A 144,179-nucleotide genomic window follows, 5' to 3' on the forward strand; every position below is an offset into this window, starting at 1 on the left:
CCTTGAGCAAACCTGAGATGCAGTAAAGAAGGAGGAGAAAACATTTCACTTCTTTTAAAAATGGGTGCTATGTTGCCAACACACTCTTCAACACTGATACCAGGCCAAACTCAGCCATCCCCAGTACACCCTTGTTTCAGAAGTTTGCGATGGCAACATCATTCCAGAATCAGATACCGGAGGAGTGATAGCCCTGAAATAGTAACATACTTGAAGTTCTTGTGGCATGTGAAGATTTGGGAGGTGTGTGTGTGAGAAGAATGTTGTACACCCCTGAGCCAGGACTCTGTTCAGGCAGTAGGATTTGTTAGCTGGCATCCTTTCCGTGCTAGAAAACAGGCACTCCTCCAGGGACCATGGAGGTGCCCTGACCTATGAAAGCTGTTAGTCTTTCGGGGTCTGGCGGAAGGCCCTTTCTTAAAAGAGAAATTAAAATAATAAAAATCCATACAATGTGGATTCCCCCCTGCCATCACATTCCATTCTCTGACATACTTCTGCTTCAGGACAAAAAAAGGGGAATTACATCATTGTGTGGATAGAAAACAAAGGGCACTGACAGCATTGCTTACAGTCATGTTGCTTAAAATGTTGATGTTCTCCTTTTGTCCCACGAACGGGGTTCATTTATCCAGTGTGCAAGCCAGTAACACACAGAGTCGAGGTATTTTCAAATTAATTTCATTGGTGTGCATGAATGGGTGCCTGTCTCAAGACAGCACACCCTTGTTTCAAAAATCCTCACATTTATACGCTTAACTAATACATATTCATTGTTATTTTCCTTAAAGATTGGTTCTTTCTTCTTCACCCCTCATGTAAATTAGTGCGCAGACTCTGTCTTCTTCCTTGATTGTCTTCTTTTGAGTAGGTGGTATCACTGGAGTAGGTGGTCAATGAGTCAGTGGTTGCAATCTCCCCCTGTAGGAATTACCTTTTGCCTACTTCTTCCCTAATCTTGGCAGTTCCAAGTGGTTCTTCAAGGTTTATTGACCAGACCACAATCCATTACCTTTTCTGACATAAGCATAAACATAAAGCCCCATTGTCTAATAGTTCCTAAACCCTAAATCATGTCTAGTTATTGTTTCCCTGTTTTAAACATTAACTGATGTGGGCTGTACACAGGACTTTAGAAGCTCCCTGGTTATTTCAATCGTATTACACATATTAATTGATAACACTATAGTGAAGTCGGCCCAGTATTTGCTCAGTTATTTACCTAAATCAAATAAAATTTATTCTTCTGTAAAGGGCTTTGATTTAACCTTTAGCAAATTCTGCATCCTGTTACTAAGAGCTGTGACACAAAGAGTCTTTTCAGAAAAGTAAGGAAAGAACAGAGACAGCAGAACACCATATTGAAAAAGGGAAAAAAATCTTGACCAGGCTGATCCAATGTTATGTTCAAATTAGGTGCACATTTTGCAGGGCTGCCTCATTAACTTTATGGTAAAGAATGAATTCTGATCCAGCATAGATCTATGAAGCTGGCAAGCTGTTCTTCCCAGTACTTTTAAATCTGACCAAGATTTCCATAACTAAAACAAATACCTTTTCCTTTCCTCCATCCTTCCTTTTAATAGAATTTGAAACATCCAGGTGAAAGGAGGGAGTCCCAATACATTGTGTACCATTATTTTGCACTGAAGTGAGAACAAAGGTGCATTACATACCAGGAAATAGTAAAGACAAACAGTGGAAAATGAGGTGCTTGTATTTACTTGCTACCTTCTTACAAGAAGAACCATTTTTAAAGGCTTCTATTGCTATACCCCTATCCCAAGTGTTTGTTTACACTGGGAGGTTAACTTCTGTAATTATACACCTAAGCATAAATGTCTGTAATTCCCTTTGTGGCACTCCTAGTCAAGAAACAGAATATTTTGAATGTTAATGTCACTTCTGCTGACTGCAGTACTGGATTCTTGCCCGGGGTGTTACCAAGCTAACTAGTGACTCACTGCCAAGGTAGATGATTCTCTTTCAAAGATGCAGAAATTTTTTTAGAAAAGTATTCTATTGAACAAGTGCTGCAGTCGCAGCAATTTGGGACATCAGTCAATGGGTGTTCCTTTTAATTAGTGCTAAAGTCTTTGTGTGTGTGAGCTTATCTCCAAATCTTGCAAGTGTAACTTACCCAAGAAGGCTTTAAAAATATGTTGCCTTCATATTTGAAGATCGGAATTTAAGACACTTTTTGCCAAACTTGAGCAAAATTAGAAAAAAGGGAAAAATGTTCTACCTTAGTTCAAGAGCTAATCTCGTTTTGATGCCTTCTTGGTGCTTTTTTGTGGATTTATATGCCTGAAGGAAAAACTAGGCACAACAGAAATTTTGTACAGTTTGTCTTACTCTATGGTAGTATAAATGAAGCCACAGTGTAGGGTGTTACCTGTAAAAAATAATATTTTGGCAATATTTTTTTTTGTTGTTCTTTGCTAATGACTAAATACCACGTTTCTAGGCCTGGCCCAACCTTAGATACATTGATTGTACAGAACTGCAATCCTTGCAGAACTGACTGCTTGTGTCTCTGTGTTTCTTTTTCACAGCATAGGTCCACAGTGCTCAGTTCATGGAGTTTGCAGAGGTGGAAAACCATGACGACTTTCACACTAGTGAAGATGGATATATTCACACACAGGACCAGCGAGGGGTTTACATAATACATGATGCGGCTTTAGAGGACCTGAAGGAGATTAAGTACCAGCTGCTGCTTGTGGCCAGCCAGTACACTGAGAAAGATAAAAGTAAGATATCTACAGGTCCAAAACACTGTGATAATTTGGTTTGCTGTTTTCAAGGTAGGCTGATCTTACAGCTTCTTGAATCATTGCTGTACTTCCGCAGGACCAAGTTCTAACTGGATTTTTGGGACCTTTCTTTATCCTCCTAGTTAGCTAAGTGATGAATGTGTTGCAAAGACCTAACTGAGCCTGTGGAATTCCTTGTCACATGTTGTTAATGTCACAGTTTTGCACTTATTCAGGGTCACAGACATCAAAGTCGTCCTGGACTGGAAAATAACACAGAAGGGACATTTACTGATGTAGTTAAGTAATATAATGAGCAAGCACATCTTCAAGGCACAGAGAGAGTCAGAAAAGAAAAATGTTAATTGTTTCTGAATGTCTTTTAATTAATGTATTGGATTGTTTTTCTGCAGAACTAAATTTACCTCCCACCACTTTTAAACCTTTCTCAGTTGTAAATAAGAAGCTGCAAAATATTTGATGTTCCAGACTTCCTTTTTTCCTGCTGCTTTTTTTAATAGTAGGAACTAAGTTGAGACAGACTATATTACAGATTTCTAAAAAGAGCAGCTGTAGTTCTAGAATAGTGAGGAGGAAGAAGCTTGTAACTGTAGAAAGCATGGCGGGAGGGCCATTAGAAAATAGTGAATAAATGGCACAAACACGTATGATATTCAGAGAATTGCACAAAATATTTCTTAAATCACTGGAATTACTTTCTATATTGATAGGGCAATGTTTTGATGTTTTAGCATGCTTCCCTAAAATTTAATGTTCTGACAAAGAATGCAGGGCATAGCTGAGGATTAAGATGACCAAAAAACTTTACAAACCTGTGAATGCCTAAATGCCTGCTTGGACCTTCTTTGAAGTCACCTGAAGGTCCTCACTGGGGACCTTCTGCTGAAGCATCTTTCATATGAGGGGAGGCTGACAGACCTGGGATTGTTCTGCCTGGAGAAGGCTCAGGAGGATCTAATCAGTGTGTGTATACATACCTGGTGGGAGGGAATGAAGGTGAGGGAGCCATACTCTTCTCGGTGGTCCCCACTGACAGGACCATAGGCAATGGGCACAGACTGAAACATGTGAAATTCCATCTGAACACAAGAAAACACATTTTTACTGGGAGGATTCTCAAACACTGGCACAGGTTGCCCAGACAGGTTGTGGAGTCTTCATCTGTGGAGATATTAAAAACTTGACTGGACATAGTCCTGGGCAACCCACCCTAGGTGACCCTGTTTGGGAGCAGGGCTTTGGGCTGGATGACCTCCAGAGGTCCCTTCCAACCTCAACCGTTCTGTGATTCTGTCACGACAGAAGGCAGACTACTGAATGAGGCTGGGTACTCTGGTAGTCTGGTATAGCAGTTCCTGTGTTTACAGGTCACTTCATTTTCACCCTCATACAGCACGCTTGAGCACTGATCATGTACAACCTGTTCTAGCTCCTTATGCTCCTTCTTGTTATGATCTCTTTCTGTGTGCCATGAACCCAAACACTTTTAATGCTGACTTCTCCAGTGATCATGGACTTCAAATTACTCTCTTGTTCAGCTTTTGAAAAATAAGACACTTAAAGTCTGGAGCTGAAGAGTAGCTGCTGAAGCCTCTTTTATTTACCCCATGGCTGATTTTTAACTCTGCAGCTGTAAACATTTCAGATTTACTCTACTTGATTTATCATCTGTTGTCAAAATTAGCTCTAATTTAGACAGTATCACAACCAAGAATCTGAAAGCATTATTTCTTTAAGGATTTCTCATCGGCTGCTAGTGTAGAAACATTTGTAGTAATTTTTTTTCCTTCCTTCACAGTAATTTTTAAATTATGAAGACTGGCTTTTCCAACAGCAAGCCATCTGAAAAGAAAGCCCTCCCCTGGGTCTGCACTCTGCCCTGCTATATCTCTGTAAAATTTATCTTTGAGTAGTCCATGCCATTTTGCTTTGATCTGAGAGTGAAGGTGAGGTGGTGAAGACAATCCCAACATGATTTGGTGCTGTGAAAAATTAAGCTTCTCTTCTCTTTCCTCCCCTAGTTTTCTTGTGCTTTCTCTGACTTTATCTCTTGATGCAGGCCTTTTGAATTCCAGCCATTGCCCTTTATCTCAGGGAATAGTTGTTAAAAGATGATGGAAGAGATATGTTTAAACCAAATGCCTGGTGTGCTTGTTCTTTGCCTTGCAGAATACTCTGGGGCCCTCCAAAGCTTATGGGACTGAAATCTTTTCCTAGCCTGGGGTTCCGTGGCAAGCAAAAACCACAACCCCGTGCTATAAGTAAAAAGAATCACCACAAGCCCTGGGACTCTAGGTGTGTGGAAATCCCTCTGATACTGGCATCTGCTTGTTCTCTACTTAATTTTTTTGTCTTAGGCAATGTAACTTGTGAGCAATTCAGTAGCAGCAATATTCTTCGCTGGGCACATGCCTCTGTGGATCAATTTGCTGTGCTGCTTGACCTCTGGACGTGTGAAACTGCTCTCTTGGAAAAAAAATGCCAGGTACAGATACTTTTCTTGGACTGAAAATGGTAATTTGCTGTCAGTTCACTTCAGGTTGCGTAAGGTTCCTTTTAAACAGCATTTCCCAAGGTGTATACATACGGATGTCAGAGTCAGCAACTGTGGGTGGTGGTACAGGTTTCAGATGCACTGGGTGCCTGGTGCTGGGCTGGGTGCAGAGGGTTGGAGCTGCTGGGTGCTGTGAGTTGGGTCCAGAGGACCCCAGGTAGTGGCTTTTGCAACAAGGGAGCAGAAATGCTCTTGCTGTCAGACAGCAGCCTCTGGTAGCTGCTGTGCCAGGGGCTGGAAGCACTTCTGCAAGGCCTTAGGGAGAGTCACCCACCACTGGATAATTGGGAAGGATAATTGGGAAAGACAAGGCCAACTCCAGAGCAAAACTGCAGCGCACGTTGTGTCCCTCCTTGCATGCCAAGGAATGGAGCAAATGCAGACTAGGAAGAATTGGGTGCAGCCCTGAGGAGTCTGGGCCACCAGGAAGTTGAAGATGCACATTTTTTTCTCTGGTCTTGGCTGTCCCTGCTTTCTGGGGCTGGTGCAGGAAACTTTTAATGGTTGTTGTCAGAATTGTAATCATTGCATCTTTGTGAAGCCCATGGAGGAGAAACTCAGCCTGCAGCTGGCTAGGCACATCATTTGGATTATCCTTTGTCAGCGGGAACCAGAGAGATGTTTTGTATGTTACAGCATAAAAAATAATCCATTTATTAATAAAACCTATAGCTATGATTCTATATGTATTATAAATTAGTTACTCTGAGAAAAAAATGCCATGATTTAGTATGGAGTTAAAAAAACCAACAAACAAACCAACACTAAAAATGCATATTAAGTGATTCGTACCTTTACTGTTCACAAGGGCTGCTGCATATCCTGCAGGCTTTCTGCTTCCTCTCTCTGAATCTAGTCAGGTGTCTGTATTTTGCCATGGGACATGAAAACATACAGTGTTTCTGCCCAAAGACCTCAGTCTTGAAAGATGAAGATTAGACAAGTTCAGAGGAAGGGACCCAGAGGATCTTGGAAGTGTATTTCTGACTACAGGACTCACCAGTCCCAAGGACGATGCTGGGAGTGTCAGGAAGCGGAAAGGAGCAGGTAGTCCACTTCAGAAGCAGGGAGAAATGGCACTAATTGAGGTCGCCTTCACACACTTGAAATGTTTTGTTCACAGTCCTGGAGTAACACAGGGCAGCTCTGAAAATAGGAATGCTAGAGGGTGCTAGGGAACCTCCTGTGTACCACTGAAGAGGCTTTAAATAGAAAACCTTTTAAACTAAAATAGTTGTATGTAGTTTAGGAAATCTCCTAAGGCCACTCTCCCATTTTCATAGAGGAGCTTTGTGTGATGGAGCTATATAAAATACTAATTGCCTAGTTCACTAGTTTTCTGCTCTCACCCCAATAGACTTCACTTTCCATTGCTGTATGATCATGCTACCTCTGTGAATCTACCTTTTATTATTGTCATGGGCCTTCCATATAAGGAAACATGCTTTCTTTTTTGAAGAAAAACTCCCAGTAGAGAAGAATGAAACTTCTACAGCAACAATGCACTAATTCCCTTCCAAAACCATCAAAGAGTATATTCTGGAACTGCTCTCACAACCCAGCTCTCTAGGCAGGATTAAATGTACAGATGTGCTGTTGCTGAAGGTCTTTTGCTTTTAGCTGAAATTAAATGGAAGTGGGTCCTGCTAGCTTTGGTTCCAGCTGGCATTGAGTTCTTTCTGAGTGAGGAAACAATAGCTCTTTGTCCAGCAGCTGAGACAGCTTAGCTTAGCCAATATGAAACTTGTTTAGGCCTGTTGCTTAAGCAGTGTTTTAGCTTCCTCTGGAACAGTTCAGGTCAGGCAGGTCTAAATCAGAGAACTTTACTCTTTCCATTGAAATCTGAATTCTCAGCTACCAAGTTACCTCCTAAGCCCTTCTGCATCTTCCTCTTCCACAGTCTTCTGGTCTCAGTACGGAAAGTAACGTGGATGCTTTTCCACTTCTGTGTCCATGTAAAATAGCCAGATGTAGATCATTTCATATTGAGATGGCCTATTTGTCCAGAAGCAAGGCAATTAATATTTTCAATCCCATAATTGCCATCTGACCAAGAAGTACTACAATGTCATCTGGAGAGTTCACATGCTGTCATGCTTGGCACATTTCTTTTTCTGTCCTAAGCTGTGGGTATTTGTAATTAAAATTTTTACTTAAATGAAACTTTACAGCTATTCTTGGTAGAGGAGCCTGAAGAGGGCATGCGCCTTTGTACATCTTTAATTACATCTTTGATTACTTTGGAGTTTCTCCAAAAAATGTAAAGTAACTGTGACAGTCATGGCCAAATGAGATAAAAGAGAGTCTTGGATGAGTCTGCAGCTTTCAGTTTGGGCGAAATGGAGTTTTTCAAAGATACAAAACCAGTGTGTGTGCTGGAAAAGAAACAGAGAATAGATTAGAGTGGAAAGAAGTAGGTGTTTTTAAAGTAGTAAGTACATCATCTTGTTACTTTTTGAAGGGAAAAATGTGCAGAATAAAAATCTTTATGCTTCAGTGGAAAAAAAACCCCATGTTAACTATGCAGGATTTGAAAGAAATTTCTCATATGGTCAGTTCTGTTCTCAAGCCTTCTGATGAAGCATCAAGTAACATCCTGTGCCAGAAACAAGATGCCATACTGGGTCACTGTTGGTTTGATACAGGAAGCAAACTCCATGTTCAGAAATCTTTCCCCAACAAAGAATGAATATTTGGGTGAATAAAAATTTCTAAATGTGCTTCTGAATATCTCTTCAGCTTCTAGGTGTTTATTCTGAATCTTACCAACATGCTTTGGACCCAGAGGAAAGATTTGCTTTGCCCAACCAATAACTGACATCATGCATAAACATCCGTGGTTTGATCTCAACCTTGAATATTTTGTCAACACCTACAAAGATGAACGCATCTGTTTACTACTTCACCTCCAAGTGCTGAGGGACATAGTAAACCAACAAGTAGGTTGAATTTACAGTATATCCATCTTGGGGAAGTAGGAGATGAAATCCAGAATGGGAAGCTTTGATTATAGCCTGCATGTGTTTCATGTGTTTACAGTGTTAAGATAGGTCAATACTAATTTAACGATGAAGTCTATGGCTGCTTTGTAAATTGAAAGCATGAAGCTCAAGAGCAGAAAGCTATAATTTCATCAATATCAGAAAAAAAATGTTGGAAAGATTGCAGAGCTTCATATGTCATGTTAAAGCCACATCTGCTACCGTTTGAGACAATTAGAAATAACAGTTGAGAGGCATGGAAGCTAAATAAAATTATAATCTATATTTGTTCTGTAATGCAGTGGATAAGGAACTAGCCCTGTTTATAGTAAGAGAAAAGAGAATTAAAAAAGAATATAAACAAAGGTTACACTTTAAAGTGCACTTTGAAAAGCAGTATATTTCAGACAGCTGTGAATTCCTGTGTTAATAATTAAATCACAGCATTTGAAATACTCACATTTTTCCTCTGGTTTAAAAATCTGCCTCAGCTTTACTCTGTATCCTGCCACAAGATATTTCCTTTCTCTGAACTTTGATTTCAGAGGCTGCAAGCTGGGAAGTTTAATTAGCTAACATTTGTAACTTGGCTTTTAGTCCACAAACAGAAGTTTGGGGTTTGGTACAAGAGGCTACTGTTGTGCTGCTGTTGCCACTAATGCTACCATATTGCTAGCAATAAAAATGGAGCCTTGTCAGTATTGGAGCTTAAATTTTGTTCTGAAGGAATATGAAAGATTCAAAATAATTTTATCAGGAATAATTCATCTAGCGTGGGTATATATATAACTGACTTTATATATATTAAAAAAATAGAAAATTTTGCAGCTTATGTTTAAATAAAGAATAGTTGTTTTTGCCTTGATTTCTAGCTATGTGTGAATTTTATTGGCTAATGTCACTTGTGTTTATTGCTGTGTTTTAGATAGATGCCCAGCAGGATTATGTCCACAAGATTTGGTGGGAAGGTCAAAGAGGTGGCATAGGTGAATTTGGACTTCCTTATAATGTAGTTACTAAGCAGCTTATCTCTCTTAATACTAGCCAGTGAGTGATTATACAGTTTTATTTCTCTGGAGAGTACCTCTTTCTGTTCTGGTTTCTGTAATTGATTGTAAAAATTTGGGATCCAGCATCTGAAAATAAGACTATTTGAAAAAATGACAGTCTTAAGGTGAATCAAGCAATAGATGAGTGTCTCACGTTATTTAGTCTCATGCTATTTAGATAGCCAGAAAAACATTCAAAGAAGAAAGTCGTTCCTCCCCCCTTACGTTTACACTGCCCTTTCATGACAATGGATTTGATAATTGCATCTTGCAGTGCACCGGGACACTAATATTCCCATGGGTAGACTATTAAACAGTAGTGATGAAAGTGGGTGCTGTGGTTAGACTACTCACTTCAGACTTGCTGCATCAGTATCCTGACCTGGCTTCACAACTTTCGCTGCCCTTTGGCCGCAGTCTATTGCTCTTTCCAGCACAACCGTCTAGCTGGATGTGTGTGTACTGTTTTCACACGTGGAATCCATATCTTACCTGCAGTACAGACCTGCCACACGTTCCCCATCGTGCAGCTGTGCAGTGCTGTGGGTTATGTGAACGGTTTACATAGCAGCTGATTATACACCCAGAAACCAACAGCCCCTTGCCTCTGGTCCCTTCTGGTTTCCTGCCTCTGTCTCCAGCTCCTTGGCCCTATTCCTCCCCTGACACACATTTTGATTTTGTATTGGTTATCTGAGGGCTTATTTTCAAGTGCAGTTTTAACGGGCGGGCATAATAGACGTGAAAATGCAGTTAAAACAACTGTCAGCTAATGAAAAAGAATTTTAAACATTTTCTGCTTTCATTAGCAAATGAGACTACTTAGATGTGTTCCAACATAATTAGGTTTATTAAGGCTTCAGTTCTATTTTTAGACTTGATGATTGATTTCTGATATGCACGAACACTATTGCAATTTATTCTTGCAAATTAAGCAATTGCAAGTTTTCTTTATATATACAATTTATAAAAGAATATTTGCAAGCTATTTATTCTTTCTTTGTTTTTGTTGTTTTCAAGTCCTACTTTGAAGAACATTTATTTGCTGGAGTTTCACCCTTCTCTTGGTCTGGTGTGCTTGATCCCCAAAGCTCTTGAGTATATCTACCAGGAATTCTACAGCATCTGCAGACCAAAAACAGCCAGTAAAGCAAGTAATCTAGAAAAACAAGTGCTTCAGCTAGTAGTTGATGAGTGGCTAACTATGGAAAAACCAGAAAGTTTCACAGTTCTCATATTCAAATAGATGTAAGTTCCTTTTTTTTTTTTTTTTTGTTAGTAATGACTCTTTAAAGCAGAATGCCCAAGTGTGTGATCTTGCTAGTTCATTTACACTTGCTGGTTAAAGTTCTAGTTATGTGATTCTGAATTCAATTATTTGCTTACGATTGGTGAAGATCCGTTCCATCCACCTTTAAAACAAGAATTTTTTTCTGTAAATTAACACAGGAAGGTAGAACTCTTGATCTCATGCCAGTATAAAGTAGGAACAATCAGCTTAATGAGAAGGAAAATCGACACACTTAAACTGACATGAGATCACGGTAAGTCTCCAGGTTTTGCATTTGTGTGTGTGTACAGTCTGGAAAAAAAAAGACTGGACATTAAAGCAAATTTGTTATAGGTGGACCCAGTTATTACTGTAATGTCCACCATTTCCTGGTGTAGAACTCTGATTTTGGTTCGTTACAATTTTGATAAATGCTAATTATTGTGAATGAAATTATCAATGCTGGACATCTCTATGAGGTTGATTTTTTTTTTTAATTAGTCAGCTTAGTTGTTGCTGGGAGCAAAAAATGGAAAATAATTTATTTTATCTGTTTTCTCTACAAGAACGTAACACAGCTATGCTTTGGAGCATACGTTTCAAGTCTGGGAAGACTCCTTAGGTAGTGATATGCTATGCTTTCATTCCTGCCAAGTTTGGCCAGCATAAACTAAAATAAAACACGCTACTGCCACATGTTCAGTAGGGCGACATTATCTGAAGCTCCTGTGTGCCATGGTATATCTATAACCTGAGGCAAAGCAGGACTTTCCACTGTCCCTGCAATAATCGCTCTGGTCTAAGTGACCCATGTTCGATTTGGGTCTGAGCGCTGAAAGTGAGTCCGAGGGGCTGTCAGCCTGCACTGTCACTCGCCTCGCCTTGGCCGGAGGCAGCAGAGGCAGCTGGCCAAGCAGATCCCCGAGGAGACGCGGCAGCTCTGCTGGCGGAGCAGGAGATGGGCAGGAGCATGGAGAAAATACAGCTGGCTTGGTGAGTGGGATGGTAGCCAGGAAACGGGGATGAAGATTGAGGTAGATGAAACGCTGGGAGGCAGAGACTAGAACTAAGATCCAGTGGGTTCCTTCCTTTCGAAAGGAAAATATATGGGGGAAAAAGTGCACAGTAAATTGGGGCTGGGGCAAGGAGGCACCTCGGGGTGGGGGTGGGTGGGTTGAGAATGGTTTGGTAAAGAGATTGGCTCAAGCTGCCCCAAACCAGTGATAGCAGGACTTTGCTAATCAAGGGAGTGGGGATGAAAATGGGAAGTTTGAGGCTTGGAGACAGAACTGGTTAGATGAAGAGACTGTGAAGACAGTAATGGGTAAGAAAGTATAGTGGCAAACTAAAGGCAGAAGGGCACAGCCTCCTAGGATACTCCCCTCCCTGGCCTAGAGCAAAACCCAGAAATTACTTATCCAGCATCTCTCTGCTGCCAGTAAAATCCACTGGCAGTGTCCCACTACTCTCTTGTCCACAGCAGATCACAAATGATTCTTTGCTTTTAAAATTTTAAATCCTAGAAGTCAGTGGCAGAGATCTGTGCATGGATCATAAAGTTACCACACTGCTGTTGCCAAGGGGGAAGGGAAGGATTTTGTTGTGTTTACTTCTTGCACATTCCTTTTCCTCCAACAGAAGCTGCAGATGAGACAACCACACGCAAGCAGACAATGTTTAGAAGACACTGAGGTTGTAAAAGTCTAGCATTTAAATTTTAGGAGATGTACTTTTGCCAGAGCAGATTTAATTTGGTTTACTTTTGCATAGACATGATGATGCAGTGTTTACATGATTACATATTATTTTTCTTTATGACTTGGTGTGCTAAAATCAACATTTCTGTCCTTCCTGGACTGCTCCTTTTGTGACCCTGGCCCTCATTCTTTCATGTTTTTCCAACCCTTCACTAAGGATGGTTTTATAAGATCCAATTTTTATTCCCCATCTGACTTCCTAAACATCTCACAACTTCATAATAAAAAAATTACCCAGGGGTGAGGTACAGACGCTGCCAGCCTGGGAACAGGTGGTTTTCCTATGTAGAAGTATCAGAGAGGCCATATAAAAAGAAAAGTGAATCCTGGAATTACAAGACTAAGTGATCCCTGGGAAGCTGTGAGATCTTTCTCTCTCACCCCAGGCCAGGAGCAGCTGGATCATACTTAGGTTCTTCCCATGAGATAAGTAGCTGTCCTGTTCTTAAACACATCATGTGACAGACTTTTCCATGCAGTTTGCTGTAGTGCTTTACCAGCTTTACCGTTACCAAGTTCTCCTTAAAGTCTCACACAGATGTGCCTTGTTACAGTCTAAGCTTATTACCTCTTCTCTTGTCCTTGTTGGAAATAGGGAAGATGCTATTCTCCTTTTAGCAGCTCTGTGAAGAAGCACATAAAGATGGGTTGTCCTGTCCCACCCATCCAGAGTCATAGAATTACAAAAGCACATTGTAACATACTGGGTAAGACAGACAAAATCAAGTTGCACAACTTCTGACACTTAACTTTGGAGTGTTGTCTTTTCAAACTTTTTTTTTTTTTTCAGTGTAGCTGTGAAAGTGTAGTGAGTGGCAGGTGTTAAAATCTAGACTTTTATAACTTATAACTGCATGGCTGGGTTCAGATTTCCTCATGATCTGTGATTCATTGGTCATAAGCAGCAAAGTGTGAAGCCATTCAGCTATAGCAGTGGCCACATCTATCCCATCTGACACGAGCAGGGTGGCACAGTTGTATGGGCTATGACAGCTAGAGACAAGGAGCACCTTTTCCTGCACACAGAGCCAGGAGCTGTTCCCGTCACCACTTCCACAGCACAACAGCCAATGGACCATTATCTTCTTTCCAGCTCTCCACATTACCAAGCTGCAGCTTTTGATAATCTTTCTTTCCTGGGTTTTCTGCTCCATTGGAGGCTTCCATTATCCCAGTAGAACAGGGGTCCAACTCTGCTGAGTTATCTGACCATGTGAGTTTGCTGTCCCCATTTTCAGATCATCATACATACAGTGGCACATGTGCTAGGATCTGCACACTCTTTAGAGAAGGAATGGCCTCAGCTAGTAATAAGTGAATCAAGTTACAAAGCCGCTGCTTTAGAGAGGTATATACACCTGAAAGCCTTCTGAATTTTGTTTATAAAAAAAAAAAGGCAAATATCTTGTGTTAGATATAAAAAAATAAATAAAATAAGCTTTTTTAAGTCCTTTGAGTAAACCCAGGTTTATAGATTCAGTGTCTTTACCTTTGGAGCAAGTGGCAAAACACCAGTGTATTTTTAGGGGTCAGGATAGGTCAGGGTAGGCACAATTCTCAGCTTGCATGGGTTGCGACCCCATGCAACTCCAGTCATGATTTACTCCAGAAAAAGAAAAAGGAGAATGGTCCCCTAAAGTATTTAAAGACCTTTGTCATCTGTATGTAAACGATTTCTCTGTTTCCTTCTCCCCCCCGCCTTTCTTTGCAGTTATTTGCTGAGGTACAGATCAAGGACCCTGTGCTGGTGCAAGAGATTGCTTTGTCACTATTAGAAATGGGAGCAGATGAAGAAAAAAAGACAGGCGGAGAAAAACAGCTCTTTACCCTGGATTCCTTCTCCATGCTCCTGGAGCTTGCCACGCTCCACCAGCAGCTGATAGAAGTGGTGACAGAGAGTGCACAGCTAGCCAGGTTAGTGGGTCAGTAGTGTTGTTTTAGCAGCACTGGTAGGGTGACCTCAGAGAGGTGTGGTTTGTAGTGAAAAAGTAACTTCTTTTAAAGAGCGACCTACTATGTTTGGAAAAAAACAGAGAGAGATGAAGAATGCCTGCATCTGTGTTGTGAGAGATATGTTTGCTTGTTACATGGAGATGGAGTCTACCTGGGGTTTGCAGATGTTCATTAGTTTCAAAAGATGAGGCCACACTGCTCCTCAAAGGTTAACAGGAGAGGCCCTTTCCCAGTGAAAATACTGAAATTTTGTCAAAAGGAGGAGCAGGAGGAATTCACTGATTAAATGAACACAAAGATGCCTCCTTCTGCAGAGTTTTACATAGATGATTATTTTAACTGCCTTCTTATGAAGAGTAGTGCAATATAAGAAAAGGCACACAAGAAGTACAAGCTTTGTTCACCACCAGAGGTAGAAAAGCATAAAAATTGTTCTGGCTGTGATAATCTACAAAAGGGAAGTCTGTATCATGCATTTATGGAGCTATCAGCTGGAGGAGATGACAATTTGTACAGGAAGACATAGAAATAAGGACTACAAAGAGTAGTGTTGAACTACTGGATTGGAGGCAGGTTATTGGTGAAACTCCTATTGTTCAGCTCCATATTACTTGGCATTTTTATTAATGATATCAGTAGAAAACATAAGAGGGTGTTATTAAATTCAGGACATTGTAATGCTGGCAGGTAAAACTCATAAGGAAAGTAAATGGAATATCTTACAGGAAGAACTCACGGTTCTAAGGACTGGAGTAGTAGAAAGCATATAAGGATCAATAACACAAATCTTGAGGTTATGCATAATAATATGAAATTCTCCTGTGAACTTTGAGCTTATTAGTTGGAAGCAACAGAGGAGGAGAAAGAACTGGATGTATAGCTGGCCATGGGATGATTGTAAACTGCCAGCGTATCGCAACCATGGCAGGGGGAAAGCCCTTATATCTTACTGTGAATCAGGCAATGAGTTTTGTAATCAGTGGAGAGAGGGAGAATTGATGCCATGTATGTGATTCTGGTGAGGCCTCACCTGGATTATTAAGTATAATTTGGAGATTTGTGTTCAGGCAAGATAAATTCAGATTGAAATGGGAGCAAAGATGATCTAATAGCATGCTGAGGGGAAATAGAGAATGCATTTTACAAAAGCAAATGAAATATCTTGGCTTGTTTATCCTAGCAAAATGAAAGCTGAAAGAAGATAAGATTGTTCTCTATAAATACACCAGGAAGATAAGCACTGGGAATGGAGAAGAGGTATTTAAGCTAAAGGCCAATTTTGGCAGCAGAACAAATGGATTTAATCACTGTGAATAAATTTAAGCTGGAAATTAAAAGGGGATTTCTAAGAATCAGACAAACTTCTAGAAGGGAAAGAGCAAAGGGTAGAAAACTTAACAGTTTTAAAATGGGGCTTGATTCATTTACGAAAAGGATTACTGGGACATGATTGCTTGCGATAGCAAAGTTGATTGTGTAGGATAGATGACATTCCAGTCATGTTTTTTCTTTGTCTTAACTCTTTGTCTAGCTTTCTTCTTGAAAATTTAGAGTCCCTATCAAAAAGTCAGTAGGATTTATTTTCAGCAGCTGAAAACCTAGACATCTTTAAGATACTTAAGCCACAACCATTCAACTTAGTTTGGTGGAAAACCTAATTTTCTGTCACAACTCTTTTTCATTAAAATAAGAACTTCTTTAACAGCTATAATTTGATATCTGGAACTTTCTTGGGCAAACTAACAAACAGGTTAATTTACTTCAACCCAAGCAATTCCATGAAGCAAGGTCTTCTTTCTTGGTAATTTGTGTTTCTTGTTCAGATACTCAGCTTTCTAATTAAATACAGGTTCTAGTTAAACTTCTTCCACTGGTTGAGATAACTCTTTGTGTTCCTTCACTCATACACATACATACATACACACACATACATTTTCTGGTAATTAATAAGGGGTAAGGTTATATTGCAACTTTTCACTTAGCTGAAAAATCAATATCCAATTGCCTTTTCCCATAAAACCTGTAGGAACTTATTATCTTGAAAGCCCTGTTTCTGTGTCAGATTACATTAATATTCACCAACTGATTTAGAAGTTATCCAGAGGAGACAGATGAGCAGACCGGATCATCACATGGCTGCATTTCTTTCGGGAACAGGGCTAAGAGGACAGACTCAGCTGAGGTGACATACTTACAAATCCCTGAAAAGTAGCAGTAAATTGTCATTTTCCAGGATAGGAAGTCAGTGGAAAGTTATGACAAAAAGTAAGACTTCATGATGCATACGTAAGGTCATTAAGCATAACATTCTCTTCATTTAATAGAAGATGGTTAAGTCAATCTAAATACCAGTAGAAACATATATAGTTTATTCAATGTGACATTTTAAGGGGCTATTTTTAAATCTTCTTTTGTTGTGATGAAGTTCACAGTTTATTGTAATATGAACTGTTAGAGACTCAGATTCAGACTGAAACATCAGAAAGGTTAGTAATCTTTTTTCCTGCTCTGCAAAGTGAAGTGTGTGCACCTACATTTGTGGATTCCTCTACCTTATACCATAGCTTCTGTCAGAGTTTTGGGTCAGACCTGCCAGAATTACTCCCATTACTTGCCTGTCACTCCATTCCCAGAGTGGAAGGTCATTCACATCTAAAAGTACACATTTATGTTGTATGTACTGTTCCTTGCAGCCCTTGTTGCTTCTCTTTGTTTCTCAGTGTTCCTCAGTCCTCAGTTCCTCAGTATTCATCTACCATCTGGTGAAAAGGGACAACCTTTGGTAGAATAGTAGAGCTAGACAGTGCAGCAGTCTGAATTTTGCTTCTCTGTTTTTGCTTGACACAGCCACCTTTTTAATCTCTTTTTTTGCTATTTTTTCCCTTTGCACACTATTAATAAGCTGATTTGTGTGCTGATGTCTGTTCTATACAGGCTATTCATATGTCTATACTGGTCAACTAAGAGAGCAACATTTATAATAATTACACAGGTCTTTGTTTTAAGACCTTAGAGTTGATTTTGGCTGTGATCCATATGATTATTGACTGATGCTTATGGTGTCTTTCATATATTATTTTGTCTCCTCCCCTTTTCTTTCCCTTGCTGTGCAGGCAGGGAATGTTACCTGATTTCAAAGGACAAAGAGCTACATCTTCTAGGTCCTGTTTGTGTCTTTATCACATTCTCATGACATAGCTTCTCTGTGACCTGATTTCTTGACTGGAAAAACACCTGCCTTACATGTTAGGAGAAAGCAAGGAAGTATGTTATTCCTTTGCAGTCTGTATCAAAAAGTCAAATTCTTTCTTTTTAACATCTTCTTATACTACATGAGAAGAGCCATCGCAGGCCAGATCAGTGTTTCTGTGGTCTTGCATCTGAAGGGGTGCAGGGATGGATCCATAGGGAGGGAATATAAAAAGCAGGACAGCCCCCAACTTCTGACGCTTGATGCTTTAGAGATTTCCTGAGCTAGTGGTTGTATCTAGACCATGTGTCTACTGTCTGCTGATGGACTGCCCTCATAATTTGTTATACTGGGGAGGTTGTACTGGGGTTTTGTCATACTGGGGGCTTCTAGAATGACTGTTTCTTAAGTTATGAAGTCACTTTTTTAATAGTAATAATGTGTACGAGTTCTGCTCGTCTATTGAAGCTTCCTCTCTGGCAGTCAGTCCTCTTCCCAATTTCTAGTCTAAAATAATATTCTTCACGTCTCTGCCAAATGCAGTCCTTTCTAAATAGGAATATTTAGCATATTTCTCTTGATTTTCCCTTATGACCATTGTAGACTTGCAACTTATTGTCCTTTGTTTGTAGGTGCTGTCTGTGTCAGTCGAATGGGTGATACTAAGCAACCATGAGCTATCTCGATACAACACTTGTTTGCTTCATATCCATCATACCATTTCAGATGCCAAGAAATGTTTTAAGTAGAATGCAGATGTCTCATTGAAATTAACCTGATGGATGTAGGTTTCTAAATGTATATTGCTTACAGCAGGAAGAAAGTTAATTTTTCAAATGCATCCATGTGCTTTTCTTTCTAGGTTCTATAAGGCTTTTGCAATGGAAGCAGGTTTTGGTGAGTTCCTTTTGTACCTGAGGCCTGTGCTCTTCGAATCTGCATCTCACAGGGAGAAAGCAGAGCACCTCCCACCAATGTTCATTATATCTCTCCTGGAAGATGACAGCTGTGTTGACAGGTAGACTGAACTTATTTTGTGTTTCACAGGGTGTAATCCCTTTAGTTTGGATGGGATCAAGCCTTTAGTCTGCTTAGGCTCACATATAAGCCACAAAAACTTCAGAGTGTAAAATACATAAAATTATCTAGGCAGAAAATGTGACATGCTGCATGATTTATTTCCTTTTTGTATAGACTCTGGGACTGAATAATACTAATTTGAAGCTGTTGAGCAGTGAAAGTGAGGAGACATTGAATTTGTGTGGAACATTGGCAATTTTGGAAGTAAAGTGCATTTTCTTTCAAAGTGAGGGATGCCTAATGGGGCTGGCCTGTAAGTGATTGCCCCAAGCCCCATAAGTAGCAATATGGGACCTCAGAAACTGTTGTGAATAAACTCCTAATTCTGAGCATGGAGAAAGCTTATTCTCCTAGAATTATACTGCACTTCATGAAGTGATATCTTTGATCTTTGTTTTTCAACTCAGTCACCCAATCTCTGCATAAGGAAAAGGCTATTTATTATTTTCCCTTTTCTTCTGGGGAAAGTGACTGGAACGAGCAGATTTTACAGTTGCCGTGATTTACTCTTTAAAGAGTTGGTGAATATGTGTGTATACACATACATAAATTACACCAGTTTCTGTGTGTGTTTGTGTGTATTTTAGATCAATGTTTAGGAGGAAGAAAGGAAACAACTTGTGAATTCTCTTATTAGATTCAGGAAGGACATCCCATCAGTCGTTCACTATGGCTAATGTGGGCAGCAGGGCTCCCTTCTGACTTGTACGTATACCACCTGCAGTCCCATGCTGTTGTTTGCATCCTATTCACTTGCATACACCCGAGCCTGCTGTGAAAATTGGGCTGTTCCAAACAAGTTTAGCAATTGCAAGCAACATGGAATGAAGCTTCAGCTGCTAATAGAATTGGGACAGTGATGGACATCAGAGCCCAGAAGACAGTACAGCAGCACATAAAAACCACATTAGGAACCAATACTTGAAACAAGGCATGATTAAACTGAACAAGCAGACTAAGCTCATCTAGGAGGAGCTAATGAGTCATTGTAATGTCAACTACAAAACATGATGGGATGTATTCTTTTTTTTACAAAACTACTTCTAAAAATTAAAGCAACATCCTAAGATCACTAAATTAGGGACTAGAGTGGCCAATTCCATCTTCTCTTCTAAATTTAAAGGGGGAAAGAACTGAAAATATTTCCGAATATATCACTATTCTCCTTTCATCCTCAGTTTGGCTTCTTTTTCTGTCATACTCCATGTTTATAGGTAATTTTGCTTTCATTGCAGATATATTCCATCTAGCTTAACATTGAGCATCCAAGAAATCGACAGTCATCTTGGAAAATTTAGTTTCTGTACAAGAGATGGTGTTATGCAGGTGAATGATTTAATTTGCAGAATAAGCAAAAAATATGTATTATGTTATTATTTATTTGCCAGAGTATGAAAGGGCCTCAGTCATGTGTTTACTAGACACTATAAACTTCTCTATAGTTTGTCTTTCTCTGAGTGATAATATGATTTAGTCTACTGTTTTATAATTAACTTCATAAAATTGCACTGAAAATTAGATTGTTAATGCGGCCTAATCCAGGAATGCTTACTGGGATGAAACTCTTTTAAGTTAGCAGAGCTTTGTCTAAGGAACTTTGTTAAATAAAGGAGGATGCCTGTGTGTGGCTGTATGCACACATAGTAACAACATTTGGTGTAGAGAGTTCTGTAATAAAAGAAAACAACCTTAGTCTTCAATGCTATTTTGCATACTTATTCCTTTCCTTTTTGTATGAGTGTATAAAAACAGTATCACAGACTGCCAGGCCATGGAGATTTCTTCTTTCTAGCTCTCCACAAAATCTGCTTCTTGCCATCAACTCAGTCATGACCTGTACTCTGCAGCAGGGTGGCATACAGTTAAAAATTTGCCAAGGAAAAACAAGTATGTTTTATTTGGTGTCTACTTCTTTCCCAGCCTGTTTGCACTTGGCTGCACTGTCTGGCACTGTCCTGCTCTGGAGTAGAGCTGAGAATACAACTCACTAAATACCAATGAATGAAATGTTTCTTTGATCTCTACAATCAAGTCGTGTTTCAATGATAACAATGTATATGTCCCGCCCCCCCCCCCCCATGTCTCCTGACTCTTACTCTGCCCAGCTCGGCTAGAAAAGTACATTTGCTGCAGAAACTGCTACAGCCTGTGACTCCTCCGCAGGTTGTCAGCTTGGCCCTGTGTAGAGGCTGTTGAGGTCATCGACTCTGCACGGGACACCGGCACCCTGGAGATCTTTACTCCCAGTCATTCCTTTCCCCTTGGGCAGCAGCGGTTCTGCCGCTGCTACAGGCAGCTGCTTTCTGAAGGGCACGGGGCTAGGATGAAAACAGGCTGCTGCACACTCCGGTCAGACTAAGATGCTGTTCTCTGGGGACCCGGTGCAGGGAAAGCCGAGGCACTTTCTGCACTGCCAACGCCTCTTCACAAGGGAACGATGCTCTGGTTTTAGCAGAAAAAGGTGTCGGTCGCAGGCAGCCACGTATCACCATGCACAGCTGTTTGGCAGGTGTCTTGCTTGTTCAAGTAGAGGCGTACGTCTTGCCTGCGGTCTTGATGCCAAAACAATGAGGGGTTCAAGTTACAAAAGCCTTTTGCCATCAGAGCAAGATGACAGCTAGATTTCTACCAGCGCTGTATTTCAGCTATGTTGCTAGCTGAAAATGGCTTGCAGGCCAGGAGATTTAGAGGGGTCTGAATTAAAGAAACCGAGTGTTGAAGTGTTTGTTTTAAGGAGGTGAACTGGGCAGCCAAAGGAACTGAGCTGCTCACCTGACTCACTGACAGAACGGCCCATCCAGCCTACCAAGTATTGCGTGTTGCAGGCAGCAAAGCGCAGCCGTGACGCACGCTGGTGGGAGCAGCACAGAGTGCAGAGCTATGCCTCTGTACAGAGCAAAGATGGAACCTCCAGGGCTCTACGGTCATCTGCTAAGGACATCTAATATACTAACATGCCCCTTTGCCTTCCCTGCTTCACGTCTAATTACTCTGCAGGCTGGAGGGCAGGGTGGTAAGTAACACCATGCAGTGTCTCTTATCTAAGTGACAAGGCCTGCACAGGAAGCCTTGCGTGGAGGCAGGGTTAGGAGAGCAGATTTTTGATAGCACAGAGGTGAGGAAAGGTGCAAACACCACAACAAAGCCCAAGGCTAACCACCGTGTTGCTCATTTGCAGATCAGCCACTTGCACCTGGTCTGCTCGGATGTGCTGTTTCCTCCTGAACAGAGCTGCCACTCTGGCACAAAGCAGCTTTCGGTCTCTTCTGGCCTGCCTTCGGGATGCTTTATTTTTTTTAAATCTCTTGCCAGCATCTGTTGGCCCCCCACAACCCTGACGCCACATGCAGACCCGTACAGCAATCCCGGGGGGGCAAAACCCCCTGTTCTGCAGGTTCCCTCTGCTGCTCCTCCTCCCTAAATTATGGGGGGGTGGCGGGAGGGACAGGAGCAACCCCCAGACTCCTAAAGCAGTCAAATCCAAAGGATGGAAACGCTCCAGCCGCCTCGACGCTTTTTCGGTACGGAGGCAATGAAGGTCGCTGCCAGCGGGAAGAGGGCAGGGAAACGCACGCCCTGTACCCCCCAGTGACCGCCGTCGGCTGGTCTAAACTGGGCTGAGGGGTCCGTCATGGCCCCCCCCCCCGCTACCGCTCAGACAAGGATCGTTAAGGGGACGCTGCCGCCCGGCGACCACCGCTCGGTACTGCCGCTCGGGGGGGGGGAACGCGCATGCGCGGTGCCGCCCCCGCCCGGTGAGGAGACGCCGCGGCCGCTCGGCGCGCAAAGCGCGGGAACGGCAGCGCCGGTGCCGCCCGCCGGGTGCTCGCTGCTGCCGCTGCGTGGCCGAAGCGCGGAACTGCAGCGCGGCCGCCTCTGCCGCTGCAGCACGGCAGCGTTGCCGGGCGCGATTCCCGGTGGTGGGTGAGGGCCAGGACCACCGGTGCGGGACGGGAAGCTTCAAACCGCCCGCTGCAGCAGGCTCCGGGTCTGCTGGAGGCGAGCCGGGACAGGGCAGCCCCAGGGAGCTCCCCGGGAGCTGATAGAAGGGAGGAGGGGAAGGGGGCTGGCACCCCTCATGTCGCCAGAGCTCCCCTTGAGCCTCCCCCGGCCCCGCTCGCCCCGTACAGCTGCCCCCAGCTCCAGCACCACCCCCGGGTCACCCCCCCCAGCCCTGTCCTAAAGGCAGCAAGCTGGCCCGGCGACGCGCTGCCTTACCGCAGGTGCCGTTAGCGGCCGTGCGGGGAAAGAGGGGGGGCCGGCCGGGGCCGGCTGTGGTAATCAGGGCGGCTGCCGGTCCCTTCTCTCGCCCAGAGGCTTCGCCGAGGACGGGGTTGTCCGTTCCTCCCCCGGGGATGCCGTGGGCTGCCCCTGCCCCAGGCTCGTCTCTGCCCGGCCTCGCTCTCCTCACGGCCTGGGGACCAACAGGGACAGGAGCTGCCGTGGATGAAGCCGGAGAGGCCGCAGAAAGGCAAAGAAGAAGAACTTAAAGGCCATCTGTCCGGCAGCTGCAGGTAAGAGAGAGGGCCTCCCTCTCCGGGTGAGGAAGGGTCCCTCTCCGGGTGAGGAAGGGTCCCTCTTCATCTTCGGCAGCAGGTCAGGCTGCCAACGTCCACCACAGGGTCTGCATGTGTCACCGGCAGCGCCGTCCGGCCGTGTCGTGTGTGAGAGAGCAAGGCTACGTGTCTGGGAAGCCTCGTCTCGCAAGAGCTGTAAGACGCCCACGTGTTCTCTTAGGTGGAGGACAGCCAAGCGGCCCGAGTTACTGAAGGGGAAGGGAGGAGAGATGGGGAAAGAAGCGTCTGAACTGTCAAATTCTCCCAGCAGCCCCAAGAGCGAGAGCTGTGGTGAGTCCTGGCGCCCTCGGGGCCCTGTCGCCCTTCTTGTGCATCCTGGTCCCTCCTGGTCCCTCCCCTGGCCCCCTCTCTTTCCCACACTGCTGCAATTTTTTCAGTTTTTTCCTCCCCTGTACCTCTCCTCTTCTCTCTATTCTTGTGTCTTGGTCTCTCTCCCTCTTTTTTGTCATCCTCTGTCTCTGTCCTGCAGCCCATCGCTTTTTTTTTTTCCTTTTCTATCTCTTTGTCCTGATCTGCATCCGTCTCTTATTTCTCCACAATTTCTCTGGCCTGTTCCCTGGCGTTCTTTTCCTCTCTGTGCCTGTACATGCCGCTCTGTGTCCCTGCCTTCCTATCTCCTTCCTTCCTTCCTTTTCTTTCTCTCACTACCCCTTTGTCTTGCTCACTGACTATGACTATGAGCAAGAAAGACAAATTGAGATCCATTACAATGGCCATCAAAGGCTGCATTTCATGTCTGAACCGCTTATTAAATTTTTAATAGGTGTTATACACTTTTTACTTCAGTGTTTGTTTTTGCTCTCATGCAGGTCAAAGGTAAGTCTGCTAAAATATAGCATTGAGTGACCGGAGTGCTGAGAAAGCTTATGAGCTGCAGTGGATTTTGAAGTGGATAGGAGAGGGGATAGAGTATGTGCTATGTTGTGAAAATTCTTGCAGCTCCATTGTTAGCTACAGGACTTGGCTAAATAGATATGTCTCAGTCTGAGTGCAGGAGTGCATTTGTCTCTGTTTATACACCTCTTTTTTTGCTAAACAAGTTAAAATAGCTACACACCAATGAAAAACAGGAAGGAATTACCATGAAGTTTTAGATATTCTTCTGTAATTTACACCTCACCAATTGCTATCTGTCTATGTCAGCATTGGGCTTGCAAAGCTCAGGCTCAAAGCTAAAAGAGTTAACTGCAAGGCAGAGTGTTTGTTTTAATAGGAGTACTTTGCTCTGTTTTTTTAATCTTTTTTTTTTTTAATGCGGTTCCTTCAGCCCCTACAAACCCTAGAATATATGTGTTACAAAATAATCTACATGAAAGTGGTAAGAAAGTCCTTGTGGAGTTCAGGTGGGACAGACCTGAAAGGGACAGTGGAGTATTAACGCATTTCAGGGTTTACTATCAACTACTGAGTTACAGTGGCACTGCTGACATTTTCACGGAGTGGAACGTGAGCAATGTTAAATCCACCCTGATGCTCTTTTCTCTCAGGGATGTGCTTCCCATCCTCACAGTAAGGTTTCAGGTACGAAAAATTACTGAGCTTATCTCATGCTAGATGGTAGATGTTATCAGTGCAGTCTGATGCATTTACCTAGGAGATGGTATTGCGCTTGGGGCAAGAACTTGTGGTTTTGCCTCGTAGAACTGCTGATTCACTGACTTACCCTTGGATACATGGCTTAACCTTTCTACAGATTGTATTGTTCACTAAGTAAGGTGGAAAACAATGCTGCAATATTATACAGGTTTGGTAAAGCCCCAAAGAAACTTTTCTAGAGGTTTCCCAAAGCCACTGCTAAAAGCTGCATGTTAAACACAGATTTGACTGAGCTGGTGGAGGGCGACAGGCCATTAAAACAGAGCCACAGATCAAGAGAATTTCCACTGCTGGAGAAATGCACAGACTCAAATGGCTTCCATAAAAAGAGAATTCCCTATTAAAACTTGTAAAGAGGTCATGTTTTCATTGTGATAAAAGGTTTGGAACACACAGAAGGTGTGCTTGAAAGACAAGTTAAAAAACACGAGAGCATGTAACTGATGGGAGAGAACACCGTATTGGTTGCAACATCAACCAACAGCAGGAATTGCTGCAGCCTGGGGAAGGAGACAAGACTGACTGGTGTCCTATGAGCTCTAATTGATAGGTGCAGCATGAATTGTCACTCTCTGGGCCACTGCTTAAAATTCTCTTCATAGCTATGGTCCAGCCCTGAATGTAGACTTTGAACTGACAGCACAGCTGCAGGTTAAGCAGAGCACGTGCATATGTTCCTAGCTGAGCAGCCAGCGGATCTGGTTCTAGTTTTGTCATTAACTATGACTCTACAGGCTCTCAAATGCAGTCATTTATGCTGCTACTTAACATATGTAACAAGCTCCTGTCCCACAGGTACAAGCCTTCACCTCTGTGGGTCCAGGACCTTTGTCTGATATAGCAGAGACGAATTCATTCGGTATGGATGGCTTAGGTGCCATCTCATGGTTTGCGTGTAATAGCTGGTGAAAGCGACAGTGCAGGAATTTGGTAGTCTCTGACACTTTGTGTGACGTGTTCCACCCTACAGTAGACACCACAGAGGAAATAGTTACAGCTTCTGACATGAAATGATTAACACATTTCTTATCATTAGATTAAATTTCAGGAATTTCAAGCCTTTCCTCAAAACTATGCTAAATTAACTTTTCTAGGCAACCCCAGGGTAGTATGGAACAGCAGGTTTTGATGTGTAATCTGCATACTGCTAGAGATCATAGAATATTTCTAATTGGGCTGTGAAAGGTGACCAGGAGAGTTAGAGATCTGCTAGGAATTATAGGCTATTAAGTGAGCAAATCTGTTTTTACTAGGCTTACATTTGTTAGGTAAGCGTCCACAGTACCATTGAAAAAATCTCAGGAGTTTGCATGTGATGACAAGAAGGCATCTCATTGTTTTATTTATTTGCTGTCACATACGACCAAATATAATTTATGCAGGACCATCATTTATTTTTATCTTGTACTTGCTTTCCTTATGAATGACTGCTACTGTCTAAAATATTTTTTGTAAATTCTGCTGGGCCCTTTTCCTTCCAGATCTTTTCCCTGTCCCAACTCTTATAAATGTTTCTTCCAACAAGTTGTTTCTTACTGACATAGACGATAATCATACCATATAGGAACTTTCAGCAAAGACAAATGTAAAGGACATCTGTTATACTGCTAATGATAACAAAGTATACTATATCATAGAAGATTCTCTTTTTCTTCTGAATATACAGACTACTTCAAAGTTTCAGGTATTCCTTTGGTCATTCCCTTGCTTGCGAGAATCTAGGAAAATACGTGGCCATTATTGTCATTATTTTGGGGCTAACTATGTTTTATAAGAAGTCAAACCTGCATATTTGACACAAAAAAAAGCAGCATGATGAACAAAGCACATTTAATGGCAAAATACAGTGGGGAAAACAGAACTGGAAAGCCACAGTTTTCTTAATGACTGTCAGTTCCTATGAGACTTAATATGAAAGAGATTAGCTGGATAATTTTCCATTCTAGCAGTACAATAAAAAATATATATAATAAAATTTGGATTTCAATTTTTTTGTCATCAATAGCTATTAGAATAGGCCAGAGTATGCCATTGGTAAAGTTGTTCTATTAAACATGTATGGTTTTACTGACATCTGCTTTTTTGATAAGATATTTCAACAGACATTTAGTTTAAAATTCACACTATTAAATACCAGAAATTTATTTTTTGTATCAAATGTAATTTAATTTAATTTGATTTCATTCTAATTTCAAGAATATGGAAGCAACAATTGATATTTGTGAAACAATAGTTTTCATTTGTATAAAAATATTGGAATCTTCGTTCCATGGCATCTCTTTATACTTTGACTTCTACTTACCAAGTAGAAATTATTTCAGAACCAAATCTGATTTCATAATATCCTAACACCAGGTGGGAAATTTCTGCTTTCAAGCAGTTTTAGTAATGTTTTTATTTGTTTCTTAAGTTTTTCACAGATGCATATCTTCACACTGCCACAGCCATCGCAGTTGACTGGATTGTAAGACATCTCTTTGTTGCCCTGAAAACACCATGGAATGAAACTCAAATATTTGTTGTTGATCTTGAGCTCAAGATAATATCTCTAAAAGCCTTGAACATACAGTTGGGTAAAGCTAATCTAACTGTATCATGTCTTGTCATATCCTTTCTTAAGATAAGGCATATATTACTAATAACTTTTAAAAGCATATTTTAAACATGATTTTCATTAAATCATCAACTGTTAAGGACCAAAAAGGATTTTTATAGTATGTGAGTCTGCATTGTATAAATCTCAGAAATTTCTGGATGTAGTTCTACTTTTATACAAGTAACCTCTCTTTTTGCTGCCATTGTCTACAGGAGAGCATCACCTGTGAGCTGCCAGTGGCTCCTCTTGCACACAGATAATTTCTTGCTTTTTGTCCTGAGAGCAGTCACATTTTTCCCCTTAAGAAAACCTCTGTTTAAGATGAACCTCTCTCTGTCTTTCAAATGAAAGTGAAATAAGAGGTGCAGGCACTCTGACACTCTTCTTTTGGGGTCCAGACAAGCTATACTTTGGAAGTTCTCATCCAACCATGCTATTTTTTTTTTTCTCTTAACACTCAGGTCTCTTAGCACCTGCAGCATCAAGAAAAATGGCTCTCATCCTATGTGCATTTCTGAATATTATGAGCATATTCCTAAGGAGTCTATGGCAAAAAATAAGAAAAGCTGGCCTATGATCAGTAGATTTCAATTCTTTGCATGGGAATCCACATCTATATTGTAAAATTTGTATGACATACTGATTGGATACGATTGAATACTATTGGGATGTGGCAAGAATTCACACCGTTGCTTCTTTGTGTGGTAAACTGAGCCATCCTGTAGCAATGTACACCCTTTCAGTGGCGAAACATAAAGGTAGCATATGAAATGGGAGACTGGGTTGCTCCACTGAAATGGAATTTTTCAGTCTCAAGTTGAAATGAAACATGAAACTCAGAACGGGCTTCTCTAGTTGGGGCAAAATGAAACATCGGGATAAAAATAAAGTCCTAGACAAAAAAAAAACAACCCAAACAACCAAAAAACCACACCAGCCCCCAGACCTTGAGCATTTTTAATATGTATTTGTATCAACATTCAGAGCTTTTCACAATTTGTTGAAAAATTTCCAACCAGCTGTAAACGTAATGTATATGTGTCCTGGCACTTATGTTCTCAATTTCATGAATGTAACTGCTAGTTTAAATTGTAATCAGATGCTGCTAGAGCCTCTTGAAGTGTGTACACTATTTCACACCTCTGAAGCTGTGTGAATTCCCTCTGTCTTTCCATCCATTCTATAACAAAATGAAAGAAACTTGGATTAATCTGTACTTTGCAACAAATAGTGAGCTAGAGGGAATGAAAAAAAAGGAAGACAACTTGGAAAAATTAATGCATTGTTCTTGCCACAGAGTGTCACTCTTACTCCACATATGTTTTAGCTAGTGAAATGAGAAATTTGTCTTCTTTACTAGTCTAGCTTCTGCACATTTGATTTAAATAATCTGCAGTCTTGCTACTAGGGCATAAATTATAGTATATGTACCCATCATTCTGATATGTTGGGAACATAGATAGGGTAATGACTTCTTAACTCTTTACCTATCTGGACAGTTCAATAGGAAAAAAGAATTTTTAACTCAGCGTTGCGGCATGCCATATACCATTTCAAAGTCTGTGATCCCAAAGCTTCAAAGGAAGGGTTGATTTTTCCAGAACAATTACTGAGTAACCAGCTGGCATGGGCATCAGACCAGCAACCCAGTTTCTTGCTTACACATCTCAGCCAGACCATGTATTTCTGAGTAAAATTGTAAAAGTTGGCAGTAAATGCTTAGTTTCAGGTTTTCTTTCTTCAGACTTTTCTGTTCAGGAAAAGACTTTCCAATTGGAATAGTGCATGGATATACTTTTTTTGTGCATGTCCAAGTAAGCATCATATTAAACTCACATCTGAGACCCTGATTAGGAAACTAAGAGAGCAGGAATTCAGTGATATGACTATAAATGTAGAGGTATAGGACAGCAGCTGGTTTTTTTTTTGTCTGCTTGCGTGGTAGGATAGCCAAGGAGATACTAAAAAAGTCCCTCAAAATATTTTGAACTTGTCTGCAGCTCACTGACTATACAAGAATATGAGTTTTACATGTGTAGAGTCAGTCCTATAAATGGATCATATTCATATGCTTATAACTTCTTTTCTTTCCTCAGTGACATTTCTTGACTTCTCTAAAAATAAAACAAAAAACCAAACAAACCTCTAGTGAGATCTGTACCTAAAAGGAGATTAATTTTTCTTTCTGTTTCAGTACCAGAGGGAGTTGATTCCATTAAGACAGTGGTTTTGTCTGACACCACCATCAACATACCTTGGAGTGAACCTTTGAAGCCAAATGGACCTCTAGAATCCATCCACTATCAAATCTCTGTCAATTTATTACCTTCTGTCCCAGTGACACCCTTGCAAAAAAGTGAATTTCCAAATGGGATGCTTGCGTAGTCTGTCAGTGGGCTCCAATCCGGAACAAACAATTTATTCAACATATAATTACAAGCAGTTTTACCTATTTGTTCACTAACCTGCAAATCTTTAGACTGCTCTTCTGTAAAGCTATATGTGTGTTTTTGAAAATATGAGTTCAAAACTTCGCAGACTTCTCTCAGTCCTTCAGTCTTAAGGAAAATTAAACATCACAGTTTATTCCTACATGGGTTGTTCAGATTAAATCCTTAGAGCTCAGATCTTTTCTATTTGGGGAGCACATCACAGATCTCAAGAGTAAATAGGAGTTTCTGCTGCAAACCTGCTGTTACTGCCTCAATACTTGATGCAACATGCTAAGAGAGGGTCAAATGATGGGTATCCCCTGTTCTCAAAGGAGGATGCCTGGAACTGTGAGCTGCTTGTGAAGGACTAGGTGAGTGTGAATGGGTCATGGCCAAAAGATAAAGGCTTTTCTCAGGAAAGCAACATACCCAAAACTTTCATAAAAGGGAAACCTCTATATATTATATCAAGAGCAGCCTCAGGCATTTTACCAATTGCTGTTTTTCCTTTAATAAACAACTTTACATTTAGGAAAAAAAAATTTCCAAAAAGTATCTGATATATCCATAGAGATATAGGTGATCACTCAATTAATAGTTGACTGATTCTGTCTTGCAGCAGTCACAATTTAAATAGAAGTATATTATAAAATATGCATGCAAAATTCACAACAAGAACAATATATCAAAGTTGACCCTTTAACAAATGCAGAGGACTAACAGTGACTTAAAAATGCAAGTAGGTGCTTGGCTATTTGGTAGCCTTTGAAGAAAATTTCTGTAGACGAGAATATTGAAGGGTGGTTGCAAACCCGATGATTTTGGATTTCATTGAAATGTGATGCTGTCAGTACAATAGAAGAAGTAGTTTCTTCCACTGTCCAGGCAAGTCACAGACAGAGGTTTTTCAACTACCTTATTGAAACAGGAAATTTGTAGAAGCAGGAAATGTAAGAATAGGCCAGCCCCATGATAGCTAGCAGAAGCAGCAGAATAGGATATCCATCCATCAGCTGCTGCAGTTCATGTGGACTCCTATGTCAGCATCACGCAAAAACTTTGGTGGCTTGCGTAGTTATGCTGGGCTGTGAACGGTGAGAATTGAGGGGCAAACACATCAGCCCCCCGCCACCCCTGCTGTCAGACTCAGGCAGCAAGGCTTTTTGGACAGCCAGGACAGAGGGAGCACCATCCTGAAGTAATGTCAGTATTACCTGCCTGAGCACGTGTGTCATTGCTGTAAGAATGAGCAGAAAAGAGTAACTTCACATGGAGGTGAAATCAAGAAGGTGGAGGAACCAAAGGAGTTCAAAGTAGCAAGGACTAAAAAGGCAGTTGGGAAGGCTCTGTTAGTATGCTGAAGAAGATGACAAAAGGAATAACAGGTTGCAGTATTTAGTGCTTTTTTTGTTTAGTTTTTAGGTACAGGAGTCCTGAGACTAGATATTTAACACAACTGCATGAAGCCAACAGTAGTGCAACAGGTTAAAGACTATTTATGTAGGTTGTATGTATTTAAGTCAGCAGCATCTGATGGCCTTAAACTACATAAGGAAATGGTTAAAAACAGTCTGTGAATGTTCACAATTATCTTCTGTAACTTTTGGAAGAGAGTAAGTCCCATAGAAATAGCAAAAAGAGGTCATACTTAGCTTCAAAAAGGAAATTATTCTATATATATAAAATATATATTTTTTATATATATAATATATATTTTATGTATATATTTTATATATATATATATGTAGTGTAACTTCAGTACCTGAAGTTATTTTAAGGACATATACAGTTTTACTAGGACTATATTAGGACATATATAGGTATGATCAGGACTATATTAGAACAAAATGGTAAACAGTTGGTATACAAGCACCCAGACGATAACAGAGGAATAAAAATGTCCAATGTAGATTTGTAACAACAAAACATACTGCTTCTCCCTTTACAGATGAAGAGTTAAAAAGAAAACAGTAAATTATGTATCTGGACAGCAGGGCTCTCACCAGAGTGGCAGGAGACCCGCAGGAGCCAGCATCTCAACCTATCCCACTCCTACCAGTTTGATGCCAGTGCCAGCAAAAGATGCCCAGTGCCTGGAGAGGGATCACAGGTCAGCAGGAGAGCACCGGAGGAGCAGCACAGAGGAATTCCAGCCACTCCAGCCAGTAAGTCAGCTTCATCAGGAGCCCAGCCTAAATGCCTCTGTGCAAACGTACGTAGCATGGGGAATAAACAAGAGGAGTTAGAGACGTGTGCATGCCAGCAGGGCTATGATCTTATTGGCGTCACGGAGACGTGGTGGGATGGCTCCTGTGACGGGAGTGTTGGAATGGAAGGATACAGGCTCTTTAGGAAGGACAGGCAGGGGAGGTAAGGAGGGGGTGTCACCCTCCGTGTCAGTGACAAGCTGGAGTGCATGGAGCTGTACCTGGGGATGGATGAGCAGACTGAGAGCTTATGGGTCAGGATTAAAGGGAAGGCAGGGAGAGGTGACATTATAGTGGGGATCTGCTTGGTAGAGTACAATGGGATAAAGCCCTGGAGGGAAGACAGGCCCAAGAAGTCTGGTTAATATTCAAGGATCACCTCCTCCAAGCTCAGGATCAATGCATCCCAGCGAAGAGGAAGTCAGGCAAAAATGCCAGGAGGACTGCATGGATGAACAAGGAGCTCCTGGACAAACTCAAACACAAAAAGGAAGCCTACAGAGGGTGGAAGCCAGGACAGGTAGCCTGGGAGGAATACAGAGAAATTGTCCGAGCAGCCAGGGATCAGGTTAGGGAAGCTAAAGCCCTGATAGATTTAAATCTGGCCAGGGATGTCAAGGGCAACAAGAAAAGCTTCCATAGGTATGTCGTTGATGAAAGGAATACAAGGGAAAATGCGGGCCCTCTCCAGAAGGAAATGGGAGACCTGGTTACCTGGGACATGGAGAAGGCTGAGGTACCCAATGACTCTTTTTCCTCAATTTTCACTGGCAAATACTCCAGCCACACCGTCCAAGTTGCAGAAGGCAAAGTCAGGGACTGGGAGAACAAATAACTCCCCACTATAGAAGAAGATCAGGTTCAAAACAATCTAAGGAACCTGAAGGTGCATAAGTCCATGGGACCTGATGAGATGCATCTGCAGGTCCTGAGGAAACTGGTGGATGAAGTGGGTAAGCCACTATCCATCATATTCGAGAAGTCGTGGCAGTCCGGTGAAGTTCCCACTGACTGGAAAGGGGGAAAAATAAACCCCATTTTTAAAAAGGGAAAAAAGGAAGACTTGAGGAATTACAGACAAGCCAGTCTCACTTCTGTGCGTGGCAAGATCATGGAGCGGATTCTCCTGGAAATTCTGCTAAGGCACATGGAAAATAAGGAGGTGATTGGTGAAAGCCAACATGGCTTCACTAAGGGCAAATCATGCCTCACAAATTTGGTGGCCTTCTGCGACAGGGTTACAGTGTTGGTGGATAAGGGAAGAGCAATGGACGTCATCTACCTGGAGTTGTGTAAGTCATTTGACACTGTCCCACATGACATCCTTGTCTCTAAATTAGAGAGACAAGGATTTGACAGATGGCCCACTCGGTGAATAAGGAATTGGCCGGACGGTCACACTGAAAGCGTTGCGGTCAATGGCTTGATGTCCAAGTGGAGAGCAGGGATGAGTGGTGTTCCTCAGGGGTTGGTATTGGGACTTGGCGCTGTTTAACATCTTTGTCAGTGACATGGACAATGGGATTGAGTGCACCCTCAACAAGTTTACTGGCGACACCAAGCTGTGTGGTGTGGTTGACACGCTGGAGGGAAGGAATGCCATCCAGAGAGACCTTAACAGGCTCGAGGGATGGGCCTGTGTGAACCTCATGAAGTTCAATAAGGCCAAGTGCAAGGTCCTGCACATGGGTCAGGGCAATCCCAAGCACAAATACAGGGTGGGCGAAGAGTGGATTAAGAGCAGCCCTGTGGAGAAGGAGTTGGGGGTGTTGGTTGATGAGAAGTTCAACATGACCCAGCAATGTGCATTTGCAGCCTAGAAAGCCAACTGTATCTTGGGCTGCATCAAAAGAAGTGTGACCAGCAAGTCAAGAGAGGTGATTCTCTCCCTCTACTCCACTCTTATGAGACCCCACCTGTAGTACCGCGTTCAGCTCTGCGGCCCCCAGCATAAGAAGGACATGGACCTGTTTGAGCGGATCCAGAGGAGGGCCATGAAGATGATCAGAGGGCTGGAGCACCTCTCCTATAAAGACAGGCTGAGAGACTTGGGATTGTTCAGCCTGGAGAAGAGAAGGCTCCAGGGAGACCTTATAGCAGCTTTCCAGTACCTAAAGGGGGGCTGCAGGAAAGGTAGAGAGGGACTTTTTACAAGGACACGTAGTGATAGGACAAGGGGTGATGGCTTTACACTGAGAGAGGATAGATTTAGATGGGATGTAAGGAAGAAGTTCTTCCCTGTGAGGGTGGTGAGGCACTCGAACAGGTTGCCCAGAGGTTGTGGCTGCCCCATCCCTGGCAGTGTTCAAGGCCAGGTTGGATGGGGCTTTGGGCAACCTGGCCTAGTGGAAGGTGTCCCTGCCCATGGCAGGGGGATTGGAACTAGATGATCTTTAAGGTCCCTTCCAACCCAAACCATTCTATGATTCTATGATTCTATTATTTTCAAAAGCACCCAAGTAAACGTCTGCAGAATGTGCACTGGGTGCATCACAAATACAGTCAGAGAGTGGTTTTCACAGTTCATACATGGTCTGGGAGAACATTCAGCTGTTGGCTGGAGGGGATCTGTTCTGGTCTTAATTTGATTTTGTGCTTTTATTAATGATTTGTATGATATAATGGGGAATACATATATACACACATACCTGTATACCTGTATGTACGTATGTAAGTATGCATACCCCAACATAAGTCATATTTGATTGTGGCTTAGTGGAAGGTGCTGTGCTAGGGCACCTCCTCACCTTGTGTTTTTGTGATTCTAAAACACTGCCTAGTGTGTGATGTGATATCTGCATGCCTGTGTAAGAACATGTGGCATTTAAGAAAGGTCTAGAAAGAGAAGAGTCTTGGTAGAAAGATGAAACGAGAAACTAAGAGTCTCTGAGGAAGGGGACTCTAGGCCATGAACTTCCAGCCCAAAGATGTGTAACGCTGCAGCTGTGAGGCTCAAAATCTTTCTACACCTATAACTGTATTGCCTGAATATTGTCTTCTTTGAAAGCAGCTAGTCTTCCAAACACTTGGAGTTGCTAAAGGCACCTTTCCCACTGGTCTGGTACTGTACAATTCATCCATTTACTTACTAGGTTCTTGCTTTTCATCCTGATGAGAACTGGTTTTCTGAAAGTGTCCCTGTTACTGCAAAATCTTTAGACTCCACTTGCACCTGTCAACATAGTTCCCAGAAATACCAGCTTCCAGCTAGAATGGAGAGCTCCTCTGCACATCAATGAAACCAGCTTCTGGTCTGAGCTGCGTAAGGTAAAAATGCCCCTTAGGTTTTTTCCAGATCAAATTTAACCCACTCTGTCCTGGTGAGCAGGACAGGGTGGCAGGATGTATATGAAGAGTCTCAGTGGATAATTTGGGCATGGTGACATCAGTCTTAATGGCTCAGAAGGGGCAGGATGGAGGCAGTGTTTGCCAGGAACAAGGAGGAGTGCAGCTGTAGCATTTAATACTCCATAGTGCCAAAGAACATCCTGGATGACCCCACCAGAATTCCTCCCGGGTCTCCTATTTCAGTAGAGTCCCCTCCCTCTTTCCTCACTGCCCTCCCCCAACCTGGCGTGTAGCTACAAATCCTACGTCTGCTCTGCACAAGAAAGAGAAGAAAAGGGTTTTCAGCATTAAATATCAGCTACAACCTAGTATCTGAATTTGATTTTGCTGTGGTAGAGGTTAGGAGAAAATGCTGGAGAGAAAAACAGGTCTGGTAGTGCAGGCTGTAGAGGTAAGTGCTGCAGTGACAGCAGCATGGATGGAAGCTTCAGATTTTAATGTCTGGACCACTGGACACAGAAAATGTCATGTGCTAAACTGGATCACGTAGATTCCTTAATATAGATAATCGGATTCATTAGGGCTACACCAAACATTTCCCTGCCCTAAAACAAATGTCATAGCACAATTCCACTAAACCGCCTCCGTTCAATTGCATCATGGCAAGCTGAACTCATGGGCACATCCTGGTGATCCAGAAATACAAGCTGCACAGAGATAAGCAAGGGGAAGGCTCCTTTTGGCTGTGCAAAGGGGTCACTTAATCTGTTGTCCTTTGTGGCTGCCAAGACTTGTAGGTCTCCTGAAAACAAAGAAAAAACCTAGGTTTTGTGTCCTTAGTCCCTAAGAGGATGAAGTCCCGTGACTGAAACAGCATGTGTGTAATCTCTCCCCTACAATATTAAAAGGTGGCAAAGTAGTTAATCTACCAAGGAATAGAACTGTGACACAATTTCAGCAGAGCAAGAAGGTTGACCACAATGATATTTTCTTTTTCTAGTGGCAAACAAAAAGTGACTGGTTTTCTCCTGCAAGCACTATGTGCACAGCAAATCTTGTTCACACATGCAATCTCACAGGAACTCTTCCTTCAACCAACTACTTTGTAAAAGTAACAGTAGTTCATGTTACAGGAGTGAAAAGCACTTCCTCTTCAACAAGCTTTAAAGCTACAGGTAAGCACTTAATGTAGGGAAACAAGATTTTAAGACTATTTTCAGGATGTGAATATTCAAACGGTATTTTGTAAAATTTAGCAGGCGATTTTCTTATACTAAGAGCCAATAGTTGTGTGTGTTTGAAGAATAAATAACACAATACCATATCTGCAAAAGTTAATAGGGGGAAAGAAATGAGGTTCACTTCCAAGTGGAGCAGAGGAGAAGAGTGAGGGAAGCTGCAATGAAATACCTATACACACGTGAACTCATAACTACTGGGGAAAGGCTGCATATGAATGAAAACTCTGAAATTTGTCGATCGCAAAAAGAAGGCCAAAGATTCATTCTCCATGGGGGTTATTGATATAGATACTCCATCCTTTTGTATGTCTAAACATCCATGTGCACATGACTAAATTTTTTTCTGTGCCTGTTAGCCCTTTGTCTTGCTATAAACACATTTTAAGGGTTCTGTTTCTTCCCCTGTTTGGCCTAAGCTGGTGTTCCCAGTAAGCCAGGAGTCCCAAAAACAGCAGAAGACACTAAAAACTCTGTACAGTGGGAAAAGGCTGATGACAATGGAAGAAACCTGACCTACTACATCTTAGAAAGCAGGTAAGCTACGTGTGCAGGCACTCTTCCCATAGGGAGCAGCCCAGGACAAATGTGGGTGTGCAGGGGCTTTTGGTTTGACTCTGATGGGAAGAGTGAAATATCTATGATGCAAAAGGCCCTTCTCATGGGTTCTTTTTCTTGAGTAAACAAAGTAGCCTTCATTTCCAGAAATTCCTAGAAAACTTGGAAGAAAATACATTTCCAGACCAACTCTGAAGTATAGGGATATATTTGGATATAAGTTGGTGAATTAGAAGAAGATTTGGAGATGTTTTCAAATCACAAATTTCAGGCATGTAGTATGTATTTTTGGCTAAAACGTATGTAGAACTATCTTAGTGTTCAGAGGACTCATGAAAAGACCTTATGTAGTTGCCAGAAAAAATCATAAGGTATTCCCACCAACATGGGATGACTAGATAATTTTTAAAGTGCTCTGTCATCAAATGCAGATTGCCTGGACTATATATGTCATTAGGCATCTGTAGAATGCCAATTCACACTTATTCCTACACTGGCTTTGGAAGGGCTGAATGGACAGGTTAGAGTATATTGCTGTGGGCAGTGACTTTGAAACTTCTCATTTTTTGACCATGACTCTGGAGGGGTTTGTTTAAGGCAGTCAGTGCAAGGCTTAATTAATGTATAATTTAAAAATGAGGAGAGTCTATCTTCTGAGATATTACTATGACACTGTTTGAAATCAGGATTGATGAAGGGAAGCAATTTTTTAAACTCAGCTATTATTTCTTTTTCCTCAGTTAACTCTGTGCTTATGAAAGCTAAGGACTGAGAGCGCTGTGGAGCTGGGCATACTTTACCTATATAAGTTTTCACCCAGACATATTTTCCTGGTGCTGTAATCTTCCTCCATACAGTTCTGTGAGCATACAGCAGTGCTGACCTGCATGCTATGAGACCACAATAATTTTGATATGCCAACAGCCAGTTTGTACCTGGCTTGCTGTGGATGGGTAAAGAAAGGACAGTCCCTTGACCTGTGTCAGGGTTGTGCATTACCCGCTGTGTTGTCCAGGTTCCAGCTTCTTACTCATCTCTGGAATCATAATGCATCATTGAGGTGGGTTTTTTGTTGGTTTTTTTTTTTTAAATGAAATAGGCTTTTCTCCTGCAGTTTGAATGTGCACATGCTGATGTTTTTGACTGAATTTCACTTTGAGCCTCATGGTCCTTTTACACCAGGTAGCAAAGTGTTAGGTCAGTTGCATAGCATTCTAGAAAATATTTGCATAGCTCTTTGAAACAACTCCTGTTTTTCATATAGCCCTGGTAGGGATATGTACACACCAAGGACATGAATATATTGTTTTCCCATGTCTTTATGGTTTAGAAGTGTTTGACCTTTTTTCTGCATTGAAATGTGTTGGGAGAATGATTGACATGCTCATGAAGGTCATTTCACATGAAATATTACAGTCTTGTGTGGCATGAAATGATATTTCAGATATGGCCTTTCAAGTTTAAATACATGGTCTTCTTTTGGTTGTTGAATAATCAGCTCTGAATTTATTGTGAGCAATCAATCTCAGTCCAATGGGGAAAGGAAGAAATATACCCAGCAGTCAGCAGATACTATGGGAAACTGGCTAGCTAAAGAATTGTGTCTTCACTGCCAATGACTTGCTTCCTGTTTAGCTTGTGAAACCTGATGCACAAGAGCCACTGAATTACTCTGGGCCCAGGAAAGCAAAAACCTCTAACAGGACACAAAAATAAATGCTTATTTTTTTCTGAAGGCTAAATAAGAAGGTTTTGAAATCATGTCTGTGAGGCGTACACTGAAACAAGTGAAATAGCGCTGGAGGTTTTTATGTCTAAAATGTTCTAGCATTTCATTTCCAATGCCAAGCTAAAGATGTGTGATTCCTAGCATTGCTGAAATAGCATGGTACACTTTTCTGCTCTGTAGCCAAAACCCCAAGACCAGCTTGAGCTTTCATGCAGGCAGAGTGATGTTATGAAGGCCATGGAACTGAAGTGAAGAACGGGGAGGGGAAGCAGTAAACTGCTCTCGCTGCGTTAATGACATACCTGTGCTATTTTGCTGTGCCCGTTGCAGGAAGCAGTCTGACAACACCAGCAAAGTGAAGTCCTTGTGGGAGGTGGTTTACAACAGCTCCTGTGCCAGTATTTGCACATGGAAGGCCAAGAACTTAGAAGGAACTTTCCAGTTCAGAGTGGCAGCTGCAAATGTGCTGGGTCTCGGTGAATACAGTGACACAAGCAAGGATATCATTTTGGGTGAAGGTATGTTCTGTACTTTCTTACTCTGTTAATCAAGTTTTTTATTCAGAATAATCTTACCAATTTATGAAGAGACTTGCTATTTTAATAATGATGTTGCTGCACAGGTAATTTGTCTAAGAGTTAATAGATGGTGGCATTTATATGGTGACCCCAGCTGGTAGTGCTCATCAGGCTCTTTTGCACGGAACAGTGGGCCTGCATTTTGCTTCTGCTTATTTATACCTGTTTGTCTCTATGGCCCTGCAGTCTGCATTATGGTATGGTTCTTGAAATAAAGACAAGCTCCCACACTGAGTTAAGGATGTAAGGATTACTTCTTGCCTTCAGCCAGAATGTTAGATGTACATTCTGTGGGTGTTTTTGAAAATCCCACCCTTTCTGTGTGCACAGTAGGTCCTCACCACAGGAATGGCCCAGAGCTGGGGGAGGAGGATTAGTCTGACTAAATGTAGATATCTACATACAGCCTACAAGAGAGCTTTGTGCAGAGGAAGACATTTACACAGCAGGCAGCTCAAGGGTTCTGTTAAGGTTTGCTCAGCTCCATAGGATTGATACTGTTTGTACACACAGTCATTAACCAATTTTCCCCTTCTATTTAACGGATCCCATGATCTCCCCAGACACCATCATTGCCATTGCTGCTGTGATCAGAGTTGTTGTGCTGGGCTTGACTGTGGTCATACTATTTGGTTTTGTTATGTGGCTGAGTTTTTTGCATATCCTTGGTTCACCAGGCCTCAGTAAAAGGCAGTTCAGATGGCAGGAGATGATCAGCCTTCAGGTTTAGGGAAATGCTGAACAATCCCCAGGGTGGGGAGCTGGCAGGAGTTTGTATATTCTCATCCTTTGAGGCCCTAGAGATGGCTGGTTATATTTTCAGTATTAAGGACAAGATACCAATTCACTCCATCCTCAGGCATTTCTTGCTGTTGATTCCCTGCAGGGAGAGCACAGGAATGCTGATGGAACTCTGATGTTCCTGTGTATCCTAATAAAAACTTGTGCCTTATAATTCTAAAGTTGGGTACTGCTTTTATTCACCAAAGGGTCCCATTTTTTTCCTCTTAAGCTTTGTTCCTGAAGAAAGGATGTAGAGATTACCCTGATACGTAGTTGTCCACCTGTGATGGTCCTGCCTTCTCACTCTGCATCCTCTCCCTGGGATACAGCAGCAGCCCTTCGGGCTTGGGTCTTGCCACATACAGAAGTGGATGCTTGGCTGATTTCTCACCTCAAGAAGCAGCTGTCTGTATTTTCTGGGAAAAAGATGATGGCCAGATGGAAATGTCTTGCTTACATGAGCTGCTGGGGGTCATGTTGAACAGAATAACAAAAAACCTGTAGCATTTCAGCCTGCTCACACACTGGGATGCTTTCAGAGTGAAATATCTGATGGTCTGCTTTTCTGTTCCAGTATGGCATTGAAGATGGAAATCCAGAAAACAGGGCTTGCCTGGACAGATAGTGTTTGTCAAGGAAGACAAAGAATTAGCTCAACTCAGGGGGACTGCTGAGACAGTGGGACTAGCCAATGCCTGTTATGCTGTAAGGTATGTCCTTGCTACATGATAATGGTGGTGGTAACCTAAGTGTTATTACACTTTTGCTTTCTGTTGAGTAGACTTTGAAGAAGGGTGGACAGACCATGAAAAGAGTGAATTCTTGAAGGAAGCACACTTAATGGGTAGGGACAGCTTTGCCACTGGGCACCCTTCGAAGCTAGTATCATGTGAGGGTGGTGGCCTTCAAAGGAATGAAAGCAATGTGTTCCTCTAAACAAGTTACTGTGGCATTTTTGGGGTGTTCTCCTGTTTCTGTTAAAAAATTAAATCACTACTGATGAATTTTATGAAAATAAAGCTATAAAACTGATTAGCAAAATTTAAGATACAGACTGCAAGTTCAGTATGCTCATATCATGGATTTACTGGGGTTTGGATTGATGTATTTCAGTACCTTTGCTCCCCTAAAACTAAGTTAGTTGTTAAAGGCAATTGGGCAACGTTTGGCTAATCCCATTTTACCAAAATAAACATACCAAAACAAGCTGATGCCTTGAAGTTTCAAGTTACTGTGGAAATTGTTTTTTAAAAATGTGCATACTTACCACTAGAGGCTGCCACATACCTATTCTATTGAGGTAGACTTAAAAAAAAAATGCATCTGTCACCAGTGCAAGAATTTCACATAGTAAGGTCTGTGTGTCAGCTAGAAGGCTGGTTTTCCAGAGTGTCCACACAAACAAGTAAAGTTCAGCTAAGTTTTCAGCTGGTAACATAAGACTGAGAGTGTGGTTTAGTTTTCAGATGCACTTCTGCACTTCTCTGACTTTTATTTCATGAGTGCAGAAATAGAACCATCGTTTGAAAAATGAAGGATTTTATATCCTGTACGGAAAACAGTGTTATTAAATTTGAAATTGGTTTTCACAGCATTCTTTTTTGTGTTTACATGTTTTTAAGAAAATATCTTGCATTTTTTGCCTAACTTCTTCCACACACTGTACATTGAATGAGGTAAGAGGCTTGTGAAAACCAAAATGGAACCATGTCACTAAAGTGTAAATTAAGGACAAAGAGTAAATGTTGTGTGTAAACTTCCTACAATCTATCTTCAGTCTACCTAGCAGTTATAAACCCAGCTAAGGTCTCTTTTCTGTGTAGTATGAAGCTTCTCCAATACTGCTTTCTTGTTGCAGCTAATAATCCAAACCCAGAAATCCTAGAAAAATATATAATTGGAAATTATTACATTTAAATGTAAACACTAATGTGGGCCCATATGTACACCAATACAATGAGACATAGAAATGAAGAGAATAGAAAAGTTTAAATATTATCTATTCCCAGTAGTCATTAAACAATGATAAAAAAAATTGGTATGTGTTATATGCTTTAAATCTTTCATTTTTTTAACATGAAAAAAGAATGATTTTGTTCCCTCATGGAGAGCTTAATGATTTTTCTTGATGTTCATCTGTAAGGTCTCATAAATGAAACCAAGTGCAGAAAGGAAAAATAAGTGGACCAGATTGTTTACAAACCTTGATGTTAGGTATTTAAATGCAACTTTTATTTTGCTTGCCTTTTTGGATGTTCATTAAAATTTGGATTGTAGTGTTATGCATACTGTCCCAGTTAAGCAAAGGCTATTTGTTTCTTCTATTATTGGTGTGCAGCAATGGGGAAATTCGGTTGCTTGTATTTCAAAAAGTCATTTGATATTGGTTATTGGTAAGTCATTTGTGTACTAATATATGTAGCAAAATCTTGAGCATATCCCATCATTTGGGAAGTAAGGAATGACAGGTCAGTGGAGAAATGGCTGCATGAGCTGTAAGGGAAGTGCCAGGTGCTCCTTCTCCTCTTTTTGTTCTTGAGAGCGCCAAAGTGTGTCTGATTGAGAGGTATGTGCTAGGGGCAAGGGGGAACTGTCAAATTCAAACCCACACTTTCTGCTGGACTCTTTGCCCACACATAAGATTATGTGAACTGAAAGAGTTTAGAAGGAAAATGTCCCTCTGTTTTATTTGTTTGTTTACACTAGTGCATTTGACAGCATTTTGGACACCACCAGTTCCCCCAATAGAGTCAAGTTTCTCTGACTGCTGGTGCAAGTCCTTTCACACAGCGGTGTGAAGAGAAAACCATTTTCTCACAAAGAAATGTGATTGTAAAAACATGGGCACTGACAGAGGCAATAAATATTCTTCATTCTTTGAAAAGTGCTACATCTGAGAGTACTGATTGCTCTGTGGTAATCCCTATCTTTTTGGACACACAGAGGCAATTAATAGCATATCTGCAAGTATTCCTTGTGCATATTTTGTTTCTCTTGAAAATACACTGTGAGAAACAGTTCGCCTCTGAATTGTGACAATATCATGTTGCCCCTTGTGCTTTTACCTTTCTCTGTGCATTTCTCTGAATCAGCAGTTCTACTGTGAGTATAGTAGTAAAAGTACTCTATTAAAATCATAGAGATACCTTTAATGTACAGGTGGCAATTCATGTTATTCCTAGATGAGATTGCCATTTGGCTACCTTTCTTTGCTTCCTGGAAATAAATGAAGTGTGCTTTTAATACACATGCATGCATTAGAATGCCTATCAAAGTAGAAGTGTAAGCCTGTGTTTTGAAAGGATGTCCCTGAACTCTCCCCATGACTGAGCAGATCCAGGCCCTGTAAGTTACTAAATCACGTTGTTGGTAGAGGCAGGATTGTAAAGGCCAAACTGCTCATTCATTGCTTGCAGCTATATGCACTTTAAAAGCTATCAACCAGCTGGATTTCTCATATGTAAGCTTACAGTTGTTTCCTTCTCTTTAGTAAATTTGATCAGCTCCACATTCTGAAGTTACTTGGCATGTGCCTGTTAAATGAGCCTCAGTACCTTATACTGGCGCTGATGGAAGGAGGGCATCTACTTAGCTATTTATGAGGAGCCAGAAAGCAAAAGGTAGGGTAAAGACCATGAGACTTATATTTTTAACCTGTAACTGCCCACAGCTTCTCAGTTTTTTCCACTTCTCAAAGGCCATGCTGATGTTCAGCTGTTTCCGTACCTCCAAGGTCTGGCCTGGCTTTTCCCTAACACCCTGTAACCTCAGTGTTGCATGCTGACCTTGCATTCAGGGTTGCTGTGAAGATGATTGAATGTCATTAGACCACTGACCAAAATTGTGTTTTCAGTTGTGAGAAATCTGCTGAGTTTCTCTCTATGAATACTGTGAACAGTCCTTTGAAAAGTGATCATAAATAATGGCAGTCATGTATCTGATCTATTAGGCCTCATAGGGTTGTGGGGGTTTTTTTGTCTTTCAGTAGCAGCAGTATCTTTAATGTGCTAGGTATAGTGCAGGCATATAAGAAAATACTCTGTCCCTGTGCCTGTGTCCTCAAATTCTTTAGAAGGAAAGAGGAGGAAAGAATAAAGAATAAACTTTGTTAATTAATTATTTTTTTCCATAGTTAGCATGGAGAAAGAATATGGATGATAGGATTGTAGGTCAAAAAGATTTGACACTGAAATTTTATAGCATTATAGCAATTGTCTAGTTCATTTACATGATCAGATCAAATCCACAGTCAGTATTGAATTCTACTGAAATGTGTATACATGCATTCTACTAGAATAATATATTACACCAATAAATACAGCAGCAAACAAACCTGATCTGATAGTGGGAGGAAATTTTCAGGGTCCCATTTCTTCCACTGTAGAGACGAAACAATTCTGAAAGTCCCAGGATATTCTTAGTCCCAAATCAAAGAACAGGATGTGTTCACCTGCCTTGCAGTGCAGTGATTTGGCAGTTTACCCTGCCGGTAATTAGCATTTGCTCTATTGACATACAGAGATTTTGCACCTGTGCTTTGCAAGTTTTGGAAAAATCCTATGCATTTCAAATGAGGAAACAATACTATCTTTGCATAGGGAGGTTGTCATTCTGTGTTTGTAAATCTGGAAGACATGGCTAACTTCTGTCTTTGTTTCTTGTAGCTCCAGAGTCCCTTACTGACAGTGACTGACGTCTTGGATATAAGTTTGGGTATTTGCTAAGGCTGTGCCTATTTAGAGAAAATGTATTTCATGCACAAGTAGAGAACTTATTTCCTTAGTCTTCCAAGGTTTATCCACAATATCGAGTCTAATTATCTTCCCTGGGAAAAAATGCCTAGAAAGATGTCACAATGTAACAGGGTAGGTGAGAGCACTGGAGTAAAATCTAATGTTAAGCTTTTCTGCTAAAAACCACCTACAGTTCTCTCACAAAATGGTGGGCTGCTCTAAGATCTGAATCCAGGACTCATTGCACCCCAGGCAAGAATCATATTGTGTGAGAAGGGCAAGTGGGGAGATCCAGTCTTCATCTGCCTAATGGGTAGCTATAGAGGACACAGAGCCAGACTTTTCTCAGAAGTGCACAGGGAAGAGATGAGAAGCAAGAGGCACAAGTTACAGCAAGGGAAATTAGATAATATCATTCACAACGTGCAGGATCAATCACTCTAACAGGTTGTCCAGACAGGCTGTGTCATCTCCAGTCTTGAAGATATGCAAAACTTAACTGGATGAGGGCTTAAGCCACTTGATCTGACCTCGAGGTCAGCACTGCTCTGAACACTCTGGTTGAAACAGATGACCTCCAGAGGTCCCTTCTGACCCAAGTTACTCTGCAATGCTAACTCCATCCTCTTGTTTCTGCCTTACAAAGCAGGGAGCTGGCTGCTCGCAACTGCCTTGTGTCTGAGAAGGAATATGAGAGCTCTTCCTGGGTAGTAAAGATTGGTGATTTTGGACTTGCCAGAGATATCTATAAAATTTATTATTACAGGAAAAGAGGAGAAGGCCTACTCCCTATCAGATGGATGGCTCCTAAAAGCCTCATTGATGGTGTCTTTACAAACTGCTTTGATGTCTGGTGAGTTATAGCAGCCACACAACTCTGGGAATAATCATACTAAATCCCACAGCAAGAAAATACTGGTTTACAGGAGGAATGATAAGGTTGCATATTGCCATCTCTAATAATTTTTAGGCTAAGGCAGATTTCCTCCTAAGCAATATTTTAATGAGCTAGTAAAAAGTTTGGCACCATGACAGTACCTGCATGGATATATTTCTTAATGCTTTGAGCTCTACCTTTGGATTCTGGCTGGAAAGAACTAGTATCACTCAATGAAAAAATTTTGTACTAGGCCCACAATGTGGTTTTTCCTTGGTTGGGCAGTGAATTGACTGCCTGCATGCTGTTCCATTTTGTTTTCCATTAGGTTAATTGGCATTTCCTTCCTACAGCCAAATACTTTCCCCTTACCATTTCACCCTCTTCTGATGACTTCTTTATTCTGAAGTCCAAATTTCTCAGCATCATCAGGGGAAGGTCATAATACTTTGCTGTGGAGGTTTACTTAAAGCATGTATTTGGGTGGTTTTGGGTTTATGGTGAAGAAGCAGTGGCCTGCTGTCAGGAGGCATGGAAAAAATCAAACCAGATCCATTAAACCTGAGATTCACACAAGTTTGGATTTCATTAGCCATAGGTACTCACGGTGGGCTATAGCCCACCAATCTTGTCCAAGTCCTCAGCCCCTGCAGCCCATCCATTTGACTGCCACTCTTATATTTATCTAAGCAAGTCATTTAGTGCTCTGTGCCAAACCAAATGAAGTGGTGATTGCTTTGTGAGTGGTGCTTAGGAGAACTTGTATCTCTCCATTTCCAGTGACACCTCTAGAGATTTCTAAACACTTGTTTAAGTGAGGACATGCTCAACCAGACAGTGTTGTCCAGGAAAGCTGTGGGTGCTCAATGTCTTCTAAGCTGCATCTCGGTGAGTCTGGGAAAGTGTGTCAGTTCTTCACATTTATTTTAGCTATTCCAGAGGCTGGCTTTAGGACATATGAATTGTTTCACAAAAAATTTAAACTCTTACTCCTAATTTTTCTGAGTCTTATTCTTAGGTTAGAGACATTTTAACTGTTGATAGGGACATTGTTCATAATGACTATGGTAATTACATTTTTTTGTTGGTGTTTCTTAGGGCCTTTGGAGTCTTAATGTGGGAAACATTAACTTCGGGTCAACAACCATATCCAGGTTTCTCCAATACAGAAATTTTACACCATGTACAATCAGGAGGAAGGCTGGAATCTCCAAACAATTGTCCCGATGACCTGTAAGTTAATTTTGCTTAAATGTTGTTGATAATATTTATAAGAAGCAAGAGGCTTACTGTGAGGTAGCTGTCATTTTGAATGTTACTTATGGCCATGCAGAGTTCAACATCCTCTATGTTTTTTTCAGCTAAAACAGCTAGCACTTGTAGCTCCCAACCTGCTACTAATTCATCCAGTAGTGCAGCCTGTGAGTAAGAATTTAAGTGTTGAAGTTGAATGGTGGATATTGGTCTTTTAAACAGGTTTTCAGAGACAATATAAAGTCAGTCTTGGGCATGAATCTGGTAGTAATGTGATAACAGGCTGAGAGTACCTGATGGTATTGGTTAAAAGTTAAAATGGATTTAAGAAAGAATTTACTGGTCCCTGTACACCATGTGCCTGCGATAGCAGATATAACTGGCTTTCTTAATGGTAGCTGCAGGAATTAGGCTAATATTAGAACATACGTGGAAAACAAACCATGCTCTCTTTGCAGATATAACTCTTACAAAAGCCAATAAGAAAAGCTGAAGCAGTACAGCAAAAGGAAGCCTGCACTTCTGGTTAGTCTTTAGCTGAGCTGGATAAACAAAGCTTTCAATTTCCATTTGTCTCTTGAGCACAAAATTCAGGTTTAATTGCAAAATTCTTGCAATTAAAAGACTAAAATGATTACATGTAGTGGATCAAACCCATACTGGCCAGAGGTATATAAAGGAGGAAGTTGAACCTGAGCCCAGCGATCACTCAGTATTGTCTAATTTCATGTCTCAATTCCTATATCACCCACTCTGCATAAGCAGTCACACAATGCACTTGACAGCTGGTCCTACAGATGAAAGGAGAGGCTACTTAAAAGTGCACGATTCTTACTCATGGGGCTGAGGAAATGGCTTGAGAATAATTCTGTGACTGGCAAGCCCAGATCTCTGTGATAGGTCTCACATCAATTACCACGCTCTGAGTTCCACAGAGGATGATTATTTATCATTATGTAGGTGTAGCTGAAACACCATATTAGTAATAGAAAAAGGTAAGCTTTAGCACTTGGTGGAACTGAAGAATTGAAGAGATTAGGATATTTTCTTTTTTAGAACAGAGTGAAAACTGGAAATCACAGAACAAATGAGAGCCCAAAGCAATTTCAGTTTCAATATTTTCTGCTGAAAAAGGTTTCCTCAAAAAAATTCCTGACAGCTGTCCTGTGAATAAAAAAGCATAGGAGGTAAGGTATATCCATGTACTAGTTTGATATTCAAGCTCACACAAAGGCTCATAAGTTGCCTTTAAAATGAGTGACCAGATCTTCAGAGGAATCAAGAAAACTTTGCTTGAAGTAATTTTTAAGGTCCCAGATCTTAAATTTAGCATAGCACCTGGGCTTAAACGCTGGTCTGCCTGTTGTAACTTGTAGGATCAGGGCCTAATAGCAATAATGTAGTTTTTGAAAGCCAAGGGGCTGAATGAGCTCTTAGAGTCTTGTACCATCTTTTATCTCATTTGGTGAACACTCAGCACCTGCATGCAGCTTCTGTCAGTAGCGTAAATAGCTTTTTGCTACTTTGCTAGGTCATTAATGGCATGCTGGGATTCTTGACATTCCTGCTTCCCTCCTTGTGGTTTTGAACCTGCATCAGGACATCAGCAGTCAGTAATTGTCTCCTCGGCACTTTGGCTTGCTCATTGTCATTTGACAAAACAAAACATCACTGATAGGAAGAGAGTTCAAAGGCCAAACTACTTCAGCTGAGAAGTGTTTAGGAATCTGTGGAAGGCTCACACTGCAAGGGCAAGTAGGGCTGACACAGAAACCTTGGGGTGTAAAAGCACAAAGGAAGTGGGATTGGTTTTTTTGGCAGGGGGGAGAAATTCTCCCCCTCGCCTCCACAAGATGTTGCTCCAGGGAGTAATCACCTGCTTTCCCCCAGAGAAGTGTGGGTAGGTAAAGCTTGGTAAATAATTGGAAAAGGGGGTTGGGAATCTATAAATGAGCCACATTTATTGAAATATGAATTAGATGTATGAATGGCACTACTTTTGCAGTCAGAGATCCACAGGTGGCACAGCCACACCCAGGTGCAAGGCTTGCATGCAAGAGCATGCCAAGGTTTGGACTGAACTGAGATAATTTAAGATAGATCCTCTAAGGCTGTGGATTACAGTCAGGAGAATATGTACAAGCGTGGTGCCACTTGCTGACTTGCAGCTGCGGTTTCACCAAATGCTCACTCCCATGCAAAGTTACACAACTGAGTTTGATGAAGAAACTTTAGTTTGGTAACTAAGAGCTTTTTCTATTTGGTTCTGGGAACACCCCCCTGGAAGGATTTGGAGGGTGGGAGAGAAGAAGGGCTTGCTCAGAATGAATCAGATGAAAGCAGGAGGTCTTCTTCATTCTCACAAATTTTGTCCTTTTCTAAGAAAATCCCTACATCAATTATATTTTCTGTCTCGTGTGAGAGAAAATTGGTAATGTCCTGTAGCTTCTGTGCACTAAAGAGCATTTCAGGAGTTGTTCACTTTCAGCCTCAATTATTAGATACTGAATATTAATTCTTTGGTTTTCCAGGCTCTCGAATTCTTATTTGCCCCATGTATGCAGATCTGTTGTACATATGGTTACCAGTTGCCCCACCCAGATAAAACACAGTTGTGAAGTGTAGGTGTACATCTAGGTGTACAGGCTAGTTCTTAAACCTAACATAAACCTTTAGCTGATGTTGCGTTTGGATCTGATAATTTTCATCTCTTCTTGAAAGGCTATCCTCATGAAGTAGGGGAATCCTCTGAGTCTCCTCCTCATACTGAAGCAACGCACTACTTGCTAGCCGATATTTGGCTCCAAAAAAATATAGGAATGTGCTCAAGCTGTCATTCATGTACATCTTGGCATATTAACCTGGCGCTCACCCTCTTGACTGGTCTCATGCTGATGCATTTCTGGGCTAGTGAAAGTTTATGCCATGTGACTTAAAACTTTGGATGTCACAACATGCCTCGAAATATGCCACAACATGCCACAAATAGCTGTCTGTGCAAAATTTGCAGATATATTCTGAGACAGCATGAAAATTTTTGTCATTAGAAACCTAAAGCCTTTCTGAATTAAATACTTTGTGAACAATATCAGTTCTACCTGATATCAATATTTTAAGCCAACCAGCAAGTAATTTGATTTAGGAAATAAAAATATGGAATATAATTAAAACGAGAAAATTCCAGTTCTGAATGTTTTGGCGGCAGTGAATATCCCCACTCAATAACAAAACTGAATGGCTTTATAAAGCAGATTGTCCAATAAAAATTAGTTATTTAGAAAGACAGAGATTGGTTTTAGGAATACAAAAATATTCAGAATCCACATTTGTTGTGTTCTTGTTTCATAAATGAAAAGAGAGTAGATTTAGATTGTATATAAGGAAGAATTTCTTCACTGTGAGAGTGGTGAGACATTGGAACCTGTTGCCCAGAGAGGCTGTGGATGCCCCATCCCTGGAAGTGTTCAAGGCCAGGTTGGATGGGGATTTGAGCAACCTGGTCTAGTGGAAGATGTCCCTGCCCATGGCAGGGGGGTTGGAACTAGGTGATCTCTGAAGGTCCTTTCCAACCCAAACCATTCTATGATTCTATGTCTTATGTATCATTTTCCATTTCTTTCTCCCTCTGTTGGCCTATGGCTGTCTGTTCCTTCCTTTCCATTAGAAGAGCAGTGTACACAGTCACCTCTTTTACTTCATTGCTACACCTTGCACAAGGCTCTGCTCATGAGAGCCCAAGTGCTAACCTGGTGGAGCACAGCACCTGAACTCAACTTTTTTTCTTGGATATCCTACCAACCAGCATGACCAGAAAGTAGATTGTTTGGCTTCCAGCATCCAATGCTAGCTTTGGAATTCAATGTGACAGACACTTTGCTGGCAGCAGAAAGAAAACCAGAGTTATTTCACCTCATCTTGAGTCTTATTCAGTACTTTTCCTTCTATATTTCCAGTGTCGTCAATAACCAGTACACCTGAAAGTAAGCAGATTAAGTGATTCAGAGCATTAGGAAATCACTACCACTTTTTAGATTCTTAAAATGGATTTTCAAGATTTCATTGGATCCTTTTGAAAAAAAACCAGAATCACTCTGTCCAGCTCCACAACCACACGATACAGGTTGATGAAAAGTGGTTCTAGTTTCTACTCATGTTTCTCACCCAAGGCCAATATTTTAATGAAAAATATCATTGAAAAATCAGAAGTCAAGAGATTTCTCTTACCTGTCACCAAGGGTTTTGTAAAATACTCAATTGTGGTGAAGGACAGCAGTCTCCTTTTTAAGATGGATAAGTGAGGATCTGAGCAAGTCAATTCATTTCACATAACTCAGTAACACATGGTATCGCATAGCAGCAGGTCTGGGAGGCTGTTTGTCAGGGGAGGATTTGAACCTAGGGCTTAGAGGTGAATATTCCACATTCCAGTAGCAGCTTCCTGAACCGGCCTTTCACTGGCTGCTCAAACGCTGCTCTCCGGTTTTGAGAATCTAAGACCTCTCCCCACTCCCAACACTTCGCATGTCCAGGTGCTGGCTGTGTTTTGGTTTTCAGCCTGGCTCCCCCTGGCTTTTGTAGGATTTGGTTTTGTATAGCCTGGACTCACCTTGAGTAAGCAATACAAATCAGCCCTATCCTTTAGACAAACAGGAGGGGCGGTTTTCCACTGAATAGTACACATAGTGTTGTGCAAGGTGGACTAGGATCCCTGCACCCAGAGGAAACTCACACCATTTTTGCCTTTGATGGGAAAACTCACTCCTATTTGTTTTGGTCTGGAGGCAGAAGTCTAAATTAACCCTCTCTGTGCTGGAGGGTTTGCCTTGAACTTCCCCTAAATTTGAGGTAGCATCAGTTGAAGGAGGATTAAATGAGCTGATAGCTTCAGGTTCATTTCTGGTTTTAAACATCCTTTTTCTTCTGTGAGACAATTACCTCCTTGTCTGCTTTCTTAGAAAATATTGATGACTTCTTTGGTGACAACAGATGTTAATGGCAAATGTGTCTTTTTTTTTAATGTTATAGCTTCTCCCAATCTCGTAAATATCCATCTTTGAAAAATTAAAAGCATTCATAATGAGTATTCCTGACAACTGATCTTTAATCTGCTTTTCCTTCCTTCAGCAGCTGATGATAATCTTTGTACCACATACAAAGTTTTTGGAAGTTGAAAATCCGGGCCAAACTTGCTTCTCAGATGATTTAATGGTTGAGATTAATGATTCTATTATCTTTAATGTTTGCATTTTAACAATTTTTTTTCCAGATGTGATTTAATGACAAGATGCTGGGCCCAAGAACCTCACAACAGACTACTTTCTCTTATATTCAGAACAAACTGCAAGAGGTAAGATGCTCTCTGCTGTCCTTCATCCACTACCTTGAAGACAAAGAGACAGCAACTGGAGTCATCAACCAAGGTTTTGAAGGTGAGTTGGGGCCAGCACCTGCTGTCCCCATGGCTTCTTCCCCATGAACAAAGTGGGATTCAGCAGTTCTTTTCATTGCATTTGTCACTGCCTCAAATTCTCTGCCTATAAAATGGGAACAGCAATGATTTACCTCTCATAATGAACTTGTAAAGATTCATTAGGTGCCATTAGGTACAATGCATTAGGTAAAGCACATACAAGATTACCAAGCAAAAAGACCTCTATGAGGTTGCAACTGAGCCTGTCTCACAGAGACATCCAGCTTGCATCTAAATTTTTGATACTTCGTGACCCTGTTCCGCTAAAGTAAATGCTTAAGTTCCTTGTACAGCCAGGAGAGCTTTAGAAGGCTTCCAGATGGAAATCTGTTCCAATTTCAAAGGCATCTACTCCCTCTCCATCAGCTAAACCTGGCAGTTAAGCACTTACTTTAGGAGTACTGATTTAGTAGTTGCCTGAAAGTGAGGCATAAATTAGGTACCTAAGTAAAGCAGCCTTTATCCTAGCCTGAACTATGATAGCTCTAGCCAGGAGTCACATCATACCTATGCTCTGCACACTGTGAATGAATAGAACTAGGTGATGTTAGGAAAGATATACTTAAGACATGGGACACAACAAAGCCGAATTATGTAAGAACATTATTAAGGTTGTGAAGAGAGGAATTAAAAAAAAAAAAAGGTGATGCTAAATTTGAAGTTGTCTGTGTAACTGTGATTCACATCACCTAAACATGGAACTAAACATCCTGACTGGGCGAGAACAAGAAGCTTTTCACATCCTGCAGTAATTCCTGACTGGCTAAATCTTGAGGAAAAGTGATGTCTTAGTAAACAATGTGATCTGAAAGTCTGCAAAAAGAAAGTTTTTATCAGTTGAAATATTTCACTTTTATTTCAGAGAGTGTTGTTTTTTGTTTTTTTTTTTAATTTAACCCATTTGCATTGTGTGATTTTCTAATGAAAAATATTTCCTGTTAAAGAATTACTTTGCATTCTAAAAAAGGAAAACCTAGTTGTTTCTAAAATATCTAAAGGCTTTGTTTTGATTTTGAATTTTTTTTTTCCTTCACAAAATGTTGAACTAGGAACTTGCCCTGCTTCATAAACAGTTGCGATACATCAATATTTTCTGTTTTCCTAAAAACTCCCTGATCCATTAGAGGAATGACACAGTACTCAATTACACAACTACATAGTGATTTTTCTACAGGATTCTACCTATATTCAATTCACTGGCATTGGTATTTTGCTTATCTTTTATCGTTTGGTGTATTTAATATTTTGCTTATCTTTATCATTTGGTGTAGCTTTACAAATGTCAGTTTATCCCCATCATGATTTCTCTCTCTGTCAAATCATGTCTGTGCATGACATGTTTGTATGTCATTACAAGACTAGAGACTTTATCATATGTCATTACAAGACTAGAGACTTTATCATATGTCATTACAAGGCTAAAGACTTTATCAAGACATGATGGGACCAAAGATAACCTATCACTTCATGCTTTTTTAACAACTGATTTTGCACCCTTATGCTATAATGAAAAGCATGTAGTGTAATTTCCTAGTTTCTTTAAGGGCATCTGCGTAGGGAGTTCAGGAAAGAGATAATGTGGCACAAATCTAAGACTGGCATTAGCTCAGGAAAGGAGTACAGCTAGCTAATTAGGCACTATGCCCAAGCTAATAGGCCTTATGTTTTGAATGGACTTTATCTCACCTAAATGCAGCTGTCTAGAAGCTAGGAGTCTCACCTAAGATAGTCTTCTAGGTTTCTCACTCAGGAGCAAAACCAGACATCTCCAGAGAGTGACAACTTCTATGTTTTAGGCATGTATCATAGTATGAAAGGGGTCACCTTTTGCCTTTCTCTCCATTGATGATTGCTGGAATCTAGGTGACTTGCCATATTCGACTTGGATATAGCATCTTGGACTAGATGTTTAATTTTAAGATGGCAACAGAACACAACATCCACTGGATAGAGGGCTGTACAGGACTCTACTGATTTGACTGCTTGCCTCTACTCCTGAGCTAGTGTGGTTTCCTAGCTTAGACACCTTTGTTCTGCGATCCCTAACTCCAAGGGCAAGAGAGACATGAAAATTAAGGGGATTAAGAAATTCTTGTGGCATTACATCAATATCTGTTAAAATCTTTACCAGGGCTGAAACTTTTAAATATGAGCCTGCACTTCTGCTGCTTGGAGTTGGGGAAAGAGGCTGGAATACAGGTTGTCATCCTTTTGGTGGAGCAGGCCTGGCATAGATGTAACATGCAAGGAATTTAGTTTCAGTGCAAGTCTCTGCTTAGCATGTGCCAGCTAAGCATGATCTTCCCCCTGCTGTTAACTAGCTCAGTCTAGGCAAATCGTTACTTTCACTGGAATGACAAATACATATTCTTAATGTAAAAAAGATTATTTTGCCAAAATTTCAGGTTCTGCCACACAGCAGAGGTCACAGAGAAAAAGCCATTGCTTTATTTGTTTGCCAGGGACAAAAGTAGCATTCTTAGAAATGGCCAAGTTATTGAAAAGGAAAATATGGATTGAGACTTCCATGAAAAGTTTCAGTTCGAATGGTTAAAATTTAAAAAAACCAATTTACTACAGAAAATGAGGTTGTATAATGGACTTTTAGGGTAGTCTTAATAGCGGTACTCCATAATGTGTGTTATATTCAGGGAATCTCTTGGGCAGTGGTCACTTTTTGAAATCAGACTCCATTAAGCCTGTTTATAATAACCTAGTTGGTAAAATCTGGCCCACTGTGGTAAGCAGGGCAATTCAGTGCAGGCAGAACTTTGGCAATAGCTCTCAGAGTCAGCCTGTTTTGCTCTCTCCCTGAGCCTTACCCTTTTTTCCACCAGCTACCCTGTTCCTTCTTGTGGCTTCTCCCCATTCTTCCCTTTCCATAGGCTCTGCCTAGCTGTTGTTGCCACAGACCCGCTGCTGGATCAGCATTGGGATGGGAAGACAAAGCAACTGTTTTCATGCTTCCATTCAATGTTTTCATGCTTCAGTTTTTGAAACTCCTCCTTAACTTCTCCACAGGCTCATTTGGTGATTTTCATACAGGGAATGCCCATCAGGAAACAGTATAGCTTGAATTTTATTTATTTATCTATGTATCATCCTTTCATTTAAATGTATTTTAAAAGACTAAACACTTGATAAGCTCTTTACACGTCTCTATAATGCACATGCTTATTTCCCCATATATTCATAGTTTGCCTGTAGGTTATCTCCCTCTTTCCTCAAGTAGTCTTCATAAGCCCATTAAAATGTTATTCTGCTTACTTGACTGAAGGCCTAGAGTCCTGGTGATGTCTTAATGTTGCTGGATTATCATGATCAGGGACACATGCATGTCAGTTTTCTGTAGCTCTCCAGCCTTAAATTAATTCAATAGTTTTTCTGCCTGTGATGTAAATCTCATGCAGTGGAGTTCAGGGAAATGTGTGCTCCAGAAGTGCTATTGATTTAAGCAAGAACTGGCAATTTGGGTTCCGGTTGAGCTTCCAGACTAAAATGCATGCTCCATTATGACCCTGTTCTAAACAGTTTGGGGCATGGAATATGTCTTCATCTGTGATTTGTAAAACACTGTTTAATAAGTAAGCGATTTTTTAAATTTGCATTCATTTTTAGCTGGGACTAAGTGAAGTACTTCTTGTATTTGTAGTAGTAGTGGGAAGATGACAGCCAAAACAAATAAACCAGAAGACTGTTCCATGATGGATTGTCCTGGACAACATTTTCCAAAAGTGTTACGCGGTCATTGGCCTTTGTGTGTCATGAAACTCCTGTCATGAGCCTCCCGCCAAGAAATGCTTGCTCTCACCAGAAGACTTGATGCCAAAAGAAAGAGCCAAATGTCAAGCAAAGTGAAATGACAGGCCTCAAAATAACTATGATACTTAGCCCTACACGGAATCATACATCTTCCAAATTCTGTTGAGCCTTACCTGCTTGTAGGTAGCCACACCTTTAGCAGGTCTATACCTGCTGTTGGTGCTATTTCCTAGGTGGGAGAGCTGGAAAACATTAGATGTTCTCAAGAATATTAATGGCGGTGCAGTATGACACACAAGTTGCAAGTGTGGTTGAACTAATACAGACACTATCATAGTGGTCTGGAGAGCACGCTAACAGGACAGCATGGAGATGACAAAAGGGAGACTGGCTTTGTTATTGCAAAGGAGGTATCGAGTGGCAGTAAATATGCCTGAGCAATACCAGCAGCTCCTGGCACTGCTGGTTTGGAAGGGAGGGAAGCAAACTCAGGACCAGGAATGGGTCTACCAGTTTAGTTTTTCCTTCTTGCTCTTACAGACTTTCCCAGGACATTGGTCGTGGGCATTAAGTAGCATTAACAACATTTTTTTGAGTGAGAGAAGCACTATCCAGCTAGAGGACTGAGACACCAGTGGGTTTTGAATCCAATGGGAATTGATTGAGCAGAGGCCCCATCACAAGAGACCCATTCTTTACTGAAAGATAGGCTGTTCTTCCCCCAGTTTCAAGAAGAGCAAATGAAATGTCATGAATCAGCATGCTATCAGGATGGCCCTGCATTGCTGTAAAAATAACCAGTCCATCTATTTTCAGACATAACTTTTTACATTTGCACATACAAGACAGCACTATATTTTTTCAGGTCCCAAGCATGCCCCTTTACAGATGGAAACACCTGTTTGTTTTGGCAAACGTCTTTGCCGACATCAGACAACTGGGCATTAAGCAGCTGGAGCGGCTCCTTGCCTTTATGACCCAGGAGGACTATTCTTATCAGGGCTGCTCCCCACAATCCCTTTTGGACCTATAAGGAAAAAATGTCATAATTGCTCAGAAGCTGTGTCAGAGCACCACGCTCTTACTGTTAGAAGTGGCTCCTCTGGTGAGAGGAGATGCAGAGCGGTTGAAGGGAGCCTGAGGAAATCCAGGGTAGAAGACTAAAGACTAAAAGGAAGCACATTTGGCCTCAAAAATGTCATTTTTAAATCCCTAAGCTGGAGATGTTGCTTGAAAAATGTCAGAAGATAAAACCATTAGAATTTTGTAATGTTTCCTTTTTTCACTTTTCTTTCCAAAGCCAGTGACTCAGTGTATTTACTTTTTTCAGCAATTAAGCTACTTGCTAAAAATGTCACCTTTTTTTTTTTAAATCTCTCTGCAAAACTTTGCATTGAGGGGATTTGATATTAAAATCTGGAATCAGTGATTTCACCATTAATTATATGTCTGCCCTTTCTGCTCGCTGAGTGGTACTGGTTTGCTGTTCCCTGTGTAAGAATCATCAGTTTATTTTCCTAAAACCAGCTGCCTTTTAAAAACTAGTCTGCATACCTCTCTGAACTTCAGGTAATCACTTGAACAAAAGGAAGCTTCTCCAAAGCATATGTGTTGATAAGAGACATTTTTAAAACCTTATATCTAGTCTCCTTTGTATTTTTCTGAAATTCAGTAATCCTCTTCCCCACTTAGCTTAGTGAGTGGCTGACCCAAAGCCAGTGGAGGTCAGAGAAAAGGCTTCTTCCAAAACAGTGAGTGGTTACAACACTGCAGGAAAAGGCGGACTTGGTGGTGTGATCACTTCTTATTTGTCCCCTAGACAAATGCTGTGTGATTCCAGAGAGCACACATGAGCTATATGATACTGCAAGGAAAGTCATGCTAATACTTTGCCCTGGACTGAGGAAAAAAAATCAGATGATATGATGTTATAAGGGCTGACATTTGTGTATGGGTGTACAGATATAAGCAACTAAAACTTAGGCACTGTGTTTATGCTCGCTGTCTAGGCTGTTTGACAATCACCAGGGAGTTGTAGACACGTTCAGGGGATGTTATTGTGTAAAGGTAAGGATGTGAAATAAACATCTCCACAAAGCAACTCAGTCCTCCTTTATCCCTCCATTGACTGTAAAGGCAGCCTAGGCAAGGAGCTTAAACTGGACATGTAAGATCTGGGTGATTAAAACTTAGTAAAATGAATCCTGCTTTGTGACCTGGAGAAGGGTCGTGCTTCCCTATTTATATAGACTTATTGTATTGCAGCAAATGTGGAACTGGCCTTTTTTCGGTGCTTTTGTATTAAAAATGATAATAAACAGGTTTATATTTTATTTCCCAAGACAGCTTCTTGCACACAGAAGTTTCAGTCCACAGATCTCTGAAAAATCTATTAAAATAAAGACAGGCAGTCAATGCTTTAAGCAGTTTAGTGCAGTGGAAATGCAGGATGAACAAAATTCTCACTTTTAGTACCTTTAGTGTCTGACAGAATAGCAAAGCTCGGTGAGTCACTCTGAAACCATGCAAGATCATATGCTTCGTTAGACAGGAAACACAGATATATCTCCACTGATATATAATACAGAGTGGAGTATTAAAACGGATATATATTTGTTCTATTTATATTCTTACTGGCAATGTGCAGAAACTGAAACACAGCACGTCCAGCTCCAGGTGGCCAACAGGTATCAGGAAGATACACCCTGCACAGGAACTATCTCCTTGAGCTAACCAACATAGCTGAGGTGGAGAAGTCAGGGTTCAATAGCCACTTTTTCACCCTTAACAAAGATATGTTGTCATCAAGCACTTCTTTTGAATGCGTTCACTCTGGGGTACATCTTTCAGCTATGCCGGTAAGTCAGCCAGTCTCTTGTTTACTACCACATACGTTGTGTGGCAGGGACAAAGGGCAGAGTATATATGAGAAAAAACAAGAGGATATTAATGGGAAAAAGCAAATGTGGCTGCACTTCTAAATACCTTACCATGTTGAAGGTGCTAAGCGTCATATGAGATTATATTACCCAGAATTAGTAACGTCTCAGGCTGGCTACTTAGCTGGTGTAAATCAGTGGCATCCCACTGGTTTCTATGGAGCTTTGTTAATTTGCGCTAGTTGAGGATCTGGCCCTGAAATAGCTGTAATAGAAGATCAGCATCTCTAGATCAGTTTGTTCAGTCTACCAATCAGCTTTTCTACTGACATTTTTTTTTCTTCTTATATGTTGTCACCTTCTGAACTTAAAACACCAAAAACCCACCTGCTTATCAAGACATCACAAAAATTTGCACCCTTCCAGGCAGGATTTCAAAACATGTTGTGAGCCCACACAGCCTACCGAGCAGGCAAGGAAAGACACTCTGCAATTGCAACGCAGGATACATGGCCCAGCTCAGCACCCCAGCTGCCCTGCGGCAGGAAGCAACCGACTGAGATGCTGAGATTGTGAAGCGGGAAGCACAGATTTTATCGGGTTGGGACCAGTCTCCTCAGAGGAGGCTAAGCAAGCAAACTCCATACCTCATTAGTATGAGTCAGGCGATCATAGTTTCTTGTGTCAATTAATGTGTGGCTCCCTGGAGTAAGCTTCTGCCTACCTCTGGAGAGATGTGTTGTAATTAATTTACCTGCAGTTTGGCTGCGATGTTGTGCTTTAAGCACACCACTACCAAGAAAAGTGTCTAGCAAGGTCAAAGCTACATGCATTTAGGACCTGAAACAGGTATCCATGCAAGTACAGTGCTGAGCTTTGAACATGCTATTTTAGTTATTGGAAGCAGTCTACCTGATAGAGCACAGAGCTCAGTGGGAACCTGCTTCTCAGCAGAGTACTCCTCAGCCTGTACAAAGATGTGGACTGGCAGAGCTATCCTGCCTCATGCCCTGAGGTAGGTTGTTTGAAGTGAACGTAGGTAACTCTACGCTACGCAGCAGTCCACAGTGTAGACAACCCCTCAGTATTTAAGCGTTTGGAGTTGACTCCCCAGCACGACTTCAGATTCCATGAAGGTGTTCCTTGGACGCCTCCTCTCGGGGTGTTTTGTTGGCTCAGCCAGGCTTTGCTTGTGAAATCTGAGGGGATCACATCACATGGTTTATCCTGCATTTACTCACGTATAACCCAGCATGACTATACATCAGTCAACTAATTTTAGCAATGTTAAAACTGAAAAGAAAAGAATGATATCTCATGAATATACTGACCTGCCTCCCCACTCCAGCTTCTCTCTATTTGCCTTCGAATTCTTAAGATTTTTTGGAGTTTCCAAAAATTATTCATAATTCTCTGCATTGGCTTATGGCTTCCCAGGGTGTTGGTGGTGCTTCTAGCCTTCACATTTCTGGGGGAATTTCACAACATATAATGATTTGTTTCCTCAGTTGCTCATTTTCAGTATCTTCTGTGTCCATCTATCATACAAGTAAGTGAGCAAAAATCGCTTGCTTTGCTGACTTATATGAGAGGCAAGTATTGTACTACATAACTTGACATCTTTGCATAGATGTTTTGGCTTGTACAGCAGAATGGTGCTAAGCTTTCATAGGTGCCAAACGCTGTGCTAAGAGATGACACAACAATGAAGGAAAGGACACTTGTAGTCAAAAATCTCATTGTGAAAGTGGCAATGTAGCTTATACGTGTCATATTGTAAGAGAAAGGTCATCAACTTTATATTCTTCCTCCATCTTTGGATAGGATAAGAATATTCTGCAAAAATAGTCTTTCTTGCTCATTTTGTTCCCAAAGCTCAAAAAGTAAAACCAAGGCAAGGTGTTTGATTTTTTAGCTCTTTTTCTCCATAATGAGAAACACAGTGGCACATAGGCTGAAAAAGGATTATAATATTTTATATATTCTGTAGTTCTTCAGACCTGTTGGGGAAAGAATTAGTAATGTATCTATATATCTGGTAAAAATATCTCAGTGACCTCATACTCACATTTGTGTAAACATCACCTCATCAGTTCCAGATACTTATACAGGAAACAAATCTGAATGCTCCTCTAGTGTTCTATACTTAGGCAGGTCAGCCGGCATATGTCTGGTCTGTAAATACCCAGTTTTACTTGGGTCCTTATTTTAAGGTTTCTCTCTTAAGAGTTTGCTGCAAACATGCCCTCAGCATTTGCCAGTGTGCCTTTTCCAAAGCAACTTGCCCCTGAGGGTTCCCATTAAAAGCTTTATTAAACAAAAACCAAATACAAAGAAGAGCTGTACCAGTTGGTAATGGCTTAGTCAGGATTGAATTACTAAATATTGCCATAATAGTCCTGAACTGACAAAGTGAGTATCAAATGATTTTTCGTAGCTGTCAGTCACTGTGGTATGTGACCACAGTTTGCTCTATGTCCCAATCCCAATCTTGCTAACAGGTTTCTAAAATCAAAATTCTCCTTCAGACTTTTCCTGATAATCTTTCCTAATGGACTCTAGCATGCGGAACAGACTTCTGACTTTATAGCTTGGGCGGGCGTGTCATTATAGTGACATAATAAATTGTATGTTGCCTGGTGCAACAGCACAATGCTTGCGATTCTGTTGCACAGATAACCTGGAATGTCACATGCTTAATTTTCCAGTTGTGAAGTAAAATAAGGAGGGAGTGTAATAAAAGAAGGTACATGTTACAAAAATAAATGCAAAAAATAGCAACAATTATAACTTGAGTATTTAGTTAATAATTTTTACATTTTTTAAAAGGTATATCTTCTGCAACAGATTTCAGGCAACTCTATATATGTGAACAGCATAAAATTAGGGAAAAATTATAAAGTTTTTAGAAATGGGAAAAATACACTGGCTTGCCAAGTTCAAGCTTCTAGAAAGACAGAATATTACAAGTCCTCTAGAGAGACAGTATATAATGATTTAGTAGGTAGAAAACTGCCTATGTTACAGGACTCTAGCAGTATTATTAGCAGGGTTACACAAATGTACAGATTAAAATCACTTTGGCTTTATGCAGGCTGTCTTTACCACCAAAAGAAGCGAGTCATGTATTCGTAACTGTATTGCTGCTTGTGGAGGTATAAATGGTGATGACCAGCCTTCCCTAAGGGATTTGCTTAAAGCTATACAGGCAATAGCAGAAAATAAATTTGAATCATCAGTCACTCTTTGTGAGGTCACTAGACCAACTTTCTCCAGCAGCTGTCTGATTTTGTTTGCTTTCTGATACTGCGTGTATATCACTGGGCTGTTATCTTTTCTTTTTTTTTTTAAATGCAGATAGTGATGTTCCATGTGCAGATTCAGACAGTATTCTTTCAGTCACGTGAATGGCAACAAGGAATCAAGAGGGCTTAAATGATTTGGTATTAGTCAAAGAAGGCAACCAAGATCAAGGAAACATCAATTCTGCTGAACTTAGTTAAGTCGGGTTCCCTCTATTTGTAAGAAAGAGGGAAAGAAGAGAAAAAGCTCTACCAAAAAAGACATAAGCCAAGGAAAATATTCTGCACATTGTCATACTAACTAAGAGATATCTTAAAAAAACAGGAACTCTCTAAAACACTAAAACTACCAGAGAATATGGTAAGGTACTGAATGATGTGTAGCAGAATAAGACAGCAATTATGTATCTTTTGATTTTCTACATGTTATGGTTTGTTTCACAGGAGCTAGTTTAAGGGAATAAAACATGTAATCAGACAGCAAGTGATTTTACTGTGGTGTTGATTAAATTTATGCAATCACATATGCCTCAGACACAGGCAGTCCTTCCAAAAAGGGAGTACTAGTATGCTGTTTCAAAGAAGAGACCAAGTCGCTCATGAAAAGAAAAAACAGCTGAAATCTAGCTTCATTGTGCACAAACAAGGTTTTACAAATTGAAAAACTAACATAAATTCTTCTTGTATTTTTATGAACTCCAAATCAGGAAGCAATTCAAGAAGGATGACTGGGTTGTCCACTGCTGCAGATGGTCTATTTCACTATTTAATTTAAACAAATGCTTGCAATCATCTTGTATGTTAAGTTGCACAGCAATTGATCTGTGAATCTAGACAGTCCTGTTTTCTTACATTTCTTTTCCTTTCCCTTTTTAATGTTCATCATCCTTGTTTATTTTTTACCAGACTGGGTGAAGGGAGATACTTTTCTCTGATGTGTTTGGAGATCAAGTCAAAGTATATAATAAAATGATACATAAATCATTACTGAATAGAAGACAGCAATAAGCATTTTGGAACATTTCATCATGAACAGTAGTTTGCAAATTATGCAGAGCTATTCACTGACATCTGTCAGGAAGCTAGAAACATGCTCTGATTTTATGCAAATATTTGATAACGGGGGACACTGAAGAGTAGTAAAGGCTCTATCTGATGTCAGAATGTGAATATTTTTAAGGCACAACTCCACTGAAATCTAGTTTCAAAAGTTTCTCAAATGGAGATCCAAGACAGATGAACAAGAAACATGGGGTTTGACAGTTGTACTCAAACGAAATAGAAATTGAGAGTTTTTGAATTAGGATTCTTCAAAGTCCCTGACAAAGCCCATTCAAGCAGTCTATAATCACATAACTGCCTTTTTCTTCATCTACAAATTAGTGTAAAAGCCAGATTTGCCAATAACAACAATTGCAGCACTTTGCTATGCTCACCAGACCATGAGTGACAGATAAATAAATAAATACTGTATAATGTTTCCTTCCTCTTCAAGTGCTGCTTGACCGATTGTACAGCCATTCCTTCCATTTCAGTGATTTAAACACAAGTAATGTTTGCTAACCAGTAGCATGTGCTAGCCAGAAACCAGGAAGATCGCAGTTCTGTAGTCATCATACCCGGATGACTTCACGTGCATATGTAATTCCACTTGACTCAAGAGGACTGCTCAGTCAGCAAGCCACAAACAAAGGTTTTGAAAACCAACAGGACTTCATATGATATCTTTTTATTTAGCAGGAGAAGCCTGCAATCCTGCCAAAATTTTTTCTAGGCAAAACCTTTCACAGGCCTTGTGACCACAAGTGTGATGTGACAACACAAGTCCATTCAGTTTTGTGTAGGTCTGGGCTGGAAAAGAATCATGCAAGAGCCTCTCCAACATGGGTAAACTGGGTTAGGGGGCAAGGCGAGCGTCAGCGACAGCAGTCGGAAGTAACGCTTTTGAGGTCTTGAAGTAGTCACAAATACCGAAAGTGACACAGAAAGAACAGAGGGGAAGGTAAGTCTTGTTTTGTCCACATTTTGTAAGTGTTGCAAGACCAGTTTTAATGGAGGATTTATCACAGCATGGTGAGGAAGAATGTGTCAAGTTTAATGCATTGCCATGAATTCATTGCCATGAATCAGGATATTGACCAGTGATTTATGCCTTTTGCACCTAATAGTATGAAAAATGTATTGGACTGGATAAAACACAAATCTCTTGATCCAAATTTAAGGATCCTGATCTATAACTTGCTGAATTCAGTGGAAGACAAAATACCTAACCTTCCCCAGAAGTGCAGTGACCTGAGGCACGCTCAGTGATACAGCCTCAGGTGGGAGCATGGCCCTACTCCATTCTCCCTCTCATTTCTCTGCCTTAGAGGACTAAGTATGCAAATACAACTATTCCACTGAATTATGTTAAAGCTGAATTTGATGTGTGCAAACTTATCTCGCTTGCATCCACCCATGATGCTGCTTGCGAAGAGTTCCTTAATCCCTCATGTTTCTGTACCACCCTTCTCTTTACCCATCTTCATCATTACACCTTCTCATTGAAGTGATGCTTCCTCTCTTCATGCAAACTCTTCATGATGATTCATGTTTTATTCATCAACTCTTATTCACTATCAGGAGAACACCTCTTGCCTTCAAGCAGTCAGCCCCTGATGACAGTTTTTGTAGCTACTTTTGGAAACAGTAGAGGAGACACACATGTAAGAGGTGATGAGAATGAAAGACCTTTTTAGCACATTCTGTCTTGGGCAGGGAAAGGGACACTACCTAGCCTGTGTTTGTCTCTAATAGTTGGTACCTCCTCCTGTGGTAGATCAAGGGAAAGAGTCAAGAAAGCCTTGAGTTCAAGTGTCTTGACTTTCAAGGCTATAGGTTTTAAATAAGCGTAAATGGGTCTAGGGGTGGTAATGCAACTTAAAGGAAATATGTGTTCAGGGGAGAAAAGAATCCTGACATTTCAGAAAGGTTAAACGTGAGATAAGAGTACAAGCGAAGCAGTTGTTGTGAGCACACTTGTGTGACATACTGCTGAGAGACTCATCCTCAAGCATAGAGGCAATAATGTGCATTTTTACCTTCTTCGTTTAAGGTGTACAGTGAGACTGAGTCTAGGGTGAGATATCTATGTAGTAAGAGGAATTCTTTCTAGATTACCTTGTAAGCCCCAGGAAGCCACATAAATAAGAGGAGAAACCCATCCTGGGAAGGTTCCCTCTGCAAGAGCTGGAGGAACCAGAAAGTGATGTCTGAAGTCTGAATCATAAGTGCATAGGTGTTCCTGTCAGCAATCCCAAAAGCTTCTTAAGAAAAGAATCATTCTCAGGCTGGTATAAAGCAGATGGACCCAATCTTCACCTAAATCAAGTTAAATATGTTAAGCTACACTGATGTACAGCAGTGGAGAAACTGCCTCGAAGTCTTTAGCTTCTCAAGATTTGGCCTGAGACAGGTAGACCTATGTCCAGCCAGTTCCTGAGCAAAAGATGGCTAATGTCCCTAAGCCTCCTCCTCTCCATTGTATTGCTGAGCACATTATATGGCATGGAATATCTCTGGTTAGTTCGAGTCATCTGCCCGGTTGTGTCCCCTCCCAACCTCTTGTGCACCCCCAGTCTATTCACTGGGCAGGGGGAGAGTGAGAAGTGGAGAAGACTTTGATGCTGTGCAAGAACTTTTCAGCAATAACTAAAACATTAGTGTGTTACCAGTATTGTTTTGGTCTCAAATCTAAAACGTAGCACAAGATGAGCTGCTGTGAAGTCTTTAACCTGCCCAGGAAGAGGAGATGTGCCCCCAGACGCTGCTCAGGGGATGTCCAAGGTGAGCCTCTGCTCTGGGTCGCAGCCAGTTACTGTCTCAGGCTCTTCTTTGTTCCTTGATGCCAGCACAGACATTTGGCGAGATCACTGAGCAACAATGGTGAGCATGCTTCAGGATGTGATACCACACACAACCCACTGGTGCTGGGCTCTCAAATGGCAACGACGGAACTCTGAGCTGTGCTTGGACAGACATGGACATACTATGTGGCTTTAGTTGGCTTATTTAATCTCTCAGCTGCAGACTTGACATCCATATAAATGGATGAAAAATATTTACTGCTACCTATAAATAGTATTTACTACAACATAACACAAATGCTGTGGTGATTAATTAAAGTTTGTAAATTATTTTGTAAATGTGAAGGGCCAGGGCAGATGTTACTTATTTACTAAGGCAGCATTTTCTAGGTCTGCTATCTTCAGTCCCCTCGGTCTACAGCAGGTGGTAACAGTGAATTTCTGTTTTTCAGAGCTGCTTGCAAGGGCTTTTGAGCTGGCACGTAATAATGACCAGATCCATCCAAAATCTGTGTACCTCATGCTTTCCATTTGGGACCACAATCAAGATCCTACAAAGGAAAAACCAATGCTTTATGACAAAAATATTGAGTCTTTGCTGGGTCAAAGATAAAATTATGGAAATTTTGCATGTAGCTGCTGCTGAGAGATATGCCAGGCTTCAGTGGCATCACTCACTTATCCCCATGTGCCACAGAGGGAGTGCTCAGCAGTTTGTCATGAGCTACGGGAACGTGGCTGTCAAGAGCTCTGAATGGAAAATTTATACAGCTTGAAAAGAGAATTTTTTGAGATATGAAAGGCAAAAGACGTGTTTGCTTGTATCATGTAGGACTGAAAAACGTGGGGTGTCAGGATGATTTCTTTGCCTTTTTTATATTTAACATTCAGGTCTCATCTTCTATGGGAGACTTTATTGTCAGTTATTCAATGGCATCATCCCAAGATTTGGGGAACTTAAAAACAACCACCAGAAAGGCATGAGGTTGTGCAGCTACGCTGCTACCGCAAGTGTTTTCTATTAGTCTTTGTTACCTGCAAAAACTAGTAAGTGGCAGGGACAAGAAAGGCAAGAGCTGAGTTCGACACATCCTTGCTTATCTAAGAAGCTGGAGACAGGGCTTCAGCTTTCCTGGTACCCTAGATAACAGAGACTAGTAACATCCTCCAGATCACAAGGTCTGTCAAAATTTGGTTCCCCTACCACTTTTATGGAAGGGCACAAAGATCCTTACAGGAGGGCCACTGCATCCCTTGCTTCTCACAGCTGTTTTCAGCAGAGAAAGCTTTACCATCTATTTGAATTGACTAATGTGTCCAGTGTTTTTCTTGTTTTCATTTTTCTTTGACATCTGTGGCATGCTGCCTATGGTGGTTTGAGTCCTCAAATCTGGCTTTACTGAGCATAACCAGGTGAAACTGATCCTCTGTGATTCAGGTTTAGGACTATTGGAGTTCAATAATAACTGTGAAGGCAAGATTTCCTCTAGATTCAAATTTACCTCTTTCTACACAAAGCTTATCTTAATTTAGCTATAACAGACCTCAAAATAATTGTTATAGAAACAAATGTCTGTAAAATAGCCCTGACAGGTCTGTTAGTGATTAAAAAGTTCTAATTCACCTTCATTTCTTTTAATTGATTCTTGAAAGTTTTTCTTACATGCACACCCTGGAGTGAGTTGCAGGAGCTTGCATACCGGGTGGATTTTTCAAACGATCATGGCTCTATTTATAATGACACTTGGCACCTCTAACTGACATTATGTTTTAACTCTAATAAATAACCAGAAACCCAGTGCATCAAAGCCAAGTGATGATGCCAAAATATTGTCATTATTGCCAGTGACATGACTGATACTGCCGTATAAAATAACCTTTTTTATAATGTGTTAACTTCTTCTTCAGATGACGTCTTCCATTTGGAGGACGTTCATCACTGCCTTCTATCTTTTACGGTAAGAATGGAGCTGTAGAATAGCCACACTCTGTTTGGATACCAACCCCTTTTGCAATGCTGTTGACATAGCTGGATCTTCTTTTTCCTGCTTTTTTTTCTCTCCTATCTTCCCTGACAGTACAAGCCACTTAGTGCTTGTTAGAGATGAGGCCACTGAAACACCTTTCTTGTCCTGCGCGGTACAGTAAGCAACTACAGTTGCCTCTTCATCTGTCTTATAGGAAACTGAGGGGAGTTTCAACATCATTTTTTAGCACCAGTATCTCATTACTCTTGATTAATCTCCTGGTGTATTTCTCTTCATGTATCCAATTTTCACACCTTTCCAGGAGGGCTGACCATGTTTAAGTTCTCAGTAGTTTCCAGTCACAAATGTATTTAGCTTTCTCTTGCAGAGAAACAGAACTCTGGGAGTCACAGAACTAACCTTTTATGAGAATATCTTCTCTCACATCTTCATATTTCTTCAGTCTGACATCACCACATCCCCAAGGATGGAAACCTACTCACACAGTGCAGCCTTGTGTTCTTCAAGTAGGACCTTGCCAACTTTGTGCTTTCCTCAGTTTGTCTACTGACATAGTCTTTGTTATCTTAACAGATACTGCACTCCATAATTTCTGAGTCTGTTGCTTAAAGCACGAAGAATTATCCTCTACCTGAATCTACTAAAACAAAATTAATGGCCATGATAAAGCGCAGTCACTTGCCAAACGCATCCTCTTGCCTACCCCACTCAGAGGTGGCTCTTGGCTTTAGTGGCAGCATCACCAGGTTAGAAGCTGTCATTCCTCTTCACAGAAGCAAGCTGAGAAGGGACTGTTGGCCCTGCTTCTTGCCAGCATTCAAAGTTGGCATTAAATAATTAATACAGGCCTCAAAAATGAGGGAAAAATGACACCTTTAGAAATATCTTTGAAAGTCTTTGTACACTTAATCATGTGGTCTTGCTGCAGTAATTTTAGGTGGTCACTAAGGGCCGAGTGAAGTGTCTCCAGGAAAACCGTTTGACCTTACTGTAGCTCAATTGTCAGGCCTGCATGCAGCGGTCATACTGCCGCCAAAATTAAGCTTTCCCACTCCTCGCTTTTGGGTTGCTCCTTATTTTTTTCAGATGTTTTCTGCAGGGAATGCTTTCTGAAATGCCAATTTGTCTCCATAATGAAATGAATTTTGGGGGAGAATTGTTACTAAAATCCTCTTCAGCATTCTTTGATTCAGTCTTATATTATATGATGAGTAAAATACTTGATCTTGATGGAAGCAATATAAGAAAAGGTGGTGACAAAGTGACTAAGGCTGTAAGTGCCCTATTGCTAGTGTGTTTGCGCAGTTGTGTTTTGGCTCACATCATAGACTCCTGCAGCTTCAAAGTAGTATGTGTGTTCCTGGGGCATGAGAAGCAAACAAGAAACGTGAGGAGTAAGATGGCTCTTAAAAGACAGGCCTATATGCAGAGAGGTTGGACTGTGACTAAAAACTTATGGCTGTTACTGTAAGGACTATGCAAATATCAAAAATTGCAAATTCTTATCTGATTTACACATTTTTTTTTTAAATTGCAAGAGCGGCAAGTTAAGTGGCAAAGCAAAACTGCAGAGTGCCCTGGGAAATATACTCCCAAAGAGGGTAAAGAAAACCAAATACAAGTGCCCTCTTAAACACAGGATTTTAATTTTCTTAGCAGAATAAACTCTCTGCCTCGACTCTCTGTGCTCTCACTGAAGTGGAGGTCATGGCTAGTGACAACTGGGAGCTGTTCCTGGAGGCTCTCTTGCCTTTTTAGGTTATGAGGGTCTCTGTGTGTTTAGGATAATATGATTGACAGCTCCACTCCGGCCCCAATTAGCACCCTATAATTTATTAGCTTCTGCTTTCAGATTATGCGCTAACTTCACAAATATTTCAACCACGGAAACAGCGGCTATCAAGTATCTCTTTCCTGATCCAGCTTACTGGGACTGCAGTTAAATACAAGGAGGGAGCTGTGCAGGTCTGTCAAGAGAGAATAATCATTTGTTTCTGTGCGCAACTGGGGCTGTCGCAGCTCTTTAGGACTCAGCGTGCGGAAAAAAGGGGGTTGTTCCACTGGAGCGGGGATTAGGGCTTGGTTTCTACCACAGGGGTATGGTGCAGGATTGAGGCCAATGTGCTGGCTCTTCTGGAGAGGGTCTATGTTTGCCCAATTCTGTTTATCATAGAAATACTGATACTTCAACTTCAGGCAAACAGCATTGATAGGAAAGTTTGTGTCCCTCCTAATGGCGTTCCTTTGCTCCTCATTGCTACGGCACGGGGCCAGAGCAGTAACTGCAGGAGGGAAGAGGCTGGGTGAGGCGGGAGAACAGAGAGAGGATGAGGTACAGGGTCAGGGCTGGGGCCAGAAGTTGAGGAGAGGAGCAGTGGAGAAGTCGGGGGTGCGGGGGGTGATGAAGGAGGAGGGCATCGTGCAGCCGTACCTGGGCCAGGTGGGGCAGGAGGAAACGTGCAGTGGGGAGATGGGGCACGCTTGGTAACGTCCAGCGTGGTATTACATCTCCTAATGGGACAGCTCTCCTGTTTGGTATTTATCCTGCCTTTACCATGAATGTAAATAGGCAACCGACACGTCCCCAATTAAACGCTCCAGCCCTCGGCCAGCCTGTGTTTTTGTGGGCTGCAGCCGAGCACGGCAAAGGGAGGTGCCTGTGCACGACAGCGGGACCCAGGGGCACGCACCCCTGCACCCCTGCACCCCTGCACCCCTGCACGGGGTCCTCCAGCGCCTTCCCCTTCTCCCGCAGGACCTGATGCAGAGAGGGCAGGGGCAGGAGGAGGGGGTCATGGCACCCCGGTGCCTCTCCGTTACAATTAGCCCTCACAGGTTCGGTGCGCATTATTCACAGATGATGCCTGGCTAAGGAGGCAGTAGAAGGTGCACTGCAAAGGTAACTCCTCCGGTATGATTAGAGATGGACAGGAACAGGGGGACCTTGCTAGCCTGAGCTGCTTGTCAGTACAGTCGGTTTAGAGAACAATCTTACCGTGCTGGGAACTAAATTAACAATATGCTTCCCGAGGCTGTAGCCCCAAAGCTTGAGGGATGACTGAAATAAAGCTTTTCTTTTTCTTCTTTTTCTTTTTTCTTTTTCCTTTTCTTTTTCCTTTTCTTTTTCTTTTTCCTTTTCTTTTTCTTTTTCTTTTTTCTTTTTCTTTTTCTTTTTCTTTTTCTTTTTCTTTTTTCCTTTTCCTTTTCCTTTTTCTTTTCCTTTTCCTTTTCCTTTCCCTTTTTCTTTTCCTTTTTCTTTTTCTTCTTTTTCTTTTTCCTTTTTCTTCTTTTTTCTTCCTTCTTCTTTTTCTTCTTTTTTCTTCTTCTTTTTTCTTTTCCTTTTTCTTTTTTTTCCCTTTTCTATTTCTCTTTTAATGATCCCCTGTTCCCATTTCCCTATGCAAAATTGCCTAGCCTACAAAATCAGTACCTCATTCCTCCAAATAATCACAACACAAATCTCTCTCCTTCCCCTGCTGCAACTGCTCCTCTGCGTGGCAGGCCAGGGAAGCCAGCCAGGACACCACAATCCCCCAGAGGAGCCGGCTTGCCCTTCTGTAATCAAAAGGGCACACTAATTACAACCCTCGCCCAGAAAAAGATGCACGAGGACTGCCAGTCAGAGAACCCTGGTGCATCTAAACCCACCAGCAGCATTTTCCTCCCTTCCAGGAAGGGACCAACCTTTAAGCCCTCGCTAGAGCTTGTCATCAGCCTAAATAGGACTTCAAAGGGAAGGCGAGAAGGGATGGCAGTCCCTCCTAACCCAAGGAGGAGACAGGGCAGATACATTTCTCCAGAGCTGGGCAGCACACAGGCCAGGGGAGACGCAGGGATTATTCAGACTCTCTTGCACCCTCTCTCTCTCCTCTCCTCCTCCTCTGCTGGGGGGTCCTATGGAAAACCCACTGGAAAAGGAGGTGGGAAGTAAGCGAAGTCGCCCTAAAGCTCTCCAACATTAGACTGCAAGTGCAGGGGCACATGTGTATGTGTCTAAGAGCTCTGTGCTGCATTCTTGCAACTGCAGCTACACTGAAGCAAAGCCCTCATTAAAACAAAGTGGAGACTGTGACCACAAATACTGTGTCCCATCCCTACTTCCACCCTGCTCTTGACAGACCACTGTTAACCTCAGAGTTCATTAAAACGGTATTCCTTCATGCTTTGCTGATTTTCAGTTATTTTCAGAACGGCAATAAACGTCTGCAGTGAACACGCCTGGAGCTTACTTTGCAAACTCCTGCAAACTCCTCTCACTCGCCAGCAGCGGATACTCTCGCAATGCCCCGTACTGCCGTGCTCTGCAGCAGATCCCGTCCCTCTGCCTCCTTCCCTGGACTCTGCACGAACGGGTCGGGAGCCGTGTTTGTTCATCTGTCCCAGCCGGGCTAGTCTGTTTGTCAGGTGCGTAGCTAGAGAGCACAAGCCGGTGCTAACCTCTGCACGGCACTCGGAAAGGGGCAGCGGGAGGATCTGCTCTTCAGGCTGCAGGAGCGGGGACTCGCAGCCCTGCTCTTTTGGTGTGTGACAAGCATGTGACAGATAAGACATACATAACGTACAAAAAAGGGTTTCTTTTGTATTTCCAGATTTCCTGCAAGCATTCATGATTAAGCAAGTAATAACCTGTGATGCAAAGAGGAACGAAACAGACTTGCAAAGTGGCACCGAGGTTATTTGCATTGTTACTGCATTAGGAGCTGCGGCTCCAGTCCTGCAAAGACTGACGCCCAAGTCTTAAAGGTAGGTGCTGTGCGAAGTCCCCCTGGAGTCAGAATAACACAGAGTGAGCAAAACTCTGCAAGGATTTGCCAAAACAGGGCACATGTGCTTTCAAACTGCACTCCATCTGGAGTAGGAGCATTTTAAAAAAGTTGTTGCACATCTAACACCTTGAGCCACAATCTTGACTTCGGTGTTTGGTTAATTTCACAATACAACAATAAAAAAGAGTACCTGGAAAACAAATGTTGAAACCAATATTCATGTATTCATTGCATACATTCTCATGCTTCACAGTCCAAATGAATTGTAAATGCCAATGACGTAAGTGACTGGTTTGTGCTTACATGAATATTTCAAATGTATTTGGGCTGTATTGCCCAGCCCTCCTCATTGTGAATTACAGAGGAGAGGAGGAAAAAAGACAGAAAGAAAAAGAAACAATTGTGGTGAAGCACAACCAATGATAGAGCCAGATTAATCTTTTTTCTTAAAAACTTTAAAAACAGCCTAAAAAAACCTGCAGGCAAATGCTCACGGAACAATCCTGTTATCTCCAAGCCTCTGCAGCAATAAAGTTAAATGCTATTTTTAGTTACTTTTCTCCTGCAAAGTACTGCTGCCTTCTTTCTTGATAGATGCCTCAGAACATTTTTGGTTTAACCGGTAATATAAATTCTGGAGTCCTTCCCTTGCCCTTTACAGCTTGTCTGGGCTCTGGCTAATTGAAGGCTGAGGGCGAAATGCTCAGGGTCTGGCTGAAGGAATCCCAGCAAGTCACCTCCTGCCATTTGCCAAGCTCTGGCCAGGGATGCTCTGCACATGTTTCTCCTTGCCAGCTTCTCACAGTATTTACTCACACTGCTTTATCATACTCTCACTATTAGGATTCCCATTCTTTCCCAGAAACGGAGTTACTGCTGAGCTGAAACCTAGGAGAAGCAAGTTTGGGTTATTCATAACTCCATTTCTGACACATGGTGAACATTATGCCAGATTATGTGAGAGTGTCGGAAGGTAAAAACTCTCATCACAGCACAAAAGTCCATTTTCTCCTGCTTCTCCTGGTGTCAGAGGGGTAAGGTTAGGACTCTTCTCTTACATGCATTGAACTTTGTCAGCCTTGAAAGACATTACATTAAGAAAAAACAGAAAAAAACCTAGAACATGGTAGTGTTGGGATCAAATGTTTTGCCTGTAAAAAAGTCAGCTTTTAAGTAGAGGGTGAATCTGTCATTTCTGCACAGTTTCATTAATTATTTGTCACCCTGTAATAGCATTTTAATTTACCAGTGCAATAACAATGCTAACTGCTACAGTCCTCACTTCTATCAGCTTCACAAAGAAACATCTGTTATTATGGAGCAGACCCCTTACTTTAACCCATCTTACAGATACATCGTACGCTAAAATGTAGCACTGCAACAATCTTGCATTTTCTTATCTTTTGTATTTATCACTGTATTTTTTACTAAGAAAATATTTCAACTGCTAGGATTTCTATTTATCTTTAATGCAAAGTAATAAAATAACTCACTTCATCCACACGACAGGTATTTTTCCTATTTCATCCTGAAGTTTCCAGTTTGCCTCATTTCTCTTATTTAGCTTTAATTCTTCATAAAAGCACACAGGGTGAAAGAAGGAGATACCTTTAATACAGCTTTCCTACTGTTAAATAGATATCTTATTCCCTCTTTCAAAAAAACCCAAAACAAAACAACTATTAAAGTGACAAAATGACAGCAACAAGTAGACAAAGAGAAATGTTAGAGGCAGCTCAGACCTATTGTGCACCACGTGCCTTTCCTTCTAGTGTTCCTCTTAAAGGCTGTTGGGTTGAGGGCGAGCCGCTCTTCACAGGTTTCCTTCCTCCCCCTGCTTTAAGAGGGTTTTACTTTCACCAGAAATGTTCCTTGTAAAAAAAAAAAAAAACCAACAAAAAAACCCCCAACAACAACAAAAAAAACCACAACCAAACAACCGTTATATATCCAATGCAAATGTTGTGCCAAACTCTGAGAAGTGCCACCTTGGTTTTCGTCTTTCTGGGGTTTGAGCAGTTGTGCGTGGAACAGCTGCATCTCTGTAAGCCTGGGGCAGGTGGCCCCAGCCAGACACTTGCCACTCACAACCACAAAGCTGAAAAATCTGACCAGTTCCTTGATAGCCTGAAAATGTTAGCGAGTTCCAGTTTCTTCTTCTTTTACTTTTCTATAATGTAAAGTAAAAATCCAGTTCAAAAATGCTAAGTAGCTTTCCCATGTTTGCATTCGAGAAATAATTTTTACTGCCATAAAAAAATATTCACACCACTAAAAAAAAAACCCCATGATTTCCTCTGTGCCCTGTACGAAGGCCAGTGGTTTTGCATCACCATCCATGACGTCATTTGACTCTTTTAGAGTAGTCTGACTGCAGTTCTGGCTGTGGGATCTGCTTAAATAGAAGTTCAACGTCTTTGGCTCTCCTCTTGCAACGGAAGGATTTTCCTCTCCGAAATAAGTCTAAAGTACCGTCCTTGCAATGCCGGGTCCTTTTAAGTCCCGTTGTCTTTCCCCGAGCTGCCGGGCCACGGTGGGCTTGGAAAAGGGCAAGGGGGGATCTGAGAGTCTTTGAGTCAGCACATCAGCTCAGAAGGGATCCACCACAGAAGGAGTAACGGCGAGCTGCAAACCAAGATCAGAAGCTGTTACAAACTGACCCGATTTCAGCTCTGAATGCCACCATGTCTAACAGGCAGAGATCTACAGGGGAGAGCCAGGGGGAGAAGAGTGAAGGACAGCTCTAAAACCAGTATAGATCCTTGCTTTTATCCTGAGGCTGCAAACCTGAGAACGGAGAGAAGAAAAAAAAAAAAGGAAGAAGAAAAATAGGTACAGGCATTTAAGGACAGAGAAAGACAAACTGCATTTCTGCCGGCTGAGATCAGAGAATCAGTCTAAAGCATGGGCTCCCCAGAGCCCCAGGAGGCCGTGAAGCAAGGAGAAGAGCCCAAGCTAGACTGGAGACAGGCACACGTCCCTCCTGCCTAAGGTGAGGCCACCGTAAGGAGCCATCCGTGGCCGCGATAACCCAACTTCAGCACAGAGAACTGTCACCAGAGCGGGCTTTCCTTGCCTCCGCAACCACTGACTCAGGAGCTGCCACTGCTGGCTATGCCTGTGTCACCTTTCTGTCACCGCTGTGGCCTCACAGCCTTATTTCCAGGCACCCCACCAGGCACAGGGTGCCACTACCAAGGGAAAACCGTTGCCCTTCCTGCTCAGCAAATGCAACTGTGCTTTCCTCTCAAGAACTGGGAGGAAAAAGTAACTGAAGAGAGGAGGTGGTTCATGAACCTGCGCGGGGTCTAGGAATGACCTGCTCTGCTGCGCCTGTCCCCGCTCCCCGTGGAGGGAGCCAAGCGGTGACATTTGGGGCGGCTCCGTCCTGCTCCCAGCTCTTGCTGCTCAAGGCAAGAGCAGGGCCAGGGCCGGGACAAGAGTACCTCAAAGCAACCTGGACCCTCAGGGCATGTTTGTGGGTGCTAGAAATTCTAAGGGTGTTGGGGGGGGGGGTGTGATGTGTTGCCCTGTCCCGTCCTCCCTCTCCCCTTCCTCACCTGCCTGGCCTGAGAGCCCCAAGAAGGGCACCCAGGGCAGAGCTTAGGTGTCTCCCATGGGGCTCCCACCCCCGATTTATCCCCTCCCAGCGGCACCCCAACCACCCCGCCATGGGGGGGTGCTTCCCTGCTACTATGGACGGCGTGAGGGAGGCAGGGGCCAGGGACGCCGGTGGGCCGGGGGACCCGGAGGGACGTCGGGCAGCTCTTTTTACCTGTGTCCACGTTGAGGCCGAGGCTCATCTCCCCCGCCGCGTTGGGGAAGGGTCCCGGCGTCGTCCAGGCCGCGGCGGCACCCGCCTCGCTCTTGCCCAGTTCGCAGGGGGGGCTGACCGGCGTGGGGACAGAGGCGGGGGTGAGGCGGTGGGGGCGGACGGAGGCGGTGGGCACCAGGAGCGAGCCGTAGCGGGGGTCGAAGTGGGGTCCGTAGACCTCGTGCACGGCGGCGGGGCGGGGGTAAGGGGTGCTCTGCGTCCCGAGGTAAGGGTGGTGGTGGTGGTGGTGGTGGTGGTGGTGGGCATGGTGCCAGGGCTCGGGGCCGCCCTGGTGCAGGTGGCTGTGCAGGGAGGCCGGCGCGTAGGGGTCGGCGGCGGCGGCGAAGGGCAGCTCGCTGTGGGCGGCAGCTGCCAGCGGGCTGCTGAGGGTGGCTGGGACCGAGGAGGGCTGGTACGTGCTGTTCCAGAAGGACGGTGGGAAGCTGCGCTGGCTCATCGGGAAGGAGCCATCTGCGTGAAGGGAGCGGGAGAGAAAGGAAAGGCAGCAGTGAGCCCTGAGCTCCTTTCCCTAGGGCTCTGCCCCTCCCCAGATCCCCCCAAACCAGCCCTCGCATTCCCTTTATCCCCCAAACAGCTGCCAAACCCGAGAAAATTCTCCCAGCCGGTACAAATTCCTTTCCAGCTAAACATCCAACACACCTAGCCTAGGGCTTACCCATGAAACTGAAACTACTTGCTCCAGGTTTCCCTTAGTACGTGTTTGGGGAATAGGCTATTACCTAAGGTGAGGGAAACACCTCTTCTCCTCAGCAGTGGAAACTGAGTCAGAGCTATTATGCACTGCAGCAATTTCCAGGGTTGGATTTTTCTTGTTTGTTTTTTTGTAGTCATCTCCCTGTTTAAGCATTTACGCCCAGCACCTCGGAGGATGCCCGACACTGCCGGGAAAGCAGCTGCTGCCTCAGCGCGGTTTCAAAGTGGGCAGGAACAGCACGAGATGCAACTAAGGGCCAGCCTGAATTTTCTAAACATCTGAGGGCAATTCCCCATCTCTTACACCAGACTTAGGCCTGTTTCTTGGATATATTGCTAACATATTCGGGAAGCACTCTGCAGTTCTTTGGAGATTGGCAGGGCAAAGGACAAGGACTCTACATGTTCTTTGCCTGGTAAGCAACATGCGAGACGGGCTAGTGATTATTAATAGCACAGATAGACATTACACATTATTAATTGGGAATGCACACTGTTCCCCAGACAAATAAAACCATGCTTCTGATACAAGTTTGCCAGCGAGTTATGTCAGCTCTGCACCCTGGCATTACTTAGGAGAAAGGGAAGCGGTTCATGATGAGCAAAGAACTCTCCTCTCCTGCCATCAATTCCAGCACTGAATATCTTTCGCCCATGAAATATGTAAGCTACTATTTCATTCTTAGGAACTACTGACAGCAATTCATGGCGGGGCTGGGAAACAGGCTTTCAGCTGGGCGGGCAGCCCTGTGAGGGAGGGTCCCCAAAACTGCCGCAAAAGAAGTGTCTGCCCTAACGCACTGGTGGGCAGAGGGTGGAGAAGGTTATTATTCCCCTCTGCCCTGGGTACCCCTATGGGCTCGTCCTGGGTGAATTGGACGTGGCTACGGAGAATTGCTGGACGTGGCTATGGAGAATTGGACATCAGCCACGGCCTCGGCATTGCCGGCACAGGGCCGTCGCCGTGGGCAGGTCTGAAAGCCCTCATTTCAGAAATGTAGCATCCTTGTCTCTGCTCCAGCACCAACCAGGGTGGCGATACGCGTAGGGCGAGGTACAGGGACACACGCAATCTGGTTTTTAGCGGCGGGAAGCTGGTGAGGTGTTTCCCATACTTTTTTTTTGCTTTGTTCCCATGTTTGATTACCACCGCGCTAAACTTTCAGCTGCCCCGGCAGGCTCAGCAGGGGAGGCTCTTGCCACAGCCACAGTGAGGGGGTCCCCTTGTTTGGCTGCAGCCCCCACCAGGTAAATCGCCTGCGCTGTAAAGGCCATTCAGTTCCCCGGGCTGCCTCCAGAGCCGCTTCTCCTTGGGCCACCACAGCCCGGCGTGAACTGAAGGGTTTTCTTCTCTTCTTTTTTTTTTCCCCTAAAAGGCTCAATCGGCTCAGCGGAGGGGAGTAGGGAGAGGGGATGCGTGGCCGGTGGAGGGGACGAGGTGCCGGCCTGGAGTGCGGGGAGAACCCAGCCGCCCTCCGCACCCCCTCCGCACCCCTCCGCACCCCTCCGCACCCCCTCCGCACCCCTCCGCGCCCCTCCGCGCCCTCACCCCGCCAGGAGCCGGCGTTCCGCGCTGCCTTCGCGCTGCCCAGCGAGAAGCTGCTGGGCTGGCTGAGAGCCCGGCTGAAGTGCTCGTCCACCACGGCGCTGATGTCCCCCTGGAAGTAGGTGAAGAGGACGCAGCGGGAGTTGATGTACTCGGCCTCGGGGGGTCGCTCCTTCTCGGGGCTGCAGTCCTCCTCCTTGATGCTGGCCGCGGGGTGGCTGGAGAAGGAGCTGCTGGCGCCGGCGCTGCTGCCGCTCTCCGGGGCTTCTTGCATTTTGGAGTAAAAGGCGAGTTTCTGGAGGAAAGGGGGAGGGAGGGAAGGCAAGAGAGAAGATAGAAGCGGTCACGCAGCGCAGCAAAGTGCGCTGGCCCTCCCGGTGCCGGCCGGGATGCAGCACCGAGCCCGCTCCCGCCGTCTCTCCGAGAGGATGCGAAAGTTCCCTCCGCGGCTGCCCGCCGTCGTCCCCCCCCCAAGCCGTCCCCCCCACCCCCTACCTGCATTTCTGCCCCACCCCGGGGAGGCAGCGAAGGGGCTGCAGATAGGGCTGGGGGCCCGAAAGTCGGAGATGCCGACGGGGATGGAGCAGGAGAGGCTCCGGGGGGGGGGTGGGGGGCGGGCGCGGCCGGGCGGGGGGTTTACACGCACGGGTCCCCCGCACGAAGTCCCGCACAAGAAGGCATTTTGCAAGCCGGTTCCTGGGGGGGGACGGCGGCCGCCGAGGGGCTGAGATGCGGGGTGCGAGGCGGGGGGGAGGTGGTACCCCCGGTAACAGGGGGAAGGCGAGGGCGGCTCGGTCCTCGGCTCGCAAAATCTGCCCCAAAGAGTGTCCTTGTAACCCACAGCGGCGAGGAGAAAGGGGGGGGGGGGGGAAAGAAAAAAAAAAAAAAAAAAAGACTGGCAGCCTCAAATACATTTCAAGGCAAAAAAAGCATGTCCCTGGCCAGCAAGAAGCTGCAGGTATTTCCTACGAGATTATTCTGTTTTTACTGGATTCCGCCAGGTGGGAAAACAGCGGGCGTTGAGGAGTTTGCTGAATGTTTCCCATCTTTAACCGCGTTAGCGTGTCCGCAGTTGCTGGGAGTTTGCGGAGCGGGTCAGAGCCTTGGGCCAAGACACGCGAGATATTTAATAATGTCACTCCTTCGTGACGACCGCCTTTCCACTTGGCTCCCGGCTCGGCCATTGAGGTAATGATCATCCCCCCAAATAATGTCACGAAGCCGTATGCGGGGCGGGCGGGGGGGACGACGGCTGTTGGTGGTGGGGGGAAAAGGCAAGGTGGGGGAAGACATCATTTGCTATTTGTAACAGGTATTCCGGCCCCGCTGCCAGGCGCTGGAGGTGGGACACGGGCCACCACGCCGGGGGGCTGCGTGGAGCGGAGCCCCTCGCCCCGGCACCGGCGCTCCACGGCAGGGGCTGCCCCCCGCCCCGGGCCCGGGCTGCTGCTGTCTCTATCCATCCCCTCTTTCGTTATGGTGGGGGAGGACGGAATTCATTTCTGGAGGGAACGAGGGGGAGGGAAAAAAAAAAGAGAGAAACCCAGAGGGCGAAAGAGAAAGCGGCGTGCAGCAGGTGCAGCCCGGGGAAACGAGCCCGGACCCACGCGGGACGGTGCGCGTCCCGGGGCGGGCAGTTCCCCCCGCACGACGGGCTGTGCGTGGTGCCGCGAAACGTCCCCGCGGCCGGAGGGATCCTTTTCTCGAACTCCGGGGATTAATCGCTCCCCGCGATAGCCCGGGCGGAGCTGCACGCAGCGCGGTGGCTCTCGCCCACGAAGCACCCGCGGGTCTGGCAGGCGACCGCCGCCCCCGGGAGACCGCCGTGGGCCGGGGGACGGGCCGGAGTCCCGCCGCCGAGCGGTCCCCGGGAGCGGGGAGCATCCCGCACCGCAGCCTTGCCCCCCCCCCCCGCCCACCGAACCGGGGAAACCCCGCAGCCTCCCGGCGCTCTCGCCTCCCCCGCTTCCAGAGGGTGACCCCGGAGCAGCCCCTCCGAGGCGGCTGGTAAAATATCTGCCCGAAGCGGCTCTCGCAGAGGGGGGAGCGATGCCCCGGGCAGCTCTGCCTGGCGGCTCCCGGCGGGCCGGCTCCCCGCAAACCGAGCAAATCTCTGCCCCGAGCCGCCGCGCTCGGATGGAGACCGTCCCGGCAAAGGAGAAGGAAAAAAAAAAAAAAAAAAAGGAAAAAAGAAGAGAAGGGGAAAAAAGAAGACGACGACGAAAAAAAATCCCTAAAAAGGCATCGCAGGGTTAAAATCGCGCTCTCGCTCCCGAGGCAGTCCGCAGCCCGTCGGTCGCCGCCGGGGTACGTACCCTGCCGAGCCCCGCGCCAAGGTGGGATGCGGTTCTGCTCCGCTCACCATCGCAGGCTCCCAGATCTCCCCCCCACCCCCCCCCCCCCCTTTCCCCTCCCCTTCTCCTTTTCCCTTTTTCCTTTTGGTAAGGCCCCAGACGGCCATCCTCCAGACGACACCCCTCCCACCCCCTGCCTCTTCCCCGCTGCCCCCCGCCCGTACCTGGCGATAGGGGCTGTAGGCTGCCGCCAAGTAGGGCTGCGGAGGACCGTACACTTGGTACATAACATCCAAACAGCTCATGGCTGGCCGCCGCCGGCAATTCTATTTTTTTTTCCTCATCAACTCGTCTTCTGCAAAGTGGAGCAGTGCTTCGCGGGTGGGAGGTTCCCGGGGGTTAAGAGGCACCAGTCACTGGTGGGAGGAGTGAGGGGGGATGAGACCGCGCTGGGCTGAGACGACACCCCCCCCCCGCTGCCCTCCCTCCCTCCCTCCCTCCCTATAACGCGGCTCCCTCCAGCAAATGCGCCGGAGGGTCCTCCGCGACCGCCGGGGAAGTTTCAACCCGGCGGCTGGTAGGGGTGGGGGAAACCGGAGAGACCCCCCCTTCTGCAGCCGGGGCTGCCCGGGAGGTGCGGGGGGGGGAGCAGCTCCGGCACCCGGCGCCCTTCCCGACCCCGCAGGGACCCTCCGGTGGCCGCTGGGGGGGAGCCGGGTGGAGGGGGGTCTTGCCCAACGGGGCAGCCCCTCTCCCGCCGCGTTTCATTTCATTTATTTCCATTTATTTCATTTCATTATTTCATGCGCTGCCCCGCCGCCGGGTCGCTCCGCGCCCCCCCCCCCCCCCCCCGTGCTGAAGACCCCCCACTCCATCCCCCGGTCGGGTCCCGCTGCCGACGGGGGCGAAGTGGGGGTACGGGAAAGGCAGGGATATGGGTACACCCCCCCCCCAAAAAAAAAAATCTCACGGAGCCCGGCGTCCGCCTGAAAACGCTGCCACCAAAGTTACGGGAACTGAAAGGTCTGGTGAAGCAAAGGAGGAAAAAAAAAATCAGTTGTTCCCCAGGAGGAATGTCCCCAGGAATTTTGTATCATTATAAATGCCGGGAACGGCGATGCTTTTGCATTTAATAGAAACTAAAACAGCGCCGAGGGCAAAGGCACGTGAAAAGAACAAACGATCGTGAAGGTAAACTGGATTTACTCCCCGGCTTTCTGCCGAGTGCGGCGCACACAGGCGTAAATAGGTGAATGTGTCTTAACTGCTAATTTTGACGGCGGTGTATAGGCGGGAGATTAGTTTCTAACAGAGAGATGTAAGTTCTCATTTCAATAGCAGCCCTTTGAAATATTCAGCTTCGTGGTATGGGTCACAACTACTGTGAAAAGAGACCCGTTTTAGCTTATGTTTTAAGCATTTGCAATGAAGCCAAAACATACAGAAAATATGAGACAAAGAATATTACTTGGTTTTCAAATGATGATTATTTACAAAACTATGGGCAAAAAATCTGAAAAGAATGAGCACTTTGAACTTTGAAGACCTGGAAATTTTTACTTGAATTTTAGCAGAAAATCCTCATAATTAAAAACTAATATTTAACTCTATTTTGTTTCCTCCCAAATGTAATTTTTATATTCCAAACGCTAGGAATTGTTCTGAATGCCCCTCCTTTGCCAAAATCATATTTCAGTGCCTAATGAGCATAAGTGTCAATTTTTTCTGCACCAGGTGCAAGGTTTAAAATTAATATTTAAACCATTTTTTTCTCCCTCTTCTAGTTTGGTAAATTTGTTTTTCATACTGCAATGCAGCCCGGAACGCCGTGGCTGCGGGCTTCAGCCCCAGCACCGCTCCTTCCTCCATCAGAGCAAATTTTGTGTCGGTGGTCGAGAAGCAAACGAGGGAAAAGAACAGCCGGTATTAGGCCTTACAAAAAGAAAAGTGTCTTGTACTCTATCATTTTATTTCTGCTGAGTAGCAAGCAAATAGCCACGGTACGGGGAAGGACTCACTCTGTGGCTGGCATCCAAAACAAGGCAGGCAGCTAAGGAACGCCCCTCCGCTCCTCGCAGCGAGAGGCTGAGGGACCTCACTCGGGGCGACGGGATCTCGCTTCTCCCCTGTGTCCCTGCTCCTGAGAGGTAGGGAGCTTCCCCACCATACAGAGATCTGTGCCTATTTCAAAGCTGACATGCAAAAAAACCCCGTTTCTCAGGAGGTGAGTCTGATTTGGACACGTACTCCAAAGACACAGCGTACTTGCCTGCTGTTGGTACAAGCTCTTCACCAATGACTTTGTGCAATAGCAAAGGTAGGATCCGACACTTGCCAAAACTGAGTGTTTGCTTCTCATGAAGAAAAACCCAAAGTATAATAGCAACACGTGCGACTGGGTGCTGCGATGCGGCAGATGGAGGAGGTTGTGTCCCCTGGAGAATCTCTCCTTGAGGGCTGGATTGGGGGGTTTTAGCTCACACTCAAGTATATGTTAGGGGAATCAGGTCTGATGCGGCTTGGTATGAATTCAGTTTCTTTCCTAAACAGCTATTTGACTGTAAAACTGCCCAATGTAAGACACGAGCAAACTTTAGTGCCTTAATGCAGAGCAATATAAACACTCATGCAAAACTGCTGGTGGTGTTTTACCTTCTCGGTGCACTCTGTGAAATCAGTCCTGGTATAGGAAATTATCCTGGAAATCAAGGGTCAGAAACTATATTCACCAATGATCTCACTGTGTATTTACAATTATATATAAATAGTTTTTCTTGGTCCCAACTAAAGAATTTTAGGTGGGTTGAGTCACACAAGGAACTACAAAGGCTTGGAAAAAAACAGCTGAGATATCTCAGAGAGAAAATTATGTCAGCAATGAAGGAAAGCACAGTTTTAGGAAGGACATGGGTTAAGAATTGGCTGTGGACCATTAAAACACTGGCATGGGCCTACTCCTACGGCCATACACTGGTAATGTTTCACAGCAGTAATGTGAAAAGAAAATCTTGCTTTTAGGAATAAAGAATGATAGGTTCTGATAAACAGCAAGATGCAGAAAGTTACAATTTGCCTCCGAAAACATTCCTATAAAGCAAGTCAATGTTATCTTCTAACTAAGTGAGAACCTTTCACAAAAGAAGAATTCGGTATTGCTGTGAATGGCTCACTGGACAGGCAAACAGATCATCAAACAAAACATCAACATTCAGAAAGACTGGGACAAAAAAGTCATGGAAATGTGATAGCACTGACCATGCTTGTTGCTCACCTTCCCTGGAAATCCTGCATCCAGTGTCAGCCCCCCAGGTGCAAAAGTTGGAGCAGCGAACATCATGTTCAATGAAAGGATTAAGTATTTATTAGCCAGAAGGGACCATTCTGTTTCTTCAGTCTGACCACATATATACTTCATGCTGTTGACACTATACTTTTTTAGAACCTCGGGGAGAATTTTGCTGTTTCCAGAAAGGCACGCTTTCCCGACTGGAAAGTACCGGGAGGTGGATGGAGGATCCAGCCCTTGCTGCAGCCGTTTACCATTGTGCTTAGTTACCTTCGGTGTTTCTCACTTCCAGCTTGAGTTGGGCTGGCTTCAGCTTTCAGCTGTTGGTTCATGTAATGCCTTACTTCACTTAGCTAAACAGTCCTCACATATGTAATATTTTTTCTTATGAAACTTTAGTCCACATAATAATCTTTTTTTTCCTGCCAAAATAGATGGAGCTCCTTAATCTTCTACAGCAATTTCTCCAGTCCTCAGATAATTTTTGTACCTTTTTTTCTTTGCACCCTTTGCAATTTTTCAACATTGTTTTATAATATTGACACAAGAACTCATTATTCTAACATCTTTCTTGCTGAAGGTATACACAAAGTAAAATACCTTCTTAACAACTGATGCTTAAGGCTCTTAGGGTTTTTTTTTGCCACAACACAATTTTAAAGACACATCATGCTGGCGTGCTTTCCCACTGTGATCATCACAGTATTTTCAGGATCACTACTACAAGTTCATAAGAACCGTGGACTGCTTGATGGTGTGGAGCTGATGGTACAGAAAAGTTTCTGGCATTTCTTCTGAGCTCTTACATAGCTGATGATTGAGATTGCAGGTAACCAGGCTGAAAGGTTTGGTGATCTCATGCAAGCCTATGGCATCTGCTCACAACTCCTTGTAGAGTCATCTTTTCCAGGAAGGACCCTTTCCATCACCTGCCTTCTTGGTGCTAGATGTGCAGCGCTGCAAAGAGCTCCATTTGTGTGCTCTTCGTTCTTGAAAGTGCCAAGAGACTTAGCAATAGACTCAGGTCTTTCCAAATGTCCCACCTCCCACCTTACTCAGCAGTCTTCTTGTCACTATGTTACCTGCAAAATTTATTGGCGTGATTTTATATCAACTTTCAAGTTACCGATGAACATCTTGCACAGTTCACAAACTAGCTAATATGAATAATACAGTGTTCAGATACTATACTCCTATATAGCGATATTCATACTCCTAAATACTAGAGATTTTCTGTTGACTCCAGCTTCTTGCAATTTTTATCCATGTGCTGTGTGCATTATTTATATTGTGCAGTGCCTCCTCTATGAGATGGTAACTTTAGTTTCACTAGCCTTCCTATTTCTGCTCTCTATTTTATTCTCTAATGCCTCAATCTGTCTGTAGAATTCAGCATGTACTCAACTTTCAGTTGAATGTGTTACTTGTGGGTTTACGTGGGTCAAATTTGGCTGAAATGAATTAAGATCAATATTGCTGTTCTTCTTTCTTATCTTGTCAGTCTTTGTGCTCCGTCTCCCTAAAAGCTTTTTGGTTTTTTAGGGCTTGGCAACTGTTACCATGGTGTTCCCAGGGATGTTTTTGAGGTGCAGCCTATGGGTCTGTATTGATGTAGAAGACTTTAGGCTCAAGAGCTGCTGGCTTGGTAGTTTTCACGGGCACTGAATTAACTGAAATTAAAGATAAAAGTCAGTATGTTAAAATAGCACGAGGACACATATACCTGACTTCCTTGTCTCTTTTACTGTCCCAAGGAACCCAGTTTTAATTTGTTTTTTAATTTTCAACCTCAGAGACCTCGTATAGTTAATTTTAACCTTCCTTTGGGGGCATGATTATTTTTTCCTTTTCCTTTTTTTCCCTGTGGCTCGAAGAATTAACTGTTAGCTGCTAATTATCACACGTACAGATACTATTTGGTGCGTGTTCGTATATGTGACAACACGTCTACTCCAGTGACACGGTCTGCAGCAGCTGGAATGTACGCGGTGATTTTTACTCCATGATGTATTTACAGGGGAGCTGCAGCCCAGCTCAGGGCACAGCATCTGGCGTGTGTCACTCACCCGTCCTACCCAACCCTCACAGGCCGGAGGCATCACCTGTCTCCCCTCTACTGATTGCGGCAGATGAAGAGATCATTATGCAGGGCTGGAAGGGAAATCTAGAGCTGTCATGAGGGAATATATTAACATGTGTGAGAACACACTGAACGCATTGAATTTAGGGCTTGATTTTGCAATAGGAAAGTTCACGGAAGTTTTTCCACGAATTGGCATAGGGATAGGCTCCGTTTTGCCCTCAGAGGTAGAGCTAGCAGCTTTTCTGATGCATGTGTTGTGGCATACTCGGATCTGAGCTCCGTCGCTGTGCACCTCTTTCTCCCCCTCAGCACTGAACTACTGGGAGGTGAATCTGGCTTGTTCTGAGATTCATGCACCAAGACACTCTACAGTTATTTTTGTATTTGTATATAAGATATATAATACATATTTCCTCTGTGCTCAGGACAGAGAGGCAATTTCAGACAAAATGTTGCCTAACAATCACCCCCAAGCAAAAAATAGGTTTCTTCTGTTTTATTGTACTTCTTTCTATTGCTATGATCTAAAAGTAGAAACAGGCTGTGTCTGAGCTCTGTTGAAGTTTCTTAAGCACCAGCCCTATTCACATAGGCACTAAACTCTTGATGTAATTGAGATACGTAGGTCCTCTGCAATACCCAGTGCCAGTGATTTTGATGGCACAGTCATACATTTGCATGCTTTGTTTTGAAAAAGAAAGTTTCTTTCTGTGAAGGCCTTAATTTCTGTAAATGTTTTCATTTTAGAAATGTTTGCCTTTCCACTTTTGTAGATAATATTTCAGACAGAGGGAGGTAGGTGGCAGAGAAAGACTGCAGCTTGAGAGAGTAAGTGGCTCGATGCAAGGAAACAAGATGATCAGGTTTTCAGTAGGGCAGAAACAGATAAGGTATAAGCTTTTTTTGTCTGTACAGACTTTCGTATAATACCGACAATATGAAGCTGGGATGAGGAAAAGAAAGACTGTTATTTACTTCCATGATTAGATCTTCCTTAAGTGGAAACTTTTATTGCTTAGAGTGGGCAATATTATATCACACAGGAGGGACTCACTGGTTCACTTCTGTTTTATTCAATGTGTATTTGGCTAAGCCTCCAGAAAATGTCACTAGAAAATGGTAACAGAGTACATTTTAAGCAAAATAAGTGCAAAATAGAGTAAAAAGAAAATTCATAGCAAAATACTGGAGGTGGAGCCATGGTACAGGGAATTGTGTTCTCATCGCTTGGAATTGCCCCAAATAGCGTAGCTCCTGGACTGAGTGTAAATAGGTGTGATTTCAGGGGCTGGAAACTATCCTGACTCTCTGAAACTGAACAGAGCCCACGTTTAAATTTTTTTATGGCCATACTTAACAGAGAACTTAGTCCTGATGGTTCCAAAAGCCTACCCCATCTTTAGAAATGAAGTTGGAAAAACAAACAAGAAAAAGAGAGGAAGAGAGTAAGAAAGGAATGAAGGAAGGTGCTGCCACTGTAGGTATGCACTGTGTGAGGGAGAAGGGGACAAAAGAAAATGCAATTTGATTTTCAAGATAATATCTATTTATTGTAGCCCAGTCCACGGGAAACCAGTGTATACACAGATGTATCGTAGCTCAGCTGGAAACTCTGCCTTAATTTCATATTAGTATCTGTGTAAATTTATCGCATTTGATACTGAAGGATAAGAAAATAGTATGCAGATGAATTATTTGTAATAAATAACAATGCTTCAGACTCTATTGAGGACATATGTAATCTGTGCCCCATTTTGTACACAAAAATACTAGAACAGGAATGGAATTATGAAATCCCATGCAATAAACACACCCTCAAAGGGAAATCGTGAAGTGCATACCAAGGATCATGTGCCAGGATCTTCACACAAGATGGTTGTACATTTTGAAGAAGGATCTTTTCTCATGCTGAGGTAGGCACTTTCCTGAACTGCAAAGTGTTTTACATGTACATATAAACTAGTCAGTGAGCTGGCAGAGCAGGTAAGAGCCATCAATTTAAAGAAAGTGAGCCATTTCATACTTCTCCCATGATTATGTTTTCTTCCTTAAAGAAGGCTTGTGTACATTAAGGAACTTCAGGTCTACTGAGTTAGATTGATGGAGATACTATCCTAACAAATCAAGTTTTTGAAATGCAGGTCCAGTTTATATATCAAGGTAGGAGAATGCAATTTTCAATTCAGAAAGATATCCCAGTTGAGGAAAACTTTAAAAATTATCTTTAAGTCTCTGTTGAGGTTCTGTATTAGCTGGTAAGAGCCAAGCACATGGGGTGACAAATACTTGGAGTTGCTGCTTCACAATAAATGAATAGGCAGCACTTCATTTAGGCTCAGAATTTGGCATAACTTTTTGAATACCAGTTTTCAGAAATTGATTTTTAACTCACAGACAGTTCACTGAGCAGATGGGAGGATGGTTTATTGTAGAGGAGAGTATGAAAGCTGAAGAGCTGGCCAAATGTAGAGTGGAATGGGAAGGCAGCTCGAAGCTATTTCTGTGTCCTTGGCTGTTGAAATAATACAACCACAGCATTAAATAAACTGGCTTGTCTCCCATTAAGGTATTAATTTTTGTTATACTGCCTGTTGCTGGTCACAGGGACAATTTTACCAGTCTGTGCAACTGTGGTCCTGATCTGCTCCTCTATTCCTGGCCTTGGAATAGACTGGGACCTGGCTTTACTGGTTTTGCTGTGCGGGGATGCTGCTGCCTCGGGGAGCCCTCGTGCACCCTCCTGGCGCAGGCTGGTATTTGCTAGCAAGGCAGCTGAAGCAAGGGCTGAGGGTGATTTCCAGGGAAATCAGAAACAGGCGAGAAAAAGCCGTTGGAGAAAGCCTGCCATCAACTCCACGCTCCAGAGGAAAAGCGGGAGCCTTGGGAATCCCTTCCGGCTCCTTCCTCTCCCACATGCCCCATGCTGTGTCCCAGCCTCCTGCACACCCGAGGACAGAAGCATGTCTTTCAGTATGCTGTGTCTTTCCAGCCGGCGCGTGCCAAGCCATATTTCAGTCTCTCGCCTTCCAGCACCAAGCAAACTCCACAGTCCTCGCATTCCCGCAGCATGGGACACCCCGCTCCTGCTCCTTCCAGTATGGAGCACAGCTTGTGGCCACGCTCCAGGGGAAACCACATGCAGGTTAATGGGTGTTGTGCTCTTTTCCAGGTGAGCATCTTCTCATGGGGGAGGAGAACTTTCATTATTCAGCAAAACACACCCAGGTGCCATGCTCCACTCACCCGCAAGTGCTGTTGCACTGCCTGAAGCCAGTGCTGGAGAAGATGTCATATAACGTCTTTGCCCCTGTGCTTTCTCTTGCCTTGTAGTCTGAATATGCAGAATTATGTGTACGCTACTTCTTTTCTGCTCACGGCCAGTTTGGAGTGTGTGTCCTGCTCTTCACTGGAGCTTCAGAGGTTGGCCGCCAGTTCTTTTTCACGTCACTTTTGCGCATTACCCTGGCACAGTGTCAAAAGTCAGTCAGCCCGTAGAAATAGGGTAGCGTTCGTCAGTTCAGTGTTCTCCAGTTTGCCAAGCCCAGGGATCCCTCCTGCAGCTCACTGGAAAATGCACATCCTTCCTGCAGTCCCAGCAGCATCCTAAAAGCGACTGCCCTGTGGCACCCTTCTGTACGCTTCTGTTATTTGAGAAAAGCAAGATGACTCCCGCTCCATGAATTGTATCAGTGTTAATCTCCTAAATCAGTGATGCTGCCTCACAGCTTTTACGTAGATGAGAGAAAGCTGGCACAAGGGTAAAATGAACTTTCCAAAGGGTATTCAGGGCATCCTGAGACTGCATGTTTTTATCCAAGTAGTTATACGTGCTTTAGCCAGAACCGTGTTTTCTTCTGCATCTGGGAGAGCACATGCTAACATAGGCATTCCACACATACAAGAAACACTAAGCAGAAAAAAATACTCTACCGTCCTCATTGACTTAGTAAAAAGACAAGGATCTTTAAGTCAACACATTTTTTTCTGCAACTATGTTCCTCTGTACTCACCATTTATCCTAAAATGTAAGTTGTTTACAAGTTTCTTTATCAACACAAAGAGTCAATCCTTTTGCTTTTCAGAAAGAATAAAAAATATTTAAAATATGTATGAAAACATGCAGAAAATACATACAGTGTCTTTCACACTAAAAAGCCCCAAACGCTTTGGAAGTTGTAGATTACATATCTGCTAGACTGTTTCTACCAAGATTATTTATCCATTTACTATCTATTTATTTATCTATCTACCTACCTACCTACTAGCCTATTATACAAATTTCCCACAATTATCAGATACCTAAGCAGAGACAATTTTAAAGGGATTTCATGGAAAGGGAAGGCTGAGCACCTAATATCTAGAAGCCAGGCCTTCAGATCTAAAAGATATGACAGGGGAACGTCTAAACCAAGGACTGGAAAGAGCACTTTGGCTTGTCGGGGTTGAGAAGCCTGGAAGCTATACGCAGCCGAATCGTGGACAAGATTCACCTCCAATCCCTTTTAGGGACTCATCAGGTTTCCAGTTTGCTGTTGTCTTTTGTGGAAACACTTGGCCCAAACCTAAACCATTAATTTCCCACAGCTCTACTGAGTTAATATTTTTCTCCCCCTTTTTTAAAAATTCATTTTCAAGTAGGAAATCTACTTGTGCTGGGAACATTAACATCTTTAAAAACCCTAGTACAGGCTAATTAGCATTCAGCTATACAATAAGCACTACAGCTGATCACCGTTCAGTTCTCTTGTAGTTGATGGTTTTGACAGGGCTTTCCCTGATGCTGTTGCTTGCTAGTGCTGATCCCTCTGTCATGGGGGAGGGCTTTCACCTTATGCCCCCCTCCTCTGCCAGCGTCATCCTTTCCATCCTTTTTGCTGGAGTCAGCTGAAGTCTGAGCCCCTGGAGACCCCCATGCGGTTCCTTCGGTTTTTGTGGTGAGATCTCACTGCGCGTGTGCCGTGGGCAGGTGCCCCGCGCTTCTGCGGGCCTGGTTTGGATTGGGACGTTTTCCTAGGACCTTGTACCCTCATCTCAGCCCTGCCAGTATAAGCAGCATTCCTGGCGTGGATGGCCAGCTGGCTGTTACAACCTTCTTTGACACTATGCTATGTAAACCTACTCAGGGCAGGTCTTGTTGATGTGTGAAAAATGCTTCTAACAGCCTGCTCCCACCTGCACTGAGCTCTCCAGCTTCACAGACTCGCTGACCCACAGTGAGCAACAGTTGGGAAAGCAAGAAAGTGGTTTGCTATGGGCAGAGAAGGGAGAGGAAAAGGAGTGGAGGAATAGGTTTGGTTTTCAGAAGAACAGAAGTTTTCAGAAGCATGCTGAATGAGGATTGGCACTGTGGGCCAACAGCAAGTGCAGTAAGAATGAGCCTGCAGAAACACTTGTTATATACACAGCTCTTTCAAAAACCTGTTTAATTGATTAATCTATATGTATTGACTGCTTACCAGCAATCAACTTACATACAATACATGTACATTTGGCTTTTCTGGGTAAATGGGGTTTGTGACTGCTCAGAATGGTACACCACTGGTGCACCCACCACTTGGGATGTACTGCCAGATAAACAGATTCCGACACACTGCCACAAATGGACAGTTTCTTGTGAAGAAGACAGTAAAAGTGGTTAAAAAGTGTATGCATGTATGGATTTACAAATATACGTATGTATATATACACATTATATACAGATAGATATACACACATATTTTCTTTAATTCTCTGGCAACTATAATGAAAGTCTGGAGATGAAAATTGGCAACAACCAACAAATTGTTCACTAAAAACTGGGAGAAGGATACTTTCTTAAAAACTGCTAAAATCTAGTATTTGATTGAAGAACTGCCTCAACATAAAGCATGTAGCCAGATCAGTGGATTATGCTTCTCTGAAACCAGAAGATGCCAGAAGTAGGTCCTTCTTTCTCTCCTGGAGGTCACGGAAAGTGGCTCTTCCCAGAGAACCCCTGCGAGGGAACACTTCCTCCCCTCAGACTGCAGCTGCTCCTGCACCATGTACCACCAGGTTAGAAACGGTGATTGGAGACATTGGCCAAACCTATGGGAAAAAACCCCAAAACACTGTTCACGTTCATGTGGCAGTGTTTGGTGGAAGTGTAACAACTCCCCATATTTTGGAGGAAATCTAGTGTCTGTCTGTTTTTTACAAAACAAATCAAATGTCCATGCCACAAAAAGTGCGCTCCCAAACCCACTGTTTGTTGTCTGTGTTATTTCAAAATCCAAGGCAACTGGGGCTGGGAATATTTACAGCCGTCCGTGAATATTCTGGTTTTTAAAATGTCATTAGGCTGTCTTGATAAATTTTTGTTTCTTTTTCCCCAGTTTTTGCTTACCTCCAGAGCAGGTTGGAATGCTCCAGTTTTTTTCCTGGGCCCACTTTTGAACAAATAGGAAAATACTGAGCAAATATGGAAATATTTTGGAAAAAATATTCCATCTCCATTTCATCTCTGGAAAACTCTTTCACTGGCCAACCTCACCTGTGCTAGAAGATTACATCTGTTAGTGAGTGGTTCTTGGAAATAAATTCTCAGTGCATATGGCACAACCTTAATCTGAAAATGAACTGTTAATTGAGGCAGGAGCAGGGCAGGGTTAGGAAAAAATGGGATTCATTAGGAAAGGGATAATTTAGAATTAACGCAGTGGAAGGTCATCAGGCTAAAAAAATAGTTTTTAGTGACTTCACCTTTCTACACTTTTCTGGATCTGCCTTTTTGCCTCTGTTTGAATGTGGTATGAGCAGAGCCCCCAGTGCAATATAGGGCAGCTGGACAGTTGGGCACGGCATGGGGTGGCCCTCAGGGAACTGTTCCTCTGGCTAAGCTTGCTGGAGAGAATCTGTTTGGATTACAACCTCTCACGGTTTTTGGTAGCGCTCTTGATTTGATCTCGAGTGCATCTCATGGTGGGAAAATCAGCAGCTCCAAAGAATAACTATGTTTCTGCAAACCCCCCAGGTCCAAAGGAAGCTTCGGTTGGGTAAAGGATCTGTTCCGATCATCTAGCACTGCATCTCCAAATACCCGCGTGTCAGCTGGGAGCTGTGGAACATGATCCCGTTAGGTTTGGGTGTGCAGTGGAGACAGACCTATCAAGGATGGATGGATAGGGAGTACACTGTATGGGCCATAATCAGGTCTTGTTACATGCTTTAAAAAACCCAAGGATAAGAGGATTTCTGTTTTATTATTAGTTTGGGAGGTGTTGAGAATGAAACACTTTTGATTCTTTGCTCTGCTTTTGCCATTGGGGTAAAATCTAGAGCAAAGAGCAAAAAATTAATCTAGAATTAATTTAATTCTAGATACCACCCAGTGATTTATAAACTCCTGATCCTAGCAGCCTGAATGCAGGCACGGAGAGGAAAGCAATCCTGTAGCCCTGGACTTACCCCCAGTGAGCAGTCTCGTCCACTGACTCCCAAAAGGCTTTTAGAAAGAAATGCTTGAAGCAAGATATAGAAATAGGGATCTCTGTAAAATGTACTTTTAAAGACAGTCTTGTATACATTGGTTTCATGTTATATAATGGCATGTCAGACACGCTCTGCCCCCATCCGAGGGCTGAGCCCTTTTCGCTCAGCGCAGTATGGAGCACACACAGTCCCGGGCTGGTAACAACTCTGTGCTTCGCATGGACGACATATTTTGGAAGACATCGAGAGACTGGATTCAAAACAAATATAGAGAAAACAAGAAAGACGTAATGTGTAAAGGGGTATTTCACGCACGTGCAAATTATGCCCGGACAAAATCTTCTTGTGAGAAAAATAGCAGAGTGCAGGGAGAAAGGAAAGTGCAGTTTGGTGGGGTGGACAAAGAGCTAGCTCAGGCGAGCCTGGCCGAACAGCGGTTACTAGGCTGTAAAAAATGGACATGGCAAATGTACTGCATTTGCTAAAGGCTCCATGAAACTCCAGGGAAAACAGAGCATTCACAGAGTGGCTCCGCCGACAGCGAGAAAGTTTCATTATTATTAGTCATATGCTGAGGATGTCAAGGAATTTTAAGGCCGCACTCTTTGCATTTTTAGAGGTTATTAATGAAATAGCATAGCAAGGTGAATTACATTAAAATATTTTTCTAACCATTCCAGAAATCTTGGTCCAAGTTGGCATAGGGGGGCTGGCAAGTGGTGAACTTTTGACCGAAGCTCGGATTGCCGGGAGACACATCCTCCTTGTTAGTTTCGGGTGACAGTTCACTGTACTAGAGGGATCCACTTGTGTGTAAAGAGGCGAGTGGGGGAGGAAGATTTAGCGCTGCATTTTCACAGGGGCAAGAAATTCCATCCAGCTCAAATGTGTTTTGGCCCACTGCCCGGCTCCTTGTCAAACACATGACCATCACTCGGCTTCCTATTTCTGGCCCGAATCTGGATCCTGGGGATAAGCGAGCCCCATTAGTGGTTAAAATTAGGCAGCCGAGCTGTGACAACACATGCTGACTCTCCAACAGAGGGTAGACATATTTAAAAACCAAAAAAGAGCTAGACGCACCAAGATTTAATGTCAGCGCCATGTGTAATTCATCAGTTTGGGCTCCTATAATTCCGATAGCAGCTGATCTGCTTCATGGAGAGGACTTAGCAGGATTTTCTGGCTTCCTTCTGACCAAAGACTTCCTATAACGATTGCTAAAGATACGATTATGCCGTTAGTTTTTTCATGGTAGAAATCCATAGCCCTGGCTTCTCACCCTGTCATGATCTAGTTGTATGACGGACAACTTCTCCTGACCTGAGAATGACAAACCAGGACATCTGGTTTCCACAGGGCTGTACTTTAACTGGGAAAGTTTATTTCCAGCTGAAACAGCAGCAAACTAGCTGGTTAACAAGTAGGCATTTTAGGTTGCTCAGTAATCAGAAGTTTCCATTTGCCAAAACCAATTCAGTCAAAATGTTTGCACATGTATGGATGACTTTCTTGGATGCAGCGCTCTAATGGCCATTACACTTATTTCTGCTCCTATCACGCCTACCCCTGTCTGCTTGGCCGGTGACAACGGCCACGGCAGACTGTCTGGCAAGGTCCCACACAGCTCTCTGGGCTTTATCGTACTTCCCCATAGCCTGAGATGGCCTCCTTGAATCCGTTCATGAAAGACAATTATCTGTCCTTGAAATCCCTTGCTAAGGCTTTTCTGCATGTTGAAATATATCCAAGAAATCAGCTAGGGAATGCCAGGCTGAGTGAGCAGCCTATTGTAGTGGTTGATGTTTTAATACTTTACAGAGAACTTAAGAAGTGAACGTGCATTTCCACACAGGCGCTGTACCCTTCCTCATCACCACTGGCATCTGTGTTGCTCACTAACGACTCTGAACCAAGGAGTCTGATGGTGATCTCTTGCAAACTAATCCCTTCTTTTGTGTAATGAGCCCTCGCATTGCACAACTACCCACCCAAGTCAGCCTTTTAAACCTTTTAACAGGTGAATTTAGTTCATTCTCCTCTCCTCTCCTCTCCTCTCCTCTCCTCTCCTCTCCTCTCCTCTCCTCTTGTTCCTTTCTTTCTCCTTTCTCCTTTTACTTTCTTTTAACTTCCTTTTTCCTAGGGAATGTTTGCACAATATTGACTGTGAAGGGGATGTATTAAATTCCATGCCCTACACTTCCCAAAGCAGTCCGCCTTACTGCTGCCTTCTTCCAGGCTCCTGAAAAGCCCTGGCCTCCTCTGCAACACCAGAAAGACTCAATGGGAAGTAGAACTGAGATTCTCTACCCCTCAAAAATCCCGGTATTTACAGGATCATCTCTGTTGCTCCTCTAAGCATTGTCCCTAAGGAAAAAACTACAAGCGTGCGTAAAATTTTAGGTCTTACCATCCTCTCGATGACCTGAGAGCTGCATAACAGTATCTGCCAGTTGTGCTGGTGAAGGGGAGCACACCTGGCTGGAACTGCCTTCCTGGACACGGACACTGGGCACAGCAGCCTGGGCTGGTAGGAAATACCCCTCTGCAGGGACAGGCCCCCCCCACACAGCAAAGAGGCTCAGAGAGCTCTCTGGGATACTGGGGACATGGGGACTGGAAATGCCCCATCACATCTCTGCTGACTGCATAGAGAAATAACCGACTTCTTCGAAGGGAACTAACCCCTAAGCTGCTTGAAAATGTGTATGTTAAAAACGAGACTAAAGTTTTACCCTGAGAAAAATGTGGTAGGTAATGCAGGCTGGAGTAACATACTAATTGAAGAAAACTCTACTAGAGGAGACAGCCTGAGATATGTTGCTCTAACAGAAATTTCCAAAAGTTCTTCAGTTATAGCACAAAGCAACATACTTGAAGTTAATGAGAAATACACTTACTAAACAACAGAGGAGTAAGAAAAGTGCCTGCTGTGCTTTTGCAAATGTCTGCTGCTATTAGCGGTATTTTAAATGCTCCCAGTCTAACGAAAGCTTTGAAGCCAAAGGAAATACATCTGATACTCGTGGGCTGATTACTCTTTGTGGTATAAGCGATGCTGCAGAGGCAGAGAAACTGCAGGTGCCAACTCAGGTGTGACAATGTGTGCTACCCTTTAGATGGGAGGATGCCGAGGCAGACCCACATCAGAGAGCTCAGCACAGCATTCCCAGCCCTGCCTTGGGCTCAGGGCACGGTGAGGTGCAGCTGGCTCCGGGTCTGCACGCAACGTGGTGCCCGTGCTAACTCAGCCCGTGCAGCGCCAGATGGGGGGACCCGGGGACTGAAACACTGGCCCCAACCCCAAGGTAGTCATTTAGAGTTTTTGATTATCTGGGATACTCCTGCCTTCTGCTACCTGGCCCCGTGGAGAGCTGGCTGTGTTTGTTGGCACCTGAATTTAGCCATCACTGGCCATGCGCTCATGTGTGGGTGTTTTAACACACTGCTGCTGCAGTCAGGTTAATCAATATGGTCCGGGCAGAAAATGGCACATGGGGTTGGTTACTGTTTGGACAGAAAGTATTTAAAAACCCGTTAGACCTTCAGGTCTGGTGCAACAACCTCCTGCCTTTTCTTTCTCTTTTCAGTGCTCTTCGCCCTCAGTTAGCAGGGTCTCAGCTGGCTTTTCTGCTGTGCTCAGGAGTCTGCTATGCCTGACCCACAGTATGCCAGCGAATTCCCCGTGCTCTCAGGGTGCCAGCAGCTGCCACTCAAGAAAGAAGATCAAGAAAATTCCAGGCAAGGCAGAGCTGACCTGTCCAACTGGCAAGGGGGCCGTCACCAAGGGGAGCAGGGTTAGAGGAGCTGCTGGAGTTAGACCTGGTTTGTGATTATAACATACATCCTCATTAGTGAGACGTTAACTCTAAAGATTTAAATCTTTTGTCTGATATCTTTCAGTCAAGTTTTATGAAATGTTTTAATAGAAGACTCTAGGGTTTCAAAAATGTGTAAAAATCCATCTTTAACAGTAACACCTTTATTTAAAAGATGCAGGATCTGAATCTTTTAATGTACTCTTCTTTGAGTCCCTTAAAAGATACATATGACTTCTGTTCTCTTAACTCTGAACCCTGCACTCCCTCTGCAAGAAAAGTAATGTGTTTGCTCGTTCATATAAATTTAAATGCTGACCTTCCAGGTATCACTCAATGGCTTCTGATTGTTTGGGATGATAAGCTGTTACAAGAGGTGCTACAGATTCCTCTTTCCTGGAAAAGCAGCTTAGGATTTAGAATTGTTCATTAAATAATCACTTCAACAGCTTTCTGAAAATAGATTTCCCTAGTTCTGTTTTTTATACAAAAGCAAACTTTCAACTTAATTTCATCACTGCTGTCATTCTACTCATTCAAAGAGAAAAGGTAGTAGTCAAGAATCGGTTTTTATGTGCTCTTCTGTGAACATGATGAAGAAGAGATAATGTTTGTTTGGCTTAAGACTATGGAAGAGCAAGGACACAGAGAGATCATGAATGTCTGGGGAAGGCCAGAAGATTGATTCCTCCTTAAATACTCAAGCATCTATATTGCTTATTCGAGTTGAGCTGCTAAATAATTTCAAATATATAAGATTTAATTGAATAGGAGGGCTTTCTGTTAAATTTTTTTTAATTCATTCTTGTTGCTTTTGGGTCTCACCTTCCCCTCTTGCTATTGCCAATTGATCTGAGCAGTGTTGGCCCAGCTGATATTTCCTGCCACCTCCGAGTTGCTTACTGCTCCCTTTTGACAGTGCACTTCCTATAGCAAGGGTTTAACGGAGACTGACTTTGCTGTCAGTGAATTAAGCAGCATGCTGATTGTGGCTTTCTGAAAAAGTTTAAAAATATGTATCAGTGTAGACGGCCAAATTGCCATTAAGGAGCCCTTAGGCAGATATGAAGAGCCTGTGGTCTGAGCCTGGTCACACACAGCTATTCATCTCAGTCTCCACAGTAGTAACAAATGTCATCTATATACAGAAGCTACTCACATATCTCTTTTGGCTGACATTATTGATGCTTGCTTTTCTGGATACGTGTATTGACTAAATGCAACTGCCAATGTTTTAAGAGTCAGATCAAATAATAAAAGCTGATGGTGGCTAAGTGACATCTGAACTCCCAGGAGCCTTGGAAATATGGAAGAGTTATTTCCATTGGTTTGATAGAACAGTGTATTAGACTTATCACGGGACAATATTCCAAAAAAGTGCTCATTCTCTAAATTTGTTCCTGTAAACATGCCATTAACAGCACCCTTCCCTGAAAACAACCCTTCCCTGTGTCCTTCCTGACAAAAAGAGCTGGTGGAATGGAGGAAAGAAAAGCAAGAGGTTTAACACAGCACCTTGCAGACTGCTGTGAATTATTATCACAGTTCAGTTCCTGCCTAAACCTTGTGCAGGCTGGAGGTCCTTAATCCATCCTTGACCTTGCCCACTTGGCAAGGAACTCTTCCCAAGAGTTGGCCAGTTCAGGTTGACCAGAAGAGCTTCCTCCCCAGGGTCAAAACTGTTGGTGAACCTTTCTGGTTCTTTTTCCACTCTGCCGCCCCAAAAGGTTAATGTCACTTTTCTAGTTCTTGAGCTCTTCCAAAACCAACTTCAAAGATAGATAGTTAAAAAGTACTTGCAAACTGATGAAGAAAATGGGCTCAGCAGCCTCCCCCTTCAAAACATTTCTTTTGGAAAACAAGAACCAGCCTGTAGGGTGAGAGGTTTGGGTTATCCATGAGCTTACCAGGGTAAAGCAGACATTTTGAAGGAACAATAGAGCAATGCATCTTTAATACTACAGAGGAGGTAAGGGCGAATGAAGAAACGATACATTCCAAATTCTGGCGAGCAGGGAGGCTAGTCTGGAGGTAATTAGGTCCTTGGCTGTGTTTTGTCTTAGGGGAGACTTTGTTTTTTCGCCCCTTTTCCCTTAGGCTACACCCGTATGCCTAAATACCTATGTATGCAACATTTTACATAAGCTTTGCTTTTTGATTCATTTTCCTCTGTTATAGAAGCCATCCAAGTCAATATTCTGACCACATTAATTTCCTATTTGACAATTTCAATAATAGCCTCCATGGTTTTCTTTGTTTGTTGCTCACAAGGACTAAACGTGCCTCATAAAGGCATTGTAACCATCACATCATGCAAACCATGTCTCTTGACCTAAACATCCAGGTGACACAGGCATCTTGTTCAACCTCATGTAACTGCTTTTCAAGAACAACTGTAAGTGCTTAACCATTTCGCTGACAGAGGCATAATTAATTAGCACTCACCTGACCCGGTGTAGAACACACTTTCATTCACTTGACATTTAATAACTTGTTATCCAACACGTTGCTTGTGTCCTCCTAGGCATCCTGTCTATTCTAAGCATCCTGTATAACTAAGACCATGTGCATGTCACATTCATATAGTCCTGACTTCTCACATTTTCTCTGCCAGCCCCATGCAGCATCCCCATTCTTCCCCCCTCCTCTCTACTACTTGCTTACCCTGAACATGACTTCTGAGTCACTACACATGACCAATATTTCCAGCCCTTTACTGCAACACAGCGTACCTGATGAGATGTTTGGGAGGCAGTATTTTGAGTAGCCCTTGTCTCTCTGCATTCCCCAGACTCCAGTGAGTACAGTTGTGTGTCAGGTAGACACTGAAATGGGTCCACTGTCACTGTGAGATGATTGTCCTTGCCTCCACATCGCTTCTGGTCCACAGGACTGCATTCAGTGAAAAGTGGAGGCTGGGTCCCTGCTTATCAATACAGGCTTTTTGTTAGTGGAAAAAAGGGACAGTATGATCTTTCTCTCCCCTAATAAGCTGCAGCTAGCAGTAGCTTATCAGTATTGCTTGTAAATTTTGGAGTAGTAAAGATGGAGAGACTTTATCCACTTGTTAATCTCTGCCTCCTTTTCTCATGCCACAACACTGGCAGCATGTGTGTTGCTCTTCCAGAAGGTTGAGTGGGGCAGGAGATAGGAGAAAACAGGAGACGTGGCTGATGGGGAGAGGCAACGTGTCTTCCCACAGCTCTTTCTGGAGCTCTTCTTGGTCCACTGTGGCTATGCCTCCAGGCAGCACTCTCCTGTCTAGCCTGCAGTCCAGGCAGCACATCCTTTCTTCCCACCTGAACCTGTGAAGTAGGGGGGCTCCATCTCCCCATTCGCAATGGGTTTGTCTGTTCCTAAAACAGACAGTCTTGATCCAGTGCTTATCCTCCACACATTGCCACTGAGGAGTTGCCACCACCATTCAATCCTGGGATATAGCCTCGTCTTCAAATCTGAGGCTCTTTCTGGAAAAATATTCTTCCTCATCTATCTGGTAAATGAAATAATTAAAATCACAAGTATTTCTTTATTTGCCCAGCTCTTTCATTAGGCCTCTTGCAGGTTCTTCACAGCACCAAGACTTACTGCCAAGGAGAGGAACTGCAGTCGAAGTTTACGCACGTAACTCCAGGCTTACTCCAACAACACCTTTGTTTTTCAAACATGCGCTCTAAGCTGGCAGATGTTATTTAGTTACCCTCCATCAAGCACCTGACTCAGGCTTGCAGCCTGGAAAAAGTAACCTCATGTTAGGCTTTGTGGATTGCCTAAGAACCTGATATTCCCAAACTCCCTCTGTAACCGTCCTAGTGAGATCTCACAGTGGTGACATATAGTTAGTGCTATATGAAGAGGGGACACAGAACAAGAACTGAACATGGACAAGGTGGCCGGGCTTCTGCGATGTGAAAAAGAAGCTAAGGAATGGCACAATATCCGTCCTTTCATGGAGATTACAGGGAACTCTTCCCTCCCATTCATCATGACATAACTCTCCTGTGGGGATTATAGCATTTGATGACAAGGAAATGTAATAGTAGGAAATTATCTGATGCATTTTGATATGTCTAAGTGATATCAAGCAGGTGGAAACATGAACAAAAGCTTCCATCTGCAAAAATGGAAGTCCTGTGCTTGTCTTCTATTGACAACACTTTATTATTTATATTCTGGAAGGACAACAAGTAGAAATGTCACATCTAGGCTGGGGCTGAGAAAGCCAAGTCATCCATCTGGGCAAAGGACAGAACACTTGACCAGTTAAAGAGGGGGAGTAGGGGTAATGTGTTAGGGAAACTTTCAAGACAAATGAGAAGGGAGAGATCATGAGACAAATATATCAGGAAAGGAAGATAGGTATTTCTGGCTCATCCTGGAAAAGGTAAAGACGATGACTTTTAGTGAATTTAGGGACTGTGGAATCTGACTGCATAATTAATATAAGACATGAAATTGCACCTATGAGTTAATTCAAAGTTCCTACACGAGAGACTGCAACATGGCACCTCCCATACTCAGCATGTCCACTACCAAGAGTGAATATTGGACTGTAGTTATGTTTTTATGTCCTTCTCAGCAATCTTGTTGCTTTCAGCCTCCAACTGAAGTTAGGACAAGGTGCAGAATACACAAACAGACGTTTCCAGGCCTGGAAATGAATGGCTCTAGGAACTTGTTTTGGTTGCAACGATTCAATAGTGATGTCTACAGTGGGCTTTGCAACTGAGCAGTGTGTTTATTGGTCATGGCATTGAGCTCTGATGTGCCAGTGAAGCCCAGACAAGGTAAGGCCACCATTTTGTTAAGCAGGTATGTTGGTATACGATGACATACACCTTTCCCTGTTTAACCTCATAAGTGACATTGTCACTGCATACCATCTTGCTTTGTAAATCCCAAAGATAAAATTCACTCCTATTCTAATCTGTTTGAACACAAAGCAGAAGTGAGGGCTGCAGGGAACAGTGTAATTGAGCTACAACTTCTTATTCAAAGAAACAGGAAGAATACAGAATTATTCAGGTAAATCTAGAAAACTTATCAATGACTGCTTTATGATAGGAAGAATGCCTCATCCTGGATATTCCTGAAATCCTGCTTCTACCTACATTGCTCAGCTTCTGTTTTCATAAATCCAGAGTTTAGCCCTGTTGCAGATTACTACAAAGTGTTCTCTGATATGTGGATTGATGTCACAAAGCTGGGTGCTGGCAACCTCCGTACTACAACATAGCAAGCTCAGTCATTTCAGGTCCATTTTCCAGGTAGATCATCTAAATTCTTTTAATACTTTATTTTCAGGCATAGTTGTAAGCCATCACTACAGAATGAGTATTTTTTGCCCAGACTGGAGCTTCATTTTGTCTTAAAACTTTAACATTGTAACTTTCCATTGAATCAGGCTTGAAGAGCTTGATTAGGAAAACAAAATGAACCTGTTCGAGCATGTGGAATAGCAGGCTTCTCCATAAGGAATGACATCACTGACTTGGTGATACATCGCTTCACAGCCATAGAAAAAGCTCTTTCCATTGCAGAAGGTGGGTGTCAGCTGTCTTCCTGCAAGCAATCTGTAGCTATGTTTCCAGCACAGTACTTTCCAGTACTCAGTAGTGTTGGTGTGCAATGCAAAACCATCATGGGAAAAGCTGACGTCAAGCAGGGGCTAGACCTGGTATTAGGGAAACAGCCTGTACCTCTCCTTCGGAGTGAGATACAGGAATGGCAAGAATCCCCCATGATTGATAGCCTGTTTACTTCTGTCTCAGAATTCCCATTAATGTCCCCAGGAATGCGCAAGATCTTATATATTTCTTCACATCAAGTGGCCACAGTTGAATACTGTCCGTAGATTTGGGACGGTGACACATTTTCACATGTAGACAAATGGTTCCACTCCAAATCACATCAGAGCACTAGCTTTCCTGGTCATCAGTCTAATTCTGCATTTTTAAAATTTTGCCTAACCCTGGAAATGTTCTCCTACAATATCGAAAGGGGTGCAAATGAAAAACATTTCATCTTGCATCTAATTGTAAAATATTACAAACATACCAGTCTTTGCAAGCAAATATGCCTGACATGAATTGTTCTTTCCTAACAGCGAACTGTCTTGGGATGTGTGCAACTTAGAACTTTTCCTATAATTACACTCGTATAAGCTGAAACTACATAACTAGAGATTATAGCCCCACTTCTCCAGAGGACGCAGTATTAGCTTTCTCTCTGCAGACTCTGACTGCACGGCCTGGTGTCACATCACCATTTATTCACCCTACTGAAGTTCCTCGTGTTTTAAACGCATAAGATCCTAATCATAACTTTACACGAGTATGAGCATAAACCGAACCACGGTTTGTCTGGCACTGCTCACATGAGGAGACGTATCTCTTCATGCTTCCAATGTGCACCCAATATACTATGGGTGTGTGTTTCACTGTGAAAGTGAAACTAGACAGAATGCCGTTTAAAGAATAAAGTGAGGTGACATCACTCCGCCTACTAAATTAGAAGTTTACTCATTGCCTCTTCAGGTCTCAGCTGACCTGATTTGGATTTTAACCAGCAAGTAAACAAGCCCTATTAACAACACTATTCAACACCACTTCTAGCACGATGCCAATACTCTTATAGTTAAACAGTATTTCAGACCACCAGCACCCAGTCACTAATTTAAAAACTGACCTTTTGCCTTCGCCACGTGGATGAGCCCAGTAAGTCAAAGGATGAGGAAAAATCTTATAAAAAAGAAGAAAGTCAGCTGCCAAGGGTGTGATCGGATCAACTTCAGAGTAAGTCTGCGGAACGGAGTGGCATTTGCAAAGGCACTGGAGCTCTCTCATGGCATCAGGCTGGTGGTGGTGACAGAGCCATCTGTCCTGTCTTTTTTGCCCTTTCCTGTCTGCCATTAATTTTCCACAAAGGCTCCAAGCGACAGTCCCCTCATAGTGACCATACTTGGAAACAAGGTGTATGACAGGCGGGGGGAGAATGGCAATAATCTCTAAGAGCCCCCGTGTTACGGCTTGGGAAAAAATAGCTGAGAGTTTGCAAAGTAGCGAAGAAGGAGTGAAAACCGAGAAGATCTGCTGACAGGAGGATTCGGCAGGCACGCACCCCCTCGTTACATGCGCCTTTGAATCGCGGCGCAGGAGCGGAGGCGTGCTCTCCTTCTGCACGCGCGGCCGGCAGTAAACAAGCGAGTATTTCTGGAGCAGCTGCCTGTGTAAGAGGAGAGGTGCCTGTTGCTGTCCTGCAAACTTACGGTTTTATAGGAGTGTGTATCCTACGCTTCTGAAACTCTCTCATTTCTTGCACTAATCGTGCCAGGCCTTCATTCAGCAAACCGTTCCTCGGGGCCGAAGCCCGTGTTTAAAGCTAAGACGCTTTGCTGAGCTGGATCTGTAACAAGTATGATCGCGTGCCGTACTTCACCTTTTAAATGAACAACCAACAACATGATCTCAGCCACGGTATACACAGAAATTAATATAGTTTTCTTTATGTTCAGATTGGTGCTATTCTTAGCAGCAGGCAAGTCTAGACACATTTTACGGAGTTTGATTACGCAAATTCCAGTTCAGAGATATTATGCTAAAATTCAGTCTACTGCCCATATGTTCAGTTACCATGTTCACCATTAGATTGTCTGATTATCTTACAGTACTGTTTCACACAATGCATTTAACACTCATCCCACTTTTATTCTCTCATTTTTTCCCCCAGAAGGATATGTGCGGCGGAGGGGTTTTGTTTTGTTATCTTAAAAGTAATATGTGTGCACACAGCCACATGCACACACTGCTGCATGGCCAAGTGTGTATGAAATGAGCTGTGTAGTTGGAGCAGAGACTATTTCGTTCGGTGTTAGTTGGTGGTTACCGAGGGGGGTCTCTGTGGAAGGTCTCACTCCTGTTATTGCTGAAACTCTTGGAAGAACTGAGTCCTGCCGTCTCTGGCAATAGGGTTCCACCAAAGTGATTTTAAGAGAGAAATGCCTTACTGACTCTTGAAGATTTTGACTGCATGCCTCATTGCTTGTGACTTATCCACGGAGAGGGGGAGAACTGGGTGTTTAATGACTCTACTCAATGATGGGTACTTCCCCAGCCTTTACCCCCTTCCCATGATACTGCTCTCAGGACCCAGTTCTCAGGACCAGCTCATATGATGAGCTCACATTTTTGGTTCATGTTATTTCTGTTACACGGGAGACAGACTAGTGATTTGGCAGGAACACAGTGACCTGCAGAGACATGTCTCCAAGTGGCTTGTGTGGATATTCATGACAGCAGATAAGGTCTAGTACTTCTCAGAATCGGTGACTTTACTCTTGTTTTCTCCCTTTCTATTAAGAAAAGGAGGGAGATATGTAGATTATATTATCCTGACAATGCCTGTTTTGCTTCCAGCATAGGAACAATCTTTGATTCCTCTTTCATTTCAACTTCTGAGATATCCTCTCCTTAATAAAGTTGGGCATAGCTCTCTCTTGTATCAAGTATGTTCTAATGTTATGTTACCAGCTGAACCATGACATGATTAAACCAAGTGCTCAGAACAGCTTGTTTGATCAGCAGTTTATTTCATGTATTTGATGCCCGGAGTAATTTCTGCTGGCTTCTAGTTAGACCTAGAGGTGCAAAGTTTCTGGAAGTTTTGAAGGCCCAGGAAGCAACAATCCTCCCAAGGTTTTCAGGTTTTCTTGTAGTTGTTTGTTTTCTACTAACTGAAGTTTGCAACATCAGTGTGGGCTACTTACTTGTAACCAAAATGAAATTTTCTTAACTTTAAGAATGTGAATTATACTGTTTAGTTAGAGAAACAGGTGTATGCTTCTAGTGGAAATAGTGAAAATTCTAGTGTCCAATCCTGGATGGTTTAAGAATACAAGAGATGCAAACTTTGCAAGAAAAGTAATGTCTTTTAGCAGCTTGTCTAGCTACATCACCTCTTCCTAAAAACTTTGTGTTTATATATCTATTCTTTGGGTTCAGATAATGAAAATGGAGCTAATAGCTAATACTCAGCTTTATGCCATGAACATGTATGTGGAGATATTTTTGTATTGCTAACACTGCACAATATTAAGTCATTTGACCTAAGGAGTAGAAGAATTTTAATAATGCAGAGCTGCAGTTTTTCCAGTGAACTAACATCATGTGAAAGGCTTAATTTTTATAGAGGGAATTGCTTGATGCATTAATTGCTTGATGTTCAGCAGCTATGTCCTTTAAGAAAATACTCTAAAGGTTCTCTCACTCTTCCTTCCAAGAGAAAGTATCTCTTCTCTGTGGAAAATGTTTCCTTGTAATTTTTCCAAAGCTTTCCAATTTTTTTGCACAGCCATCCACAGGAAAAAAAAAAAAGGTGAAGAAAACAGCTTCATATTCTGAAGTTTCCATGTTTTGTCCCAGACCCTCAGACCTTTAAGCAGCCTGCAGGGGCCCAGCAGAAGTGCTGTACCTCTCGAGTAGTTATCAGCAGAGTCGCTGGTTGGAGCGTGTGGCAGCTGTATGAGAAGGCAAAGACTGATGGTGTTACCTTGCCTCTTCCCCTTCACTCACCTGGAAGCTGCTGTGGAAATACTCCTGTACCCTGAAGAAAGTGTGACTGTGCTTGGCTAACACTCAGGATTCACTCAGATGAGAGATTTTTTGGCATCATCCTTACACTTGTGGACCTGCTCAAAGTTTAGATCTTTGCCTTGGGAGTGTTGAGATGTGCAGTTTTGTTCACGGAGGACGTCTGGGGATGCCATTGACTAGGTAGCTTTGTAGGTAGTGTTGAATGGAGAGAATTAAACTGCAGTTGACTGTTCTGCTGCTGCTAAGGTAGGCTGTCCTTTGAACCCCCTTCCAACATTTTACAGATATGTGAGAGAGGTTCAGGCTGGAATCAGATCCACATAATCTGGGTTACTCAGGACATGTTCTGGCCAAGAGTTTTTTAATATGACATTATAATCATTGCTTGGCTACTGACGTGTGAGGTGTTTTTATCTTCCTCCATTTATCTCATTAGCATTAGCATTAGCATTAGCATTAGTATTAGTATTATCTTTCTGTTAAAGGGGAAGGACCCCTGGCCAGGAAGAACATATGCAAACACCCTGCCCTTGAATGAGTGACTAAAATGAAGGGTCTGGGGCCACCAGCAAGGGCTTTGCTGTCACGGGGTGACGTGTGACCACTGACTGTATGTGGCCACAAAGGCTTGGGCTGTGCCCTGTGCTCTGAGGCAGCCCGTCTGGCAGAGAAGAAAGCGTGTGACAGCCATCTGTGTCCTTGGGGACTCCTGGCCTCATCCTTGGGTTGAAATCCACCTCCACTAAGTCAAATCTGGATGGGGATATCCCATCCTTCCTTCCTCTGGCTTACTGCCTGGAAAAAGCCCAGAGCCCAGCTCTCTACCAGTGGTGTGGGGCTGCAGGGGCTGGAAACTCCCCCTGGGTGGAAACTGTGTCGCAGGGTAGGACACCCTAGGGCTGCCGGCAGGTTTCGTGTCCAACTGTCGGCCAGGGCTAAAGGAGAAACCTGTGTCATCTCATTGGGAATGGGGATGGGCTGGGAATGGAGGAGCTGTGCAGGGGACCTCACTTGCGACTGCGCGGGGTCTGCTCGCCCCATGAGCCCTCACTGGTGGCTGGGAATGCTGGTGACCATGCAGCTTTGTAGGTCACTTTGGAGAGTTATGTTTGCTGGGAAAAATTAAACTGGAGCTTACTTTTTTGTCTGTGCTAAGGTAGGCTGCCCTTTGAACCGCCTTTCAGCTTTTTGGGAATGTAGCAGCAGTGGTTAGCATTGTGAGACTCAGCATTATTTGATTTCAGGAGAGAAAGGATCTTCCAGATAATTCATGCAGCCTTGCAATGGAAAATTTCATTTTTCCCACTGATGCAATGACTTTTCAAATCAACAGCTGTTTTGCACATACCTACATTAAAGTAATATACATGCAAACTGTAATTTTTTAAAAAAATTTTTATTTTCAGGGTGGGGAGAGGATTACCAATTTACATAAAAAATACGAATTAATAGCTGATAGTGTTGAAAGCTCTGGAATATCTTACAGCACAACACATTGGAGACAAACGCCAGAAATGAGAAAATTGGTAGTTACACAAAGCATTCAGTTAAGTACAACTTGACAAGATCTAAAAGTGGGTCTGCTTTGTTACCACCACTTACTTTATTGTGTCAGGGCCATTCTGATCTACAGCTTGGGCTTGAATTGGGGAACACAATGAATTTAAAATATGAGTCCCTACAGCTGAAGCTGAAGAGCTGCTTTAGCATATTTCTATTCGCTGTGAAGTGGGGCCCCCCACAGCAACTGATTACACAGATACTAAACCTCATGGTAAAATTAGATGTTCTTTAATATTCTGTATTTTTTATAGCCTGAACGTTGCCTCAAACTGCCCTGACACATGTGCAATGGAAGGTCCTTACAAGCAAATGCACCAAAATCAGGGCTACTCACTGTCAGAAATTTTTGCTTGCTGCTGATTCTAGACCATAGCTGCTGGTGCTAGTGCAAATGAGATGCCCAGATGCACAGAAATGGCCAGGAAGATGCAGACAGTTTTGGGTTTATATGGTCATATGGACAAGTGTAGGCAAGTTGCTCCTCATATTCTGGATGTTGGTCATCACTTGGAGTGAGCTGTCTTGGTTATTTGAAAGGATTCTTAATATCCTAAAGAGTCAAAATTGTTTTGAGTGACTTTCCTTAAAAGTGGAAGAAGAATGTTCACAGGAAATATCTAAAGCGTGATCTCTGGAGAGCATAATACTTAGATTTACTCTTCACCAAAACTGCCCATGGAAATGAAAGACTTGGAGAGTTCACAGACGTCCCATGGCAGTACTTCTCACGTGACTGTTGTCAAACTGAGAGTTTGGGGCAGTTTTGACCCAAAGAGTGTTTGTAAAATTCATTCCTTAACCAGTTTCACTCAGCTAGATGTGTTTGAGGGAACCCTGTTGCTTGACTGTAATCTGTAGGGCACCACTTCCTTCAGTAGAATAAGAGCAGCTGATTAGCAGAGGGAGAGTAAAACCACTCAGGAGGGTGGAAGTGAACAGTTAGAAGATGAAGTTACATTGGCATAAAATGCATGGAAACCAGGCCATCCATGATCATACCACATTTGGTACCTGAGCTGGCCATTCAGCTGGAGAAAGCTTGAATCACCTACGTGGCTTGAGACACCAAGAAATTTTATTGTGTAGTGTGGATAACACATGCAGGATTATAGCCCAGGAGCTATCCTGTACAAGGGGAGGGGTGGATTTGACAAGTGAACTGAAAAGAGATTTAGGGATCCTGGACGGATAGTGGTGCACAAATAGCAGTTCATGAGGACATTGCTTCATGTTTATGTAATGGAATCGGTAGCTGTCTATAATTGTCCAGCTGGACTACTTAAATGAACTGAATAACTAATTGAACCTGTCTCATGTTATAAACTTTTTTCATCTGGGCTTTTTTTCAGCGATCCCTATAATGTCATCGTGGCTAATTTTAGCTGCCATTTTCCCCCTGAAGATATTTACCAACATGGTGCCCTCAGCCTGTTGTAGTATGGGAAGCTGGGGCTGCAGGGTGTCTCTCCAGGCTGAATGCTCTCCTGTCAATGAGATCAAATTATAAGTAGCTGCACTAATCTGCCTATCATCAGAAATAGCCAAAGAAAAATGCACAAATGTAAACATAAAAGGGAACTCTCATAATTTGCATACTTGTCATAGTTTGCCATAAATCAGCCTAAATGCCAGGGGGCTTGTTCTTTTTGACACGATCTGGAGGCTAGCTTCACTTGTTGACATCTTATCTTCTCACAAGATACCGTATATTAGTAAAGTTAATTGACTAATCATTTTCATCACTGGGAGTGTAAGTAAATAATTCCATCTATTTCTACCTAGGCTTCTGTTTACGGTCCGAGGGTGCCAAGCATTCAGACTAAATGAAAATATACCCTCTAGTAACCATGCACGGCATCCCCCATAACAAGCTGCAGAAACTCTCCGAAGCATTGCTGTTATGTTGTGGGGAATCCTGAGAATCTTAGGCTTAACTCACCATGCCGGCCAGCCTCCCGCAGGGCCGGCCAGGCGGAGGCTGGGACGACAGGGGATGCATCTGGGCAGACCCGTGTTAGAGCACCGGCATCTGTCATTTTTAGGGAAAGGGGGCAGGTCTGCAAGTAATGAATTAGTGGTGGCTGGGAATGTGCACGAGACGATGTGGTAACACGCGCTTCAGCGAGATGAGAAGAGCTGGAGGGTTATCTAATATCTCATGTTTTCCATCTTTTGACTGTCCCCGCACAACTAGCCGTAAACATTCTGTTCCTTTGACCAGTTTTTCCTAGTGGTGGGGAAGTGAAATTTGCTGCTGCTTCTTCCTTCCATATCTTTGCTATCTGGTAAATTAAAGAAAAATTGACTGTGAATTAGACTTTGGCTGTACTTGTGGTTTCAGTGACAAGACTTTGGTGGGGGTCAGAGTTAGTAGTCCTGAAATTTGGCTTTAATTTGTGATGAAGATTTTCTAGGTGATGTAGGGTCAAGTTATCAAGTTGCTAGCTCCCCATTTGACCCACAGGAATACAGGACCAGTTTTTTCTGCAGCGGTGTCTCAAAATTAGTTAGGGATTGTTTGATATCACCAGACTGCCTGTATGGTGTCCTGTGTTCTGTTTCTTCCTTTGTGCAAAATCTTACTTTGTCTAGCAAAGTGTCTCGGGTTTTCTTTGGGCACTAGGTGTCTAAAAGATATAGCCTGGACACTGTCACCGATTTGTACCACGCTGCCTCGTTTGTATGACTTGCTCCAGAAACTTTTCCCTTCACACCTCCCCCTCCCATTTAGAGGACAGCAGGGTCCTGTGCTGCCTGCTGGATTTCCCTGCTTACTTTGGTCCTGGTTCTTTGTGCCGTGACTTCTGCCATCAAGGGTATCGATTAGTGCTGGAGATTTTTGCCATGCACAACCACCTGGTTTGGGACCACCAACTTTTTCCCTGCTGGGCTGCGGGCATGAGAGGCAGCAACTGCTGACCGCTGCCGAGGCTGGCCTCGCTCACACCCAGGATTTACAGGTGAAAAGCTTGCAGAAAAATGCTGAGACCAGGACGGTTCATTCCCTGCCAGCCCGTGCCAACCTGGCTGTCGTCAACAGCTTTGGCCCACTCTTGTGTTAACCAAACTAAACCCTACCTTTTCTACTCATTAGGTTACAAGAAGTGATGACAGCTAATTACTTCTGCACGAAATGAACTTTAAAGAACAGCTTTTTTTAGATTTAAAAACCTGAATTGTAAATGAGAAAAGGACCTAACGACATGCTTAGGTATCCCTATATTCTATGCTTTCTTGAATAGGTAGGGACCTAAACACTTAGTTAAATGCTTCTAGTAATGAAGATTTTAGTACACAGAGCCAGAGAACTTGCAACTTAGTGCCCTGAATATTTAAAATGTATTTCACCAAAACAAGGGCCACTTATACTTTAATTTAGTCCAATAATAGTAAGTAATTCCAGTGTATACTATCTCACATCTATAGCACGTTCCCATTTCCAAAAAGTTCTCATATGAATTCCCCAAATGAAGTTTTGTTGACATCTTCGTGTGTTCAGCTTATGGATGGTCTTAGTTTGCGAGATCTTTACTACTTCTCATTCTAGCATGCAAAAAATCTTTTATGTGGCTATATCGAAACACAACCTTGTATGCAAATCATATTTGCTTCAGACCAAGTTGTCCTCTGAGGAGCAGGGTTGCGTAAAATGTGTGTGGGAGGGAGCTAAACGGAACATTTAATAGGCAGTCCATTCAAACCCTCTAGCAACTGGAACTAATGGGGACAGACAGGGTTGTGAAATGTGAGCTTACAAGATCTCCACTGAGAGATATCCATTCCATTTTGTCCTCCCAGGCCTTACTTCCCAGAGACATTGGGTTCTTTCCTTTAAATCAGTTCAGAGATTTATGAATAAGAGCAGCACCACAGTGATTTCCTTCTAAAGGTATTTCTTGAAATCCAAGAAATCTTTCCAAATAGAGAGAGTGTTTCTAGCAGCGCTTTAGGCTGTTGGCTTTCTGAGGTAGCATGTTGCTTCTTTTTTCTACCCGAAGCAGTGAACGGCTCTCGGACAGGAAACAAAACAACTTTTTTTTATGGTTCCTTAATTAAATGAGCTTTAATAATAGAAGTTTGTTGCATTAGAATTGGTAACAGTTTAGCCTTACACAATCCTTAGGGATATAGCAGGTGTTAACAGAGTAACAGCATATTGGGCAGAGCTTTCTGTGGAAGGACAGCGCAGATTATTGTAGCCTATAAAAGAGACGATACTTAACGAAGGAAAACATCTGTACATGAGCAGATGCTGCAGGTTTCTAATTCTGAACTGTTTATGTATTGGACACTGAACACTGCACCATCTGAACACTTTGAACACCTGAACATCTATGAACATCTGAACTAGGAACATCTGAACACTTTATGTATTGGGGAAATTAAGTAGAGACACTTCTATGTTCTTCCTGGTCAGAATTCCAATTTTAAGTCTGGTGTAATCAACCACCTGTAATAATTGGAAATATGTGTTATTACTTTACTACTACCAGAGTAACTTTTCATCAAACTCAGTATGAACACCCACTGCAACTGTATTTGGCCTAATTCAGGTTACTAAATACCCTGTGGCTCCAGACACAGAGGACCCTGAATACGCTGAAAGGGACAAAGTAGCCTCAGAAAGTAGACAAGGCAAAGGAATTCCCCTGGCTGACAAAAAGAAAATCTTTTGACTTCAGAGTGATGGAGGGAAAGGCGAAGGAATGGGGAAAAAAAGACGGTCCATTGATGCAGCCATGAACTGCAGACGTTGCTGAGGGAAGACTAAGGAGAAGTGCAGTCTTCTGGGATGCCATGAGGATTTAGTCAATTGGATCCTGTGCTTGCCTCTGGGTAATGAGGCATTCCAGGCCAACTGCTTTGCATGGATGAGATTTATTAGTTTCTTGGCCACCCAGCTGGCTGGAGGACGGCTGGCATGGTATTAAGTCTTCTGGACCTGGTTTGGTCTACAGTACCTTTGATATTTATGCTGTATCCTTCTCCTAATAGTATCTGAGCCGGAAATATCCCTGATTGCAAGGATGAGGGAAAAAAGAAAGAGTAGGGAAAAAAATATGGTAGGCCAGCAAAGGAATTTCCATGATGAAAAGCACTTCCATAAGACTGCTCCCTAGTGACTAAGCTGCTTCAGTGACTACAAGAGCAAGCAGGGAACTGGGTATACTGGGAAGACTTAAGTGCAAACCAAGGGCACTGCAGGCTGTGCTGGGAAAGCTAGAGACATTTATAGCTGTGGTGCTAAGGAGAACTCTTGCAACCTGCACTGGCATCAAAAGTAGCATTACCGGGTCATTGACTGCATTTATAGCGAGGAAAGATGTTTAAGAACAAGAATGGAAATTTCCTTTAAATAGAGGTAGTACAGTTCTTGTCTCTCCACTAACATTCTCAGTCAATTAGACATGGAAGAGAAGAATAAGCATGGACTACTGTATGTTTTCTCTTTTGTACAACAAGCTTTATCTACGTACCCACAATATATAAATATCTGTATGTAGTTAGAAAATGGCATACAGCTGTAAAATAATTCAGACACTCTTCTGCCTGACATAGTCTTTAAATTACGTTAGTGTTTCCATCAAACAAGATCTTACTTCTGTGAGCATCTTTGCTTGAAAATACTGTGCCCTTCCAAAATTAAAGCTCTTGCTCTTTGAGTAACGAATGTGTATTATTGCTTAAAATACGAAGTGGAATCCTTCCTTTCATGCAAAATTTAGTGCAATCTTAACGAGGGTGTCAGGATCATAATGAAAGCTTTTATGTGACTGCAACAATACATGTGCTGCATAGAATTAACTGTTGAGAAGTGAAATGTGTGGGTGATGTCAGCCTGGAAATATCTAATCAAGATGTCTGCTGGTAGGTTACCTTCAAACATGTAACCTACTTAACCTGTAACATAATGAGGATAACTGTAAAGCTTCAAGTAGCTTCCCAGCAACTCTGGCTGTTGTTTGGAGATTATTTATGTTTAGCTAGTCTGGTACAAAACTCTGACATGTGATGCTTTCACCTGGCCTGGATGGTTTACTGTTGACTCATAACTGTGATCAGCTTTAGCAAAAATGAGCTATTATTTGTATGCTTTTTTAGTGAATTGGCCCAGAACTTATTTTTGGCTGCTTAAGAAAGCAGTCCAAACCAAATTTCATACCCCCGCCACCCGTCTCCCCGGACATGAGATAAAGAAGGGCTCACTGAGTACTGGAAGCACTGAGTTCAGTCTTGCTCTCCTTAACGACTCAACAAGTAAATTACGGAACTGTGCCTGGAGAGACTCTGTGTGTCCACTGTCCCAAGACATATCTGTGGGTGGTTTTCCTGGCTATGGATCAGTATTGTAAGAACTAGTTAACTGACTCCTCCCTTGTATGTTTTCACTAATATGATCTTGTCACATTTTCCTTATTTACAAAATTCTAACTACTTAGATTCACCTTTTGCTAAGTAATTTAGCTGCACAAGTCTAGAGAAAGTCCTTCCACTTTACTTACGGTTATAGGGTCTATGAGGTACACATACAGGGGAAAACTACACATCCAGCTATAAGCCAAATGTTGTAATTTAATAACCATTCATATTGCTTTTATCCAATATTTGGATGGGTAATACCAGACCAGGTAATATAATTAATGGCAGATGGATATTATCTGGGGAAGTAATTTATGCTTGGTAAAAGATTGTCGTGGAGCCTTGGACTGGTAGGTATTATGTACAAAATTTGATCTTCCTGTGCCTAGACTTCTGTCACCATCAAATGTGTCAATAACTTGGAGAAAGAGCTGCGACTTTAATATTCTCTGTATGTCTTGTTTAATGCTGTTTCTTGCCGCAGGGTCAAAAACACTTACCAGGATTTTTTTCAGCTGAGCTATCAAAGCCCAACTTAGTTTCCTTTTTCTGAATGTAACAGACACAGAGCAAGCAACTAAAACAATGGGGCAAAAATAATTTAAAAAACCAAAAAGTCTTTCTGGGCCAGACACTATCCAAAGTATCTACTGATTGGGCTAAACTGGCAAATTATGGGTATCTATCTCAGAGTTTACATTGTCACCACCTTGTAGACTCTACTGTTGCTCTGTGGCAGCCTATAATAGCTCTTTGACACTCCTGGGAATGCCATTTTTCCAGGGTCAACTTTTTCCTAGCTACCTATCCAGAAATTACAGTCATTCAGCTGGTCAATATAATTCTCAGTTATGTTGTAGCAGAGAAAACACCAAAGAGGGTTGCACCAACTTGGAACAACTGCACGAGCACCGTGGCTTTCTCAGACCTAGTCTGTAGCACACTGATTAAGAAGGCATGTATTGTATTGGAAAGGTGTTTACAGTCAAAATGAATGAAATAGGATATGGATAATTAGGATGGCCATATTACTGGAAAAGAAACAGGGAGCAAGCTCCTAATTCCATTTGAAGCTAATTAGGTGGCCTGTCACTTTGATAAGATGGTTGGGCTCATAGAATCTGCTTTGTTGAGGGTATTTCTTCTTTAATTGGCCTGTCAATTACAATTTGCCATGAAATGCTGCAAACTGCTTACAGCCTGTTTTCAGTCTGTCTTACAAAATGGGTCCTAGAAACAGGGTTTTCTTTTCCTTTTTTTGACCAAAAAACCCCATTAAAATGCACACTGGTTGTTATTCTCCTGGTTTGTTTTAATTGTTTTTGCTATTCACTTTGATACCTTCAGGACTGAGCTACTGAAGTCTTCCACAACTGCAGAGGTAGGAGTTATGCTCATGGTGCAAGTTGCAATGGAAGAATTAGATGTAAATTGAACATGGGACATGGGACACAGTGTTGCTCTTTCCTGGGGTGATGAGCTGAGAATGCTAAAACTTAACAAGAGAAGCAGCAGAATACGTGCCTTTCTGGAACAAGACATTTTTGACCCATCATTAAGGGTTAGCTGAGAAACTGAAAATTAGGAAGTACTTTTTAGAGGGAGCATGGAAATAATCAAGCATGAAATAGCAATCTATTGACCTCTGGTAACGTGATGTCTTGATTTAGGCAACTGCTTTACAAGCTTGACAAACAACTTGATGCCAGTGATACTGGACTTTTTATGGTAGTTCGCTAGTTACTCAGATGAGGAACGGTCACCATGTGACAAAACATTAGCAGCTGACTCAAAGGCACGCTTGGTCAAAGCAAAAGCAAGTGTTTTCCATGTTGGTATTATTTGTTTCTGTTTTCCTGGCTGAGAAAAACAGTTCAGCTAAATGCAAGGGTGCTGTATGCTCTTGCTGAGGGGCAGTTTTCCTTTAGGAAGCAAAAACCGAGAAGAATTTGCTGTGAACTTACACTGTTGACAAAACCAGTAGTGCTAACCAGTACATGAATTTAATTCTCGTGTTCCTGGGCATGAAGTGTCTGTATTCTCACAGAGCTGCAGTAGCCAGTATATAGTCCCTGTTCTTGTCCTTTCCCTTTGCACCACTCAGGTGGTATGAAAGAGTTATTTTTAAAGAGATTTCTATAGGGAAATCACCCTTCCTCTCTCTCCAATGACAGACCGAGCTGGAGAGGGCAGGAGCAGCAGTAAATGCTCTTCAGCTGTGTGTGGAATTAAATGGGTGCCATAAATCCAGGAATAGGTGTGTTATGGATGTGGATGTCAAAACCTAAGTCAATATTGGCCTCTAGTAACTCTCATAACTATTGCAACTATTTGAGGGTTCCGGCTAAGCCAAATCCTGTTTCTCTCCTCTTACGAATCACAGCAAAATGTCCTGATCTTAGGAGGTGTGAAGTGTGTTTTGCAAAACAGCGTTTGTTTAAAAGCACTCAGCCCTGTCTCCGATCTGAATGGAGAGCAGTCTGCTTTAAGATGTTTTCCAAAGTTCGGATTAGGTAGAGAAATAGTCATTTCTTTTGTGGATTTCCTCTCCTTTTTTCCTAAAGCCAGGTTCTACTAACACATATTCTGCAACAGAATGTTTGTATGTTTGTGGCCTTTGCTTCATTTTCAGACTAGAATAGTTCGGCTGCAAGAGACCTACAATGATCACCTAGCCCAACAGCCATTTTAGGTTTTTGCTGTGACTCAGATTCGAAGGGAGGTGGCTGCAGCCACAACGCAGAGTAGTGACCACTCTACGATCACGGCCGCCCAGCGCCTGGTGCCACCGCCGTGCATGGACATCGAAAGCTTGCCTCTTATTCTGATGCTATGTCTAGTGGTGTGACTTAAAATTTGATTTGGGTAGGAGAATTAAAAAAGCTAAATAAAATGATGACTCAAAATGCTACATGTTCGTCAGCCCCTCGAATAGCTGTTTACACTCCTACTTTTACTATAAATTGGTACCTCATGGCTTCTTTGTATAAGACAGTGAGCTAGTCTAGCAGGATGACCTAGTTATTTTTAAAGCCCGCTTATGTCAATGCTCTCTGTCCTGTGACCATGTTGGCCACCATTATTTCGGGGTGAGGTCAGTCTTTTTCTTTGCTCGGGCTGCTCGCCAGTTTCTCAACACCTGCCTTGAAAGTGACAGCTCTATGGGTGTCCTCATAAATTACAAATCATGTGCCTCTGCCCTGATGCCTTGGGACAGGCACAAAGTTAGAAACTGCCCTGTAACCCAAACCCGGGGGCTGCCGCGTGGGACAGCTGAGCAGCAGGCAGCGAGCCGCAGCAGCGGGGGGCCGGCTACGCCGCAGACCCCCCGGCCAGCGCCCGGGCCGGCGTGGTGGAAATTCTGCGTGCGCCGGTGCCAGCGGGCATGTGGCTGTGCCCGCCGAGAGCCAGGGCTGGCCCCCAGGCAGGGGTCTTCCCCCACGGGAAAGGGTGGAGGGACCACGCAGCTGACGGGGGGCTGCTGTGTGCATCGCGTGCCTGGGATGAAGTGAACTGGAAGGGACGGGACGGGGAGCAGGGAGCGGGGGTCTCCGCACTGAACGGGCAATTCTGTGCACAGTTGACACTGTCCTTTGCCACCTCCCAGCTCCTCAGGTACGGCTCTGGCATATAATTGACCACAGCGCTAATTCAGTGATGTGTTTTCCTCCTTCCAGTGTGCGCCGCGGACACTCAGCCAGAACACAGGTTTCACAGCCTGACACAGTCCTAAACCTTGAATTCAGCAAAACACTTAGGCACTCTCCTTCCCCCCAAACCTAGCTGCTCAGTCTACCCTGCTCTCACCAACACCCCCCCCCCCGTGCAGGTTACATCCACCCGCAGGGAAACTGTTAGACAAGTCAGATGAGCTGCAACACCCCACTGCCCTAATCTGTCCGCTCCTGCCCCAGATGTGTGTTTTCCCCCTCTGTTGCAGGATCCATGCCCGGTGGTGCCCAAAGTCTGGGGAGCAGCACTGGCTGTATCACAGCCCCACGGTCCTCTCTCAGCTCCATAACTGCGGGTGCTGGACACAACTGTCAGTGTGATCCCTGATGGACTGGGACGCTGTGAGCTCCTGGCATGGAAAAGCAATACAAGTGCTGAACAGAGCAGAGGCTGATGGAGCATCCTTTTCAACCCACCTGTATGGTGCCTCCAAAGGCACAAGCAAAATCTGTTACCCTACTGGCATGGGATCCTTAGCTGGATGACTAAACTGCAGCAAAGCGGAACCCTGAATTTTTTCAAATGATCCATGAGGTGTATTTTAACAGAGACTGCTTTCTCTCGTTCTTCTAGCTAGTAGGCATCTTCTATGTTCCTTTTGACAGCTGGGTAGGATGCACAGTTGATATTCTTGCCTATTCATCAGTAAGAGAAGGCTGCAGAGGGGTGCTGAGCAGAGCTTCCTGTAAGCATGCACCACCTTGTTTTCATTTGATTTTAGATTCATGTGAAAATAAATTGTACTTCCTTACAGCTGTGTTTCTGAATATTATGAATATTTATTTCCAAGGGAAATACTGAGCTGGGACTGATGAGTAGGCTGCAAAACAAATTTATTTGCTTTGTGAATTAATGAGGTTACACCTCTTTTTGGGGACACACACACACACCAATTAGGTCTCTAATTGGCTGATTGGAGGTGAATGAGTGAGAACCCAAAGATAATTTGCTCTAAGTTTTGTAATGTCAGCTGGTCCAACTCCTGCATGTGATTTATCTTCCCAAGCACACTGTATGGTATGGGGTTTTCACCCTGGATCTGGTATGGATGATATTTTTCCTTTTAGAGGGTGGTGTCTTCTCTTCAGAGAAAAACATCTGTGACTTCCAGCCAACTCAGGGCAAACCTTGTAGGGATTTCCTGATTCAAGTTTTTTTTCTGCAGTTCCTGAGCACACCGCCACCACATAATGAAAAATTGTCTCAGCATAAAAACCTGCTATAGTGAAGGAGCTATTAATCAGAATGACAAGAGGTAGTGCCTTGGAGCAGTCATTGCCCAGTGTTTCTGCAATGCAGACCGAACACTTTAGTGGTAAGGTCCCACTCCCATTCAGTACTTCCCATACTGTATCTCAAAATGAATTCATAAGCATCAATTGATGCTGGAGTGCTACTGGTAGCGCTGCACTGTGTACTTTGGCAAGTCTCTTGGTACGCATGTTCCTTGAGCTCCTTTCAGCTATTCTTCGAGTTCTTTTCTTCTTCCTCTCCCAGCCCTGTTAGTAACTGCCAGCACTGAGGACTTGAAGTCCCTTTTCCCAGCTGGCACCAGCAACGACAGCGATAAGAGTATGGGCATACATGGTTTGAGGTCTCCTGCCTTAAAAATATCTATCATGCCTTTCCTGCATCTGCTGACATTTTATAGGTAGATGGGACAATCCAGACAAAACTGTAGTTTCATAATGCTCAGTTTCCATGGTACAGGACATATACACACACACACGAACCTGAAAAGGCTTTCTTTAGGTGGTGGTATCAACAGGTGCAGAAAGATACCTGAATCTGGAAGAAAATACATCCAAGAGATTTCCTGCTGAAAACAGGGGAAAATTAATTTGTTCTTGCAATGAGGATTTGAAATTTGAACCCGATTATAACAAAGGATGCACACTTGTGTTTTGGTAGGGAAAAAAAAAAAAGAAAAAAGTATGAGAAGTTGAAGCTTACCCTAAAGTCTGAATATCTAATTTGTTCTGTCCAGTTCCAGCTCCCTTCTCCTAATATCTCTTTCCTACTGTTTCAGGGAAAGCCTAGGCGGGGTTTGTCACCTCTCTGATCTGAATTTTCTTTGAATGTGAGGGAATTCCATGAACTAACTCTAGGGATGGCAAGGGAAGAAAGCCTTAGTAGTGTATGACAATTAGAGGACTATATATGCACACAAGTTGGCTGTATATAGAGTAGAAAGGCCAGGTCTTGGAATTTTATGTTGAACTTTAAGCCATTTATCTTATCTAGCCTTCAGTGATGCAAAAGCCCATGTCCAGCTACGTCTTTCCAGAAAGGAACAATTTGCTATTGCTATTATTTGCAATAAAACAAACCAAAAAAAAAAAGGGAAGCAGTCATAGTTCAGGGTCCTCGAAGTGACCCCCTCCCGCTCGTCCCACCCGGCGCAGCGCTGGGCGGCACGCCGAGCGGGGACTGTGCCTCCTCTCCTCTGGGCCTGGGGGGGACAGCATCTCCTGGCCCCCGGCCAGGGTGGCTGTGGCCCGGGAGGAGGCATTCAGGGATCTGGGAGGTATCCGCTGGCCCAACAGCTGCTCTTGGTTCCAGGGGCAGGCGGGGGACGGGGACGGAGCAGCCCGCCGGGCACTGGAGCACGGCCCCACGGTGGGGAGGGGGAATGGTGGGGCTGCAGGAGAGCTCAGCGGGGGCTAAGGCACAATGAGACTAGGGAAAAACAAAGGGGAAAGAGCTCTGTGCCCATTAGTAATAAGAAGAAGTAAGGATAACTCTTCGGCACAGAAGGTAAGTGCTTCTTGCCATGTCACGGTTTTGCTTTCTTCTTTTCTTCCCCTAATGGAAAGCGCTCACAAAACCAATATTGTTAATAAACTTTGGAAAAATATCACCTCACAGCTTTCCAAATCTTGAGGCAATGATGCCATTGCCAAGGTGATCGTCTGTTTGCCATCCATGAGCGGCAGTAACAAGTAATTTAAATCAAAGCAAGGGGTCACCCCAATGACAGCAGCGCAACAGGAACTTCCCCGGCTTTTGGTGGACTAATGTGTTGGGTATGTCAGCTAAAGGTCAGGGTGAGATTGCCTTGGGGAAAATAAGATGGTCCTTGTCACAGTGATCTAATAGCACCTACAGCTGTCTTCATCAGATCAGCAGTAATACGGAAATAAGGAACGATCCACTGAAGTAATTTTTTTTCGGGGAAAAAATTTATGCTAGTTGTTCAAGAAAGCAGAGATTATGGTATTTCTGCAGGTGAGATCAAACAATTCAGACAAAACATGGGGCTCAAAGAGCTAATAGTTGTGCTTTTTGTCTTCAAACAGAACTTTTGGCCTGAGCCAACATGTTCTGAAATCAGTTGAAATGGGACCCTTAAGACTTTCAAAACTATCAAAATCCTGATGCTGTCGGATTATGCTTGTGTCAGAGAGGCAGTACTGCTTTGTGGATTTAGAACATGATGACATCAGGTGACTGCTAATTTTATTCTTGCTCTGTGATGCACCTGTGCCTCCAGAGACCTGCTTGTCCTTGAAGAAGCCATTTAATCTTCCGGAGCCTCCACTTCCCTTCCCTGTGCTTCCTCTTCTCACTAACCTTGATTGTCAGTGACTGGGTATGAGCCCCCTGTCTCAGACTTAGCTTCATGACCCTCCAGTGTTACGGGCATGTAAATAAAAGCAATGTCATGTGAAAACACAGGACTGTTCTGTACTGTGCAACCTGTGGTACTGAATTAATTATACACCAAAAAAGTGGCAGCTGTGGGAGTCGTGGTGAGTTTACTGCACAAAACCATGGTTTGTCTGCTGAAACCTTTCCTAGCTGTTCTTCATTGGGTGCAGAGTGTGGTTATGTTTGAATTTCTGTTGTTGGTAATGTAATTAGTGCTGAACACAAAACAAAACGAAGCCTGCCTTTCACTTGAAAGGTTGATAAGCCAAGGTCCTGAACCTGGCTACACTTATGAACATGATTATTTTCCTGAAGAAGAGCGGAAGATGCCTGTTTTTCAACCATAACTACTGTGTCAAGAAAGGTCTTTACAAAAGTTTCTATCATTCAGGATCATTTTAACTTTTTACCCATTCCTCTCTCCACCAGTTTTAGGGTTACCTGACTTGATTTCTGCGGCACAAGTTGTGTGCCTAAAGTAGCTTGAGAACTAAAAAAGCCTAGGTAGGATCTGGGCCATAGAACAGCAGCATTGTGGCCTCACTTCAGCCTGTGAATAGCTCTCAGCATTTCCATATTTAGCCCACAAAGCATTTAAGAATTCAAGTCAGACAGTAATACTTGGAGGTAAACTTTTTCTTTAGTTAGGGTCTTACATGTTTTCTTGTTTGTGTCCATCATGGGAAAACTTCTGAACTAAAATTTGCAAAAGAGTGCTAAAAAGTCACTTTCCAATTTCATTATACAACCAGGTTTTTATGAGGAAAAATGGAGTAGAAAGCATGCCAATGATGCCAGATCAATTTTATGCTTTAAACATCAACACCTTGAAAGGTCACAGTTACTAACTTGTTTTACAATGCTCCAGAGCAGAGAAATAATTTATGTTGTAGGAATCCCTGCTCAGAAGAGAGAAAAACATAAGCTTTTATTTCTGGGACCACATATGTACAAACGGGAGCCTGTGAGAACGGGAGATGTTCATGCTTGTGCCCATGATGTGCTGGTGGGGGTCAATTAACCATGTCTTCTGGTGGCTATTGATGATGAACATATCTTGCGAGGAGAGGAGGAGGTTCTGTGTCTGTCATGAGACAGAATAAAATTTCTGTAGCTCGAGCTTCTTAATCCTGTTTGTGAGGCTTTTACACCTATTACAAAATGCTGCCTCACCATTGCTTTATCCATGATTCTGTACCAATGTGTTGTTCTGTGTGAAAAGTGAGTGTGTCTGCATAAGGCAAAAAATGAGGGAATGGACTCAAAGTGTCTGTAAATATAGTCTGGCAATTTATATATTTGCATGTCGGAAAAGCTAAGTGTGTGTTCTACACAAAAAAATGTCAATTCTCTTGTTTGTATGAAAGTGACTGTCATTGATTTTGTTCTCTACCCTGGGGCTACATCACCTTTCAAGATCTCTTCTAGCACTATTCTGACTCCCCTAGCTGTCACAAAGTAGACCCTAGCACCTTGGTCCATCAGGATACAAACATGCAAACTTTATTTTATAAATGTTTTTGCATTCAAATGCTTTAACTTAAATAATTGTTTTTGGTAACTTCCTCTGTAATTTCCTCCTTAGAGTCAATGCTATCAGATACAGCACATTATTTTGTGGTGAGAAGAGGTAGATTCATAGCTTCTCCTGGAGCCTGTCAACAGTCCTCCCACTGACAATGTCAGGCATTCACTCATGTTCTTGAGCAAGAAAGCAGGCTGATAGTAATGTGGGACCTGTACATGGAAATAATACAAGATCATTAAGCTTCTCAAAGAGATGTGTCACAGCATTTTGTTTCTGGTATCTTAATATATTTGAAGAGATGCACAACTGTCACTGGCAACAAGGCACTTCCCAATCGTTGACCTCGCATGAAAACTCGAGGCATTTTCCATTGCAATCCAACAAACAGAACTGAACAATAATAAGGATTCCAGAATGTGTTTAAAAATATTTTTGCTTGTTGAATCACTGCACAGGCTTTGTTATGTTCAAAGAGTTTGGTATTCAGGTCTTGCCTGCAGCTAGTGATAAAAACACCTTTCATCCCTATAAAAGCTGAAGGGCTGCTTTAAGTGCTGTGGAAGCAAGTTCAGCACCTTTTGATGTCAATTTGGTTATATGTAGGTGGATCTGTTTACACTTAGTACATACAATGCCTTAATACACTCCCAGGCCAAGAGAATTCAAAAGTGTTACTTGCTGAAAGCTTTCCTTCCTGCAGTTTGTTCCTCTGAACTTAGCAACTCATTGGAAACCATGACAGTAAGTTTTCTATCCTAGCAATATTTTAATAACGGCCAATAACCTGTATTGAGTTGATCTGGAGGATATCCAGCAGTCCCTGTTCTCAATGTCTTCATTACAGGATGACAAATCTAATGCTTATTTGAATTCACATGCTGTGTTTTACCTGGTTTGTGCCACGGGGAGGTTGGCATATTCATTCACTCTCTCCACATACGTGTTGCCTAACCACTGCGCTGAGAATAGCAGAACATCTGGGGGACTTCTCCCACCCTTGTTTTGCCCTGGAGTGCTGTTGAAATGCACAACGTCTTAGGGGTAATAACAAAGAAAAAGAAGGACCTCTTATTGATTTGCAAATTTCTGTCTTTAAGTTATGCTAGAGCCACCTCATCAACTTCAGTGGAGTTGAACTAGACATCTCCAAGGGTGAATATTTCCACATCTGGCTGAGGAGAAACGAGCATATGCTGTCTGTTGCCCTCTTATAACAGCTTGCATAATGAGATCTGGGTGGAGGAGAGAGCCGAAGTATCCACGGCGAAGAAAGGCTGCATGCCATGCTTTCAAGGCACCAGCTGCACAGGAGCCATCAGGGCTCCATGTAACAGGGTGCACTGATGCAGCTTCTCTCTCCCTTTGGGGAATCGAATTTTCTAAGTGCTTAATGTCAGTGAAGTTCTCTTGGTGACCAGGCTGGTATTGCCTTTCCTACGCAGACTGTTAAAGTGCACGGACTATTATTCACCTACTCAATTAACTGCTAAGGAGACAGAGGAAATATGTGCCCAGCGGAGAAAATGAAGCCATCTTTATTTGCTGGCTAATCAAAATCCAATGGCTTTTGAAGACAGTGTGAAAAGATCATTAATTAGGAAGGATACCTACATTTGGAGTTCAAAGAACCTTGTACAACCCAAGAAAAAAAGGCCTGGAGGACAGAACTTGTTCCCTTGGGTTGATGAGGCCTTTGTGGACTTAGTCAGCAGGAACCAGCCTGTATCTGAACTGGATGTGGCCTGAAACATGTCTCCAGTTCCCACAGGTAAATGCATCTGCAAGCCAGAGATGCGGTGCATTATAGAACATGGGTCCCAAAGAGCAATAGGTTAATTTGGTAACAGCTTCAGTGCATAGCAAACAGAGGGTCCTTAAATGAGGGTAGATTGAGACCACTACTGACCGCTCCATGCTCTGACATCAAAGAAGCCATCAAAATGCCAGGTGACAACCCAAGCTGAATGCTCCCCTGCTCTCCTTGGGGTATGTGCGCTAGCGTACGAGCCAGTCGAGGAAACACCTAAATGACAGGGAGGCTCAGCTGTGGCCACAGCCACGCACGCACCCGGGGCCACGTCCCTGGAAAGGCTCTGAAGCTGTGCTTGTGGCGAGGACGGCGGGATGATCCCAGTGGAATGTGAAGGGATGTGGAAACGCTGCAGGGGTTGACACCCAGGGCTAGGGAGAAACAAACCACGCCGCTGCTGCACAAAACCTGCCGCGTGGTTCACGGCCGCGCAGCCGGCGGCTGCCCTGGTGGGTATCCCAGAGCTGAGGCTGTGCCTGGCAAAGGCACCTGGGTGAAAAGGAGCAGGGAAGGGAGGTGGTGAGCTGTGCTCTGGAGAAAGGGGGATTGGGAAGAGGGGGCTACATGGCCGCGCACAAGCCCCATGCCCTGTGGAGCAAGACCTGCTCAGCTGTGTAAATTTTTCCAGCGTTTTCTTGTTAGACTTTACCCCAGAAGGGAGATGGTCAATGGCTTCTACCGACACAGGTCCTATTGTCATGGACAATGTCAGTTGTTTGTCCTGCCAGGGTCCCTGGCAGGGCATCTCTGCGTCTTGGTGGTGACCTGACCATAGCCGCTGTGGTGAACCGGGTGGGATGTACTTAGAAAGTACTTAAAATGAGTATATAAGGCAGTAAAAATAAACCAAAATTCATTTCCAAACTAAGAAAAATCTGAAAGTGTGCAGGTCTCATAACAGTCAGCGCCCCTAACTTGCAATAGACCTTTGCTTTGTTTTCACTGAAAAAAAAAAAGCTGATTACAAAATATACTTCCAATTGTGTACAGAGGAGTAGATCTAGGATTTGTTTATTCCTCCTTCAAGGGATGTATATACAAAATATAATACCTGAAGGTATTATAAAGGTTAAAGGATATTCTGCAAACACATAAAAACAATAAAGCACTACTGCCTGTTTTTTTAAGAACAATATCACTTGCAATCCTTTGTGAGTAGAAATCTGTCTTCAGGCTCAAATTGGAGTTGCACTGTGTCTTTGAGAAGAAGAAATTTTGCCAGCAATGTGCCTATTTATTAAAATAATTATGAGGTAATCCAACTAGCTATAGGGAAACCTGAGGAAAAGAGAAGAGACCAAAACTAGAGCAACTTAGAAAATAAAATACAATTTTCTCAGGGTCAAGGAGCTGTGGTATTTCTCTCTTGGGAAATAAACACTTTAATATGTGTAGATCTGACCCCAACCACTATCTTAAAGATTAGCCTGAAAGATAGTGCACTGGAAGGGCACGCAGAGAACTCCATGTGATAATTTCCTGGAATTTCTGGATCGAAACAGATAAGAGCTGCATGTTGACATCAGTGAATTGTTGTGACCTTTTGCTTGCAAGCTGATCAGACTATGATCAGCAAAGAACCATGGTCAGAAGCACTTAATAAAGGACTCAATGAGTTAAATTTGGGAAAAAGAAGCAAAACCCCCCCCTAAGGACTTCAGTTCTACATAGATCAAAGTGGTACTTGCAGACTCCCTCACAGAAGGACTGCTTCCTGGTCAAATTTACTGTCTTATTTCTACATGCTAAATCTTATTAAAAAGTGTATACTGGTCACTAACCTTCAAGAAAGCCATATCTGCAGCTCCAAGAAGTATAAGTATGTTAAAAAATTTGCCTTGTCTACAAATATGCCACACTTTGCACTTTCTCCTTGCAAATGACTTTATTTATGGATTAAAACCAGAAATGAGGAAATATGGACATAATAAATAACATTTTAAGATGCCATGGTTTTGAAGAATACACCTTGAAATTATACTCACCATAGTTATATTACCATTACTTTTCACAAACAAAACTGTAACAAAGCTTCAAGAATATGTGCTTCCTCTTTATTTATAAAGCTTAGATATTTTCATTGGGCTTTTCCTTTGTAGTCAACCTATATTATTTATACAGGGAAGTTTGGGAACAGGGGCAGAAATCTTGTTAAGCCAAAAAATGAAGTTTAGCCATGGATTTTAATAAAGCCAGATGCAGGCTTTACCATGTCTTCTTTCCAGTACCATGTTACTGCCCATGACAGCCACAAGTCCTAACAACAACTTGCATTAGAACAATGATGTAGTTCAGTGTGAAAAAATGCAAAACGTTTGTAGGATAAAGGCTATTTAGACCTTCGTGTCTGTATGGAGACATTTTACTGTCCCAGTACAGAAGTGCTGGTCAAGCACATAGACAAAAGCTGAAGGTTGAAAGCTCATGCAAAACACAGTGAGATCCATTGCTACGGAATAAAATCACTTCCTCTCAAATGACTCTCCAGATTTGTCACTCTGAACATACGTGTGGACAGCCTTCCCACTAGAGACCGTCTACTCACAGGTGTGGCTGAATTTAATTTATCATTGAAAATATATTTCTCTGAGGCTGTAGAATCATAGCTCCATAGAATAAATTTAGGTTGGCTACAGGTTATCCAGTCTAGTCCCCTGCTCAAGACAGGGCTAACTTCAAAGTTAGAATAGGTTTCTCGGGTCTTTATCAAGCCAAATTTTCAGTGATGGAGATTCACCAGCTTTTCTGGACATGTGTTTCAGTGCTTGTTATAAAAGATGTTTTCCTCATGTCCAGTCAGCACTGCTATTGCTGCAGCTTGGGACCACTGCCTCTTGTCCTTTCATTTGTATCTCTAGCTCTGTCATCTCTGTAATCCGCTGTAGATACACCAGCAGAAGACTGCTATTAGATTCATCTTCTTGCTTTGTCTCCTCCAGGCCAGAAAAACCCATCTCCCCCAGTTTTCCCTTTTATATTGGATACTCCACACCCCTAACCCTTCCGCTAGTCCTTTCCTGGACTTGCTCCAAACTGATCATGCTGCTACAGGCAGTCAGGTGCAAAACTGGACACAGATGCCAGGGGTCTGAGAGTATCCCCCCTCTTGGAAGCTGGGCTCCTGGGGCTCAGGACCAGCATCCTCCCGCAGACTGTGGGCAGAGGCTGCCAGGCAGTGCCGTGGGGACACCGCGGCCAGGGATGACGTCCTGTTCTGTCCCCAAGGAGGCACCCGACGCCTGGGGCTGGGGTGGCGGGACGGCTCTGGCTACCAGGTCCTGCCCTGCCACGCTGGGAGACTCCCCCACTGCTCCTGGTGCCTGGGGAGCCCTCAATCCCTTGAACGTCCCCCACAACTCCAGATGTGGCCTCACAAGAGCAGAAGAGAAGAGAATAATCCCTTCCCTCAGCCCGCTGCTTAAATGCCCACTATCCACCATGGTCACTGCTGTCCAGTGGCTAATCCTCTGAGCCAATTCCTCTCCAGCCTTCTTTTAGGAGACAGCTCAAACCACCCTTACAAATCCTCTCTGGTAAAATGGGTGTCCTAGTGGTCCCCATTTTCCACCATTTCTATACAATGGCAATAACAAGGTGTGTTTAGTAACACAACTTACTTTATATATCCTGTTTTTAATTACCAAGGCGCTAAAGAGAATGTGTAAAGCACCTGACAATAACACACATGCTAAAGACCTGCTGGAGCATTTATTAGGAGAGTGTTTTTTTCTGCTTTAACATGTCAATGTATACAGGGAGGATGGTTTTCCTGTTCCTTTTAAAAAGAAAAATATTAGGCTTTGATTCTCTGGTTTCTTTTCATCTTCTAGCTTAAAAAGCTTCTGGAAAGGAATAAAAAAAGATAGAATAGCAAAGAAATCACAAAAGGAAGATATCAATAAGAAGCACCACTGACTATTCTCTAAGCAGTTTCCAAGCAACTTTTAATGGAAGGTCAGGCACAAGCAAGATAAAGAGAGGAAAAAACAAGACATTATTTCATACAATAAAGTGACTGTGAATGCTGCCAGTTACAAAGGAGATAGATTGGCCAGCCTGAGCACTTATTTATGTTTTTCTGTGAATACAAATGAAAATCCTGTATAAAGGGCACTATCAAATTTGAGCGGGAGTGTTAATTCCAGCAATAGGTTTGCATTACTCCTCCAAGAGGCTTTCATCACTGAATATGAGATGTTGACTCTGTGGTAATAATAACAGTCCTGTTGGACTCCCTCAGCTCCTTCTGTCTGAAGATCTATAACACCTTTTGTCTTTAATTAGTCATGTCTCACTTTTGCAGCTCAAAGTAGATTTGGTATGAGTCACATGGGTGGGGCAACTGAGGCATAGAAAGGTGGACTGACTTTACCAAAATTGCTGTAGCTATCCACAGGCATCCTAACGCAGAAATTGCAATGGCCAGAGCTGTGCCTCCAGTCAAGAAGAGACAACAATACGTGCAGACAACCCTAGCTACGCAGCACTGCTGGCTCCCTACAGCAGCTCACCATGGAAGGAGACAGAGGCTGTATCTGAAGTGCATATATCTGTATGTGTAAGTTATGTGTCATGTCTACTTCTTTCTTCACCCAGCATCTGGCAGCCTTAGTGAGTTGGCAGCTGAAATAGTCCTTCTGAACCTGAGTGCCATAGCAGGCAGTCTGAACGCATCCCTTTGGTCCCAAAGTCACAGAGCATGAAATATCCTTCTGTACTCTGTGACCTGTATCATGGTCAAGGAGCAAAAGCTTATGTGTCCATGCCAAGAAAAGCCCTAGGAAGGAATCCAGGTATTGATTTGGAGGCCTGAAAATTGAAGAAGCCCAATTATTAGTTACCTTGAGAATGCTGGCCCATTGAGTAGTGATTGCAAGTGCAAAATAAAACCTTTCTCTTTTAGTTTCAGTCTTGGAGTGAGAAGTTAAGCTCACAAGCAGATGAAGTTTGGTTTGGTAAAGCTTTACTTCTCACGGCTGGATTTTCTGATGTCTGCACCAGGATGGTGCTACAGCCTGTCTCTCCACATAGTACTGACAGTTAGTTCTCCCTCGCCATCCAGCCTGTCTTCAGGTTAAACAAAAAAAATAGGCAAGTGAAAAAAACCTGTCTGAATTTGAATTTTCAACCAGAGAAAATATTTTTGCCAGGAGTTACTTATGGTGATGTTCTGAATCAGAATCATGGATACTCAGGGGCCTGAACAAGAGCATCAGGAGTCATTTAGGCACTGGAAGGTGCCCAGCCTTGATCCTGTGTTTAATCTGCTGGCCCCATGAAGCAGTTTTGGATATCCCTAGGACGTGGAAGATTCACGTATCACCTCTATCTAGGCAACTGAAACCTGCACTTTCCCTCCCAGCACTGTTAGCTAAGAGAGTTAATATTGTCAGACCGCAAAGGCTTTTTGCTATCTGGGAATAAAGTCCACATGCACATGCAAGAGAAAGGCTGTGATTAATTGCTACAGCTGAAGATGAGTCTTCCAGAAGCACTTCTCCGCACATGCTCTTATGTATGCGTTCTGGAGCTGTGGCGTAATGCTGAGGCCGCTCTTCTCGCTCTGGGTCCTTGCTTGCTAGGCACGGCTGGTTCCTAACACAGTTCACCGGGATCCTGAAGCGGAGAGAAGTCACATTATGCCCTAGCAATACAGCTAGTCCTGTATGTAAAGTGTGAGATTTGAGTGCAAGTTTACATCTTTGATGCCCATACTACATTTTGTCCAGACAAATTGATTACAGATATTAAAGTGAAGGGACCAGCTTCTTAAAACGATTTCAGCTACTGAAGCCTGCTCAGCTTTTACTTTCCATTTCCAATCATGTATGCAAGAAGACTTCCTGGAAGGCACAAGAAGCAATCTCAGAATTAATCCCATAGTATGCTATAGGCTAGTTATAGTGCATTTCCCCTGTTGTGAAAACAGACTGAGCAAGGGTTTGAAGGACAGTTTTTGATAAACAAATCTGTTCCTGTGTTCTGAAAACCTGTTATGAATGAGACCATCTTTTAGGATCAAGGGTAGCCAATGAACCAGGATACAGATATCCGTCAACATACACTTACGGAAGAAGCAGCTATAGTTCAGCTGATCATTGTCTGTAAAATGCACTCAGACATATCTGAAAAATGCTGTGAAAATCTCAGTATTCTTATAGCACTTCTATTAGACATGATTTTTTATTTTTTACTTAAATCACAGCCCTTTCCAACTTGTATGCAAACTGCATGCATCCCAAGCTTCTGCCTGCAAAGGACACCAGTGAAAGCTAATTACATCCTAGCTGAAAGTACTGAATTCAGTCTGAAGCAGAAGAGAGATTTTCCACCAGACTTGCTCAACAGCGGATGTGGCAACAAATTATCAAGGGTGCAATAACATCTTAGGCTGGTGCAGCTGTGTCTACAGTAAGCTTTGAAATAAGACCTTAGCCACTATGATTTGTTCTATGTATAGACTGATGTAGAGACCAGCAGTTGAGCTCCCCTGTTGTCTTCTCCCGATGCACTAGACCAGCTTTGTGGTCCAGACCCGCTCGGCTGAACTCACCTTCTGGGCTGAAGTCAGAGATGCAGCTGCCAGCTCTAGGTCAGTAGATGGATGTGAGGGGAGATTTCTACCTCAGAGTGGGTTGATACTGGCTTTATCTGGGCTGCTCTGCTGTCCCCTGCAGAAGTCTGGTGCCCAGCTCTGAGCATGTGGGCTATGTTGTGGATAATTGCCTGAGAAGTGGTTTGGCAGGGCAGTGCCTGTCTCTGTCAGCTGTTTGTGGTGGGTGTCTCTTTTAAGACAAAAGGTTAAAAGAATTCCAGTATTTTACTTACAAAGCTCTTGTTTTCTTTGCTTGCTTTTAATTTAGGATTGTGAAAACTTCTTCAGTCATGATGGGAAAAGAACATCTTGAGGCCCATGCAATTGCATTTATCTTAATTTAAAACAGTTTATGGAAGTTATCTATCATGATTCAATTGTGCAATGAATGAGACAGCATTCCTCATATTTGCTCACTACACTTCTTCCTGACTTTATTATCTAATTTCTTTACCTGCTTTTAGGTTTGGGGGGGTTACTTTGTGAGTTACTTAAGATTTTTTTCAAAGTGGTGAACTACACAGCAGTCAGCAGCTGGCCATCTTAGTGGGACCACAGTATACGCATGTTCCACTGAACTACTTGTTCACTTGCTTCTGAGGCCAATTTAAAGCTCACATCTATGTCTCCATGAAAAATCTTTTGAGCATCTTAGAAAATGTCTCAGCTGGAGCAGAGTTTCTTTTGAGCCAACAAAGCTAATGGTGCCTAATAAAACTCCTTGTAGCTAAGGAAAAAGCATGACCGGATGAAGTCTCTGAGTGGAATTAACTACCAGAAGGAATGAGTTTAAGTCCAGTCTAAGTTGTTTTGGAGCAGCTGAAAACATTTTAAAAGCAATCTTCTTGCAATAACCAAAGACAAGAAATTACTGCAATAATAACAGGAAATTTGGGGCTTTCAGCTGGTCATCCACAATAGGCTTTTAAGAAAACATTAGCAATGGGACAAGAGGTAAGGCAATATCATGGCTGTAAAGACAAAGGACTGCAGGTAGGAGCAAAGAGATCCATCCTTCTAACTTGCTTTCAGGGCAGTGACCTCTCAAACAGCAGCATTTGGAGATGAGTTATTTTAAATAGGATTTAAAACATCAATAACTTACGGATCTACCTTTAAATTCCTAACTTGTGTCCTCCTGCCCAAGTTCAAATCTCATCTTCTCTCTCCTGTAACACTCAATGGATATTTACTCACCATTTCAGAATTTATCTAGCTAAAACATGACTCTCCATTTTTACTTTCTACACCTTTTCCCAAGACTGTACCAACATAGCATCCTGTCGTCAGGACTGTTCTCAGCCTTACACTTCTCCCAGCTTTTGGCACAGGAGTGAACACAAGACATCTTACCCCAACCCTCCTGGGGGCTACCATGCCCACCCCAACTCTGGTCCCACGTTCTTCCTCCCTCTCTTATGCTGTTTTTACCTTGGTGCAAGTGTGTCAGGCAGTTCAGTGAGTCATGCTGTTTCAAGACAAACCTGATGTTTTTGGAAGATTTCGGTTTTGACTAGGTTGGTTCCCTGAAGAACCTCACTGTGAGGTTTCATGGACTGTAGTGCCAATAGCTGGGGAGAAAACAGTCTGGACTTCAGCTGGGTTAAGGTGCTACAGAAGGGTACCTTAACTGATGACATTTTTCTGTATAATTTATCCAAAACATAGCCTTTCCTGTACACCATATAGCTTTCATTACTGCAAAATTATCTTCCCTGGTCTTGATGAAACACCATTCTGTCTCATTAGTGTTGCTGCAAAGACCATTTTCTCATCCTATCACATTTCCTGGACAAACTTTCCCTATGCAGCATCCACCAATTCCCCATTTTTCTGCTGCATTAAACACTGCAAACCCAGGGCCCTCCCTGAGCTTTTTTATTCTGACTCAACAGTTCTTAATCACTCCCCAAATATTAACTTTCTTCTCCAGTTGTGCTGTACTGCCACCATATGCTCAATTTCATGATGCTTTTGCCCATGCAGTTATCCATGTTAGGGAAGGTTCCACATATCCATCTTACTATCCTCCCTGAGACCCCTTCTTAAGACTCCTTTAGTCTCTGATACCTACAACAGAAAAAAAAAAAAGACAAATAGCTGGTGTGCTCAGTCTGTAGACTGCTGTGTCAGCCAATGTTGTACCTCTTGTCATGCTCATATCTTTTTTCTATATACATTGGGTTTGTGCAGCAAGGTTTTGGTAGCAGGGGGGTTACAGGGGTGGCTTCTGTAAGAAGCTTCTAGAAGCTTCCCCCATGGCTGACAGAACCAATGCCAGCCGGCTCTAAGATAGACCCACTGCCAGCCAAGGCTGAGCCCATCAGCGATAGTGGTAGCTCCTGTGGGAGAACAGATTTAAGAAGGAAAAAAAGTTGCGGGACACACAGAAACGGCAGCCGGAGAGAGGAGTGAGAAGATGTGAGAGCACCAGCCCTGCAGACCCCCAGGTCAGTGCAGAAGGAGGGGAGGAGATGCTCCAGGCGCCGGAGCAGAGATTCCCCTGCAGCCCATGGTGATGAAGACCGTGGTGAGGCAGGCTGTCCCCCTGCAGCCCAGGGAGGTCCACAGTGGAGCAGATCTCCACCTGCAGCCTGGGAAGGACCCCACGCCGGAGCAGGGGGATGCCTGAAGGAGGCTGTGACCCCGTGGGAAGCCCACGCTGAGCAGGCTCCTGGCAGGACCTGTGGCCCCGTGGAGAGAGGAGCCCACGCTGGAGCGGGTTTGCTGGCAGGACTTGTGACCCCGTGGGGGACCCACGCTGGAGCAGTCTGTGCCTGAAGGACTGCAGTCCATGGGAACGACTCAGGTTGGAGAAGTTCATGGAGGACTGTCTCCCATGGGAGGGACCCCACGCTGGAGCAGGGGAAGAGTGTGACGAGTCCTGCCCTGAAGAGGAAGAAGTGGCAGAAATAACATGTGATGAACTGGCCGTAAACCCCATTCCCCATCCCCCTGCACTGCTGGGGGGGTAGGTAGAGAATCCGGGAGTGAAGTTGTGCCCAGGAAGAAGGGAGGGGTGGAGGGAAGATGTTTTGAGATTTGGTTTTATTTCTCATTACCCTACTCTGGTTGATTGGTAATAAATTGAGTTAATTTTCCCCAAGTTGAGTCTGTTTTGCCCGTGATGGTAATTGGTGAGTGATCTCTCCTGTCCTTATCTCGACCTACGAGCCCTTTGTTATACTTTCTCTCCCCTGTCCAGCTGAGCAGGGGAGTGATAGAATGGCTTTGGTGGGCACCTGGTGTCCAGCCAGGGTCAACCCACCACACTATACTTATTTTATTTTATGTTGATGCAATATCCAACAGAGCAGCATCTTGGTCCAGATTTCTCACTTGGGGGGTGGAAGGAGGTTACTACTCCATTTTTATTGACTACGCCATCTTTACTAGGTGTGTGAGTTGCCAGTATGCTGATTCATACAGTCCAAAGTTCATAACAGAAGGCAATTTGCATTGACAAAAATTATCTGAATAGCTCATTCATGTTGCTAGATTCAAATGTAGAAGCACTGTCTGGAGAAATGTCATCAATGTCATTTGTTTTACAAAATTGTTTATTGCAAATTAAATAGTATAAGCTATGATAGAAAGAGTGGGGAAAAATAGAAAGAAATATTAAAAAAAAAAAAAAAAAAAAGGAAAGTAAAGGTATGAAGAGATCAGGAGCTTCATTGTTCCACAAGTGAAGTTGGCCAAAGAGACAGATTTTCAACAGGAATTCAAGAGCGTATCTCCAAGCGACCCATATCTGCCACTGGATCCGGGTCTCTGAAAATGTTCCCATGGTTTTCCCATGGCTTATGGCTTGATTGTCCAAATGTTTTTGAATATTTGTCCATTTATGCATGTGTTTCTAAAGAAATCTACAATATTTTGAAAATCTGGGTACAAATTGGTAAGCTGAGTGCTTAAAAATACATAGTAGGACATATCTGCTAAGGTGAAGAATTATTGTAATTTGAATTTGCTTGGGAGTTTCACAAACTAAGACTTGGACTTTAAAAATGAATGTAAATGGAATTAAACTAAATAAAATAAAACTTTCAGGAGGACTTCGTGGTTTGGCAGACTTCAATGCAGGCTGAAGAAACCCATTTCTCTGCTCCGATGTTTGTTTTTGTGAAGCCATTTTGTATATAATGATGTGATGATAAGTTACCGTGGATGTAGCACTAAATATAGCGTGAGAATATGCATGCTATTTGAAGTGATCATACAAGGGTGTGTAGTGGGGGCTGCACTTGCTGTATGTGCAGTACCCTATTTATAACAGATATATAGGATGGATTTAGTGTACTAAAAGTGAGCATTTGAACTGAAGACTTGTAAGGACATGGTGATAGGGCTAAACAAACTAGAGTATCTAATGTGGCAAAAGGAATACTGAATTCATTAAATGTACACAAAATTAGCTGTTTTTTTCTATACTAACCAAAAGCATCTCTGGCTTGATTTCATTTTACACATAAACTTATTAGTCAATGATCTTGCAATTTATAGTGCGTGGGTTTTTTGCACCCATAAACAAGTCAAGTGAAATCAAGTAATTCCTCAGTGCAGAGGCTGGGTTCATGTGGCAAGTTACAGAATTATGGGCTAGTGTTGGTATGTGCAACTAGGAGCTGTGTGTTAATGAATCAAGGCCTGGCTTCTGTTTTCTGGTAGAAAAAGATGTTTTTCCAGACACTACTTCTCTCTCCCTTCCGTCAGAATGCTTGAACACACTTTGTTACAGCTTTGATAGATTTTCTTGATCCTGCAACTTCCATGTAACCAGATAGAGAATCTGAGCATCTACTTTCTCACTTATGACTGAAGAGAAATTTTTTTTCCTGGCTTTTGCACAGACTTCTTCTATCCTGTTTGACTGCACTTTTCTTTGACATTATCTCCAGTGCTAACATCCCTGAGGTATAAACTTCCTTCACAAAGAATTTAAGTTTGGCCATAGGCCATTGGTTTTGAACACAGCACCTATTTGAGGCAGGCATATGACTTGCAGATTGATCTCAGACACCAACAAAGGATGTGTGGAGGAATTTCATTTCCCTGTAGCAGTCAAAGTAAATGACTTGGTTGATTTGTCACATGTTAAAATTTTTTGGCTTACCTGGGAATCTGAAACACCACAAAACCAGAAAATGAAAGCTATACACAACTCTGACTTCTTCATCTGTATGTGTTTCTGAAACAAATCATTACAAATTTAAATGTGAACACAACTTGAGAAACTTTTAAAATTCTAATCAGCAAATATATAGTTACAATGTTTTGAGAGATTGGCTGTATATGTACCAATACAGAATCTTGCTCTTAATTGCGTCATTCCTTCAAAGATTATAAAGATTTTCTTGGCTTCCAGGAGTAGCAAGAGAGCAGAGGGACATACCATCTGCCCTGTGCAAAGAAATCTCTTTCCAGCACCTTATCTAAGGTCACAGGCTTCTGATCCAACATCCTTTGATTCCTAAAGGAAGGAGTACAGGGTTAAGCTGGTTGATGTCTGCATGCCCTCTTCTACTGATGGTCTGGATGGAGACATGCCTGTGGCAATCCTGCCCTTTAGGGTTCAACCCAAACTCCCTCAGCTGCTGGATGCAGTAACTGGTTCTGGGTCTGACCCAGCCATTGCAGCAAGGTGAGGACGATGCCCTTGGGAGCACACGGAGCCTCTGTGATTTGCACAGCACCTCTTTCTCCCCAGTAAACCTCATTGTCTAGTCCAAGGTCCATCACACAAGGAGAACTCGGCATTTAAGAGCCATGGTCTGAGCTAAAGTCTCTTGCGGTGCCTACTTTAAGCCTGACCTTGACCTAGGGACACTGTTTCTCAAGGCTGGTACTGACTTAATTCTAAGCTTGTTAGTTTCTCTCTCCCATTCACATCACGCAGGTGCCATTAACTCACGTAAACAATGGCTTAACATGTGTTTGGAGATCCCTGTTGTCATAGTTTTGTGCCCTTAAAGAAATCCTTCTGTAAGAATTCAGGAAAACTAAGGAGTTTCCCCGAGTCCTTCCTTGCCAGGCTCATGTGTCCCTTTTATCAACTCCAGCATGAGAACCCAGATCTGCTACAGCTGCCGGAGACCGTCAACAAACAGTGACTGAGGGAAACTATATGCTCATCAGCACTACAGTAGTGTAGGTTGTTTTTAGCTGAAGGCTCACGACCGTTGAGCGAAGTCATGCGGCAAAACGCCGACCGTGGCCCGGACCTGTGTGTGTGCAGTCCCTGGCCCAAAGGCTGCACCTCCACATCCAGCAGCGCGGGAACACTGCAACATCTGCTCCTGCACAAGTGAGGAGGAACGCTTTTTTTATTTTCATGACACCAGTCCTTTATATATTGGTCCCTTTTATAAGATATCAGCATTGTCGGTGATCTAGAGCCTGTACGCTGTGTTACTATTACAATTCCAGTTTTTCTGAAAGCAAAAGCCGTGAGAGCCTGAAAACAGTATTTTCAAGAGAAGCCTATTCACCGTTGAAGTCAGGCTACCTAAAGAGGTTTCTAGGGCTGGATTGTCAGTAAGAAGGACTGAACATACCTTTGGAAGCCTGGCCCCAGATGTGCTAAGCAAAGTGTAACCAGGCTCACAGCACTCCTGAAAGTCCAGCATTCAGACCTCACAGGAAACTTGAGGCAAGGGTTGGAGTGGGACCCAGGACTTGTTTCCAGGTTTCTCTGGCCCAAGATGAACATTCCTGTTTACTCAAGAGAAACATGCCATGTTCAGCTCCAAGCGTAAAGGAAACTTGCTCAGTGCAGAGTTACCAAGACTGTAGTTTGGCAATGGTGCTGGATAAAAGTGCCGACTTTTCGCATGAGATTTAATGACTGCCACTAGTCAAGGTGAGGCCTGTTTGAAACTTTTTTTTAAAGGATTCTATTTAGTCAAGACAAAGCATTTTCATCAAGAAGATGGAGAACTTTTTGAACAAGAGATGGAAACTTATTTTCTAATACAGGCATAGGAACATAACTGTCCCACCTACTTGGCCACATACTTGGACTGCCAGAAGACAACACCCCCTTAGTCATAGGCATAAAAGCTTCTGACAGCTCTCCTTTTCTGCAGAAGGTCTTGATTTTGGTTTGAGGGACACTGTGAGAGCCATGTACAAGCCAAGGCGAGGGGTGCTGGCTGGGAGCAATGCCTGGAGGAGAGCATGATGAGCCTTCCAGCCCTGGGCTCAGCCTGACCAAACCCAGGCACAAGTGTGGTGAGAGCTGCTCCAAACCTGGACAACCTTGACCAGAAATACTTCTGAAAGCACTTTCAGAGTTTGAAAAGTTTTGTCTAGCTCTTACAGCAGTCTCTGCACTGGAGGGAGTGTGAGGACAACTGTCTCCTGGTGTCAACCAGATCATGGGGTGATGGTCTGCAACTAGCTCTGTCCTGCTACCAGCCTTCACATGGGTGGAGATGACTCGGCTTCACAAAATTGGGCTTGTACAGGGATTTTTCCATTCTCCAAAATCAGTTTTTGGTTTAATGCATGGCTGGGCCTCTTGATGTGACTGAGCTCTACTATTGTGAAGCGGGGGGCAGGTCTTTTTTTTTTTTTTTCAGATGATGTTTTGAGCTCTTTGGCCTCTCATCTCCTGCACCACAGAAGAGAGCAGGGACCTAAGCAATGAATGAAACTCTGAATAGAAAACACTATTGTTTCAATTTTTAAAAAAATCCGAATATTACAGGGGCTAATTGCATGATTTAACATTTGAAAACTTTGCATTCCTCCTCTGCTTTGGAGAGTAAAAGGGCCTATTATCATTTCCAGGCCAGATGTTTCAGTTTATTGAGCCTGTTTGATCCCTGCACCTGTCTAAGACCAGCAGTTGCTGGATTAGTGTAAGGAGCTGAATTAAAAAATCTGGACAACTGTTACTGAACAAGTGAATGGTGTGAAAATGAGCAGGCTTTTGGTATAAAGGATTTACTGTTTGTGACACAAGGCAGTACACATCATTTATAGTGCGAAATGAGCACGCAGCGTTCATTCTGCATGTCCATGTGCTGGAATATACATTACAAAGTGACAATTACAGGAACTTCCAGTGAGGGAAAGAAAGGAAGGGGGGGAGTGAGGGAAGCAGGGGACACATTACACCATCCATCTGTGAGACAGCCGTTCAGTTACAAGGAATTATGTATTATTTCTGGTGGATTACGCTGATTATAAAAAGAAGAATTTGGTTCCTGCCCCCACAGCGAACACTGCTGTGCATCCTGAAGGAAGCAATGGCTTTTCACTTGCCCCTTTCCTGTGCTGTGGCTCTTTCCTTTTCTCTCTGCTCCCTCAAACTTGACCATCGGATATGTTTTCTTTCCTCCTGTTTTCTCTGTTTTGACTAAAATGCACTCTGCCATGTGACTTGCAGAAGTTGTTTCGTGTCTCAGTTCTTTCCAATATTGCTGCAAGTATGGCCAGCCCTAGCGGGTCAGAGACCAAGATCCATCTTGCCTGGTAACCTGTCTCTGACAGCTGAGATTAAGCGGATGGCTAGGGTTCATACATCTTTACAGCTTAAAATCCCTCCAAACAAATATGTCTCAAACACACAGTCTAGAGGACAAACTGCAAGAGGTAGCTTGTTGGAAAGCTGTTTCACAAACTGCCGTTGACTTCTGCCAGTGAATGTGCAAATCTTGCTGGTTCATATTATTACTGATTTTCTGCTTATGTATAGCAGAGCCTAAAGATTAGGGGTAGATGTAGGTGTGAAAGTGACAGTTAAGTGAAGATAAATGGTTCCCCTGCTGTGTGAGGTGTGTCTAGTATCATTTATTGTACTCCACAGGCACAGAGGTGACTCCCCTCCCTGCTCACCCCACTCCCCCAGCCTTGCCTGTTAAATCTGTCCTTTCCTTTTGGAAACAGTCAAGCATGTATTTAAATACTCAGCATGAGTTTGTTCCTGTCTCTAAAGAGATCATGCCTAAAGCTGATGAGATTAAGGACTGTGGATGTTACTTCTGCTTTATAGGTAGGAGAATAGCAAAATAAAGTCACTCATCCAGCATCAAACAGCTCAATCTATGGTAAGAAGTGAAAGCTAACATCCTATGTGGCAGCTCAGGAGTTTGACCACAAGTTCATACACTTTCCAGCCATTTCAATAGCATTTTCAATGCCTTACTTATCTGTATGCACTGACCCTGTATTTATGCAAATATGCATAAGTGACTATGGCTTGAGCAAGAACATTGTTACGTGTCTAAATGCAAAGGTAGGCTTGCTCCACATTCATCAGGAACCCTTTTTATGCCCAGACAGAAGGCAGCTTGTGAGGCTTGTTCAGAGATTGGTATGATAGAGGCAAGACTTACATCTTCCCAGCATCGACTTAGATGTTGTTGCAAAGGGACTGACCCATTGCACAGGCAGGTTGCTGAGCGTAGACCCTGATGTGCTGACGGTGCAGATGTTCTCTGCATTTGGAAGACACTGTGTGGAGAAATCTTAGAAATCAATTAGTTCCAGATTTCAAAAGGTATGTTTGTGTGCCCTCTCTCTCTTTGCCATATTTTACTGACGTATGTTCCTAAACTCCATGACTTCCAGTGGACTAGTGCCTAAAAACCTGTAAAACTCTGGCTTCTGGTCAATTATGACAACTAGAAAGCAAGAATAGCACATCCCAAAATGTCCTACATTGATGCAGCTGGACAACTGCAGTTTAGTTCTACTTCTTATGGTAATACTTCACACACAAACAGCTAATAAAATGACAAAATCTTAACATCGGACACTGTTTCAGCATCTTCATATAAAGTCTTTGAGAAATAAGGAAAAAACCTACTGATTTTTCATTCAGGTTATAAACAGTGCACCTTATTATTTACTTGTTAATGTGGTTATTAATTACTGTTTTCTGACAGGGATAGAGTGATGAGTTATAGCTAGAAAACAGAGAAAGTAAAATTTTTGTGGAGGTTTTGTTTTGGTTTTTCTTTTTAAGTAATCACTATTTTTAAAGTGTTTAACTTGTGCAAGTACACATGCAAATATATATATATATATATGCATGTAGCTTTTCTATGTATTTAGTCCTGTATGTAAAAGATTGCTTCCTCTTTTCCTGCCTTTGTATTTTAATGAAAAAGTATTTTACTGGGCAACTGTTTTTATATTTTGTTATTGTTTTCCATTGGGAAAATGATGTTCTTATTAAAGATTTTTTAAAAAGTCTAATTCTTTTTTGGTTATGAGAGCCAAGGTAAAGGAACCATATATCCAAATGAGATATGGCTGGCTAAATTAAACTTTGGTGTAATCGTCATAAAACTGGTTGTTGCATGCAAAAGGAATGGAACCACTGAAACTTGTTATTGACTTATTAAAACAAAACAGGGGATTAAAATGCTGTATTAAGTAAAATTAATTTCTTAAGTGCCCTGCTAATTTCAGTTCTGTGATGTCTTCATGCAGCAGTGCTTCTGGGATGTTGACTTATAACAGCCAAGCTGGGAGCTTTTCTGTTTGGTGTCACCAGGAGGCTGCATACAGCTGTTCCAGTACAAGGAGTACAGAAGCTCTCTGCTAGGCTGGTACTTCCACAGTCACCTCTGAGATCCTCAAACCAATTTACCAGCAATGCTCTCTGGTTCCGAACTCATGCAGAGTATATCACTGGCATGAAAAATGCTTCTGTGTTTTGACACTTCACTTGCAGACATGCCAACTCATTGGCATGTCTCCCTCAGTTATGGGACAGTTAGTTTATTTTCTCTGACTCCAGAACAGCTTTAATGATTATCGCTCTCAGGCAGTGCAGCCACTCTGAGCTCCTGGAAATAATGGCACACACATTCCCCTTGTTGGATCAAACCCTTGTGCTCTGTCCTCTCTATGAAGAAGCTGCTGAATACCTGCAAGGTGGGGGTCAATTGCACAAGGGCACCTGCTAATAAAAATATATGGTAATACCAAAATGTCCCATGTTATTTATACGAGAACACAAGAGGCGGTCAGCTCCACGTAACGTAGAGGAGAAACGAAAATTCATGACTGGCTCTTGTTGGTCATGGTGGCCGTAAGTGGCGTTTGCTGCCGCATCAGCTGATATTGTCCAATTCCCGGCTAAGCACAAGATGCAGTAGGGAAAAATGGTTTCTAACTGTGATTATGGGTTTCTGCAGTGAAAGGTGACTGGAGTTTGGAAACAGCAAGGCTCCCAAGGGTCCTGCTCGAGTTGGGCACTTCCTTGAAAATGTCTATGTGGATGTGAAATTCTTGCATACGCTCCTATAGGAGGAGAGG

The 144,179-nt window shown here is 43.1% G+C and overlaps 3 protein-coding genes across 4 annotated transcripts; 2 read left to right on the forward strand and 1 right to left on the reverse strand.

Annotated features, from left to right (window-relative positions):
* Positions 1-356: 356 nt before the first annotated feature.
* Positions 357-22,685, forward strand: LOC142039896 (uncharacterized). The gene is given in 9 exon segments (XM_075047022.1): positions 357-362; positions 2,561-2,753; positions 5,135-5,262; positions 8,071-8,125; positions 8,128-8,270; positions 9,238-9,359; positions 10,382-10,609; positions 14,100-14,302; positions 18,394-22,685. Coding segments are annotated over 7 exon segments (873 nt in total). The 3' UTR covers positions 10,608-10,609; positions 14,100-14,302; positions 18,394-22,685.
* Positions 11,442-63,286, forward strand: ROS1 (ROS proto-oncogene 1, receptor tyrosine kinase). The gene is given in 27 exon segments (XM_075047024.1): positions 11,442-11,624; positions 14,100-14,302; positions 18,394-18,549; positions 19,847-19,937; positions 22,926-23,125; positions 23,349-23,458; positions 23,975-24,004; positions 24,381-24,709; positions 25,580-25,643; positions 26,266-26,468; positions 27,195-27,409; positions 27,842-27,960; positions 29,575-29,805; positions 35,110-35,176; positions 35,178-35,286; positions 36,308-36,482; positions 36,965-37,082; positions 39,163-39,350; positions 39,974-40,060; positions 40,768-40,903; positions 43,684-43,813; positions 44,858-44,955; positions 45,576-45,779; positions 46,902-47,036; positions 52,324-52,367; positions 52,370-52,486; positions 62,526-63,286. Coding segments are annotated over 27 exon segments (3,888 nt in total). The 3' UTR covers positions 62,672-63,286.
* Positions 63,287-74,712: 11,426 nt separating this feature from the next.
* On the reverse strand, positions 74,713-81,855 carry VGLL2 (vestigial like family member 2). Of its 2 annotated transcripts, none has more exons than XM_075046759.1 (4): positions 81,662-81,855; positions 79,147-79,438; positions 76,845-77,354; positions 74,713-75,694 (listed from the first exon to the last, which is right to left on the reverse strand). In XM_075046759.1, exons 1-4 carry the CDS (start codon positions 81,740-81,742, stop codon positions 75,654-75,656), a joined length of 924 nt encoding a protein of 307 aa, XP_074902860.1. In that variant the 5' UTR covers positions 81,743-81,855; the 3' UTR covers positions 74,713-75,653. The 2 variants fall into 2 exon arrangements, with proteins under 2 accessions (XP_074902860.1, XP_074902859.1); XM_075046758.1 differs by having other exon boundaries at positions 74,713-75,856.
* Positions 81,856-144,179: the final 62,324 nt, after the last annotated feature.

The sequence above is a fragment of the Buteo buteo genome, chromosome 15 (assembly GCF_964188355.1).
Source record: "Buteo buteo chromosome 15, bButBut1.hap1.1, whole genome shotgun sequence".
Classification (NCBI taxonomy): Eukaryota; Metazoa; Chordata; class Aves; order Accipitriformes; family Accipitridae; genus Buteo; species Buteo buteo.

What these genes read in the sequence shown, in the direction of transcription:
- VGLL2 (XM_075046758.1), bottom strand. Translation starts at nt 81,742, where the DNA reads ATGAGCTGTTTGGATGTTATGTACCAAGTGTACGGTCCTCCGCAGCCC. An exon ending in GAACGCCGGCTCCTGGCGGG is followed by an intron (nt 77,355 to 79,146) that starts GTGAGGGCGCGG and finishes CCCTTCACGCAG; the next exon opens with ATGGCTCCTTCCCGATGAGC. An exon ending in CGGCCTCAACGTGGACACAG is followed by an intron (nt 75,857 to 76,844) that starts GTAAAAAGAGCT and finishes CTCCGTTCTCAG; the next exon opens with GTTTGCAGCCTCAGGATAAA.